The sequence below is a fragment of the Mobula hypostoma genome, chromosome 5 (assembly GCF_963921235.1).
Source record: "Mobula hypostoma chromosome 5, sMobHyp1.1, whole genome shotgun sequence".
Classification (NCBI taxonomy): Eukaryota; Metazoa; Chordata; class Chondrichthyes; order Myliobatiformes; family Myliobatidae; genus Mobula; species Mobula hypostoma.
This window is the reverse complement of record NC_086101.1, coordinates 10,631,212-10,775,390: the sequence shown is the minus strand read 5'-3', so window position 1 is coordinate 10,775,390 and position 144,179 is coordinate 10,631,212. Positions and strand designations below refer to the sequence as shown.

Here is a 144,179-nt window from a genome sequence, read left to right as displayed (position 1 = left end):
CAGAATGTCACTGGGGATGGGGATGTAAATTTGGAAACAGCCAGTGTTCAGACAATAACCCCACGGAAAAAAGGGTAGTGTTGTTCCTGGAGAATATAACACCTGCCTAGGGAGCTGGTAAAGCAGCACAGGAACTGATTAACATGACATCAGCACTGGAAAAAGTTAGTAAATTAAACTGCTTATGTATCGATCCAAGTCAATAAGCAATATCTAAATTGTCGTCAGAATTGGTGCCGGTCCAAACAGTGGCATTGCAAACCCAAACGGCTTTGGATTTTGCTTTATCCGAGAAAGGAACCATGTGTGCCGAGAATGGACAAGAATGTTGCAATGACATACGAGATGAATCAGGAGAACAGAACTCACTTCACAGATCACATCCTAGAGGCCACCAGGAAGATTAAAGAAATAGGAACCCAATTCCACAATTATAATCCCACAGGAAACTTGTGGGCCTTTTCTTTCCCACCCTCTCCACCTTCCCGACACCAACACTCCTCCCCAGCTCCCTCTCTTTATTCCAGTCTCCACTTCCCCCTCCGACCAGATTCCATCATCTTTGTCTTCACCACCTCTCCCCTCCCAGCTTCTGACACATTTCCACACTCCAGCCCTCCCTCATCCGGATCAGCTGTCAGCTTTTACTCCCCCTTCCTTCCACCTTTCTGTACCGATTCTTTGGCACTTTGTGTGTTACCACCGGTCCCTGTCCCGTCCCCGAAGATTCACCCTGACCTCCCTCTCCCAGTCAGCTTCACCACCACTTGTCCCGGTTACCCTGTCAGTCCCGGTGGACTTTAGCACCCGGGGGAGCCGGGGAGCTCAGGACCCGCCGCCCGCGGCTGCTGCTGAATCCGCAGTGTTTCTGTTCCGTTAACGGATGCGGTGAACGAGTTAAAATTAATGGATCGATAATTCTCACATCGTGTTTATTTCACACTCCGCACATTTATATTTACACTGACTTACTCCTGACGCCGGTCCCGGGACCCGACCCATTTACAGACCCAGAGCGGAACCGGAACAGATTCTCAGCCATTGGTTTTTATATCCAGTCCAGAAGAAAGGATAAAGTTTCTCCGTGAATTTATTCCCAGCGAAGGTGTGGAGATGGGACTTGGTCTCCGCGTTATAAAATGAAACTGTCCCGGACTCGTAACTGAGATAAACACCCACCCTATCGGGGATGGGATCGGCAGGGAGACGGGACGCAGGGGAAGTGAGAACCCACATCTCGTCATCATGCCGCCTGATGATCCAGAATCCGGTCTCCGGTCTCGGTGTGACCCCTCCCTTCCTCTCCACAGACTCTGCGGCGACTCCAAGCCTCCACCACTGATTCCCCGTCACCTCCACCTCCCAGTAATGTCTCCCCGATGTGAATCCCTCCGATCCCAGCACACAAAACCAGTATGTGAACCTCTTCCCGGTGTCAGGGAGATTCCTCCGGGTCCCGGTCCATCTCACACTCTTCCGATCCTCAGATACCTTGAGCCACGGATTCGCCGTTTCCACATCCAGGGTGACAGAGACTGGGGGGAGAAGCAGAGAATTAGAGAGTCCCCGGGGATCGGGGGGAGACTCGGGCAGTGTGGCCCCAGGACCGGACCGGGGGAGAGGCCGCTAGGCCTCAGGCTCAGTCGGGTGGCTGACAAAAACTTTCCCGGCGTTTTACCAAACCAAAACGTATAGACAACCAGCATCTTCCCTAGATTTTTAACCGGGATAGTGAGCGGAGTTTTCACGATCAACACAACAAAATTCTGCAGGATCTCAGTGGGTGAAGCAGCATGTAGCGAAGGAGGCAGACAATCGATGTTTGACGCTGAAAGCCAGCATCAAGAATGGGAAGAAAGGGGAGAGAGCCAGCGGAAACGGATGTGAAGAAGGATGCAGCAACAACTGGATGCAGATGAGGACAGGGTGAGTGAAAACTGGAGGCATTTAAAGAGGTGGTCAGGGAGTCTGTTCGGCCGAATTCAGTCATCCTGGCCAACTTGCTTCAATGAGTTTGTCCCACTTGCCTGTGTGTATCCATTATTCCCTTAAACTTCCTCTGGTAGCTTCCTAAGCTCCAGGGAAAGTCGCAGCTTCTCCTTGTAAACCAAACCCTCCAGTCCTGGTAATGTCCCTGTAAATCTGTTTTATTCCCTCTCAGTTTAATGACAGCATTCCCTTTGGAAATAACCAGAACTGTACACATTGCTCCAAATGTGGCCTTCCCAATGTCTTGTACACACATCACGTGACGTCCCAGTTTAAGCACTCAGTATTCTGACTGATGAAGGCAATCACCTCCTAGTCTCTCTGTTCCTCTACACTCTCCAGGGACCCACTGATTCCTGTGTATATCCTGTCCTGGTTTGACTAACCAAAAGCCACATCTCTCTGAATTAAAATTCATCTGCCATTCAGCGGCCCAGCTGATGAAGATCCCGTTGTAATATTGGATAAACCCACGGGCATGATGGTGATGTTCAGGGTTGTCATGGTAACGTTGCAGATAGCGCAACGATTACACCTTGGGGCCTTCCAGAACTTGGGGTTCAGTTCTGGCACTGTCTGTAAGGAGGGCCTCTGTTCACCCCACGACCGCAGGGGTTTTGTCCAGCTGCTGGTTAGTGGGTTAACTGGCCATTGTAAATTGTTCTGTGACTCGGCTAGTGTTAAATAGCTTGGTTGCTGGGCAGTGTGACTTGCTGAGCTGAAAGGGACCATTTCACACTATATCTGAAAATTAATAATTATATAACTTGCTTCACAGTCCACTGCACCACTGATTTTAAACTCCTCCTCAAACATACTAAACATGTCACCTACATTCTCTGCAAATCAGTCATATGAATTATGAAAAACAGTGGACCCAGCACCGATCCCTGCAGCACACCACCGGACACAGGACTCCACCCAGCCAATTCTGTATCCAATTGGCCAGACTGTAGTGTAGCCCATGTGATCCAACTCTCTGGAATAGTCCACCATGAAGTACCTTGTCAAATACCTTGTTAAAGTCCATCTAGACAATGCGTACTGCACTTCCATCATCTCCATCCATGCAGAAAGCCAAGCTGGGTATCCCCGATTAGTCCTCGCCTTTCCAAATGAATGTAGATCCTGTCTCTCAGAATCTCCTCCATTAGTGTATCCACAAGCAACATTAGGTTCAACGGTTTGTACTTCCCAGGCTTTTCCCTACAGCCTGTCTTCAATAGTCATCTCCAGATTTCTGACCTTTTACCTGTAGCTATCAATGATACACGTACCTCCAAATGGGCCCCCGCAATTTCTTACTGAGCTTCCCACAAGGTCCTGGGATACACTTGATCAGGACCTGGTGATTTATCGACCTTTCTGCATTTTAGGAACTGCAGCACATTGGCTTCTGTTATGTGGTAGAAAATGAGGTCGATCATCTCCTGTAACACGGGAGAACTGAGGGCTCCGTGGAACTGGCACAGAAGAGTTGAGGCCTGGGACAGAGAAATGATGACAGGGAAAGTTTGGAAAGATATAGGACAAATGCAGGTAAATGTTGATCAGACAGAAATATATAAGGTTATGAGGAGCATAGATTGAACAGATGGTTGAAGTCTTCATCCCATAGGAGTGGGATCAAATACAATACAAATGCCTGAAGTGAGAGGAAGGAGTTTAAAGGTGAGTTTATTTGAACAGTGAGTGATTGATGTTGGAATCCGCTGCAAGAGGAGGTGATAGAATCAGATGCAATCACTGTGTTTAAAAGACACTCAGACAGACACTACAACGGACAAGGCACAGAAGGAGACTGACCTAATGCCGGCCAATACAATGAATGTAGATGGATAAATAGGTCAGCACGGAGGTGATGGCTCGAAGGGCCTGTTTCCGTGCTGTATGATGAAGACTCTGACTTTAAATGAACTGAGTGACTGACCCCACAGCCCTCCAGTGCAGAAAATTCCAAAGACAAATGACCTTTGTATCATATAACAATTACAGCACGGAAACAAGCCATCTCGGCCCTTCTAGTCTGTGCCGAACTCTTACTCTCACCTAGTCCCACCGACCTGCACTCGGTCCATAACCCTCCATTTCTTTCCTGTCCATATATCTATCCAATTTAACTTTAAACGTCAACATCAAACCTGCCTCAACCACTTCTGCTAGAAGCTCGTTCCACACAGCCACCACTCTGAGTAAAAAAGTTCTCCCTCATGTTACCCCTAAACTTTTGCCCTTCAACTCTCAACTCCTGCCCTCTTGTTTGAATCTTCCCCACTCTCAATGGAAAAAAAAACTATCCACATCAACTCTATCAATCCCTCTCATAATTTTAAACACTTCTATCAAGTCCCCTCTCAACCTTCTACTCTCCAAAGAATAAAGACCCAACTTGTTCAACATTTCTCTGTAACTTAGGAGATGAAACCCAGGCAACATTGTAGTAAACCTACTCTGTACTCTCTCAATTTTATTGACATCTTTCTTATAATTCGGTGACCAGAAATGCACACAATACTCCAAATTTGGCCTTACCAATGCCTTATACAATTTCAACATTACATCCCAACTCCTATACTCAATGCTCTGATTAATAAAGGCCAGCATACCAAAAGCTTTCTTCACCGCCCTATCCACATGATATTCCTCCTTCAGGGAACTATGCACCATTATTCCTAGATCTCTCTGTTCTACTGCATTCTTCAATGCCCTACCATTTAACATGTATGTCCTATTTTGATTATTCCTACCAAAATGTAGCACCTCATGTTTTTCAGCATTAAACTCCATCTGCCATCTTTCAGCCCACACTTCTAACTGGCCTAAATCTCTCTGCAAGCTTTGAAAACCTACTTCATCATCCACAACTCCACCTATCTTAGTATCATCTGCATACTTACTAATCTAATTTACCGCCCCATCATCCAGATCATTAATATATACGACAAACAACATTGGACCCAGTACAGATCCCTGAGGCACACCACTACACACCGTCCTCCAATGTGACACACAGTTATCCAACACTACTCTCTAGCATCTCCCATCCAGCCACTATTGAATCCATTTTACTACTTCAATATTAATGCCTAATGATTGAACCTTCCTAACTAACCTGCCACTTGGAACCTTATCAAAGGCCTTACTGAAGTCCATACAGACAACATCCACCGCTTTACCTTCGTCAACTTTCTCAGTAACCTCATCAAAAAAATTCAATAAGATTTGTCAAACATGACCTTCCACGCACAAATCCATGTTGACTGTTCCTAATCAGACCCTGTCTATCCAGATAATTATATATACCATCTCTAAGAATATTTTCCATCAATTTATCCGCCACTGACGTCAAACTCACAGGCCGATAATTGCCAGGTTTACTCTTAGAACCCTTTTTAAACAATAGAACCACATGAGCAATATGCCAATCCTCCGGCACCATCCCCGTTTCTAATGACATTTGAAATATTTCTGTCAGAGCCCCTGCTATTTCCACACTAACTTCCCTCAAGGTCCTAGGGAATATTTTGTCCTGACCTGGAGACTTATCCATATTTATATTCCTTAAAAGCACCAGTACTTCCTCTTCTTTAATTGTCATACTTTCCATAACTACACTTCTTGTTTCCTTTACCTTACACAATTCAATATCCTTCTCCTTAGTGAATACCGAAGAAAAGAAATTATTCAAAATCTCCCCCATCTCTTTTGGCTCCGCACATAGCCGTCCACTCTGATTCTCCAAGGGGCCAATTTTATCCCTCACTATCCTTTTGCTATTTATATCACTGTAGAAACCCTTTGGATTTATTTTCACCTTACTTGCTAAAGCTGCCTCGTATCTTCTTTTAGCTTTTCTATTTTCTTTCTTAAGATTCATTTTACATTCTTTATATTCCTCGAGCACCTCATTAACTCCAAGCTGCCTATATTTATTATAGATCCCTCTCTTTTTCCGAACCAAGTTTCCTATAAACCTTGAAAACCATGGCTCTCTCAAGCTTTTAACCTTTCCTTTCAACCTAACAGGAACATAAAGATCCTGTGCCGTCAGAATTTCATCTTTAAATGACCTCCATTTCTCTATTACATCCTTCCCATAAAACAAATTGTCCCAATCCACTCCTTCTAAATCTGTTCGCATCTCCTCAAAGTTAGCCTTTCTCCAATCAAAAATCTGAAACTGAGTCCAGTCATATCCTTCTCCATAATTATATTGAAACTAATGGTATTGTGATCACTGGACCTGAAGTGCTCCCCAGCACATACCTCTGTCATCTGCCCTATCTCATTCCCTAACAGGAGATCCAACACTGCCCCTTCTCTAGTTAGTACCTCTGTGTATTGCTGCAGAAAACTATCTTGCACACATTTGACAAACTCCAAACCATCCAGCCCTTTTAAAGAATGGGCTTCCCAGTCTACGTGTGGAAAATTAAAATCTCCCACAATCACAACCTTGTGCTTACTACAAATATCTGCCATCTCCTTACAAATTTGCTCCTCCAATTCTCGGTCCCCATTAGGTGGTCTATAATACACCCCTATAAGTGTCAATACACCTTTCCTATTCCTCAGTTCCACCCAAATAGCCTCCCTGGACGAGTCCACTAATCTATTCTGCCAGAGCACCGCTGTTATATTTTTTCCTGACAAGCAATGTAACACCTCCCCCTCTTGCCCCCCCTATTCTATCATACCTGAAGCAACGAAATCCTGGAATATTTAGTTGCCAATCACACTCCTCCTGCAACCACGTTTCACTAATAGCTACAACGTCATATTTCCAGGTATCAATCCATACTGTAAGCACATCCCCCTTTCTTACAATGCTCCGAGCATTAAAATAGATGCATTTAAGAAACTCTCCACCTCTTACTCTCGTTTTATCCTTAATGGAGAAAACAACTTTGTTATCTTTTTCTTCCTTGTCCCCTACATCTTTGGTCTGAGTGCTCCTGATCTCTGTCCCCTGCCTATCCTCCCTCACACACAGTCTACTAGCTTTCTCTATTCGTGAACTAACCTCCTCTCTCCTAGTCTCTTTAATTTGATTCCCACCCCGCAACCATTCTAGTTTAAAGTCACCTCAGTAGCCCTCGCAAATCTCCCCGCCAGGATACTGGTCCCCCTAGGATTCAAGTGCAACCCGTCCTTTTTGTACAGGTCACGCCTGCGCCAAAAGAGCTCCCAATGATCCAAAAACTTGAATCACTTCCCCCTGCTCCAAACCCTCAGCCACGCATTTATCCTCCACCTCATTCCATTCCTACACTGTCGCATGGCACAGGCAGTAATCCTGAGATTCCTACCTTTGCGGTGCTTTTTCTCAACTCCCTTCCTAACTCCGTATATTCTCCTTTCAGGACCTCTCCCCTTTTCCTACCTATGTCATTGGTACCTATATGTACCACAACCTCTGGCTCCTCACCCTCCCACTTCAGGATATCTTGGACGCGATCAGAAACATCCCGGACCCTGGCACCTGGGAGGCAAACTACCATCCGGGTCTGCGGACTGCATTCACAGAATCGCCTATCTGACCCCCTTACTATCGAGTCCCCTGTTACTACTACCCTCCTCTTCCTTTCCCTACCCTTCTGAGATACAGGGCCGGACTCTGTGCCGGAGGCACGGCCACTGTCGCTTCCCACGGGTAAGCTGTCCCCCCCAACAGTACTCAAACAGGAGTACCTATTGTCGAGGGGCACAGTCACTGGGGTACTCTCTATTACCTGACTCTTCCTCTTCCCCCTCCTAGCCGTGACCCACTTGTCTGCCTCCCGTGGCCCCGGTGTGACCACCTGCCTGTAACACCTCTAACAACTCCTTACTCTCCCTGACCAGACGAAGGTCATCGAGCTGCATCTCCAGTTCCCTAATGCGGACCCTTAGGAGCCGCATCTCGGCGCAGATGTGGACGTTCGGGAGGCTTGGAGACTCCAGGATCTCCCACGTCTGGCACCGAGAACAACAAGCTGCCCTCACACTCATACAACTCTCTCCTCAAATAACAACAAAAAATGAACACCAAACCCTCTTCGCCTCAACCGTTTCCGCCTAAGCCCGTTGAGCCGAAGCCCTTAAGCCTTCACTGTGCCCCGGCTCACTCTGCAGCCCGCAAACTACGCTGCCCACTGTACACGGCTGTGTTCCTTTTAAATCTTCCACACTTCACGCCCCGACATCACACACCTGCGCAGTGCCGCCTCTCTGAACGCCGATGGAAAAAAAACCCGACAAATTTTAAAATGGCTTCCTCCGCACTCCCGCTCCGATTCTCAGACTTCCTTCTCTGAATCCCAGCCATTCCTGCTCCGCTGCCATCCCTGCCAGTGTCCTTTTCCAATGAATTATGGCCAACTCCTCTCTCATGCCTCTGCAATTCCCTTTATTCCACTGTAATACTGATATATCAGAATTTTGCTTTTCCTTCTCAAATTTCAGTGTGAATTCAAACTTATTATGGTCACTTCCCCTCAAAGGGTTCTTTTACCTTAAGCTTTCTAATTTATTCCATTTCATCTCAGCCAGTCTAGAATAGCTGATCTCAGCCATTAGCTGCTCTGAAAAGCCACCTCTTCGGCATCGTAGAAATTCCCTCTCTTGGAATCCCACACCAACCTGATTTTCCCAATCTACCGGCACATTGAAACCCCCCCTTGTATCGTTGCCCCTTTCGGCATGCACCTTCTATCCCCTGTTGTAGCTTGCAGACCACAAACTACTGTTTGGGGTTTGTATACAACTCCCATCAAGGTCTTTTTACCCTTGCCGTTCCAAAGCTCTATCCACAATTATTCAAAACCTTCCGATCTGATGTCCCCTCCTTCTAATGATGTGATGTGATTTCATATTTTTTACCAACAGGGCCACGCCGCCCCTCCTGCCTTCTTGCCTGTCCTTTCGATACAATGTGCATGCTTGAACATTTAAGGTCACAGCCAAATTCTTCTTTCAGCCATGATTCAGTGATGCCTCCAACATGATACTTGCCAATCTGTAACTGTACGACAAGTTCATTTACTTTATTCCGTAATCTGCGCACATTCAAATTTAACACCTTCAGTCCTGTATTCAACCTTTTAGATTTTGCCCACCTTTTAATTCACAACTCACCCTGTTAACTGCCATTTTCCCCTATCATCAGCCTCTCCTCGCCAGGAGTCTCACTGCACACTGCCTCTGTTTGTAAACCAACTACCTCATCCTCAGCACGATCACTCCGGTTCCCATTCCCCTGTCAAATTAGTTTAATATGCCACTCTCCAGGCATATGGCACCACTACTGTGACAAATGAGGAGACAAAGATAACCACCAAAGGCACAGAAATCTCTTCCCTCACTTCCCATAGTAACCTGTGGTATAGACTGTGGTCTTATCCATCCTAATACTTTACTAAACAACCAGCACATCCTCTTTCTGAATGTCAATGTTCTAGCATATCAGCCTGTTTTGTGCTGTTCTCAGAAAAATCATTGTCTCTCTCTCAGTAGTTAATACTGAAGCAAAGTCTTCATTAAAACATAGAAAACCTACAGTACAATGCAGGCCCTTCGGCCCACAAAGTTGTGCCGAACATATCCCTATCTTAGAAAAATAGAGGGTAATGGGTAAGCCTAGTAATTTCTGAGCTCCATGTACCTATCCAAAACTCTCTTAAAAGACCCTACCATATCCGCCCCCACCACCGTTGCCGACAGCCGATTCCACACACTCAACACTGAGTAAAAAACTTACCCCTGACATCTGGAGGATAAATGCGTGGCTGAGGGATTGGAGCAGGGGGCAGGGATTCAAGTTTTTGGATCATTGGGACCTCTATTGGTGCAGGCGTGACCTGTACAAAAAGGACGGGTTACACTTAAATCCTAGGGGGACCAATATCCTGGCAGGGAGATTAGCGCGGGCTACTGAGGTGACTTTAAACTAGAATGGTTGGGGGGTGGGAATCAAATTAAAGAGGCTAGGTGTGAGGAGGTTAGTTCACAACAGAGGGATGGGAACCAGTGCAGAGAGACAGAGGGGTGTAAAGTGAGCGTAGAAGCAAAAAGTACAAAGGGGAAAAGTAAAAGTGGCAGGCCGACAAATCCAGGGCAAGCATTAAAAAGGGCTAAGAGAGTTGTAAAAGAGCGCCTGAAGGCTTTATGTGTCAATGCAAGGAGCATTCGTAATAAGGTGGATGAATTGAAAGTGCAGATTGTTATTAATGATTATGATATAGTTGGGATCACAGAGACATGGCTCCAGGGTGACCAGGGATGGGAGCTCAACATTCAGGGATATTCAATATTCAGGAGAGATAGACATGAAGGAAGGGGAGGTGGGGTGGCGTTGCTGGTTAAAAAAGAGATTAACGCAATAGAAAGGAAGGACATAAGCCGGGAAGATGTGGAATCGATATGGGTAGAGCTGCGTAACACTAAGGGGCAGAAGACGCTGGTGGGAGTTGTTTACAGGCCACCTAACAGTAGTAGTGAGGTCGGAGATGGTATTAAACAGGAAATTAGAAATGTGTGCAATAAAGGAACAGCAGTTATAATGGGTGACTTCAATCTACATGTAGACTGGGTGAACCAAATTGGTAAAGGTGCTGACGAAGAGGATTTCTTGGAATGTATGCGGGATGGTTTTTTGAACCAACATGTCGAGGAACCGACTAGAGAGCGGGCTATTCTGGACTGGGTTTTGAGCAATGAGGAAGGGTTAATTAGCGATCTTGTCGTGAGAGGCCCCTTGGGTAAGAGTGACCATAATATGGTGGAATTCTTCATTAACATGGAGAGTGACATAGTTAATTCAGAAACAAAGGTTCTGAACTTAAAGAGGGGTAACTTTGAAGGTATGAGTCGTGAATTAGCTAAGATAGACTGGCAAATGACATTTAAAGGATTGACAGTGGAAATGCAATGGCAGGCATTTAAAGGTTGCATGGATGAACTACAACAATTGTTCATCCCAGTTTGGCAAAAGAATAAATCAAGGAAGGTAGTGCACCCGTGGCTGACAAGAGAAATTAGGGATAGTATCAATTCCAAAGAAGTAGCATACAAATTAGCCAGAGAAAGTGGCTCACCTGAGGACTGGGAGAAATTCAGAGTTCAGCAGAGGAGGACAAAGGGCTTAATTAGGAAGGGGAAAAAAGATTATGAGAGAAAACTGGCAGAGAACATAAAAACGGACTGTAAAAGTTTTTATAGATATGTAAAAGGGAAAAGACTGATAAAGACAAATGTAGGTCCCCTGCAGACAGAAACAGGTGAATTGATTATGGGGAGCAAGGACATGGCAGACCAATTGAATAATTACTTTGGTTCTGTCTTCACTAAGGGGGACATAAATAATCTTCCAGAAATAGTAAGGGACAGAGGGTCCAGTGAGATGGAGGAACTGAGTGAAATACATGTTAGTAGGGAAGTGGTGTTAGGTAAATTGAAGGGATTGAAGGCAGATAAATCCCCAGGGCCAGATGGTCTGCATCCCAGAGTGCTTAAGGAAGTAGCCCAAGAAATAGTGGATGCATTAGTGATAATTTTTCAAAACTCGTTAGATTCTGGACTAGTTCCTGAGGATTGGAGGGTGGCTAATGTAACCCCACTTTTTAAAAAAGGAGGGAGAGAGAAACCGGGGAATTATAGGCCGGTTAGCCTAACGTCGGTGGTGGGGAAACTGCTGGAGTCAGTTATCAAGGATGTGATAACAGCACATTTGGAAAGCGGTGAAATGATCGGACAAAGTCAGCATGGATTTGTGAAAGGAAAATCATGTCTGACGAATCTCATAGAATTTTTTGAGGATGTAACTAGTAGAGTGGATAGGGGAGAACCAGTGGATGTGGTATATTTGGATTTTCAAAAGGCTTTTGACAAGGTCCCACACAGGAGATTAGTGTGCAAACTTAAAGCACACGGTATTGGGGGTAAGGTATTGGTGTGGGTGGAGAATTGGTTAGCAGACAGGAAGCAAAGAGTGGGAATAAACGGGACCTTTTCAGAATGGCAGGCGGTGACTAGTGGGGTACCGCAAGGCTCAGTGCTGGGACCCCAGTTGTTTACAATATATATTAATGACTTGGATGAGGGAATTAAATGCAGCATCTCCAAGTTTGCGGATGACACGAAGCTGGGTGGCAGTGTTAGCAGTGAGGAGGATGCTAAGAGGATGCAGGGTGACTTGGATAGGTTGGATGAGTGGGCAAACTCATGGCAGATGCAATTTAATGTGGATAAATGTGAAGTTATCCACTTTGGTGGCAAAAATAGGAAAACAGATTATTATCTGAATGGTGGCCGATTAGGAAAAGGGGAGGTGCAACGAGACCTGGGTGTCATTATACACCAGTCATTGAAAGTGGGCATGCAGGTACAGCAGGCGGTGAAAAAGGCAAACGGTATGCTGGCATTTATAGCGAGAGGATTCGAGTACAGGAGCAGGGAGGTACTACTGCAGTTGTACAAGGCCTTGGTGAGACCACACCTGGAGTATTGTGTGCAGTTTTGGTCCCCTAATCTGAGGAAAGACATCTTTGCCATAGAGGGAGTACAAAGAAGGTTCACCAGATTGATTCCTGGGATGGCAGGTCTTTCATATGAAGAAAGACTGGATGAACTGGGCTTGTACTCGTTGGAATTTAGAAGATTGAGGGGGGATCTGATTGAAACGTATAAGATCCTAAAGGGATTGGACAGGCTAGATGCGGGAAGATTGTTCCCGATGTTGGGGAGGTCCAGAACGAGGGGTCACAGTTTGAGGATAGAGGGGAAGCCTTTTAGGACCGAGATTAGGAAAAACTTCTTCACACAGAGAGTGGTGAATCTGTGGAATTCTCTGCCACAGCAAACTGTTGAGGCCGGTTCATTGGCTGTGTTTAAGAGGAAGTTAGATATGGCCCTTGTGGCTACAGGGGTCAGGGGGTATGGAGGGAAGGCTGGGTTCTGAGTTGGATGATCAGCCATGATCATAATAAATGGCGGTGCAGGCTCGAAGGGCCGAATGGCCTACTCCTGCACCTATTTTCTATGTTTCTATGTTTCTATCTCCTTTATACCTACTCCTCAGCACCTTAAACCTGGGAAAAAGCCTCTGACTGTCCACACGATCAGTGCCTCTCATCACCTTATACACCTCTATCAGGTCACTTCTCATCCTCTATCACTCCAAGGAGAAAAGGCCGAGTTCACTCAACCTATTCTCATAAGGCATGCTCCCCAATCCAGGCAACAACCTTGTAAATCTCCTCTGCACCCTTTCTGTGGCTTCCACATCCTTCCTGTAGTGAGGCGACCAGAACTAAGCACAGTACTCCAAGTGGGGTCTAACCAGGGTCCTATACAGCTGCAAAATCACCTCTCGTCTCCTAAATTCAATTCATGATTGATGAAGGTCAATACACCGTCCGCCTTCTTAACTACAAGGTCAACCTGCGCAGCTGCTTTGAGTGTCCTATAGACTCGGACCCCAAGATCCTTCTGATCCTCCATACTGCCAAGAGTCTCAACATTAATACTATAATCTGCCATTTTATTTGACCTACCAAAATGAATCACTTCACAATTGTCTGTGTTGAACTCCATCTGCCACTCCTCAGCCCAGTTTGGCATCCTATCAATGTCCCGCTGTAACATCTGAGAGGTCCTTTCCAATGTCCTCTGACTCCAGGCGTAGACTTCTATCCTTGATCTGTCCTATCCTCTCTCTAGTTATCCTCCCGTTCTTCACGTACAGAAACATAGAAAATAGGTGCAGGAGTAGGCCATTCGGCCCTTCGAGCCTGCACCGCCATTCAGTATGATCATGGCTGATCATCCAACTCAGAACCCTGTACCTGCCTTCTCTCCATGCCCACTGATCCCTTTAGCCAGCGGTCCCCAACCACCAGGCCACAAAGCATGTGCTACCGGGCCACGAGGAAACAATATGATTTGGTGATAGAAGTCAGCTGCACCTTTCCTCATTCCCTGTCACGCCCACTGTTGAACTTGAACACACGCGAGGTCATTACCCACGCGTCGTCCATGTCAACGCAGGAAGGAGAGCAACTCCTCGAGCTTGCAACTGACGGCGGGCTGAAAAGTATGTTTGACATAACATCTCTGCTGGCATTCTGGATCAAAGTCAAGGCTAAATATCCTGAGATAGCCACAAAAGCACTGAAAACGTTGCTTCCATTTCCAACACATCTCTGCAATGAATGCAGCAACAAAAACTAAATTGCGGAATAGACTAGACATAAGGAACCCCGTTCGATTATTGCCGTCTCCCATCACCCCTCGATGTTGCAGGAAAACAAGCCCAGGGCTCCCACTGATTCAGCGATATTGGTGTGTTGCAATGATTTTATATGTTCATACGGGGAAAATATGTGCTGGGTGTTTAATATCCAAACATTACTTAAAATGTTATGATGCTATTGACTTACTTATATAACCATATAACAATTACAGCACGGAACAGGCCATCTCGGCCCTGCTAGTCTGTGCTGAACGCTACTCTCACCTAGTCCCACCAACCTGCACTCAGCCCACAACCCTCCATTCCTTTCCTGTCCATATACCGATAAAATTTTACTTTAAATGCCACTTCAACTGGAAATTCGTTCAACACTTACTTCAAGCTCCCTGATAATTAACTTATCACTATATTCATGTGAGGAAAATATACGCTGTGTGTTTAATATTAAATTCGTTAGATAAACCCTTTCAGAAATGAAATTGAGTGTACTAGCCACTTATCACATATATTCCGGTCGTGATTAACACCCCGCCACCGAAGAGAATCGCCAAAAAGGATTTGCAGGAGAGAAAAAAAAATAATCGGCGGGTCACGATGCGCATGTGCACTGGTGCCCGCGCAAGGCTTCATGGTTGTTGTAGTCTTTTTCTGGGTAAACACGACGTATTTGACTGCCGGTCCGCAAGAATATTGTCAATATTAAACCGGTCCGCAGTGCAAAAAAGGTTGGGAACCCCTGCCTTTAGCCACAAGGGCCATATCTAACTCCTTCTTAAATATAGCCAATGAACTGGCCTCAACTGTTTCCTGTGGCACAGAATTCCACACATTCACTACTCTCTGTGTGAAGAAGTTTTTCCTCATCTCAGTCCTAAAAGGCTTCCCCTTTATTCTTAAGCTGTGACTCCTCGTTCTGGACTTCCCCAACATCGGGAACAATCTTCCTGCATCTAGCCTGTCCAATCTCTTTAGAATTGTATACGTTACCAATAAGGTACCCCCTCAATCTTCTAAATTCCAGCGAGTATAAGCCTAGTTGATCCAGTGTTTCATCATATGAAAGCCCTGCCATCCCAGGAATCAATCTAGTGAACCTTCTTTGTACTCCCTCCATGGCAAGAATGTCTTTCCTCAGATTAGGGGACCAAAACTGCATACAATACTCCAGGTGTGGTCTCACCAAGGCCTTGTACAACTGCAGTAGTCCCTCCCTGCTCCTGTACTCGAATCCTCTTGCTATGAATGCCAGCATACCATTCGCCTTTTTCACCGCTTGCTGTACCTGCATGCCCACTTTCAATGACTGGTGTATAATGACACCCAGGTCTCGTTGCACCTCCCCTTTTCCTAATCGGCCACCATTCAGATAATAATCTGTTTTCCTGTTCTTGCCACCAAAGTGGATAACCTCACATTTATCCACATTAAATTGCATCTGCCATGAATTTGCCCACTCACCTAACCTATCCAAGTCACCCTGCATCCTCTTAGCATCCTCCTCACAGCTAACACTGCCGCCCAGCTTCGTGTGATCTGCAAACTTGAAGATGCTGCATTTAATTCCCTCGTCTAAGTCATTATTATATGTTGTAAACAACTGGGGTCCCAGCACTGAACCTTTCGGTACCCCACTAGTCACTGCCTGCCATTCTGAAAAGGTCCCGTCTGTTCCCACTCTTTGCTTCCTGTCTGTCAGTTCTCTTTCCACATCAATACCATACCCACAATACAATGTGCTTTAAGTTTGCACAGTAATCTCCTGTGTTGGACCTTGTCAAAAGCCTTTTGAAAATCCAAATACACCACAATGCAAGAAGCGTCAGGAACAAAGGTGATGAACTGAGAGCTTGGATACATACATGATGTAGTGGCCATTACAGAGATACTTGGCTGGCACTAGGGTAGGAATGGATTCTCAATATTCCTGGATTTCTGTGCTTTAAAAGGGATGGGGGGTAGAATGGGAGGAGGGGTGGCATTGCTGCTCAGGGATACTGTTACAGCTACAGAAAGGGTGGGTAATGTAGCAGGATCCTCTTTTCAGTGAGTATGGATGGAAGTCAGGAACAGGAAGGGAGCAGTTACTCTATTGGGGGTATTCTATAGGCCCCCTGATAGCAGCAGAGATACAGAGGAGCAGATTGGGAGGCAGATTTTGGAAAGGTGCAAAAATAACAGGGTTGTTTTCATGGGTGACTTTAACGTCCCTAATATTGATTGGCAACTAATTAGTTCCAAGGGTTCAGATGGGGCAGAGTTTGTGAAGTGTGTCCAGGACGGATTCCCGTCACAGTATGTGGACAGGCCAATGAGGGAGAATGCCATACTAGATCTAGTATTAGGAAACAAACTGGGTCAGATCACAGATCTCTCAGTGGGTGAGCATCTGGGGTACAGTGACCACCGCTCCCTGGCCTTTAGCATTAACATGGAAAAGGATAGGATCAGAGAGGACCTGAAAATTTTTAATTGGGTAAGGGCAAATTATGAGGCTATAAGGCTAGAACTTGAGGGTGTGAATTGGTTCGATGTTTTTGCCAGGAACTGTACTATATACATGTGGTTGATGCTTAGAGCTCTCTTACAGGAGGTTAAGAATAAATTTGTCCCGGTGAGGAAGATAAGGAATGGTAGGGTGAAGGAACAATGGGTGATAAATGAGGTGGAAGATCTAGTCAGGTGGAAGAAGGCAGCATACATGACATTTAGGAAGCAAGGATAAAGGAAGGGTAAAGGAAAACCCCAAGGCATTCTTCAATTATGTGAAGAAAAAAGGATGACAAGAGTGAAGGTGGGACCGAATAGTGATAAAGGTGGGAAGATGTGCCTGGAGGCTGTGGAAGTGAGCGAAGTCCTCAGTGAATACTTCTCTTCAGTATTCATCAATGAGAGGGAACTTGATGATGGTGAGGACAATATGAGTGAGGTTGATGTTCTGGAGCATGTTGATATTAAGGGAGAGGTGGTGTTGGAGTTGTTAAAATACATTAACGGATAAGTCCCCGGGGCCTGATGGAATATTCCCCAGGCTGCTCCACGAGGTGAGGGAAGAGATTGCTGAGCCTCTGGCTATGATCTTTATGTCCTCGTTGTCCACGGGAATGGTACCGGAGGATTGGAGGGAGGCGAATGTTGCCCCTTTGTTCAAAAAAGGTAGTAGGGATAGTCCGGGTTATTATAGACCAGTGAGCCTTACGTCTGTGGTGGGAAAGCTGTTGGAAAAGATTCTTAGAGATAGGATCTATGCGCATTTAGAGAATCATGGTCTGATCAGGGACAGTCAGCATGGCTTTGTGAAGGGCAGATCGTGTCTAACATGCCTGATAGAGTTCTTTGCGAAGGTGACCAGGCATATAGGTGAGGGTAGTGCAGTGGATGTGATCTATATGGATTTTAGTAAGGCATTTGACAAGGTTCCACATGGTAAGCTTATTCAGAAAGTCAGAAGGCATGGGATCCAAGGAAGTTTGGCCAGGTGGATTCAGAATTGGCTTGCCTGCAGAAGGTCGTGGTGGAGGGAGTACATTCAGATTGGAGGATTGTGACTGGTGGTGTCCCACAAGGATCTGTTCTGGGACGCAGTTGAGCAGAAAATCCTGAACAAATTTACACATCAGTCCATCTCACAGGTAAAGCTCATCTGCCAGAAGGCTGAAGCTGAGAATGTGGATCATAAAAAGAATTCAGCCCTGAGATCCACTGATGGTAATTGATTGTCACTGCAGAATTCAGCCAAATCCATGTTGAAGTTTGGACCTGCTGACGGAAACTTGCTGACGGGACTTGGGAGGAAATAGTCACTCACATTTACACAACTACCTGAAAAAATGGATGGTGAACGTCGGACATCCTGCTGTTGATCACTGGCAAAGGAGGCTTTGCTACCTGATGAGCCAGGATACCTGGGCTTAACCAAATCCACTATCACCTTACAACACACAAAATGCTGGTGGAACGCAGCAGGCCAGGCAACATCTATAGGAAGAGGTACAGTCGAGGTTTCGGGTGGAGACACTCAGTCAGAGTCGTGATGAAGGGTCTCAGCCCGAAAAGTCGACTACCCCTTCCTATAGATGCTGCCTGGCCTGCTGCGTTCCACCAGCATTTTGTGTGTGTTGCTTGAATTTCCAGCATCTGTAGATTTCCTCGTGTTTGCGTTTGCAAAACCACTATCATCTTCTCTGAGGGTGGACGGGTAGTGCAGTAATTCCTTCTCAGTGCAGGGAAAGATTACCAATCCCACCACCAATGGGAGAATTTCTCAAAGAGAATGAGCTGTAGAATAGTTACGAGCTATTGCTGCCACATGGAGCATGTATCCAGAATGCTGGTGGAGGGTGCACTGACCACAGTACACCGAACTCTTGAACTAACTCCTATCTCTCGCTTTCTTCATCAGGAAATGTCTTATGTCTGAGAGGGGAGGGAGAAGGAGGGGTGTAGATGCGGAGTTGTAGGGGGGTGTAGACGGGGGTGAAGAGAGGGAGGGGTTATTAGAGAGGGACGTGTTATTAGATAGAGGAAGAGATTATTAGAGAGAGGGATGGGTTATTGGAGAGAGGGACGGTTTATTGGAGAGAGGGACGGGTTATTGGAGAAGTAGAGAGGGAGTTGGTAGCGGGGGTAGAGGGGGATACAGGGGTAGAGAGGGGTGTGTAGGTGGTGGAGGGAGGTTTGAAGGGGGTTATAGGGGTGTGTAGAGGCGGAGGGGGATTGGATGGGGTGTAGAGGGTGGAGGGGGGTGCAGAGAGAGAGAGAATGGTACACAGCGATAGGGGTTCACAAAGCTGGGTACAGAGAGAGGGCAGCAGAGGAGGTGTGCAAGGGGGTTTAGAGAGAGGAGGTTAGAGGGGGTTAGTGAGAGAGGGGATTAGAGAGAGGTCAGAGAGAGAGGGTTAGGGACAGTGGGATTTAGATAGGAAGAAAGATGGTTAGAAAGGTGTTATGGGGGAGAAGGGGGAGAGTGGGAGGGGTGTAGATCTAAAGGGTAGACAGTGGATGGGGTAGTTAGGTGGGTAGAGAAAGAGTGGGTTGAGTATGGTGGGGATAGGGAGAGGTGGTTGAAAGGAGGTTAGAGTTATGGGTTAGAGAGAGGGGTTACAGAGAAGGGAAGTAGAGTAAGAGACGTTGATAGTGGTGGGTAGAGGGGTGGAGGGAGCGCGAGGGGGGAGGAAGTGCAGGGGTGGAGGGGTGGGGAGAGTGCAGGAAGTAGGTGGATGGGGGAGGGGTTGGAAAGAAGCGTAGGAAGTGGGGTTGGGAGGTGGAGGGGGAGGCAGGAGGAGGAGGAGAGAGGGCGGGGGAAAGGGGAAAGTAAGAGGCGGCAGTGTGGGAGGGGAAGGGTCGTGAGAGGGGGAGGTGCGGGTGAGAGGGGGAATAGGGGAGGGCACAGGAGTAGGGAGGGAGAGGGTGAGTGGGGGATGGAGAGAGCAAGAGGGTGGGAGGCCTTTATTCCCACTCTTGTTTTCTGCCGATCAGCCAATGCTCCACCCATGCTAGTAACTTCCCTGTAATTCCATGGCTTATTATATTCCTAAACAGCCTCATCTGCGGCACCTTGTCAAAGGCCTTCTGAAAATCCAACTACACCACATCTGCTGCATCTCCTTTGTCTACCCTGCTTGTAATTTCCTCAAAAAATTGCAGTAGGTTGGTCAGGCAGGACTTTCCTTTCAGGAAACTATGCTGCTTTTGGTCTATCTTGTCATGTGCCTCCAAGTACTCTGTAATCTCATCCCTAGCAATCGATTCCACCAACTTCCCAACCACTGATGTCAGGCTAACAGGTCTATAGTTTCCTTTCTGCTGCCTCCCACCCTTCTTAAATAGCGGAGTAACATTTGCAATTTTCCAGTCATCCAGTACAATGCCAGAATCTATCGATTCATGAAAGATCATTGTTAATGTCTCCGCAATCTCTCCAGCTGTCATACGGAGGTGGCTGGGAACAGACGCAAGTGTAAGACACAGACACTGAAGTACTAGGGGCAGGACTAGGATGCAGGGTGAGGGCAAAGACATGGACACGAAAACAGGGAATCCGGAACAGGACTGGACAAGAGAGCTAGGAGCCTGGGCTTGGACTGCGAGCCAGAGAATGGACAAGGACCCAGAACATGGGTCTTGCCTCTGGCTCGGATCCCAGAACTAGGCAAGGACGTGACTTGGCTGGCAGGCAGGGCGAGGTTGGGGACCACAGACTTGAGGCGAGGCTTCAGGCTTGGGGTCTTGAAGCTTGGTTTGGGGTGAGACTCGAGGCTTGGGGTCTTTTAGCTCCTCCTGGGCAGGGCACGGATCTCCACCCAACGGAGGCAAGGGACAGAACCAACTGCAGGGTAATGGCAATACAGCCTGACTTACCCGACGGAGGCAAGGGACAGGAAGGGACAGAACCAACCGTAGGGTAACGGCAAGACGGCCTGACTTACCCGTCGGAGGCAAGGAACAGGAAGGGAGCTAGGTGCAGGGTGGCTCCAAGACAAGACTTCATGCAAGACGAGGCGAGAGTTACCAGCAATACAAGGCAAGGCTTCAGGCAATGCAAGGCGAGACAAGAACTTCAGGCAAGGCGAGAGTACCGGCAAGACAAGGCAAGGCTTCAGGTGAGGAAACAGAATGCAGGGGAAGGGATACAAGGAGGAAGGACAAGAACAATCCAGCAGCCATGCCCTGGTCTCTGGAAGCCAGCTCCAACGAGAATCAGCTGCCTCAATTAGTGTTCAACAGGAACAGAAACACGGTAGACAGGAAAACCTATAGTAAGGGTTGATGGACCAGACTGTGAACTGGAATGCGGACTTCACGGACAGGACAATGACACCAGCTGCTTCCTCCAAATCTCAAGGGTTCATTCCATCAGGTCCAGGAGATTTATCCACCCTCAGACCATTAAGCTTCCTGAGCACCTACTCAGTCGTAATTTTCACTGCACAAACTTCACTTCCCTGACACTCTTGAATGTCCAATATACTGCAATTGTCCTCCACTGTGAAGACTCGGAGAAAGAAAGGAGGTGAGAGAGCGCAGTGCAGAGTGAGGTAAAGGATAAAGGGTGGGAGAGTTGGAGGAGGTGAGGGGGTGTTGGGGAGGTGGGGGTGAGTGGGCGTGTTGAAGGGGAGAGAGCGGTATTGATTGGACCTTCAGGGACTGTCGGGCTGCAGAACACGTGTGCCGAAACAGGGTGAGTGTGGGCTGGGATCAGCAACATCTGACCCTGTAATATTACCAGCCCATGTCAGAGTGATGATTGATGTTCGGTGCAGAAATACAAACCCAGTCCTAGGAAGATGCCACCATGTTCTCGAAGTTGGGGTGAAGCACCCAAAGCACAAGGGCTTGGAAAATTCCACCCAGAGCATTTCATTCACATGACAAGGATTGGTTCACACAGCAATGGCGGGGGGGGGGGCGCGGAGTGGGGGTGGTAGTGAGGAATTCAGCATCTCGGCGGGGGGGTGGAATGTTGTGGGAGTGAAATGAAATTTTGACGTTTTTGGTGAAAATCCTGCATCAGCCTTTATGCAGCTTTTCAACCCAAAACGTCCAGTCTCAATGCAGTTTTTGCCCAAAATGTCTAAAATACCTTCCCTCACAAACCATCCCTCCCCTGACCAATTATGTTTAGCCCACTGTTCCCAGAGAAGTTTGATTGCTCCTATTCTAAAGTCTGTTGTATTTCATCAAGATTATTTCAAGGATCCTTGGTTGTAAAATACAAGGAATTAGTTTATTATTCTTAATTTATGAATCTCTAAACAGAGCTACGTCATGAAGGATTTAAATAATTAATCCCAACAGATGTAAAGATTGATTTTATTAAATAAAATGGCTATTTCTTGTAGCTTCTGAATATTTCAGTGTTGAAATCTTACCAGATTCCATGATGGATTTCTGAAGTTCCAGCTCTGAAAAGACAGACCAGTGGTATATCAGAACAACAACACATTTTCAGGACGATGATTTCACTTCAGATGCTGGAGATCTGAAATAATGGGGACACTCAGAGGGTCAGGCAGCTGCGGAGAGGATAATCAAACTCATGGTTGACTGTCTCCCATCAGAGACAAAAAAATGTTGAAGTGGTGACAGATGTCAGTCAGAAGAGCCAAGTGAGGAAATACACCATGGGTCCATGTTAGTGTCAAGGATTAAATGACAACACATAAACCATTACCAACATTTGGTGTCGGAAAACATGAACACAGTGAACATGGTTTGAAGTGGTTACACTGAGTGTTGAATTTGAAATGTTGTGAGCTACCAGCTGTATTTAGTGCTCACAGTGACCTCTTCTACATTTGTGACAACTGATGTAGATTGGGGGACTGTCTTGTTGAGCACCATTGCTCCATCCACATCAAGCAGGATTTCCCTGTGCCAAGACTTTTAATGCCAATCACCTTTCTGACGTATTGATACTCTTCTCCTTGCACAAAGAGGCCACTCTCATGTTGGAGGAGCAATACCCGATATTCCGTCTGGGTAGCTTCATACCTGATGGCATGAATATCAATTTCTCCTCCCTCCCCCTCTCTTTTTCCATTCCCCATTCTGCTTCTCCTATCCTGCTTATCAGCTCACTACCTTCCCGGTTTCCCATGGTCCACTCTCCTCCCCGACATGATTCCCTCTGCTTCAGCTTTTTACATCTATCACCTCCCCCCTTCACACTTCAACTCTCTCCCTCATCTTCCCTCACCTACCAGCCTCTAAGTTGTACTCCTTACCCACCACATATTTTCTTGCTGGCTTCTTCACCCTTCCTTACGTGAGAATGCTGTTCTTGGATTCAACACCATAGTTCCCTCCAGGCTCAAGAAGAAGCTCGGAGACCTCGGCCTTCAGCCTGCCGTGTGTAGCTGGATCCTGGACTTCCTGTCAGATCACTGGCAGGTGGTAAGAGTGGGCTCCCTCACCTCTGCCCCTTTGACCCTCAACACAGGTGCCCCTCAGGGCTGTGTACTAAGCCCCTTGCTTTACTCTGTGTACCCATGACTGTGTAGCTACCCACAGCTTCAATCTGATGATTCAATTTGCTGACAATAGATTAGCCTAATCTCAAATAATAATGATGCAGCTGACAGAGAAGAAGTCATCACCTTGACACAGTGGTGTCAAAAAAAACAACCTCTCCCTCAAAGTCGCAAAAATAGAGGACCTGTTTGTGGACTGCAGGAGGAATGGAGACAGGCTAACCCATATAGACATCAATGGATCTGGGGTTGAGAGGGTGAACGGCTTTAAAATCCTCGGCATAAACATCACGGAAGATCTCACGTAGTCTGTACATACGGGCTGTGTGGTGACAAAGGCACAACAGCACCTCTGTCACCTCAGACGGTTGAGGAAGCTTGGTATGGCTCCACAAATTCTAAGAACTTTCTATAGGGGCATGATTGAGAGCATCCTGACTGGCTGCATCACTACCTGGTATGTGAACTGTACTTCCCTCAATCACAGTTCTCTGCAGAGTGGTGCAGACAGCCCAGCACATCGGTAGATGTGAAGTTTCCAACATTCAGGATATTTACAACGAAAGGTGGGTGAAAAGGGCCTGAAGGATCACTGGGGACCCGAGGCACCCCAACCACAAATTACTCCAACTGCAACCATCTGGGAAAAGATACCGCAGCATAATAACCAGGAACAACAGGCTCCGGGACAGCATTTTGCGCTAGGCCATCAGACTGCTTAATTCACCCTGATGCAACTGTATTTTTAGGTTATATTGACTATTCTGTTGTACATAATTTTAATTCTAAATTACTATAATTGCACATTTGGATGGAGACGTAACGTAAAAGTTTTTTGCTCCTTATATATATATGAAGGTTGTATTAATGAAGTCAATTCAATTCCTTTCCAATCAACGGTCTTGGTCTGAAACATTGACTGTTTATTTTTTTTTCCCACAGATGCTGAGTTCCTCCAGCATTTTTTGTGGTTTACTACTTACAAGATGAAGTTCTGTTCTTCATCCTCTGGGAAGCCTCCTTAGAACATTTTAGGACACTGAGTGCAGAGCTTACAGTGGGATAGGTTACACAATGAAAATGCAGAGTTTTAAAATTTGGTTTGAGCTATTAAACGGAGTTGTCATACAAACTGTGCCCAGCCTCATCACTGTAGAGGAGCCGAAATATGGGGAACCAAGATACAGGAAGTACAGGTGAATCAGTGACCAGTTGAACCTCCTGGCACTTCATCATACAGACACAGGAGATGCAACATCGGGCAGTTTCCATCCTTACTTTCCATCTCTATGGCCATAAATATTCTTTCCAGGCTCACTGCTGGAATGCCAGAGCCTGCTAGGAAATGTGGATTTTACATAATCTCTCCAGAAAATGCTCTGCCTCTCCATGGAAATTTCAGAGGGAAACTGTGATATTTTCCACTGGATTTCCAGGTGAATATTTCACAATATTGCAGAAACGTACCTTTTATGTGTCTGTTTTGTTTCACTTTCCAATAAATCAGGGTGAAGTTAGCAGCAATTACAACACAAATGGTGACGACCAGAGGCAGGACCCATTCAGGAAGAGCAGGGAAGAGATCATCTGTAGAATAAAGATCAGTGAATGAGACAATGAAAAATATTTGCAATGCACCCCAGTGGAATTATTTCAGTAAAATTCCACAACTGCCCAAGCAGCCTCCACCTGTAACGTCAATAGGTGTTTACTGGAAGAACCAGAAATGGCTGCAATGGACTGTTATAATGGAGGCTCTGAGACTTCATCACTGTCACTGATGTTTAATTGTAGAGATATACAGCACAGAAACAGGTCCATCAGCCCAACTGGTCCATGATGACCAACATGCCCCGTCCAAACTAGTCCCATTTGCCAGTGTTTAGCCCAGATCCTCCTCAACCTTCCTTGTCCATGTGCCTGACAAATTGTCTCTTCAAAGTTTCAATGTTGTTTACTGTCATATGCACAAGTCCATGAAACCATCAGCCAAAACAAGAAACTCACTTGCAGCAACATCACTGGCTATATAGCGTCACATACACAAGTAAAACATGGATTGTACATAATTTTTACAAGAAAGAACGCAATCAGAATGAAAAAAAAATGCTTTAGCGCAAAGTGATCAATGTGGTCATAGTGTTGTTAGACTGAGCTACTCGTGGTTAGAGTTTTGTGAGTTAGTTGATGAACTGAACAGGTGAAGGAAAGTAGCTATTCCTGAACCTGGTTGTGTGGGGACTTCAGGCTTCTGTAGCTTCTGCCTAATGGTCACTGCAAGGAGAGGGCATGGCTGAATGGTGAAAATCTTTGATGATGGATGTTGCCTTCTTCAGGCAGAGCCTCCTGTAGATAGAAACATAGAAACATAGAAAATAGGTGCAGGAGTAGGCCATTCGGCCCTTCGAGCCTGCACCGCCATTTATTATGATCATGGCTGATCATCCAATTCAGAAACCTGCACCAGCCTTCCCTCCATACCCCCTGATCCCCGTAGCCACAAGGGCCATATCTAACTCCCTTAGATACTGTCAATGGTGGGGAGGGATTTGCCCCTGATGTATTGGGCTGAGTCCACTTTTCCCTGCAGCATCTTACATTCACATGCATTCGGATTGCCATACCAGATCATGATACAACCAGCCAGGATACTGATTATTGTTATTATTATTGCCAATTTGCTTGCCTCAACCTCCTCCTCTGGCAGTCCATTCCACATGCCAACTTCAGTTGAAAAATGAAGTTGCTGCTCATTTTCCTGTTAAATCTTTTCCCCCTCACCTTAAAACAATGCCCTCTACAACAGAACAATTAGTGGTGACTTCGTGGAGGCATATGTTGGTAAGACCTCAGGCAAAGTTAGGAATCAAAAGGTTAAGCATGGTATGACTGGTGTCCTAAGCTGCATATGTTTCAGTGCAAGACGTATCATTGAAAGGTGGATAACAGTGCTGAAGATGAGGCAGCTGTTTGACAAACAGAGGCAATGTGCAGTGAGGAGAGGCTGTTGATAGGGCAAAGTTGCAGTCAACAAGGAAGTTGCAATGTAAATGTTGGGCAAAATCAAAAAGGGTGAACACAGGACTGACAGTGTTGTATTTGAATGCGTGTAGTATACAGAATAAGGTAGATGAAATTGTAGCACAGTTACAGATAGGCAGGTATGATGTCTTAGGCATCATTGAATCATGGTTGAAAGGAGATTATAGTTGGGATCATAATGTCCGAGAGTACACATTGTATCGAAAGGACAGGCAGGAAAGCAGAGGGAGCAACATTGCTCTGTTGGTAAAAAATGATATCAAGTCAGTCGAAAGAGGTGACATAGGGTCGGAAAGTGTTGAATCGTTGTTGATAGAGCTAAGGAACTGCAAGGGTAAAAAGATCCTGCTGGGAGTTGTATGCAGACCCTCAGTTGTAAGAATGTGACATACAAATTATAATGGGAGATAGAGAATGCATGCCACAAGGGCAATATTAAAATAGCCATGGAGGATTTCAACATGCAAGTAGATTGGGAAAATCAGGCTGGTGTTGGATTCCTGCAGGGGGGAATTTCTAGAATGCCTACAAGATGGCTTTTCAAAGCAGTTCATTCAGCGCAATAGAGAATCAGGTGACACACACAAAATGCTGGTGAAAGACAGCAGGCCAGGCAGCATCAATAGGAAGAAGTACAGTCAACACTTCGTGCCGAGACCCTTCGTCAGGACTAACTGAAGGAACAGAGAGTAAGAGATTTGAAAGTGGGAGGGGGAGATCTGAAATGATAGGAGAAGACAGGAGGGGGAGGGATGAAGCTAAGAGCTGGAAAGTTTATTGGTAAAAGGGATACAGAGATGGAGAAGGGGGAATGTCATGGGACGGGAGGCCTAGGGAGAAAGAAAGGGGGAGGGCCGAGAGAAAAATGGAGAACAGTCAAGGATGATAGTGAGAGAGACAGAGAGATAGTGAGAGAGAAAAAGGGGGAATAATAAATAAATAAGGGATGGGGTAAGGAGGGGAAGAGAGGCATTAACGGAAGTTAGAGAAATTGATGTTCATACTATCACATTGGAGGCTACCCAGACAGAATATAAGGTGGTGTTCCTCCAAACTGAGTGTGGCTTCATCTTGACAGTAGAATAGGCCATGGATTGACATGTCAGAATGGCAATGGGACGTAGAATTAAAAAGGGTGGCCGCTGGGAGATCCTGGTTTCTCTGGCGGACAGAGCATAGGTGTTCAGCGAAACGGTCTCCCAGTCTACGTCGGGTCTCACTGGTATATAGAAGGCCACACTGGTGGATTGGGTGTTGTGTAATGAACCAGAATTGATTAGAGAGCTTAAGGTAAAAGCACCATTAGAGGCAAGTGTTCATAATATGATCTAATACAGCCAACATTTGAGAAGGAGAAGCTAAAGTCAGATGTGTTGGTACTACCGTAGAGTAAAGGGAATTACGGAGGTATGAGAGAGTAGATGGCCAGAATTGATTGAAAGAGAACACTGGCAGAGATAACAGCAATCAGCATTGCCTGGAATTTCTGGAAGCAATTCAGAAGGCACATGATGTATACATTCCAAAGAGGAAGAAATTTATGCAAGTAGATTGGGAAAATCAGCCTGGTGCAGGATTCCTACAGGGGGGGTTTCTAGAATGCAAGACATTCTTGATCATGGAGGCATTAATAATCCCTATTAATTAATTAATAATCACTAGATTCTGCAATGACTGGAAAATTGCAAATGTTACTCCACTAATTTCGAGAAGGGAGAGAGGCAGAAAAAAGAAAACTGTAGGCCGGTTAGTCTGACCTCAGTGGTTGGGAAGATGTTTGAGTTGATTTGTAAGGATGAGGGACCAATGACGTGAGTAGGAAGGGTGAGGAGGTCCTGAAAGGAGAGTTTAGGGAGTTAGGAGCCAGGTTAAAGGACAGGACCTCCAGGATAGCAATCTCAGGATTGCTACCACTGCCACGTGCAGGCGGGTTTGGAAATAATAAGATAGCGCAGATCAACACATGGCTGAAGACAGGGTGCAGAGGGAAGGCTTCAGGTTTATAGATAATTGGGCAGTTTTCCAGGGAAGGTAGGACCTGTTCCGCCGGGACGGTCTACATCTCAACTTTCAGGTAGATTTGCTAGAGGGGCTCCGGTGGATTTAAACTATATATGGGAGGGAGGGGAACCAGCGTGTATGAACAGATACAGGGAGGAAGAAAGAAAAAGAAAATAGTAAAGATGTTTGTACTGTCAGGGATAAACAGAGAGTAAGAGGTGGAACATTTCTTAAATGCATTTATTTTAATGCTAGGAGCATTGTAAGAAAGGTGGAGGAGCTCAGAGCATGGATTGATACCTGGAAGTATGATGTAGTAGCTATTAGTGAAACATGGTTACAGGAGGGGTGTGATTGGCAACTAAAATTTCCTGGATTTAATTGTTTCAGCTGCGATAGAATCGGAGGGACCAGAGGGGGAGGTGTAACATTGCTTGTCAGAGAAAATATCACAGCAGTGCCTCTGGCAGGATAGATTAGAGGGCTTGTCTAGGGAAGCTATTTGGGTGGAATTGAGGAATGGGATAGGTGTAGTAACTCTTGTGGGGGTGTATTATAGATCACCAAATGGGGAGCGTGACTTGGAGGAGCAAAATTGTAAGGAGATAGCAGATATTTGTAGTAAGCACAAGGTTGTGATTGTGGGAGATTTTAATTTTCCACACATAGACTGGGACGTCCATACTGTAAAAGGGCTGGATGGTTTGGAGTGTGCAGAATGTGTGCAGGATAGTTTTTTCCAGCAATACATAGAGGTACCAACGAGAGAAGGGGCAGTGTTGGATCTCCTGTTAGGGAATGATACAGGTCAGGTGACTGAGGTTTGTGTTGGGGAGCACTTCGGGTCCAGTGATCATAATGCTATTAGTTTGAATACAATTCTGGAGGAGGATAGGTCTGGACCCAGGGTTGATGTTCTTGACTGGAGAAAGGCTAACATTGAGGGGATGAGAAAGGGTTTAGAAGGAGTGGATTGGGACAATTTGTTTTATGGGAAGAATGTAATAGAGAAATGAGTTCATTTAAAAGTGAAATTTTGAGAGTACAGAATATTTATGTTCCTGTTAGGATGAAAGGAAAGGTTAAAACTTTGAGAGAGCCATGGTTTTCAAGGGATATTGGAAACTTGGTTCGGAAAAAGAGATATCTACAATAAATATAGGCAGCATGGAGAATATGAGGTGCTCGACGAATATAAAGAATGTAAAAAGAATCATTAGAAAGAAATTAAAAAAGCTAAAAGAAGATATCAGGTTGTTTTGGCAAGTAACGTGAAAATAAATCCCAAGGGTTTCTACAGTTATATTAATAGCAAAAGGATAGTGAGGGATAGAATTGGTACCTTAGAGAATCAGAGTGGACGGCTATGTGTGGAGCCAAAAGAGATGGGGGAGATTCTTAACGATTTCTTTTCTTCGGTATTCACTAAGGAGAACCATATTGAATTGGGTAAGATAAGACAAACAGGTAGAGAAGTTATGGAAACGATGATGATTAAAGAAGAGGAAGTACTGAAGCTTTCAAGGAATATAAAAGTGGATAAGTCTCCGGGTCCTGACAGGATATTCCCGAGGATCTTGATGGAAGTTAGTGTGGAATTAGCAGGGGCGCTGACAGAAATATTTAATATGTCATTAAAAACGGGCATGGTGCTTGAGGATTGGCATCTTACTCATGTTGTTCCATTGCTTAAAAAGGGTTCTAAGAGTAAACCTAGCAATGATCGACCTGTGAGTTTGATGTCAGTGTTTGGTAAGTTGATGGAAAGTATTCTTAGAGATGGTATGTATAATTATCTGGATTGACAGGGTCTGATTAGGAACCTTCAACATGGATTTGTGCATGGAAGGTCATGTTTGACAAATCTTATTGAACTTTTTGAAGAGGTTACAAGGGAAGTTGACGAGGGTAAAGTGGTGGATGTTGTCTATATGGACTTCAGTAAGGCCTTTGACAAGGTCCCACACGGAAGGTTGGTCAGGAAGGTTCAATCATTAGGTATTAATATTGAAGTAGTAAAATGGATTCAGCAGTGGCTGGATGGGAGATGCCAGAGAGTGCTGGTGGATAACTGTTTGTGAGATTGGAGGTCGATGACTAGTGGTGTGCCTCGGGGATCTGTGTTGGGTCCAATGTTGTTTGTCATATATATTAATGACCCGGATGATGGGTGGTAAATTGGATGAGTAAGTATGCAGATGATACTAAGATAGGTGGCGTTGTGGATAATGAAGTAGGTTTTCAAAGCTTGCAGAGAGATTTAGGCCAGTTAGAAGAGTGAGTGGGCTGAAATATGGCAGATGGAGTTTAATGCTGATAAATGTGAGGTGTCACATTTTGGTAGGACTAATCAAAATAGGACATACATGGTAAATGGCAGGGCATTGAAGAATGCAGTAGAACTGAAGGATCTAGGAATAATGGTGCATAGCTCTCTGAAGGTGGAATCTCATGTGGATAGGTGGTAAAGAAAGCTTTTGGTATGCTGGCGTTTATAAATCAAGCATTGAGTATAGAAGTTGGGATGTCATGTTGAAATTGTACAAGGCATTGGTGAGGCCAAATTTGGAGTATTGTATACAGTTCTGGTCACCCAATTACAGGAAAGGTGTCAACATAAAGAGGGTACAGAGAATATTTATGAGAACGTTACCTGGGTTTCATCACCTAAGTTACAGAGAAAGGTTGAACAAGTTGGGTCTTTATTCTTTGGAACGTAGAAGGTTGAGGGGGGACTTGATAGAGGTGTTTAAAATTATGAGGGGGATAGACAGAGTTGACGTGGATAGGCTTTTTCCATTGAAGGTGGGGTAGGTTCAAACAAGAGGACATGAGTTGAGAGTTAAAGGGCAAAAGTTTAGGGGTAACATGAGGGGGAACTTCTTTGCTCAGAGAGTGGTAGCTGTGTGGAACGAGCTTCCAGCATTATTGGTTGAGGCAGGTTCGATGTTGTCATTTGACGTTAAATTGGATAGATATATGGACAGGAAAGGAATGGAGGGTTATAGGCTGAGTGCAGGTCATTGGGACTAGGTGAGAGTTCGGCATGGGCTAGAAGGGTCGAGATGGCCTGCTTCCGTGCTGTAATTGTTATATGGTTATAGGGTTATATGGTTGTATTGAAGTCTTAGGGTGCTTGAAGGCACATGATAAAATAGGCCATAGTCAGCATGGTTTTCTCAAGGGAAAATCTTGGCTGTCAAATCTGTTGGAATTCTTTCAAGAAATCAAGCTGCATAGATAAAGGAGAATCCATTAATGCTGTGTACTTGGATTTTCAAAGTAAATATGTAAAATTATAGGTCTCATCTGCAGGCTGAGATTCTACATTGCAGAAAGGCCAATTTTCATGCCAGCAGAAATGATCTGGCAAGTGTGGATTGGGATTGGCTGTTTTCTGGCAAAGGTGCACTTTGTAAGATGAGGCTTTCAAAACCAAATTTTGACAGTGCAAAGGGTGTACTTGTCTGTCAGAATAAAAGGTAAGGATAACAGGTGTCGGGAACCTTAGATTTCAAAAGATACTGAGGCCATGGTTAAGAAAGAAAAGGTGCGTAGCAGGTATAGGCAGGTAGAAATAAATGAGATGCTCTTTCAGAACATGAAATGCAAGAGACACTTAAGAAAGAAATCAGGAAGGCATAAAGTTGCTTTAGCAGACAAGGTGAAGTAGAATATGTTAAGCGCAACAGGGCTACTAGGGTCAAGATTAGTCCTCTGGAAATCAGAATGGTAGGTAAACCATGTGTCAAATCAAAACAGATGGGGGAGATCTTAAATTCTTTGTATCTGTATTTACTCAGGAGACAGATACAGAGCCTACATCAGTGAGGCAATGCAGCTTCAACTTCATGGTTCCTGTATAGATTACAGAGGAGGAGGTGTTTGCTACTCTGACGAAAATCAATGTGGATAAATCCCCAGGGCCTGACAAAGTGTTCTCTCAGACGCTACAGGAGGCATGCAAAAATTGCTGGGACCCCAGCAGAAATATTTAAAATATCCTTCACAACAGGCCAGGTACCAAGATTGGAGAATAGACAATGCTGTTCCGTTGTTTAAAACAGGCTCTGAACATAAACCATGAAATGATAGGCCTGCAAGTCTGACATTAGTTGTGGGAAAGTTATTGGAAGGCATTGATAGGAACCAGATATATAAGTACGGTGCCTATATAAAGTATTCACCCCCACCCCCCGCTTGGAAGTTTTCATATTTTGCTGTTTTAGAGTGTCGAATCACAGGTGATCTAATTCGACATTTTTTGACGCTGATTAACAGAAGACTGATTTGTGTCAAAGTGAAAACAAATCTCTACCAAATGATCTGTTTATTACAAATATACTTTCCTATACAAATATGTACTTTTCTATGACTCTGTGACTAAGGTTTGAGAAGAAACTGAAGAGTTGTGAACAAAGCCTGGTCCTTAGTGCAAAGCAGACTCTCTTCTCTGATTCTGTCTACACATCTCACTGGGCTGGGAAAGCGGCCGATATAATCACATACCCCACACCCAGGCCATTCTCTCTTTCCCCCTCTCCCACTGAGTGAAGATACAAAGCCCCAAGAGCACAAAACACCAGACTCGAGGATAGTTTCTATGCCATTGTTATCAAGCTCTTGAATGGACCTCTGACACTCCAAGATATGAATGCTTGCACCACCATAAGACCATAAGATATAGGGGCAGAAGTGGGCCATTCAGCCTATCGAGTCTTCTCCGCCGTTCAATCACGGCTGATTCAATTCTTCCAATCATCCCCACTCCACTGCCTTCTACCCATACCCTTTGATGCCCTGGCTAATCAAGAACTGATCTAACTCTGCCTTAAATGCACCCAGTGACTTGGCCTCCACGACCACTCGCTGCAACAAATTCCACAGATTTACCACCGTCTGACTAAAGTAATTTCTCCATTTCTGCTCTAAATGGACATCTTTCAATCCTAAAGTCGTGAGCACTTGTCCTAGGCTCCCCTACCATGGGAAATAACTTTGCCATTTCTAATATGTTCAGGCATTTTATCATTCAGAATGTCTGTATGAGATCGACCCTCATTCTCCTGAACTCCACGGAAACAGATCGAGAGCTGCCAAATGTTTCTCATACGGTAAACTTACATTTCTGGAAACATTCCCATGAATCTTCTCTAAACCCTCTCCAAATTCAGTATATCCTTTCTGAAATAAGGAGCCCAAAACTGCACGCAAAACTCCAAGTGTTATCTCACGAGTGCCTTCTGGAGCCTCAATCTCTCATCCTTGCTCTAATTTGCTATGCCTCTAGAAATGAATGCCAACATTGCATTTGCCTTCTTCACCACTGACTCAACCTGGAGGTTAACAGTTAGGGTATCCTGCACAAGGACTTCAAAGTCCCTTTGCATCTCTGCATTTTGACTTCTCTCCCCATCTAAATAATAGTCCGCCTGTTTATCTCTTCTGCCAAAGTGCATGACCATGCTCTTTCCAATATTATATTTAATTTGCCACTTCCCTAAAACTATCTAATTCTCTTTGCAGGCTCTCTGTTTCCTCAGCACTACCCGCTCCTCCACCTACCTTTGTATCATTGTCAAATGTAACTACAAATCCATTAATCACATGGTCCAAATCATTAGCATACATCTTAAAAAGCAGCGGTCCCAACACCGAGCCCTGTGGAACTCCACTGGTTTTCGGCAGCCAGCCAGAATTGGATCCCTTTATTTCCACTCTACGATTTCTGCCGATCAGCCAATGCTCCACCCATGTTAGTAACTCCCCTGTAATTCCATGGGCTCTTATCTTGCTAAGTAGCCTCATGTGCAGCACCTCCTCAAAGATCTTCTGAAAATCCAAGTACACAACACCTACTGCATCTCCTTTGTCTACCCTGCTTGTAAATCCCTCAAAAAATTGCAGTAGGTTAGTCAGGCAAGATTTTCTTTTCAGGAAACCATGCTGACTCTGGCCGACCTTGTCATGTGCCTCCAAGTATTCGGCAATCTCATCCCTAATAATCGATTCCAACAACTTCCCAACCACCAATGTCAGACTACCCCGTCTAACTCAAAGCAACCCTTACACCTTAATGTGTAATTGTGTAGTGACTTGCACTGTAATTTCTCTGCAACAACAGCACTATATTCCACATTCTTTTCATTTTACTACCTGAATATATGTGTATGAAATGGTCTATCTGGATGGCATGCAAAACAATACCTTGATACAAATGGCAATAATACTCACTTCGAACACGCAGTTCAACCGCAGATTGTTTGAAGTCAGTTCTGTCTTCAACTGAACATGTATATTGTCCTTCATCATCTGGCCTTACGTTCTTTATTCTGAGGGAAACATTTCCTTTGGTAATTTCATCTTTAAACAGTTCTGTCCTTCCTCTGTAATCCTGGTGTTGAGCGAGGGGGTCATCTTGTCCATGTCTGTACACGTGGATGGGTGAGCTGAGACCGGATTTTAGCCACTGCACTGTCATGTTGCTGGCAGAGGTTGGTGGGAGCATCACACAATCCAGTACAACATCTTTACCTGCAATTGCTACAACAGGCTCATTGGGTGCAAATAGGGTAAAATCACCTGGAGAGAAATAATTGATAATACAAGGAACCTATGATGAAAATTGATGAGGAACCTGTTACCCAATGTACAGTTCAACTATAACACAACCAGGACTGTGAACTCAAAAGAAAAGAATCTCAAGTATTACGATTTTGATCACATGCTAGCAAACTGAAATGGGTAAACTGGTAGCGGGTTTGGAATTGGAATTGGTTTATTATTATCACATGTGCTGAGATACAGTGAGCTTGTCCTGCATACTGTGCATACAAATCATGCTTTCTTTTCTTCTTCAATCTTTTCATTAATATCAAAATGTTAAACATAACAAAATATTAATACAGAGCTATTGGGATTATATTGTTAATAATTAGCATATGTAAATATAAACTCAGTTAACACAGATATTAAACCTCTCAAAATCTTACAGAATACAAATATAATATGAGTAAAAAAGATACAAAGGTATAATGAAAAAGAAAAAAAAATACAAAAAATATACACCAATGAGAAAAAAAACACTAAACAATACTAATCAACAAAACTATAAAAAAAGACATGGGCTGTTGTGTTATATCAAGTAGCACTATTAATGTCAATAACTCCACTTCTCTCTCCATATATTTAAATGTAATAGAATAGGTTTGGAGAGGGTCACCTTACATCATATGGAAGTGTTGAACAAATGGCCTCCAAATATTTTGAAATTTAATAGAAGGATCATAAATGACACTCCTATTTTTTTTCTAAATTTAAACACGACATAGTTTAAGAGAACCATTGAAATGTAGTGGGAGAATTAATCTCTTTCCAATTCAATAATATAGATCTTCTAGCCATTAATGTAACATGGAACCATCGGACGAGCTGAAGAGGTCAAATGACTTTGTTCTATCATTAGCAAACCAAAAATTGCAGTAATAGGGTCAGGTTTTAGATCAATATTCAGAACAGTTAAAATAATATAAAATATATCTTTCCAATATTTTTTCAAAAGAGGACATGATCAAAACATATGAGTTAAAGAAGCTATCTCAGAGTGACATCTGTCACACACAGGATTCAAATGAGAATAATAACGAGCTGGTTTATCTTCAGACATATGAACACTCCGTACTACTTTAAACTGTATCAGCGAATGTTTAGCACCTATAGAGGAAGAATTAACTAATTGAATTTTTTCCTCATTTCTCTATAGGTAAAGAAAGCCCAAGTTCCCTTTCCCAATCATTCTTAATGTAGCGGGTTTTAACACAAGTTTGTATATAATTTTACTATGGATTAGTTTGGGCATCCAACAGAGCACAGGGGTGGAACTAATTTCCCGCAACTACTCCACCACAACCCACCCAACAAGCGTGAAGAAAGGGATGATTTAGGTCTGAGGGAGGATAACTGTGTGGGTGGAACTCAGCACTGAAATCTGTTTGTAAAATCCAGCCAGGCAGAAGCTGGACAGAAAACCGCAAATTATGAACAGGAAATTGACATGTGGAAAGATTTTTGCATTCCAAGTGCTCAAAGACCAACATCTGAGGGTTCAGGTAGCAACTTTATATTGAGGTTGTCCATCCATCAATTATTCTTTAATATAAGCTGTAAAACGCTGAGGATCCATCACTACTCCCAATCACACATCACTACTGTTATCTCGCCAAACAGAAATAAAACTGATGCAAACTGTTTGCCAGGTGATCCAGATCCTTGCATTCTTCCTTCTCCTGTACACACAGGCTGACGTTCCACTGGATACCTCCCATCTCTTCTACAGTCGTATCTTCCTGTCCCTGATCTTTCACCAGTTCAGTGATGGTAATTTAAGGGTGTGACTGCTTCCTGAAATATCATGTCAAACTTCCCCGATGTATTGAAGTGTTTGGAGCTTGTCATGCTGAGCCAAGCACTTCAACCAGAGAACAACTTGCTGCAGGAATGCAGAAGGTTACAGTTTGATCAGTTTGGATCGAACTGTAGGCTTGAGGGGGTGGGCTGGGAACTGTGGCTCCTAACTCATTTCTCAATAATGATTTCTCATTCGGGGTTCTGCAGATCCTTAGGTTCCATGAGAGGTCGCTAGGGGTTCTGTGAGAGGTCATGATTAGAAAAAAAACATCGTTTTCTGAACTTCACGTAACGCCCGACGCTAGCGCTCACGGTGGTGGACAGTGACCGAGCAGCCCCGTTAGCAATCCAGTATGGCACTGTGCAGTACGACTGTGTTTATTTGGCTGAGTCCATTCTCAGTTTTTTGACGTGAGATGGGGAGACCATTGATAATTAGTGAGTGCACAGAGAAGTGGACGGTAGGCATGATGTGTGTTTTCTGAGCATTGAATGAACTTGCCTAAATTGGGCTGTGATGTCAGTCTCTCCCTTCCTAATTACCTCCCCCGACTTCCCATTACACACTGACAACTGACTTATGGGAGCAAACAAAGTACCAGTGTCATAGAAAATTGGAAGGAAATCTTCATTCTAAAGTCGGTCCGGTGTGGCAAATTTTGAAGAGGTGGTCTGAGATGGAAGAGGAGATTCTAGGCCTGTGCCTATGGTCATTTCTGATACGGTTAATAATGCAGAATTACAATTTTGAGTCATTTCACTGCACTAGTGCAACAATGGACACACCAAAGTCTGCATTCACAATGAAAGCTGCTTATCAATGGGTTTTACATGGATTGGTGATCCACGTTGTCCGAATCAATTGTGCCTAGTCTGTGGCAAATGTAGCAATGGATTCAGCAAAATTGAAAAGGCACTTATCTACAAATCACAGCCATTTGGCATACAATTGTGCTGATTATTTTAAATAACTATTAGAAACTCAGAAAAAAAAACAGGTTAAAGCTTTTGAAAATAAAGTTACAGTCATTTAAAAGGTTCAGGAAGCAAGTTATTAAGTAGCTTTCAGATCAGTTCACTAGAGAATGTTGAAGAGACTGTGAGAAAGCCTGAACTAAGAACACACCAATCTCCTGCTACATACAGAAATCTGGTGGGTTAGCCGAGGAAGAGTTCTCAACAGGGTGTTTGACCTGAAAGGTGAGTTGCAGGTGTACTTTCCTGAAAATAATAGGACAGATTTTGCTGAGTGCTTTGAAGCTAAAGAATGGTTGCAGAAACTAGCCTACTTAACAGACATTTTCCATATAACCATATATAACCATATAACAATTACAGCACGGAAACAGGCCACCTCGGCCCTTCTAGTCTGTGCCGAACTCTTACTCTCACCTAGTCCCACCAACCTGCACTCACCCCATAACCCTTCATTCCCTTCCTGTCCATATATATCCAAATGTGTTGGCGCGTGGTCAAGTGGTTGAGGTGTTTGTCTAGTAATCTGAAGGTCACTAGTTTGAGCTTTGGCTGAGGCACCGTGATTTGTCCTTGAGCAAGGCACTTAACCACACATTGCTCTGCGACGACACCGGTGCCAAGCTGTATGGGTCCTAATGCCCTTCCCTTGGGCAACATCGGTGGCGTGGAGAGGGGAGACTTGCAGCATGGGCAACTGCTGGTCTTCCATACAACCTTGCCCAGCCCTCGCCCTGGAAACCTTCCAAGGTGTAAATCCATGGTCTCATGAGACTAACAGATGTCTATAAAGAAAGATCTATCCAATTTAACTTTAAATGACAAAATCGAAACTGCCTCAACCACTAATGCTGGAAGCTCGTTCCACACAGCTACCACTCTCTGAGTAAAGAAGTTCCCCCTCATGTTACCCCTAAATTTTTGCCCTTTAACTCTCAACTCATGTCCTCTTGTTTGAACCTCTCCCACTCTCAATGGAAAAAAGCCTATCCACGTCAACTCTATCTATCCCCCTCATAATTTTAAATACCTCTATCAAGTACCCCCTCGACCTTTTACGCTCCAAAGAATAAAGATATAGCTTGTTCAACCATTGTCTGTAACTTAGGAGATGAAACCCAGGCAACATTCTGGTAAATCTCGTCTGTACTCTCTTAATTTTATTGACACCTTTCCTCTAAGTTCATGACCGGAACTGTACACAATATTCCAAATTTGGCCTTACCAATGCCTAATACAATTTCAACATTACATCCCAACTCCTATACTTAATGCTCTGATTTAAAGGCCAGCATAACAAAAGCTTTCTTCACCACCCTATCCACATGAGATTCCACCTTCAGGGAACTATGCACCATTATTCCTAGATCCCTCTGTTCTACTGCATTCTTCAATGCCCTACCATTTACCATGCTTGTCCTATTTTGATTAGTCCTACCAAGATGTAGCACTTCACATTTATCAGCATTAAACTCCATCTGCCACCTTTCAGCCCACTCTTCTAACTGGCCTAAATCTCTCTGCAAGATTTTGGAAACCTTCTTCATCATCCACAACTCCACCTATCTTTGTATTATCTGCATACTTACTAATCCAATTTACCACCCCATCATCCAGATCATAAATATATATGACAAACAACATTGGACCCAGTACAGATCCCTGAGTTACACCACTAGACACCGTCCTCCAAACTGATACACAGTTATCCACCACTACTCTCTGGCGTCTCCCATCCAGCCACTGCTCAATCCATTTTACTACTTCAATATTAATGCCTAAGGATTGAACCTTCCTAACTAACCTTCTGTGTGAAACCTTGTCAAAGGCCTTGCTGAAGTCCATACAGACAACATCCACCGCTTTACCCTCGTCAACTTTCCTAGTAACTTAATTAAAAAATTCAATAAGATTCGTCAAACATGACCTTCCATGCACAAATCCATGTTGACTGTCCCTAATCAGACCCTGTCTATTCAGATAATTATATATACCATCTCTAAGTACTTTCCATCAATTTACCCACCACTGACGTCAAACTCGCAGGCCGATAATTGCTAGGTTTACTCTTAGAAACCCTTTTAAACAATGGAACAATATGAGCAATACGCCAATCTTCCGGCACCATCCCCATTTCTAATGACATTTGAAATATTTCTGTCAGAGCCCCTGCTATTTCTACACTAACTTCCCTCAGGGTCCTAGGGAATATCCTGTCCAGACTCGGATACTTATCCACTTTTATAATCATTAAAAGCGCCAGTATTTCCTCTTCTTTTATCATCATACTTTCCATGACTACCCTTCTTGCTTCCTTTAGTGAATACCGAAGAAAAGAAGTTATTCAAAGTCTCCCCCCATCTTTTTTGGTTCTGCAAATAGCCGCCCACTCTGATACTCTCTGGGAGCAATTTTATTCCTCACTGTCCTTTTGCTAGTAATATAACTGTAGAAACCCTTTGGATTTATTTTCACTTTACTTGCCAAAGCAGCCTCATATCTTCATTTAGATTTTCTGATTTCTTTCTTAAGATTCTTTTTTACATTCCTTATGTTCCTCAAGCATCTCATTTACACAAAGCTGCCTATATTTATTATAGATCCCTCTTTTTCTGAACCAAGTTTCAAATATCCCCTGAAAACCATGGCTCTCTCAAACTTTCAACCTTTCCTTTCAACTTAACAGGAACATAAAGATCCCGTATCCTTAAAATTTCACCATTAAATGACCTCTTTTTCTCTGTTACATCCTTCCCATAAAACAAGTTGTCCCAATCCAGTCCTTCTAAATCCTTTCACTCATCCTCAAAGTTAGCTTTTCTCCAATCAAAAATCTCAACCCTGGGTCCAGTTCTATCCTTCTCCATAATTATATTGAAACTAATGGTATTGTGATCACTGGTTCCGAAGTGCTCCCCAGCACATACCTCCGTCACCTGCCCTATCTCATTCCCTAACAGGAGATCCAACACTGCCCCTTCTCTAGTTGGTAGCTCTATGTATTGCTGCAAAAAACTAACTTGCACACATTTTAGAAACTCCAACCCATCCAGCCCTTTTACAGAATGGGCTTCCCAGTCAATGTGTGGAAAATTAAAATCTCCCACAATCACAATCTTGTGCTTACTACAAATATCTACTATCTCCTTACAAATTTGCTCCTCCAATTCTCACTCTCCATTAGGTGGTCTGTAATACACCCCTATAAGTGTCACTACACCCTTCCCATTCCTGAATTCCACCCACATAGCCTCCCCAGCCATGTCCACTAATCTATCCTGCCAGAGCACCGCTGTTATATTTTCCCTGACAAGCAATGCAACACCTCCCCCTCTTCAGCCTCTGATTCCGTCACACCTGAAGCAACGAAATCCAGGAATATTTAGTTGCCAATCACACCCCTCCTGAAATCATGTTTCACTAACAGCTACAACATCATATTTCCAGGTATCAATCCATGCTCCAAGCTCATCCCCCTTTCTTACAATGCTCCTAGCATTAAAATAGTTGCATTTAAGAAACTCCCCAACTCTTACTCTCTGTTTACCCTTAATAGAGCAAACAACTTTGTTATCTTTTTCTGCCTTCTCCCCTACATCTTCGGTCTGAGTGCTCCTGACCTATGTCCCCTGCCTATCCTCCCTCGCACTCTGTCTACTAGCTTTCCCTATTTGTGAACTAAACTCCTCTCTCCTAGTCTCTTCAATTTGAATCCCCCACCCCCAACAATTCCAGTTTAAATTCTCCTCAGTAGCCTTCACAAATCTCCCCGACAGGATACTGGTCCCCCTAGGATTCAAGTGCAACCCGTCCTTTTTGTACAGGTCACACCTGTGCCAAAAGAGGTCCCAATGATCCAAACACTTGAATCCCCACCCCTTGCTCCAATCCCTCAGCCACACATTTATCCTCCACCTCATTGCACTCCTACTCTCACTGTCACGTGGCACAGGCAGTAATCCTGAGATTACTACTTTTGTGGTCCTTCTTCTCAATTCCCTTCCTAACTCCCTATGTTCTCCTTTCAGAACCTCTTCCCTTTTTCTACCTATGTCATTGGTACCTATATGTACTACGACATCTGGCTCCCCTCCCTCCCACTTCAGGATATCTTGGACGCGATCAGAAACATCCCGGACCCTGGCACCAGGGAGGCAAACTACCATCCGGGTCTCCTGACTGCGTCCACAGAATCGCCTATCTGACCCCCTAACTATCAAGTCCCCTATTACAACTGCCCTCCTCTTCCTTTCCTTACCCTTCTGAGCTAGAGGGCCGGACTCTTTGCCGGAGGCACGGCCACTGTTGCTTCCCTCAGGTAAGCTGTCCCCCCCACCAACAGTACTCAAACAAGGGGCACAGCCACAGGCGTAGTCTCTAGTAAGCTAAGCTTAGCTATCTGTTTTCTTATCAAGAAAGCTCAGCTGAAAATTCATTCTCTACGCAAAAGAGCATTGACAATTATTTTTGGATTATTATATCCACAACTTACTGATCACACTAAGGTACTGTGAGCTGTCGATATAATGGTTATGCTGGGGGTCACTGAGACCTAAAAATTATTTTGTTGGTTCCTCCAGGGAGAAAGTTTGAGAAAGGCTGCTCTAAATATCTGCATGACAATTTTCCTCTGTGATTAATTGTTTGGAGGTATACACCAGAATTAGGCAGATGCAAGTTCCTGATGACAAGTTACCAACACACTCTGGAATTTAGCAGGGATGGTTCCTCGCACCACAGCGCATCCCCACAGTCGAATGGCTTATGTGAGTGGTTTTACCACTCCTCAAAGGCTGTTCTGAGGGCTTCCCTGACCTAAGGGTGTTGGCATGATCATCACCCATGGGTGCTCCTGAGGCTCAGAACAGCTCTAAAAGAGGATGGGTAGTCATCCATGGCTGTTGGTATAAGGGCATCTGTTATGAGTGCCAGGTAATTTTATTCCTAACACCACGTCTGCCTTGTCGACCATTCAACAGCATTCCACCCTCCTCAGTAAATTCAATTCCTTTCCACATATTCCTACTTCCCATCATGGTGAACTGCACTCTTGGATTCCTGTTGAACTACATTCCGCCTCATTTGTGTTTGTCCGCCATGACACACAGCAACATCCCCTTAGGCCCCCTAACGATGGCCCGTTCCATTTTTTTGGGAAGAGGAGGAGCCAAGCCACCTGCTGTTACTCGTCTCATAGAGCATAGAACCTGAGCTTGTGTCTTGTCCAAACTCAGGAGAGTGTCGCAATGCCAGTTTTAATGAATTATTGGGGAGCTGTATGGTAATGTAATTAGCGGAAATATACATAATTCATAACCACCGACACTGAGTTGGAGCTTCACTTTAAAAGGCTGGTCTGATTTAATTACATTAAGTTTTTCAACTATGTTTTGAGTTCAATATTTGGAGTACAATAAATGAATTGTTATGGCTTTTCTTAAATACAAAATGCCTTCACCATTTTTATTTGCGAAAACCTACAGTGTTCTCTAAAGGGAGAGAGCACTGAGGAAAATCTTTTGGATGGGAGGTCGAGCTTTTGGATGGGAGGTCGACATTTGAGTGCACAGAACCCAAAATGTGCAGATTTTACAGTGAAGGGCGTTTGAACAAGATGTTACTGACTTGCTATTCACTGCCTGTTTGTCACTCCTTTACAGATATCATATCATTTATACACCATGAATTTGGCATGAATGATGACCCGATCTCATGAAAATTGCTGGATGCAAACCAAATTTTGCTTTCTCAATTTACAAGATTGGTACATCAATTATTCTTGAGGATGTGGTGATGCTTTACTTCCTTGAACTGCCCCGTTACTTCTGGTGAATGTCTCCCACAGTGTTGCTATTCCGGCATTCAGACACTGCTGGGGAAGGAATTCCTATACAGGGTGTGTCAGATCCACCAAATGCAATGCTTGTAAAAGGGGAAAGGCTCAGCAAGGAACATAGGAATCTGGGACCACTGGAGTCATGATGAAAGGTCTCAGCCCAAGAGAGTGACTTATTATTCCTCTCCAAAGATGCTGTCAGAATTCCTCCAGCATTTTCTATGTCACTCTGGATTTCTATGTCTACATGTTCATTGGTTTTCCCGTGTGTTACATGGGAGTCGTAGCAGAAATGATCGTGGGAGTTTGATTAGATACACAGCAAAAACTAAACTCAATGCTATCATGAATTTCATCCATCTCACAAACTAATACATATAAAAGTCAGCAGTTTATAGTTTCTAACCACACAAGAGCCACTTGAAAACATTTTTCCAATTACAGACATCTATATTCTCACTTTCAAGGATTGCCATGGGACATTCATTCATTGCAATTAAGTAGTGTGGACAATTTCATAAGTTACTAAATATAAAATGCTTTATCTTCTTATTCCACGTGTCTAAACTGAGATAAAGAAACATAATCAAACAAGATTTTTTGATAATTACCTTGGAGTGAGGTGACAATCCCGTTCAGTAACAGCAGGGTGCAGTGAATCACTCTCATCTCAGCAGAGGAGTCGAGTGGCTGAGAAACTGGGAGAGGCGGAGGGCTTGTGGGAAGACAGGGAGTGGTACTGGGTGGAGTGAAGGAGAGAGAGAGAGAGATATTTGTCTTATCACCAAGTGTTGCAAACTAATCCCTCTAACATGAAGTCTAACAGGAGGCGGATCAAATGGCCTGCAGCTAACATGACTTCACTGTGGAAGCAGTTTGATGAAGATGTTAACCAAATTCTGGAGGCAACGGCGAAGGGAGGGGTTGATAGGAAGCTGCAAGCCATGACAACAATTATTGTTAGTATCGCAGCTGAGGTTGGTTGTAGGGGATTCGTAGCCCGTTCTTTAGTTAGAGCCTTCAGCATTTTGGGCATCGAGGGAGAGAGGAAGAGGAGAGCCATCTGCAGTACCGCCGATGCGGCAGAGAGGGCCTCAAGATGGCTGTGGCTCAAAAGAGGGGAGCCATGGAGTCATAAGTAGCTAGCCATCTGGGCACAAGCTGGTGTCTGATCAGCCCCGGCTGGGTCACCTGGAGGAGGTTGTATGATGTTGAAAGACCCGAAACACCCGATGATTCCAGGAACATCACTGAAGATGTGTCCAGAAGCATCAATAGATGTATGTACACGACAGTGGGAAACTGTGAGCATCCCCTCCCCCACTCTCCTCCGCACCAATATTCACCAACCGCACTCAATAACTTGAGAAAAAATGCACTTGGCCTTTCCACACAAGGTGGGAACAAGTTACTGAGCAAAGGAGCACCAGGTTCAGCACTGAGCCCCCACCTCACTTTAGAAACGTAGGGAACATTTCTAACCAACAAACTTGTGTTAAGACAGTGAAATTATTGTTGAGACTTTAATAATAAGATCCGTAAAATGTATTTACATACTGCAGAACAGTATAATGTTCAGTAATATAAATATACAATCATCACAGTATCATATTAGTAAAAATATTTTTCCTGTATGGGTTTAACCCAGTTGTTCCGGAAGATTCCCCAGTGAAACTGCTGAGAAACTTCAACAACACTGACCGTCGCTGGACAATCCAATGGGAATTGTAGCTGGGAAATGTCGGTGAGGTGCTGTCAGGAAGTTTGTGTTTCCTCATGTATAGGAGTTTAATTATCGTATTAGTTGCAAGAGTACAGGATCATTTTATAACTAGTACATTTTATTTACTTTTTGATAGAATAACACAATGGAACATGATGGAAACAGGCCAATTGGTGCAAAAAATTTGTGTTAACACCAAACATCCACTGACACTAATCCTACCCTAATTAATTTTATTCTCCTCACATTCACATCAACTCTGTAAATGTTCCTCCAGTCATTACAGTACTTACAGCAAGCTACAAATCTGAGAGTTTATGGGATCTGTGAGGAAAGTAAGCATGCAGGACAATCCTGCACATTGACAGAGAAAATGTGTAACATCCACAAACAAGGCCAGAGGTCAGGATTAAAACTTGGTCATTTAAGCTGTGAACCAATAATACTATATAAGCCACTGTGTTGCTTTTGGTTTTGAGCTACACGAGTAATTTCCCCAGTTGTAACTAATTAAACTCCTGGATTTCCTTTGATCAACTGACAGATCCTATGAAAGCACCTCTGCTTTCTAAAACACCTCAAAATCCACCTCAAGAGGTGTAAGTGGAAGGTTTTGCCATGGCTCTCACAGTCCCCTGACCTAAACATCATCGAAGATCTGTGTATACACCTCAAAAGAGCAGTGCATGCAAGACGGCCCAGGATTCTCTCAGGAGTAGAAGCCTTTTGCAAGGAAGACTGGGCAATCATCCCCCAAACAAGAATGGAAAGACTCTTAGCTGGCTACAGAAAGCGTTTACAAGCTGTGATATTGCCAAAGGGGGTGTTACTGACCACGCAGGGTGCCCAAACTTTCGCTTGGCCCCTTTACCTTTTTTGTTATTTTGAAACTGTAAAAGATGGAAATAAAAAAAATTTTCTTGCTTAAAATATTAAAGGAATGTGCCATCTTTAACTTTATGCCTTTTGGAAATCAGGTCACCTTTTACTCGCTTAGCTATTCACAGTAACAGAAATTTTGACGTAGGGTGCCCAAACTTTTGCATGCCACTGTACACAAGGAGAAATTCTCCCAAAGTTTAAACAAATGGATGAAAAATTGGCTCACAGGAAGAAAGCAGAGGGTAGTAGTGGAAGGAAAGTATTCTGCCTGGAGGTCAGTGACTAATGGAGTGCCGCAAGGATCTGTCCTGGCACCCCTGCTCTTTGTGATTTTTATAAATGATCTGGATGAAGAGGCAGAAGGATGGGTGAGTAAATTTGCAGATGATACAAAGATTGGAAGAGTTGTGGATGGAGCTTTAGGTTGTCGAATGTTACAAGAGGATGCAGAGCTGGTCAGAAAAGTGGCAGACTGAGTTCAATCTGGATAAGTGTGAGGTGATGCATTTTGGAAGGACAAACCAGAAGGCTGAGAACAGGGTTAATGGTCGGTTACTTAAGAGTGTGGGTGAACAGAGGCACCTTGGGGCTCAAATCCATACATCCCTCAAGGTCAATGCACAGGTTGGTAGGATAATTAAAAAGGCCTATGGGATGCTAGGCTTCATTAATAGGGGTATCAAGAGTACAGAGTTCATGTTGCAACTTTACAAATCTCTGGTGACACCACACTTAGAGTATTGTGTTCAGTTCTGATCACCTTATTATAGGAAGGATGTGGAAGCTATGGAGAGGGTGCAGAGGGGATTTACCGGGGTGTTACCTGGATTGGAAAACAAGTCTTATGAAGCAAGGTTAGCGGAGCTGGGACTTTTCTCTTTGGAGCGTAGAAGGATGAAAGGGGACCTGATAGAGGTCTACAAGATTATGAGAGGCATACATAGGGTGGATAGCCAGTACCTGTTTCCCAGTGTCTGTGGTTACAGGGTTTGTTAGTGAGGCTGGAAAACAGAAGTTTATTTGAAATGGCTCCTCACCCAAGTTTGCTAATTACACCACTGGACGAATCACAGCGGGTGATGAGTCAGTGTATACAGGGAATCCGGTTGAGTGGATATATTATTAAAGTATATATATGTCACCAAATGCAAAATTAAGATTCATTTTCTTTCTGGGGGCATATTCAATAAATCCGTCAGAGGCACATTAGCACAACGCTTTACAGTACAGTTGACCCACATGCAATGAGTTTGCATGTTCTCCCCATGACCGTGTGAGTTTCCTCTGGCTGCTCCTGTTTCCACCTACCGTCCAAAGATTAACTAGTTGATAGACCAATTGGTCATTGTAAATTGTACCATGATTTGGCTGGGATTAAATTGGGAGATTGCTGGGCAGCGTGGCTCAAAGGGCCAGAAGGGCCAATATAACCATATAACCATTACAGCACAGAAACAGGCGATCTCGGCCCTTCTTGTCTGTGCTGAACGCATTACTCTCACCTAGTCCCACCGACCTGCACTCAGCCCATAACCTCCATTCCTCTCCTGCCCATATACCTATCCATTTTTTCTTTGAATGATAATATCGAACCTGCCTCCACCACTTCTACCGGAAGCTCATTCCACACAGCCATCACTCTCCGAATAAAGAAATTCCCCCTCGTGTTACCCCTAATCTTTTGCCCCCTAACCCTCAACTCATGTCCTCTTGTTTGAATTTCCTACACTCTCAATGGAAAAAAGCCTATCCACGTCAACTCTATCTATCCCCCTCATAATTTTAAATACCTCTATCAAATCCCCCCTCAACCTTCTACGTTCCAAAGAATGAAGACCTAACTTGTTCAATCTTTCTCTGCAACTGAGGTGCTGAAAGCCAGGTAACATTCTAGTATATCTTCTCTACACTCTCTCTATTTTGTTGACATCTTTCCTATAATTCGGTGACCAGAACTGTACACAATACTCCTAATTTGGCCTTACCAATGTCTTGTACAAATTCAACATGGCATCCCAACTCCTGTACTCAATGCTCTGATTTATAAAGGCCGGCATACCAAAAGCTTTCTTCATCACCCTATCCACATGAGATTCCACCTTCAGGGAACTATGCACCATTATTCCTAGGTCTCTCTGTTCTACTGCATTCTTCAATGCCCTACCATTTACCATGTATGTCCTATTTTGATTAGTCCTACCAAAATGAAGCACCTCACTCTTATCAGCACTAAATTCCATCTGCCATCTTTCACCCCACTCTTCTAACTGGCCTAAATCTCTCTGCAAGCTTTGAGAACCTTCTTCATTATCCACAACACCACCCATCTTAGTATTATCTGCATACTTACTAATCCAATTTACCACCCATCATCCAGATCATTAATGTATATGACAAACAACAATGGACCCAATATAGATCCCTAAGGCACACCACTAGTCACTGCCCTCCCACCTGACAAACAGTTATCCACCACTACTCTCTGGCATCTCCCATCCAGCCACTATTGAATCTATTTTACTAGTTCAATATGAATACCTAATGATTGAGCCTTCCTAACTAACCTTCCACGTGGAACCTTGTCAAAGTCCTTACTAAAGTACATATAGACAACATCCACTGCTCTACCCTCGTCAACTTTCCGAGTAACTGCTTCAAAAAATTCAGTAAGGTTTGTGAAACATGACCTTCCATGCACATATCCGTGTTGACTATTACTAATCAGACCCTGTCTATCCAGATAATTATATATACCATCTCTAACAATACTTTCCATTAATTTACCCACCCCTGATGTCAAACTTACAGGCCGATAATTGCTAGGTTTACTCTTTCTTTACTCAGAGAGTGGTAGCTGTGTGGAACGAGCTTCCAGCAGAAGTGTTTGAGGCAGGTTCGATGTTGTCATTTAAAGATAAATTGGATAAATATATGGACAGGAAGGGAATGGAGGGTTATGGACCGAGTGCAGGTCAGTGGGACTAGGTGAGAGTAAGAGATTGGCACGGACTAGAAGGGCCGATATGGCCTGTTTCCATACTGTAACTGTTATATGGTCATTTACTCTTTGAACCCTTTTAAACAACGGAACGACGTGAGCAAACCGCCAATTGACCGGTACCATCCCCGTTTCTGTTGACATTTGAAATATTTCTGTCAAAGCCCCCGCTATTTCTACACTAACTTCCAGCAAGGTCCAAGGGAATATCCTGTCAGGACCCGGAGACTTAACAAACTTTTATATTCCTTAAAAGTACCAGTACTTCCTCTTGTTTAATCATCATAGTTTCCATAAACTCCCTACTTGCTTTCCTTACCTTACACAATTCAATATACTTCTCCATAGTGAATACTGAAGAAAAGAAATTGTTCAAAATCTCCCCCATCTCCTTTGGCTCCACACATAGCTGTCCACTCTGATTCTCTAAGGGACAAATTTTATCCCCCACTATCCTTTTGCTATTAATATACTGTAGAAATCCTTTGGATTTATTTTCACGTTACTTGCCAGAGCAACCTCCTGTCTTCTTTTAGCTTTTATAATTTCTGCCTTAAGATTCTTTTTACATTCTTTATATTCCTCAAGCACCTCATTTACTCCATGCTGCCTTTATTTACTGTAGATATCTCTTTTTCAGAACCAATTTTACAATATTCCTTCAAAACAATGGCTCTCTCAATCTTTTAACCTTTCTTTTCAACCTAACAGGAACATAATGATTCTGTACCCTCAACATTTCACCTTTAAATGACCTCCATTGCTCTATTACATTTTTCCCCATAAAACAAATTGTCCCAATACACTTTCTAAATCCTGTCGCATCTCCTCAAAGTTAGCCTTTCTCCAATCAAAAATCTCAACCCCGGGTGCATTCTTTCTTTCCTATCTTTCTCCATAATTATACTGAAACTAATGGTATTGTGATCACTTGACCCGAAGTGCTCCCCAACACGTACCTCCGTCACCTAACCTATCTCATTCCCTAACAGGAGATCCAACACTGCCCCTTCTCTAGGTGGTACGTCTATGTATTGCTACAAAAAAACTATCCTGCTCACATTTTCAAACTCCAAACCATCCAGCCCTTTTACAGTATGGGCTTCCCAGTCTGTGTGTGGAATATTAAAATCTCCCACAATCACAATCTTGTGCTTACTACAAATATCTGCCATCTCCTTACAAATTTGCTCCTCCAATTCTCGCTCCCCATTAGGTGCTCTATAATACACCCCTATAAGTGTTCCTATACCTTTCACATTCCTCAGTTCCACCCAAATAGCCTCCCTAGACGAGCCCTCTAATCTATCCTGCCAGGGCACCATTGTAATATTTTCTCTGACAAGCAATGCTACACCTCCCCGTCTTGCTCCTCCGATTCTATCACACCTGAAGCATTGAAATCCAGGAATATTTAGTTGCCAATCACACCCCTCCTGCAATTTCACTAGTAGCTACAACATGATATTTCCAGGTATCAATCCATGCTCTAAGCTCAGTCACGTTTCTTACAAAGCTCGGAGCATTAAAATAAATGCTTTTAAGAAATTCTCCACCTCTCACTCTGTTTGTCACTAACGGTGCAGACAACTTTACTATGTTCTTCTTCCTTCTCCCCTACATCTGTTCCCACAATCTGGTGCCCCTCCTCATTGTATCTAGTTTAAATGCACTGCAGCCTGTCTAGCAAAACTACCTGCAAGAATATTTGTCCCCCTCCAGTTCAGGTGTAAACCGTCCTGTCGGAACAGGTCCCACCTTCCCTGGAAAACTGCCCAATTATCTAAAAATCTGAAGCCCTCCCTCCTGCACCATGTCTTCAGCCACGTGTTGATCTTCTCTATCTTACTATTTCTAAACCCGCCTGCACGTAGCAGTGGTAGCAATCCTGAGATTGCTATCCTGGTGGCCCTGTCCTTTAACTTAGCACCTAACTCCATAAATCAGCTTTCAGGACCTCCTCACTCTTCCTACCCACGTCCTTGGTCCCTATATGGACCACGACATCTGGCTGCTCTCCCTCCCTCTTGAGAATACTGAGAACTCGATCTGAGATATCGCGGACCCTGGCACCAGGGAGGCATAGACCATCCGGGATTCTCGATCCCTTCCACAGAACCTCTTATCTGTCCCGCTAACTATTGAATCCCCTATCACTACTGCTCTCCTATTTTCCCTCCTTGCCTTCTGAGCTGAGGGTCCAGTCTCGGTGCTAGAGACGCAAGAACTGCAACTTGTCCCTGGTAGGTCGTCCCCACCAACCGTATCCAGAACGATATACTTATTATTGGTCGGGACAGCCACAGGTGTGCTCTGCTCTTTCTATTTTCCTTGCCTCTCCTGACAGTCACCCAGCAACCTGTCTCCTGACTCTTAGGGGTGACTACCTCCTTGTAACTGCTGTCTCTTTCTGCCTCACGAATGATCCGAAGTTCATCCAGCTCCAGCTCCAGTTCCCTAACTCGGTTTGTCAGGTGCTACAGCTGGATGCACCTTTCAAAGGTATAGTCAGTCATCAGGGACAATTGTGGTCGCCCTGACTTCCCACAAACTGAAAACGGAGCACTCGACTGCCCTAACTGCCGCGTCCATTACTTACTCCTAAGGTAGTTGAATTAAAGGAACTTACCCGGCCTTACCTCACTTGGAGTGAAGCTTGTCTTCAGCCTCAGCCTGCCGAAGTCTCTCCAGCCAAAGCCGCCTCACTCTGACTCAGTCCACTCCGACGAAGTCCGCTTCGCTGGGCGTAACCGGCTGCCTTCTGCTCCTCCGCTCCCAATTGGTTGGCTGTTTAAATAAAAACGAAAAAGCCCGCGAATCCTCTCCTTCTCAGCTCTGACAACGGCCGCTTTTTTTTTTTTTTCTCTCTCTCTCTCTCTCTCTCTCTCTCTCTCTCTCTCTCTCTCTCTCTCTCTCTCTCTCTCTCTCTCTCTCTCTCTCTCTCTCTCTCTCTCTCTCTCTCTCTCTCTCTCTCTCTCTCTCTCTCTCTCTCTCTCTCTCTCTCTCTCTCTCTCTCTCTCTCTCTCTCTCTCTCTCTCTCTCTCTCTCTCTCTCTCTCTCTCTCTCTCTCTCTCTCTCTCTCTCTCTCTCTCTCTCTCTCTCTCTCTCTCTCTCTCTCTCTCTCTCTCTCTCTCTCTCTCTCTCTCTCTCTCTCTCTCTCTCTCTCTCTCTCTCTCTCTCTCTCTCTCTCTCTCTCTCTCTCTCTCTCTCTCTCCCCACCCCCACCCCCCCGTCTTGTGTTACGGTGGCTGGCACCCGGCTTAACGGTGCTTTACCGTCACCTTCAGCTCCAGAGTGTGCAATAAACTTACTTTTTAACTCCTTTCACCCAATATCTATCTATCTCACACACACACACCCTAAACTGAACTTTATCTTCCCATCTTTGGCCATCCTAGTACCCTATTCCTGCTTATCTATCATATCCTATAAAAACCCCTGTAGCCCTTAAGAAAGCTAAAAATACCCTAAACTGTGTTCTCTCACCCATGCGCAGCAACTCTTACTGTGAATTCCTGCATCCCCAATTCCCTGAGATGAATTCTCATCATCTCTCTCTGTATTCCATACTTCCTGCAACTCAGAACTACATGTTCTACTGACTCCTCTTCCTGACATTCCTCACACAATCCTATCTGGTGTTTCCCTATCATTTTCAATGTTTTGTTCAGTACACAGTGCCCCAGCCTTAAGCTAGTCCACACAGTCTCCTCTCTTCTGTTTCCATTACCTACCCTAGTAACTGCAACACTCTTTTGTATTTGATATAAATGCCTCCCTTTCCCCTCCCTGTCCCATCTTTCTTGCCACATTAGGTTGTTTTTTTCCCGGATTACACAATTAACCTCTGATTTACTGATACCAATGTGCATTTCTATATTTTCTTTCTTTAACGCCCTCTTTGCCAACTCGTCCACCCTCATTCCCCTTCACCCCTACATGTGCCAGAACACCTTACAATTTTTACCTGACCTCACTGATTTGCAACTCTTGTGACTGACTGAAGGACTTCATAAAGTACATCTTGTCGACTGTTTGAGTGAGAAGACCTTAAACTTGCTAGAACTCAGGATGAATCTGAGCATATCAACGTTTTGATTTGTCTAGCTTTTTCCCAACAGGCGCTTCGTTAGACGAAACCTCTATTATAGTGCACTTAGCTGACCGGCTGTCTTATGCTCCTCCGCTCCCAAAAAAAACTGAAAAAGCCCGCAAATCCTCTCCTTTTCAGCTCGGACAATTCCACTCCACTCAATAAAATTAAAATAATAATAATAATAATAACAACAATAAAGAATCAATGAAAGACTGCACCAACTTGGGCGTTCAACCCGTGTGCAAAAGACAACAACCTGTGCAAGTTAAATAAATAAATAAATAAATAAGTGACCAATACTGAGAACTTGAGATGAAGAGTCCTTGAAGGTGATCCCATTGGTTGTGGGGCAGGTGAAGTTATCCACATTGGTTCAAGAACCCGATGGTTGCGTGGTAATAATTTACCCTGGACCTGGTGGTGTGAGTCCGGAGGCTTCTGTACTTTCTTCACTGTGGAAGCAGCTAGAAGAGAGCAGGATCTGGGTGGTGGGGGTCCCTGATAATGGATGTTGCTTTCCTGCGACAATGCTTCCTGTATATGTGCTCAATAGTAGGGAGGACTTATTGGGCTGTACCCACTGCTTTTTGAAGGATTTTCTACTTAAAGGCATTGGTGATTTCATACCAGGCTCTGATGCAGTCAGTCAATACCTACAGAAGTTTGTCGAAGTTTTAGATGTCATACAAATCTTTGTAAATGCCTGAGGAAGTAGAGACACTGCTGTGCTTTCTTCATAATTGCACTTGCATGTTGTGCCCAGAACAGGTCCTTCAAAATAATAATACTGAGGAATTTAAAGTTGCTGACCCTCTCCATTTCCTAGCTTCTGATGAGGACTGGCTCATGGACATTTGGTTTACTCCTCCTAAAGTCAAGAATCAGCTCTTTGGTCTTGCTGATATTGTGTGAGAGGTTTTTGTTCTGGTGCCACTCAGTCAGGTTGTTAATGTCCCTCTTATAGGCTGATACGTCATCACTTTTCATTCAACCTATGACAGTGATGTCATCAGCAAACTTGAATGTGACATTGGAGCTGAACTTAGCCACATAATTTATAGTGAGCAGAGTAGAGAGCTGAGCACACAGCATTGTGGTGCACCTGTGCTGATGGGGATCACAAAGGAGATGTTGTTGCCAATCCAAACTGACTGGTCTGTAATTGAGAATCCAATTGCACAAGGAGGATTGAGACCAAGGTCTTAAAGATTGTTTAGTTTTTAGGGGATGTTTATGTTAAATGCTGAACTGTAGTCAATAAAGAACATCCAGGTGTATGCTTCTTTGCTGTCCAGATATTCCAGGATTAAGTGGAAAGCCAATGAGATGGAATCTACTGTGGACCTGTTGGTCTGGTAGGCAAAATGGAGCAGATACAATTCACTTCTGAGGCAGAAGTTGATACGTTTCATCACCAACTTCCCAATACATCTCTTCACTGTGGATGTAATTGCAACTGCATGATAGACCTTGAGGCAAATTACCACGTTCTTCTTAGACACTGGTCTAATTGAAGCCTGCTTGAAGCAGACTGCTAGAATGAGAGGGTAAAGATCTCAATGATTACTCCATCCAGTTTATCAGCACAGATCTTTAGCACTTGGCCAGGTAACCATCTGGGCTAAATGCTTTACATGGGTTCAGCTCCCTGAAGGCTGTTTGCACGTTGGCCGCAGAGACTGAAATCACAGGATCATCGGGGGCTGTGGGAGTCTGTACTGGTTCCTCCATGTTTTGATGGTCAAAGCAAGCACAGAAGGCATTGAGCTCATTTGGAAGTGAATCCCTGTTGTCACCTATGTCACTTAATTTAACTTTATAAGAGGTAATCAAACCCTGCCACAACTGTTGAGCATCCTTCACTGATTCAAGTTTTGTCTGGAATTGCAACTTCGCTGGTAAGATGGCTTTCCATACATTGTAATATACTTGGATCTCTTGCAGCTTTCTTGGTCACCAGACTTGAATGCCTCTGATCTAGTCCTTTAGCAGATTGTGGATCTTATGGTTCATCCAGGGCTTCCGGTTGGGGAATACTTGAATCATTTTGTGGGGAGACACTCGTCTACAGCTGTTTTAAAGTCCATGACAACCATTGTGTATTCATTCAGATCCATAGGTGTGTCCTCAAACATTGTCCAGTCCATCAATTCAAAGCAATCCTGTATCTGCTCCTCTACCTCTAATGACCGCCGCTTTGTTGTCCCAATGTCTGGAGTTTTGCTCTTTAGCCTCTCCCTGTATGTAAGTAGGAGAAGGACAGCCAAGTGATCAGCTTTACCAAAATACGGTCAGGGCAAGCACTCCTCATCTTAGTATCACTATGGTCTAGTTTGCTGGGGCCTCTGGGGCTGCAGGTTATATGCCAATGATAATTTTAGTGTTTTCTTTAAACAAGCCTGGATGAAGTCCCTGACTGTCATTTGAAATGCATCGGGATAGACAGTTTCTTGTTTGGAGATGGCATCATGCATTATCTCAAGTGATCACAAGATCATAGCGGGGAAGCAGTGAGAAGGTTTCACTGAGCTCCCGTCGAAGAGAAGATTTAAATTTCTGCAGGATATGCATCCCTGTAAGAGACTTCACAGAGTAGTAATACAATCACAAACTAGAGAAAATCTGGAGATGCTGGAAATACGAGAAACACATACAAACTGCTGGAGGAACTCAACGGGCAAGGTAGCATCTATGGAAAAGAGTACAGTCGACGTTTTGGGCCAAAACCCTTCGGCAGGACTTGGTGCATTTTTTTGCCACACAGCCGGTGTGTACAGTCCAGGTGAGATTTTCAGTGATGTGTATACTGAGGAACTTGAAACCACTCTCCCTCTCAACTGCAGTCCCATTGATGTTGATCGGGGCGAGCCTGTCTCTGTTCCTCCTGTAATCCACAATCAGATCTTTTGTTTCTTTGGACATTGAGGGAGAGTGGTGCTCTTCAGAATCAGTTTTATTATCACTATCTTATATGGTAGGAAATTTGTTGATTTGCAGTACAGACATAAAACACCACGTAATAATACAAAATGTGCAAAAAAGCAATAAATAGGCAGTGGTCATGGACCATTCAGAAATATGATGATGGGATGGGGGAGTGGGGTGGTGGTGATGTCTGAGATGGAACTGTTCCTGAATCCAGTTGGGGTTGGTTTATTCATAGCGACAGCTGGCTGCAAGGCTGAGGGTTAGAAGGAGATGACACATGGTGGCACTGAACTTTAGGATAAAGTTTCTTGGAGATATTTCGTTGCACCTCCTGCCTCTGCACTCTTTACTTATTTGTTTGACAGAATCAGATATTGTTGCACAGTTCGTGTTTCAGTCGCTTGTTGAGTCGCAGCTCTGGTATGAACAAAGAAGATGGCGATGGATCTTTTTAGAAGCTTTAAAATTAGACAGGGGATTGTTGGTTAGAGATGGGCAGGATAAAGTGGGAATTCCAAAACTAAACTGTGGAAGGAGAAGATCCATAAAAAAAAACTGTTTGTGAAATCGTTTTGAATTTTCTGAACTTCATTTTTCCATATGACATGTGAGAGGTAATCTGGCCCATGGAGTCTGTGTGGGATCCCACATCAAAGACGTTGGATCCATTTCCTTGGTTATTTTCACAGGAAACTTATTCCTCTTGTGTGCCAACGAAGTCTCACCTGATTTACCAACAACCTAGGGTAAATTGCAGCAGCCAGTAACCTACCAGTCAACCCATTTTTGAGATGTGGGAGGACTGATGGGTTTCACCAGGGGAAACACATCAGTCTGAGACTGTGCAATTCCCAGCAGCCCCAGACTGAGATCAGGATGAAACCAGCATTATTGATTGAAGTGGAGAAGTAGCACCATCACTCTTGATAATCTAGAAGTTGGAAACAATTGTCTCCCAGGACTCACAATCCTGTCAGTCAAAGTCACTCGGTGGGAAGCATTTCCAGACATTTTGTGCATACATAATTGTGACGAGCAGACATTGTTTGTCCACTTCAGCAGAGTCCACAGTCAGTTCCACACATGGAGCGACTTTGGAGAGGAGGAATTTCAGCGACTTGACAAAACGTTGACTCTCTGATACTTTGCTTGATCTAGTCACAGCCAAGAGACATAGCTCTGGGACAAGGCCTTGAATCAGCAACACTGGGGTGATACTCAGTAACAGTATGGTCAACCTTCGAACCCCACTGAATGCAGTCATGATCTGCACATTACTGATCCTTCTTCTCAAAAAGCTACACCCCTCAGAAGATCGGGCTTCCCTATTGCGGTCAAATCTGAGCCTTTTGAAAGGACATGATTCCATGTTGTTTCTTTGGAAAAGTTGTTTGTTGCATTTTGTTCCTGAATGTACGAGGGTGACTATCTGTGAGGGTAAGGGGAAGGTATATACACGAATAGGCGAGGAGGAGGAAAGGATTGGGTCTTGTTTTGCCATTGTTGAATTTTTACTGCTGTTCTGTTGTTGTTAAGCACAAGAGATTCTGCAGATGATAGAAATCCTGTACAACACACAGAATGCTTTTCACTGGATGATTTGATGGTGTAACAAAATCACAAACAAAGGACGAAGTGAACACATGCTAAAGGTTACAGGTATTTGTTGGGTATCAGGGTTATTTAAAGAATAAAACACAGAAAGGTGAAAACCATCGATGCAGTAGTAAATGAGGAAAAAAAAACAACCAATCACTAAGCCACGTGACATGATACACTGAACTGAGGTGCACTTTCAGTAATAGACTAAGATAACTGCACTGCTCCAAAGAGTGCTAAATCAGGGCATTCTTACCCTCGACCATTAGGCTCTATAATGAGAGAAGCTACAGCCCGGAGAGTGATGACCCCTCCTGTTAAACTGTTTGAAGTACTTATTTTTTATTACTTCTCTTCTAATATTTGTATATCTGTGCACATGTAATGCTACCGTGACACTGGAATTTCCATTGCAATCGATAATGTACAGATCTATTGAAGAAGGAAACCGCTATTCTTATACCATCCCTCTTGCCCCCATCCATCTCACCCTCCATTCCTCTCTCCCCACTCTCTCCCCACATTCTTCTCACTCTTCTTCCCCCTTCCTCCCCTCCCATTTCCCCACCTTCTACCCCATCCCCTTTCTCCCTCTACCCCCACCCCTCCTCCTCCTCCCTGTCTTCCCCCTCCCCCTCTCTCAACCCCTCTCTTCTCCCCTCCTCTCTTCCCACCCCTCTTCCCCCCTCCATACCCTTCCCCCTCCACTTCTCACCCCCAGAATACAAAGGAGATGGGAGGGGAAGGAGGCAAGTTGGAAGATGATAGGAAGGAATAGAACATAGAACATAGAATAGTACAGCACAGTACAGGCCCTTCAGCCCACAATGTTGTGCCGACCCTCAAACCCTGCTTCCCATATAACCCCGCACCTTAAATTCCTCCATATACCTGTCTAGTAGTCTCTTAAACTTCACGAGTGTATCTTCCTCCACCACTGACTCAGGCAGTGCATCCCACGCACCAACAAATCTCTGAGTAAAAAACCTTCCTCTAATATCACCCTTGAAATTCCCACCAGTTACCTTAAAGCCATGTCCTCTTGTATTGAGCACTGGTGCCCTGGGGAAGAGGCGCTGGCTACCCACTCTATCTATTCCTCTTATTATCTTGTACACCAATATCATGTCTCCTCTCGTCCTCCTTTTGTCCAAAGAGTAAAGCCCTAGCTCCCTTAATCTCTGATCATAATGCATACCCACTAAACCAGGCAGCATCCTGGTCAATCTCCTCTGTACCCTTTCCAATGCTTCCACATCCTTCCTATAGTGAGGTGACCAGAACTGGACACAGTGCTCCAAGTGTGGCCTGACCAGAGTTTTATCGAGCTGCATCATTACATCGCGACTCTTAAACTCTATCCCTCGACTTATGAAAATTAACACCCCATAAGCTTTCTTAACTACCCTATCCACCTGTGAGGCAACTTTCAGGGATCTGTGGACATGTACCCCGAGATCCTTCTGCTCCTCCACACTACCAAGTATCCTGCCATTTACTTTGTTCTCTGCCTTGGAGTTTGTCATTCCAAAGAGTACCACCTCACACTTCTCCGGGTTGAACTCCAGCTGCCACTTCTCAGCCCACTTCTGCATCCTATCAATGTCTCTGTGCAATCTTTGACAATCCTCTACACTATCCACAACACCACCAACCTTTGTGTCCTCTGCAAACTTGCCAACCCAACCTTCTACCCCCACATCCAGGTCGTTAATAAAAATCACGAAAAGTAGAGGTCCCAGAACAGATCCTTGTGGGACACCACTAGTCACAATCCTCCAATCTGAATGTACTCCCTCTACCACGACTCTCTGCCTTCTGCAGGCAAGCCAATTCTGAATCCACCTGGCCAAACTTCCCTGGATCCCATGCCTTCTGACTTTCTGAATAAACTTACTGTGTGGAACCTTGTCAAATGCCTTACTAGAATCCATTCAGATCACATCCACTGCACTACCCTCATCTATATGCCTGGTCACCTCCTCAAAGAAATCTATCAGGCTTGGTAGACATGATCTGCCCTTCACAAAGCCATGCTGACTGTCCCTGATCAGACAATGATTATCTAAATGCCCTGAGATCCTATCTCAAAAAATCTTTTCCAACAATTTCCCACCACAGACGTAAGGCTCACTGGTCTATAATTACCCGGACTATCCCTACCAACTTTTTTGAACAAGGGGACAAAATTCGCCTCCCTCCAATCCTCCAGTACCATTCCCGTGGACAACGAGAACATAAAGATCCTAGCCAGAGGCTCAGCAATCTTTTCCCTCACCTCGTTCAGCAGCCTGGGGAATATTCCGTCAGGCCCCGGGGACTTATCCTTCCTCATGCATTTTCACAACTCCAACATCTCCTCTCCCTTAATATCAACATGCTCCAGAACATCAACCTCACTCATATTATCCTCACCATCATCAAGTTCCCTCTCATTGGTTAATACCGAAGAGAAGTATTCATTGAGGGCTTCGCTCACTTCCACAGCCTTCAGGCACATCTTCCCACCTTTATCTCTAATCTGTCCTACTTTCACTCCATCATTCTTTTATTCTTAACACAATTGAAGAATTCCTTGGGGTTTTCCTTTACCCTACTCACCAAGGCCTTCTCATGCCCCCTTCTTGCTCTTGTCAGCCCCTTCGTAAGCTCCTTTCTTGCTTCCCTATATTCCTCAATAGACCCATCTGATCCTTGCTTCCTAAACCTCATGTATGCTGCCTTCTTCCACCTGACTAGATTTTCCACCTCACTTGTCACCCAGGGTTCCTTCACAATGCCATTCTTTATCTTCCTCACCGGGACAAATTTATCCCTAACATCCTGCAGGAGATCTCCAAACATCGACCACGTGTCTATAGTACATTTCCCTGCAAAAACATCATCCCAATTCACACCTGCAAGTTCTAGCCTTATAGCCTCATAATTTGCCCTTCCTCAATTAAAAATTTTCCTGTCCTTTCTGATTCTATCCTTTTCCATGACAATGCTAAAGGCCAGGGAGTGGTGGTCACTGTCCCCCAGATGCTCACCCACTGAGAGATCTGTGACCTGACCCGGTTCATTACCTAGTACTATATCTAGTATGGCATTCCCCCTAGTCGGCCTGTCCACACACTGTGACAGGAATCCATCCTGGACACACTTAACAAACTCTGCCCCATCTAAACCCTCGGAAGTAATCAGGGACCAATCAATATTAGGGAAGTTAAAGTCACCCATGATAACAACCCTGTTATTTTTGCACCTTTCCAAAAACTGCCTCCCAACCTGCTCCTCTGTATCTCTGCTGCTACCAGGGGGCCTATAGAATACCCCCAATAGAGTAACTGCTCCCTTCCCGTTCCTGACTTCCACCCATACCTACTCAAAAGAGGATTTTGCTACATTACCCATCCTTTCTGTAGCTGTAATTGTATCCCTGACCAGTAATGCCACCCTCCTCCCCTTTTTCCGCCCTCTCTACCTCTTTTAAAGCACTGAAATCCAGGAATATTGAGAATCCATTCCTGCCCTGGTGCCAGCCAAGTCTCTGTAATGGCCACTACATCATAATTCCATGTATATATCCAAGCTCTCAGTTCATCACCTTTGTTCCCGATGCTTCTTTCATTGAGGTACACACATTTCAGCCCTTCTACCTTACTGTCTTTACACCATTTATTCTGCTTCTCTTTCCTCAAAGCCTCTCTGTATGTTAGATCTGGCTTTACTCCATGCACTACTTTCACTGCTCTATCGCTCTGGGTCCCAGCCCCCTTGCAAATTAGTTTAAACCCTCCGGAACCATGCCAGTGAACCTACCTGCAAGGATATTGCTCCCCCTCGAGTTCACGTGCAACCCATCCAATCTGTACAGGTCCCACCTTCCCCAGAAGAGATCTCAATGGTCCAAAAATCTAAAACCCTGCTCCCTGCACCAACTCCTCAGCCACGCATCCAACTGCCATCTCCTTCAATTCTTACCATCACTGTCACGTAGCACTGGCAGCAATCCTGAGAACGCCACCCTTGAGGTCCTGTTCTTCAGCCTTCTGTCTAATTCCTGAAACTCACACTTCAGGACCTCATCCCTCTTCCTGCCTATGTCGTTGGTCCCAACATATATCACGACTTCTGGTTGCTTTCCCTCTCATACCAGGATGTTGTGCACCCGGTCAGAGACATCCCGGACCCTGGCACCCGGGAAGCAACAAACCATGCAGGTGTCCTTCTCACATCCACAAAATCTCCTGTCTGCTCCTCTGACTATGGAGTCTCCAATGATGACAGCTCTCCTCTCCTCCGTCCCACCCTTCTGCACCATCGGGTCAGACTCAGTGCTGGAGGCCCTGCCACCGTGGCTCACACCTGGTCAGTCATCCCCGCCAACAGTATCCAGGATGGTAAATTAATTATTCAGGGGAATGGCTACAGGGATGCTCTGCACTACCTGTCTGCTCACCTTCGCTTTTCCCCGCCTCTGACTATCACCCAACGACCTGCTTCCAACAGCCTAGGTGTGACTACCTCCTGTAGCTCTCATCTATGACTGCCTCATTCTCCTTTATGAGTCGAAGGTCATCCAGGTGCTGCTCCAGATTCCTTACACGGGTCTTCCAGATCGCCCAGCCGTATGCACTTCTGGCAGATGTGACTCTGCGGGAGAGGAGCGTTCCCCCAAGACTGCCACATCTCACATGAGAGGCACATCACCGTCTCAGGAGGCATTGGAAAGAGTAACTGCGAGCAAGATTGTCCTCCGCCTGAGTGGAAAGGTAAATGGACCATGAGAGAAAGGGGAGGAGGAGATGACACAGGGAGATGTAATAGGCAGAGGTAAAAGGCTGTGGGGAAATAGAGGAAGGCCTGGGGTGGGGGGGGGGGGGATTCGTTCATGGGAAGGAGAAATCCATATTCATGCCAAAACGTTGGAGGCTACCCAGATGGAATATAGGTGTTGCTCCTCCACCCTGAAGGTGACCTCATCATTGCACAAGAGGAGGCCATTGACTGACACGTCGGATTGGGAATGGGAATCAGAATTAAAATGCTTGGCCACCGGGAAGTTCCGTTTTCGGTGTATGGAGCGGAGGTGCTCAGTAAAGCGGTCCCAATTTGTAACAGGTCTGCTAAATTTTTAAAGCAGCAGTTGATAGGTTCTTGATTCATAAAGGACGTCAAAAGTTACAGGGAGAAAGCTGGAGAATGGTGTTGAGAAGGATAATAAATCAGCCATGACGGAATGATGGAGCAGACCCGATGGGCCAAATGCCTTTTTGTTTATCATCTCCGATTGTAATTTATATCCCACATCCTGGTTGCCCTCTCCTCCTTCCCTTCCTCCCATGGTCCACTCTCCTCTCCTGGCAGTATTTTTCTCAACAAAATAAATTTTATTCTTAATAAAAAAAATTTACAACAATAAGCCATTCAATGCCATTCCATTTTTTTTACATTCATGGTCAGTGCTTTCTATGCTGTTTTATTACATTCATGCACATTAATAACACTGTTGCCACTCATGTGGCTCTCTGGGATGTTATACTAAGTACTACAACAATTGAGGAGGCTCCTTCCCCACCCGGCCCCTCTCTCTCAATTTGGAGAAGAACCCTACACCCTGGTCCTCCCCACCGAGCTCTTGCAGTGGTTGCACAAATCTTCAGTGCATCTCTCAGCATGTTCTCCTGCAGCCTGCTATATATCTTTTGGCAGCATTCCAACATAACACCTAGTTGTGATGGTAGAGCAACAAGTTTCAGGCAGAACAAAGAGTGTCTTTCACCAAGTTAATGATTAACCAGCAGCATTTGATGTTTCTCTCTAGGTGCGTCTCTGGGATCTCTTCTCCAGCACTTTACCTTTCTCACCTACCAGCCTTCACCTTCTACTTAATCCTCCTTCCCCTCCCAACCCCCCTCCAGCTTTTATTCTGGTGTCTTTCCCCTTCCTTTCAAGTTGTGCTGAAGGGCCCAGACCTGAAACTTTAACATTTCTGCAGACGTTTTCTGATCTGCTGAGCTCCTCCAGAAATTTGTGTGTGTGTTTTGCCCTGGCTACTCTTCAGAGGTCGTCTATAACTCCCAACCAGGTCTTTTTACCCTTGCAGTTTCTCAATTCTGTCTAGGTGGATTCTACATCTTCTGATCCTTTGTTACTTCTTTCTAAGGATTTGAATGATATTTTTTTACCAACAGAGCCACCCCACCGTCTCTGCCTACCTGACTGTCATTGTGATCCAATGTGTAAGCTTCGATGTTACGCTCCCCGCTATGATCTTCTTTCACCCACGACTCAGTTATCTCCACAACAATATACCTTCCAATCTCTAAATAATTTATTTAGTTTTCTCTTTACTTATCTATTTAATTTATTTACACAATTTATATATATATTTGCACATTAGTTGTTTGTAAGTCTTTGATAAATTCAGAGGACCATCACCATACGGAGTCTCAGTATCTGACGAAATATCAAGTTTCGGGCTGCCAATCCTTAGCCATCAGCTCCCTTACTCAGACACCATCCAGATCCTGATCCCTCCATCTTACCAAATCCTCCAGATACGCTGGAATGGTTTGCTAGGTTCAGCTTTGTCAGCTGGTTCACAGGCTGGCTTGGTCAGTGCAGCCATGGCCACGTTCTGCTGTTCCAGAGTTACCACTTTCTCAGTTAGGGTGGCCACTCGTTCTGCTGCCCAATCCCATATGTCTTTTTCCATAGCATGGCCTTTAAGGTCGTACCCTTACTCTCCTCCGGATTGGGAAGCTTTAAGTTATTTAACAGAGTGGATCCATAGCCTGGACGCAACTACTCCTGCTCTACATCTCGATTCTCTGGCACGTGGTGGGCAACACACGGACAGTACTTTGCCACTGCTCCGAAACCATGGGTGTTGTACATACACCCGGTACCCCAGACTGCACCCCACCGGTGGTACGTCCTGTGGTTTGTGAAACATAGCCCCTGTTATGCAGACTCCTGCTGATGATGTCAATTGTGCAATTAAAATATTTTAATATTTGTTTGTTGCTCTTTTCTGATTCAGCAGCGAGAGGTATCCTAAAACAGAAGAGGTACTGTACACATGTTAAAGGTGGGAGAAAATTACTTTATTTGAGTTATAAAGACTAAAATATAGAAAGGAATAATGATTAATAAAGCAGTACAAGGGACAAAGTAATACTTATCAACCAATCACTAAACCATGCTGCACAACACACTGTCAGAGGGAACCAAAGATGCTCGACAGCTTCCTCTGCCTCTTTTTCTTTCTTTCTTTCTCTCTATCTCTGTCCTTGTTTCTATACCCAATTCTTACCACTAGTGATGTCCCAGGCTGGGAGAAAATTCCCCCTTTCCCCTTTTTATATCCTTTCAGATCCCTTCAAGCACCTATCACAACATTTTCCCTCGTACTTTCCCAAACGAACGTGTTTTTCACCATTTTCTGCTCTCAAGGCACTGGTACTCACACAAAGTTCTTGGAACATGGCTGTGAACTCACAACCCAGGCTAACACCATTTTGTCTTATTTGTGATGCAGATATTAACATATACTCAAGGAAGGAATCACATTTAAATCTCTCATTACAGATGTACAGGTGATAAATAGGTGAATCTGAATCCGAATCTTCCTGGTTGACTTTGCACAGCAGTTGAGCAATCTGCATTTATATGATAAATAGGCTTCCCTACTGAGGTTAAATCTAAGCTTTTTGAAAGTACATGATTCCAAATTGTTTCTCTGGAAAATTTGTTTGTTGATGCATTTTTCTCCCCAATGCACACTATTTGAATATGCTGCTCTGTTGTATTGGTCCTGGTTGACTTTGCACAGCAGTTGGGGAATCTGCATTTATATGGCCTTAACAACGCGTACATTGGACTTTGTAGTCAGAGAACAACATAGGCAAGGCTCAGGGCTGTGTTCTCACTACTGCAGGGCTGGTGCTGCTAAACTTGTGCCAAATAGATTGTGAGGTGTGTGACCTAGTACAAATAATTGTACTATTTCTTGTCTGCAATGAATGCTCTATTTTATTTCAGAGGAAGCAGGATTCCAGAGACAAATGGAATCAGGTATCCTACACAAACACGAGAAAATCTGCAGATGCTGGAAATTCAATCAAGATACACAAAATGCTGGTGGAACGCAGCAGGCCAGGCAGCATCTATAAGAAGAAACACAAGTGACGTTTCGTGCCGAGACCCTTCCTCAGGACTAACTGAAAGGGCAGAGAACAAGAAATTTGAAAGTGGGAAGGGGAGGGGGAGATCCTAAATGATAGGAGAAGACAGGAGGAGGCGGGATGAAGCTAAGAGCTTGAAAGTTGATTGGCAAAAGGTATGCAGAGATGGGGGGGGTGGTCATGGGACGGGAGGCCTCGGGAGAAAGAAAGGGGGAAGGCCCAGAGGAAAATGGAGAGTAGGCAAGAAGTGATAGTAAGAGGGACAGAGAGAGAGAGAAAAAAAGGGGGGAAATAATAGATGGGGTGAGAAGTGGAGGAGGGGCATTAATGGAATTTGGAGAAATCAATGTTCATGTCATCAGGTTGGAGGCCACCCAGACGGAATATGAGGTGTTGTTCCTCCAACCTGATCATGGCCTCATCTTGACAGTAGAGGAGGCCTTACACTTTCACCCTCACCACCATTCAGGGCCACAGACACTCTTTCCAGGTGAGGCGCACTTCACCTGTGAGTCAGCTGGGGTGATATACTGCGTCCGGTGCTCCCGGTGTGGCCTTCTATATATTGGTGAGACCCGACGCAGACTGGGAGACCGTTTTGCTGAACACCTACGCTCTGTCTGCCAGAGAAAGTAGGATCTCCCAGTGGCCACACATTTTAATTCCACATCCCATTTCCGTTCTGACGTGCTTAAGGTCTGAAGCTTATCAAGCCAGTTATCTCTGCTATATGTGTGTGTGTGTGTGTGTGTGTGTGTGTGTGTGGTCAAAGACCTTCCTTCCTTTCTGAGTTTAATTTGAACTTTTGAAGCCCATTTTGCCCTGTGATACAAGTCTGCCCCTCAACTGCAACCAGGTGCAGCATCCATGGCAGTAAGTGGACTTCATTTCACTGGAAATGCTTCCACAGCAGGAAATCTGGGTCCATAAGTGACAAGCAGTGAATGCGTCTTGGCTACAAGAGACAACTCTCCCCACCATCCAGCAGCTCAGGTGTTACATTGGAAAACTTGCTTCCAGCAGCATCACAGACAACGGCAGAAAACGTGAAGTATACAAAGCAGTGAAGAAAGTGTGCGAGAAAGGATGAGGGGAGAGTGAATGGTTTAACAGAGGAGAGTTTCCAGTAGAAGATCGGGCAGTAAATGGTTTAATGGTGGGAAGATGGGCGAGGGGAAAGAAATGGTTTCTGCATCTGCAGATCTCGGTCTGTCACACCTCTGGGCGCAGACCCAAAAGCAAGACACAGACTCTGAAATGCAAGGAACTGGACCAGGTTTGTCAAGAAGGCAAGGGAAGTGGGGACGAAAGGACACTGGGCATTGCCTAGGAGCTGGGATAGGAACACAGACTTGGGCTTGGACTCCAAGCCAGAGACTGGGCAAGGACCCAGAACCTTGTTCTTGACTCAGGCTTGGACTCCGAAGGTGAAGACATGACGTAGTTACCGGACTGGACAAGGCTTGGATTCTTCGAGGCTTTCCTGCGCAGGACGAGGTATTCCGGGGCTGGGCGAGGCACAAGGACAGGACGAGATCCCGAAGCCTTGACTTGGTCTTGGGAGAACAGGAACACAGAGCCTTGGTCTTGGGAGAACAGGAACACAGAGCCTTGGCCTTGACAGAGACAAGAACACAGGGACATCGAACACAGAGTCAGGACCCCTCTTTAGGAACAGGACTTAGGGCCGCTTCTCGTGCACGGAGCACAGAGCCAGGACCCCTCCTTGGGAACAGGACTTGGGGCCGGGACTCTACACAGAACACAGAGAGACAGTTCTTAACACAAGGTAGTGGCAAACGGCCGGACCTACCTAGCGAAGGTGTGGACACAGAGACGGTTCCAAACAAAAGGTAGCGGCACACGGCCTGACATACGAAGCGAAGGCGTTGATGCAGAGACAGTTCCAAACAATGATAGACAGTTCCTTATTGAAACACAGCAAGGATCCGGTCTTGCTCTGGCAGTAGAACTTGTCAATGATACAGGCGAAGACGCAGGCGATGTTGCAGGCGAGTATTCATACAAAGGCTTCAGGCAAATGCTTCCAAAGGAAGGGGAAGGGAAGCAAAGGGAACAGTCCAGCAGAAGAAGCTGAACCCAGGAGCTATTTATGTAGCCACCCAAAATGAGAGTCAGGTGCCTCAAATAGAGCACCCAACAGAACACGGGAAAACCAGAAAAACTGGCATAAGGAACAATGGCCCGGACCGTGAACCGGAATGCAAACTTCACAGACCAGACCGTGACACGGTCGAATGGAAATTCATTCAAATACAGAAACATAGAAAATAGGTGCAGGAGTAGGCCATTCGGCCCTTCGAGCCTGCACCGCCATTCAGTATGATCATGGCTGATCATCCAACTCAGAACCCTGTATCTGCCTTCTCTCCATACCCCCTGATCCCTTTAGCCACGAAGGCCATATCTAACACCCTCTTAAATATCACCAATGAACTGGCCTCAACTGTTTCCTGTGGCAGAGAATTCCACAGATTCACCACTCTCTGTGCGAAGAAGTTTTTCCTAATCTCGGTCCAAACAGGCTTCCCCTTTATCCTCAACCTGTGACCCCTCGTTCTGGACTTCCCCAACATCGGGAACAATCTTCCTGCATCTAGACTGTCCAATCCCTTCAGGATTTCATACGTTTCAATAAGATCCCCCTCAATCTTCTAAATTCCAATAAGTATAAGCCTAGTCGATCCAGTCTTTCATCATATGAAAGTCCTGCCATCCCAGGAACCTTCTTTGTACTCCCTCTATGGCAAGAATTTCTTTCCTCACCTTAGGGGACCAAAACTGCCCACAATACTGCAGGTGCGGTCTCACCAAAGCCTTGTACAACTGCAGTAGTTCCTCCCTGCTCCTGTACTCGAATCCTCTCGCTATAAATGCCAGCATACCATTCGCCTTTTTCACTGCCTACTGTACCTGCATGCCCACTTTCAATGACTGGTGTATAATGACACCCAGGTCTCGTTGCATCTCCCCTTTTCCTAATTGGCAACCATTCAGATAATAAGCTGTTTTCCTGTTTTTGCCATCAGAGTGGATAACCTCACATTTATCCACATTAAATTGCATCTGCCATGAATTTGCCCACTCACCTAACCTATCTAAGTCACCCTGCATCCTCTTAGCATCCTTCTCACAGCTAACACTGCCGCCCAGCTTCGTGTCATCTGCAACTTGGAGATGCTGCAATTAATTCCCTCATCTAAGTCATTAATATATATTGTAAACAACTGGGGTCCCAGCACTGGGCCTTGCGGTACCCCACTAGTCTCTGTCTGCCATCCTGAAAAGGTCCCGTTTATTCCCACTCTTTGCTTCCTGTCTGCCAACCAATTCTCTATCCAAATCAATACCATACCCCCAATACCATGTGCGTTAAGTTTGCACACCAATCTCCTGTGTGAGACCTTGTCAAAAGCCTTTTGAAAATCCAAATATACCACATCAACTGGTTCTCCCCTATCCACCCTACTAGTTACATTCTCGAAAAATTCTATGAGGTTCGTCAGACAAGATTTTCCTTTCACAAATCCGTGCTGACTTTGTCTGATGATTTCACCGCTTTCTAAATGTGCTGTTATCACATCTTTGATAACTGACTCGAGCACTTTCCCCACCACCGATGTTAGATTAACCGGTCTATAATTTCCCGGTTTCTCTTTCCCTCCTTTTTGACTCTCTCTCACTCTGGGATGCAGACCATCTGGCCCTGGGGATTTATCTGCCTCTAATCCCTTCAATTTACCTAACACCACTTCCCTCCTAACATGTATTTCCCTCAGTTCCTCCATCTCACTAGACCCTCTGTCCCATACAATTTCCGGAAGATTATTTATGTCCTCCTCAGCGAAGACAGAACCAAACTAGTTATTCAATTGGTCTGCCATGTCCTTGTTCCCCATAATTAATTCACCTGTTTCTGTCTGTAAGGGACCGACATTTGTCTTAACCAATCTTTTTCTTTTCACATATTTATAAAAGCTTTTACAGTCAGTTTTTTATGTTCCCTGCCAGTTTTCTCTAATAATCTCTTTTCCCTTTCCTAATTAAGCCCTTTGTCCTACTCTGCTGGGCTCTGAATTTCTCCCAGTCCTCAGGTGTGCTGCTTTTTCTGGCTAATTTGTATGTTCCTTCTTTGGAATTGATACTATCCCTAATTTCCCTTGTCAGCCAAGGGTGCACTACCTTCCCTGATTTATTCTTTTGCCAAACTGGGATGAACAATTGTTGTAGTTCATCCATGTGATCTTTAAATGCTTGCCATTGCATATCCACCGTCAACCCTTTAAGTATCAATTTCCAGTCTATCTTAGCTAATTCACGTTTCATACCTTCAAAGTTACCCTTCTTTAAGCTCAGAACCTTGTTTCTGAATTAACTATGTCACTCTCTATCTTAATGAAGAATTCCACCATATTATGGTCACTCTTACCCAAGGGGCCTCTCACGACAAGATTGCTAATTAACCCTTCCTCATTGCTCAATACCCAGTCTAGAATGGCCTGCTCTTTAGTTGGGTTCCTCGACACATTGGTTCAAAAAACCATCCCGCATTTATTCCAAGAAATCCTCTTCCTCAGCACCCTTACCAATTTGGTTCACCCAATCTATATATAGATTGAAGTCACCCATTATAACTGCTGTTCCTTCATTGCACGCATTTCTAGTTTCCTGTTTAATGCCATCCCCAACCTCACTACTACTGTTAGGTGGCCTGTACACTACTCCCACCAGTGTTTTCTGCCCCTTAGTGTTATGCAGCTCTACCCATATCGATTCTACATCCTCCCGGCTAATGTCCTTCCTTTCTATTGCGTTATTCTCCTCTCTAACCAGCGATGGTACCCCACCTCCTTTTCTTTCATGTCTATCCCTCCTGAATATTGAATATACCTGAATGTTGAGCTCCCATCCTTGGTCACCCTGGAGCCATGTCTCTGTGATCCCAACTATATCATATTCATTAATAACAATCTGCACTTTTAATTCATCCACCTTGTTACGAATGTTCCTTGCATGTAACTCAACCAAGGAGATATGATACGGTAATACTTGCGGGATTGTGAAAAAGGTGGTGGGAGAGAGGCTGGGTACCGTATGTGAGTAATCTGCAACTTCCCAGTTGCGTGGAAGGGACGGTTGGATGTCACCGCACTCCCGGAGTGTATTCCTGTCTCAGTTGGAAATGTTCGTTGTCACAGTAGAACTCGTGGGACCTTCTTCTGAAGCCCATCTCCCCTCCTGGGGCAGAGTCCACCAACAGCAGCTCACCAGCGTCCTTGGACCTCGGACAGTCTTTCAAGTTGTTCGCCGACGTAGCCCATCTTCGAAGAACGTTCCTCTCCCAGGGATGAGGTCTTTGGCGATTCTGTTGATGTTTCTGTAGCTCTGGGATTTTACGGGAAGGGGTCACTTGCCCACTGTCCAACCCTCCTCCTTTTGCTGCCGGGCTGGGGACTGTCTGTGGTGGCTAACTGGGATCTTTCTGTGGATAAGCTGGCCTCAGATGTGGGCTGCACTACGAGAGCACTTGGTCGACTGCTAAAGCTACCAGAGAAATGAAAGCCGGGCAGCATCACTAAATATCATCAACAGGTAAAAGCCCAGAAACCAGTCGTTTGGGCCTTAAATGCCACGACATTGAACCCGAAGACTATGTGGTGATGCGAACATTCAAAAGAAAGAACTGTTTGGAACCTCGATTTCGAGGACCATTTCAGGTTTTGCTGGTCACTAACACAGCCATCAAGGTAAGAGACAAACCGTCATGGATTCACACCTCTCACTCTAAGATGGTGCCTAACCATGGCTGTTGGATTAGATCGTGTCCTTTCCCTGCCACGAACACTCAAGCTGCTGGGTGTGTACGGCTGTCCTGGCACATGTAGAAATGGATGCGTCCTTCACTGAAACAGAGATGAACTGTGACTTTAATTGGCCCAAGCCCTCAGCCCAGGGTATTTCTGGTACAATGATGACGGGACTCAGAAACATAGACCCTTTATCCCCTTATCGGATGGCCAGAATGCCACTGGGGATGGGGATGTAAATTTGGAAGCAACTAGTGTTTCAGAGGATGGTGTATACCTCTGTAAGTCAATAACCCCAGGGTAAAAAGGACAATGTTGTCCCTGGAGAATGTAACACTTGCCTAGGGAGCCGGTAAAGCAGCATGGGAATTGATTAACATGACATCAGCACTGGAAAAGTTAGCAAATTATACTGCATGTGCTCTCGATCCAAGCCAAAAAGCAATATCTAAATTGTCGGCAGAACTGGTGCCAGTCCACTTTGGACTTTGTTTTATCTGAGAAAGGAACCATGTGTGCCCAGACTAGACAAGAATGTTGCACTTACATTCGAGATGAATCAGGACACTAGAACTCACTTCACAGATCACATTCTAGAGGTCACCAGGAAGATTAAAAAAATAGGAACCCAAATCCACAATGATAATCCCACAGGAAACTTGTGGGATTTTTCTTCCTATCCCCCAGACACTCCTCCCCACCTCCCTCCCTTTATTCAAGTCTCCACTTTCCTCTCCGACCAGATTCCATCATCTTTGTCTCCACCACCTCTCCCCTCCCAGCTTCTGACACATTTCCACACTCCACCCCTCCCTCATCCGGATCAGCTGTCAGCTTTTACTCCCCCTTCCTTCCACCTTTCTGTACCGATTCTTTGGCACTTTGCGTGTTGCCACCGGTCCCTGTCCCGTCCCCGAAGATTCACCCTGACCTCCCTTTTCCAGTCAGCACCCCCACCACTTGTCCCAGTTACCCGGTCAGTCCCGGTGGACTTTAGCACCCGGGGGAGCCGGGGAGCTCAGGACCCGCCGCCCGGGGCTGCTGCTGAATCCGCGGTGTTTCTGTTCCGTTAACGGATGCGGTGAACGAGTTAAAATTAATGGATCGATAATTCTCACATCGTGTTTATTTCACTGTCCGCACATTTATATTTACACTGACTTATCCTGACGCCGGTCCCGGACCCGACCCGTTTACAGACCCGGAGCGGATCCAGAGCAGATTCTCAGCCACTCGTTTTCATATCCAATCCCGAAGTAAGGATAAAGTTTCTCCGTGAATTTATTCCCAGTGAAGGTGTGGAGATGGGACTTGGTCTCTGCGTTGTAAAATGAAACTGTCCCGGAATCGTAACTGAGATAAACTCCCACCCTCCCGGGGATGGGACCGGCAGGGAGACGGGACTCAGGGGAGGTGTAAACCCACATCCCGTCATCATGCCGTCTGATGATCCAGAATCCGGTCTCCGGACTCCGTGTGACCCCTCTCTTCCTCTCCACAGACTCTGCGGCGATTCCCAGCCTCCACCACCGATTCCCCGTCACCTCCACCTCCCAGTAATGTCTCCCCGATGTGAACCCCTCCGATCCCAGCACACAAGCGAAGTATGTGAACCTCTTCCCGGTGTCGGGGAGATCCCTCCGGGTCCCGGTCCGTCTCACACTCTTCCGATCCTCAGACACCTCGAGCCACGGATGCGCCGTTTCCACATCCAGGGTGACAGAGACTGTGGGGAGAAGCAGAGAATTAGAGAGTCCCCGGGGATCGGGGGGAGACTCGGGCAGCGCGGCCCCGGGACCGGACCTGGGGAGAGGCCGCTGGGCCTCAGGCACAATCAGGTGGCCGAGAAAAAAAACATTCCCGGGATATTACCAATCCACAGCGGATGGACGACCAGCATCTTCCCGAGATGTTTTACCGGGATAGTGAGCGGAGTTTCCTGATCAACAGACCAAAGTTCTGGAGGATCTCAGCGGGTTAAGCAGCGTGTTGCATGTGTGGAGGAGATGCAGACAGTCGATGTTTGAGTCCAATAACCACTATCAAGAATGGAAAGAAAGAGGAAATAGCCAGTAGGAACGGATGTGAAGAGGCGGTGCAGCTACAACTGGAGTCAGATGAGGACGGGGTGAGTGAAAACTGGAGTAATTTAAGGAGGTCAGGGAGGCTGTTCAGCCGAATTCATTCATCCTGACCAACTTGCTTCAATGAGCTTGTCCCACTTGCCTGTGTGTATCCATTATTCCTTTAAACCTCCTCCGGCAGCCTCCTCAGCTCCAGGGAAAGTCCCAGCCTCTCCTTGTAAACCAAACCCTCCAGTCCTGGTAACGTCCTTGAAAATCTATTTTATTCCCTCTCAGTTCAATGACAGCATTCCCTTTGGAAATAACCAGAACTTTACACATTGCTGCAAATGTGGCCTTCCCAATGTCTTGTACACACATCACGTGACATCCCAGCTCCAGCTCTCAGTATTCTGACTGATGAAGACAATCACCTCCTGATCTCCCTGTTCTACAACACTCTCCAGGGACCCACCGATTCCTTTGTAAATCCTGTCCTGGTTTGCCTTCCCAAAACTCACTTCCCTCTGAATGAAAATCCATGTGCTATTCACTGGCCCAGTTGATAAAGATCTTGTTGTAATATTGGATAAACCACGGGCATGATGGTGACGTTCAGGGTTGTCATGGTAACGTGGCGGATAGCGCAATGCTATTACGCCTTGGGGCCATCCAGCATCGTGGTGCCATCAGTAAGGAGGGTCTCTGTCCTCCCCACGACTGCAGGGGTTTTGTCCGGGTGCTGGTTAGCGGGTTAACTGGTCATTGTAAATTGTTCTGTGATTAGGCTGGTGTTAAATAGCTCGGTTGCTGGGTGGTGCGACTCACTGAACTGAAAGGACCCGTTTCACACTATATCTGAAAATTAGTAATTAAATAACTCGCTTTACTGTCCACTACACCACTGATTTTAGAGTCCTCCACAAACCTACTAAACAGGTCACCTACATTCTCTCCAAATCATTCATATAAATGATGAGAAACAGTGGACCCAGCACCGATCCCTGCAGAACAACCGCTGGTCACCACAGGATTCCACCCAGCCAACTCTGTATCCAATGGGCCAGATCTCTGGAATAGTCTACCATGAAGTACCTTATCAAATACCTGTACCTCGTTAAAGTCCATGTAGACAATGTCTACTGCACTTCCATCATCTCCGTCCGCGCAAAAAGCCAAGCTTGTTATCCCTGATTAGTCCTCGCCTTTCCAAATGAATGTAGATCCTGTCTCTCAGAATCTCCTATGTTAATGTACCCACCAACAAAACTGGGTTCACCAGTTTGTACTTCCCAGGATTTTCCCTAGAGCCCATCTTCAGCAGTCACCCTCCGACTTCTGACCTTTTTTCCTGTAGCTCTCAACGATACACGTATCTCCAAATGGGACCCCACAATTTCTGACTGAGCTTTGCACAAAGTCCTGGGATCAGGACCTGGGGACTTATCTCCCATTCCACATTTTATGATCTGCAGCACACTTGCTTCTGTAATGAGGTAGAAAATGTGGTTCATCATCTTCTGTAGCACGGGAGAAATGAGGGCCCTGTGGAACTGGAACAGAAGAGGAATTGAGGCCTGGGACAGAGAAATGATGTTGGGGAAGATTTAGAAGGATACAGGCCAAATAGAGGTAAATGGACCTGGGCTGATCTGAGATAAGGTTATGAGGAACATAGAATGAACAGATAGTTGAAATCATCTCCCCACAGGAAAGGGATCAAATACAAGAAGTCACATGTCTGAGTTGAGAGGAAGGAGTTTAAGGTGAGTTTATTTGAACAGTGAGTGGTTGATGTTGGAACTTGCTGCCAGAGGAGGTGATGGAATCAGATACATTCACTGTGTTTAAGAGACACTTAGAAGACACTTCAATAGACAAGGCACGGAAGGATACTGACCTAATGCCAGCCAATGGGATGAGTGTAGATGTAAATAGGTCAGCACAGAGGTGATGGGTCGAAGGGCCTGTTTCTGTGCTGTACGACAAAGACTCTGTAACTTTAAATGAACTGAGTGACTGAGACCCCACAACCCTCCAGTTCAGAAAATTCCAAAGACAAACATCCTTTGTATCATATCCCAGCCATTGCTGCTCCGCTGTCATCCCTGCCAGTATTCTTTTCCAATGAATTCTAGCCAACTCCTCTCTCATGCCCCTGTAATTCCCTTTATTGCACTGCAATACTGATACATCTGATTTTTGCTTTTCCTTCTCAAATTTCAGTGTGAATTCAATCTTATTATTATCATTTCCCACAAAGGGTTCTTTTACCTTTAGCTTTCTAATCAATTCCACTTCATTTCACCCAGTCAAGAATAGCTGATCTCCGCCACAAGCTACTCTAAAAAGTCATCTCTTAGGCATTGTAGAAATACACTCTCTTGGAATCTCACACCAATGGGATTTTCCCAATCTACCTGCATATTGAAACCCCCTCTTGTTTCATTGCCTTTTCGGCATGCACCTTCTATCTCCTGTCGTAGCTTGCAGAACACAAACTACTGTCTAGGGTTTGTATGCAACTCCCATCAGGGTCTTTTTACCCTTGTTGTTCCAAAGCTCTGTCCACAATTATTCAACACCTTCCAATCTGATGTCCCCTCCTTCTAACGATCTGATTTCATATTTTCGATCCTTCTGTCTTCCTGCCTGTCCTTTCGATACAATGTACATCCTTGAATGTTAAGGTCCCAGCTATATTCTTCTTTCAGCCATGATTCAGTGATGCCTACAACATGATACTTGCCAATCTGCAACTGTACTGCAAGTTCATTGACCTTATTCCATAAACTGCGCACATTCAACTATAACACCTTCAGTCCTGTATTCAACCTTTTAGATTTTGTCCACCTTTTAATATACAACTCACCCTGTTGACTACAATTTTCCCCTATCATCAGCCTCTCCTTTCCAGGAGTCTCACTGCATTCTGCCTCTGTTTGTAAACCAACTACCTCATCCTATGCATGATCACTCCGATTCCCGCTCCCTTGTCAAATTAATTTAATATGCCACCCGCCAGGCATATGGCACCTCTACTGTGACAAATGAGGAGACAGAAATGACCGCCAATGGCAGAGAAATCTCTTCCCTCACTTCCCATAGTAACCTGTGGTATAGACTGTGGTCTTATCTATCCTAATAATTAATAACCAACTAGCACATCCTCTTTCTGAATGTCAACGTTCCAGCGTATCAGCCTGTTTTGTGCTGTCCTCTGAAAAATCATTGCCTCTCTCTCAGTAGTTAATACTGAAGCAAAGTCTTCATTAAAACATAGAAACCTAGAAAACCTACAGCACAATACAGGCCTTTCGGGCCACAAAGTTTGTGCCCAACATGTCCATACCTTATAAATTACTAGGCTAACGCATAGCCCTCTATTTTTCTAAGCTCCATGTACCTATCACTTTTAAAGTATTTTAAAAGACCCTATCGTATCCGCCTCCACCACCGTTGCCGGCAGCCCAGTCCACGCACTCACCACACTTTGAGTAAAAAACTTACCCCTGAATTCTCCTCTGTTCCTACTCCCCAGCACCTTAAACCTGTGTCCTCTTGTGTTAACTATTTCAGCTGTGGGAAAAAGCCTCTGACTATCCACACGATCAATGCCTCTCATCATCTTATACACCTCTATCAGGTCACCTCTCATCCTCCATCGCTCCAAGGAGAAAAGGCCAAGTTCACTCAACCTATTCTAATAAGGCATGCTCCCCAATCCAGGAAACATCCTTGTAAATCACACCTGCACTCTTTCTATGGCCTCCACATCCTTCCTGTAGTGAGGCAAACAGAACTGAGCAGAGTACTGCAAGTGGGGTCTGACCAGGGTGCTATATAGGGGCAACATTACCACCCGGCTCCTAAATTCAATTCCATAATTGATGAAGGCCAATACACTGTATGCCTTCTTAACCACAGAGCCAACCTGCGCAGCTGCTTTGAGCGTCCTATGGACTCAGATCCCAAGATCCCTCTGATCCTCCACACTGCCAAGAGTCTTATCATTAATACTACATTCTACCATTATATTTGACCTAGCAAAATGAACCACTTCACAGTTTCTGGGTTGACCTCCATCTTCCACTTCCCAGCCCGGTTTTGCATCCTATCAATGTCCTGCTGTAACCTCTGACAGGCCCTTTCCAATGTCCTCTGACGCCAGGTATAGACTTCTATCCTTGATCGGTCCGAACCTCACTCTAGTTATCCTCCTGTTCTTCACGTATGTGTACAATGCCTTGGTGGCTTCCTTAACCCTGCTCACCAAGGCCTTCTTATGCCTTCTAACTCTCCCCAGTCCAGTTTTAAGCTCCTTCCTAGCTAACTTTTAACTCTCTAGAGCCCCGTCTGATCTTGGCTTCCCAAAACTGGAAGTAAACTTCCTGCTTCCTCTTGACCTGATGTTCTACATGTCTTGTTAACCATGGTTTCTTCACCCTCCCACCATTTCACTGTCTCAATGGGGCAAACCTGTCCATGAACCCATGCACGTTCTCCCTAAACAAACACCATATCTACATTGTCCATTTCCCTATTTACCACCATTCCCAGTTGACAATCCCAAGTTCCCACCTAATAACATCGTAACTCACCATCCTCCAGTTACACTGGCTGCTCAAATCCCTGTCCGAGGCTATGGGAAAAGTGAGGGAGTTGTGGTCACTGTCTCCAAAAAGCTCACCCACTGAGTGATCTGTCACCTCCCCTGGTTCATTGTTCAGTACAATTGATTGTAAGTGATTTTGTATTTCCTGATATTGACTGGGATTTCCCAACTGTAAAAGGACTGGATGTGACTGAGTGTGTCAACTGTGTTCAGGAAACGTTCCTTAATCAATATATAGAGGTTGCATCTAGTGATTTTGTGATAGCGAAAGAGACAAGGCAGGCGACAGAAGTGTGTGTAGGGGAATACTTTTGGTCGAGTGATCATAATTCCTTTAGTTTCAAGATAATTATGGAGAATAGCTCTTGCACTATGCTCTCTGGTTCTAGTCTCACTGAACCTCAGTGAAAAATGTCTGTGTGCATTTACCCTATCTGTACCCCTCAACTGTGTACACTTCTGTCAAATATCTCCTCATTCTCCTACACTCAGTAGAGAGAATGGAAGTCCTAAGTTATTTAACCCTGCCCGATAACTCAGGTAGGTCCTCAAGTCCAGTCAACAGCCGTGCAAGTTTTCTCTGTACTCGTTTTCAATCATATTGATCTTTCCTGTAGGTGGGTGACCAGAACTGCAGATAATACTCCAGACTTGGCCTCACCAATATTTTCGACATTACGTTGCAACTCCTGTGCTCAGTTTATGATTTATGAAAGCCAATGTGCCAAAACTCTCTTTACAGCCTGTGACACAACTTTCAAGGAATTAAGGATCTGTATTCCTCGATCCTTCTGGTCCTTGGTGTCCGATCCCTCACTCTGCAAGTCCTACTCTGGTTTGTCCTTCCAAAGTGCAACATCTTGCACTTGTCTGCATGAAATTTTATCTGTCTTTTTTCAGCCCCTTTTTCTGGTTGGTCCATCCTGCTGAAAGCTTTGATAGACTTCTTTCCTGTCCATCAGACCCACAATCTTGGTGTCATCTGAAATTTGCTGTTACAGTTTACCACATTATCATCCAGACAAACAATATGGACCTTCCACTGATCCCGGCGGTACTCGACTAGTCACAGGGCACCAGTCAGAGAGGCAATCATTTACTACCTCTCACTGGCTTCTCCCGTGAAGCAAATATCAAATCCAATTTGATAACTCATCCTAAATGGCAAGTGGCTGAACCATCCCGAACAATCTCCCAAGTGACATCTTGTCAAAGGCCTTGCAGGCAACACCCATGTAGACAACATCCACTGTCTTGCCTTGAACAACCCTACCGGTAACTTCCTGGAAAGACTCTGTAAGATTGATTAGACATGAGCTATCACAGACAAAGTCACGCAGACTATCCTTAATCAGTTCTTGTCTGTCCAAATACTGAAATATCCTGTCCCTTAGAATAACATACCCACTACCCATGGCAGACTCAGCTGTCTATATAATTTCCTGGCATATTCTTAGAGCCTTTCTTAGATGATGGAACAACATTAACTCTCCTCCAATCCTCTGAACCTCCTTTGTGGCTGAGGATGCTTTAAATACCTCAGTTCGGATCCCTGCAATTTCTGCACTAACATCCCATATGGTCTGAAGGGGGACTTTGTCAAGCCCAGGCTGTATATTTACCCTAATTCAGCAACCATTTCCTCCTCTGTCAGCTCCATACGGTCCATGATCTCCCTGCTCTTTTGCCTCGCTTCTCAAGACTCTGTCCATCTCCTGAATATATACAGATGTAAAAAATCCATTTAAGATTTCCTCCATCTCTTAAGGCTCCATGCACAGATATCACACTGATCTTCAAGAGGGTCAGTTATGTCCCGTCCTATTCTTTTGTTCTTAACATGTCTGTAGAAGTCTTTTGGATTCTTTTTTTTTACCTTATCTGCTGGAGCAACTTCATGGCCTATGTTAGCCCTCCTGATTTCCTCTCAAGTGTTTGCTTGCATTTTTTCTACTGAAGTATCTCACTTGTTCTTCTCTGCCTACACTTACGATGCACCTGCTCCTTCTTGTTAACCAGAGCCTCATTCCTCCCCCCCACCCCCACCACCACAAAATGTTTCCAAAAACCTTTTAGCCTTGTCTTTTATTCTTACAGGAACATACAAATTCTGTACTCCCAAAATTTTGAAGGCTTCCCACTTATCCGATCCTTTCTGATATCATCCAATTGGACTTTTACCAAAATAGAATCTCAGTTTGAGCATTAGACTTATCCTTCTCCATAGTTACCTTGAAACTTATGGAATTGTTGACAGTTCATCCAAATCCTGTCACATATTCCTGTCACCTAATTCCCTGATAGGATATCCAGTCTTCCATTCTCTCTACTTGGGACATCTACTTGTTGAGGAAACTTTCCTGGCACATTTGTTGATCTCTATCCCTCCCAACTGTCTGCGATCTCTTTATGAATTTGCTCCTCTAAACCTTGCAGACTTTAGGCTGGTCTACAATATAATCCCAATAATGTTGTCATAACTTTCTGATTCCTCAGTTCCACCCATATAGCCTCAGTAGACGAGCCCTCCAGTCTGTCTTGTCTCAGCACTGCAGTAACATTTTCCCCTGGCTGGTAATACCAGCTTTCCCCCTTTAATTTCATGTGTTGTGTCATATTTGCCAGTTTCACTCCCATGTTTAAAAACATGTCTAAAACAATGGAACCGGGAACACTGAGCTGCCGGTCCTGCCCCTCCTCCAGCCAATGGCTACAATGTCATAATTCCACGTGCTGATTCACGCTTCAAGCTCACCTGCCTTACGCACAATACTTCTTGCATTGAAATGGATGCAACTCAGAACATTCTTCCCACCATACTCAACCTTTCAACTGCTGTCTTTGTATGTAGTGTTAACAGCATCTTTTCCCACAACCACTCCATATCTGCTCTGGCACTTTGGTTCCCATCGCCCTGCAAGACTAGTTTACACCACTCCACCCCACCCCAACCAACTCAGAGCAGTACCAGCAAACCTTCCCACTTGCAAACAAAACATACAAACTTTCATATTCTATGCTTTGACCTATGAATGCAATCATGCCACATGACTTTTTCCACCTTTGTGAGAACACATCACCCTGAAATCCATCAACCTCCTGAATACCTCCCATTACACCGGGACTGATTCATTTTCAAAAAGCTGTTTATATTGAACCTCTCAGTCTAGTAACACATACCTTCGTGGCCACGTATCCTCTTCCACTCTGAAAACAGAAAGCGCAGACATGACTGAAGAAATCTCTCATGGATTTTGTGTGTAATTAATTTCACAAGAAACAGCTTTAAATACATAATTCATTCATTCATTCAGGTGCCTTGCCGCTCGGCGCGGGTGATCATGTCTCTCCATCCATCACGGTCCCTGACCCCCCGAATTGTAGTTGTTGCCTCCCCTGTTTCTAACCATGAGGTTATTCCATCTATCATTTTCATTCTGTCTGCCTCTGCTTCTTTTTCCTTCCAGCTTTCCAGTTGTAACTAAATGCTCCAATGACTCTCTTCACATGATGCGTCCAAAGAATTTTGATTGCTGTTTTCTGATTTTTTTTTTTAAGTAATGTAAGTTTTGTTTTTGTTCTCTGTAGAATTTCTTCATTGGTTATCCTGTCGGTAGATGGTATGCATAACATTCTTCTACAAATACATAATAGCAGCTCCTAATTCTGCATCACCACTTGTAGGTCAGAAGTTAAATGTTTATCATCAAGGACCATGTCAGTAACTTTCCCAAACGGAGATCCCCAAAGTGTCAGTCTCCACCATCACCATTTCCCATGGCGTAGTGACATTGGTGCTGGACTGCGGGGCGGAGGTTCTGAAGTTCAAACCCAGTTGGCTCCCCCCAGCACGCTTTCCATCCGTGCGGGGTTAAGAGCTGGTGATCTCTTTGGAAAAAAAACTCACCCGGCAGAAGGCAATGGCAAACCACTGCTGTAACTTGCCTAGTATGCGAATTCCAACTACGTCAGAACGGTGTGAGAGGAAGTCGTCCGCTACCCGGAGAAATTCCGGATGCGACCAACATTATTATTATTATGGGGTGGAAGATCCAAAAGCTTGAAAACTGTCTAAAGGATAGCTTCTACCCTGCTCTTATAAGACCATTGAACGATTTCCTAGTACAACAAGATGCACTCTTGATCTCTCAATCCATCTCAATATGGTCTTGCTCCTTATCATTTACCTACACTGCACTGGCTCTGGAGCTGATACACTTTTCTCTGCATGTTATTGTTTTACCTTGTTCTAATGCACTGTGTCATGAATTAATCTGTACGAACAGCAGGCAAGACACATTTCTGGTGCTTGTTACAGTAATAAAACAATTTAAATTCAATTCAATTTCCATCCATGCAGTTGAACAGAAATTCCAGACCAAATTTACACGTCAGTCCATCTCACAGGTAAAGCTCATCTGCCGGACGGCTGAAGCTGAGAATGTGGATCATAAAAAGATTTCAGCCCTGAGATCCACTGATGGTAAATGATTGTCACTGCAGAATTCAGCTAAATCCATGTTAAAGTTTGGACCTGCTGATGGAAACTTGCTGACAGGATTTGTTCACTTATTTATACAACTACCTGAAAATATGGATGGTGAACGTTGGAGATCCTGCTGTAGATCACTGGCAAAGGAGGCTTTGCTGTCTGATGAGCCAGGACCCCTGGGCTTAACCAAGTCCACTATCATCTTGTCTGGGAGTGGACGGTGATGCAGTAATTCCCTCCCAGTGCAGGGAAAGTTTACCAATCCCACCAGCAATAGGAGAAATTCTCAAAGAGAATGAGCTGTAGAATTGGCTCGAGCTATTGCTGCCGCATGGAGAGTGGATCCTGCTGGTATCAAACAGAATGTTGGTGGAATGTGCACCGACCCAAGCACACCAAACTCCTGAACTAACTCCTATCCCTTGCTTTCATCAACAGGAAATGACTGATGTCTGAGAGGTGGGTGGAAGAGTGGTGGGGGGGGGGAGAGAGAAGGGGAAAGTGAGGCGGGGGGAGGGGGATGGACAGGGGAGAGGTAGGGGGAGAGAGAGGAGTGGGAGAGAGGGTGGAAGAGAGGGTTTAGAGTGGAGAAGGGGGGGTGGGGGAGAGCGAGAGGAAAGAGGGGAGAGAGGTAGAGTGGAGAGAGGGGTGCGTAGAGAGAGTGAGGGAGCGAATGAGAGTGAGAGAATGAGTGAAAGAGAGTTTGAGTGAGAGAGTGTGCGTGAGAGATAGTGAGGGAGAGAATGGGGAGAGGGGAGAGAGGAGGGTGGAGGGGGAAGAACGTGAGACAGGTAAGTGGGGATAGACGGGGAGACTGGGGTCAGAGAGAGGGTGGGGAAAGTAAAAAGTGGGAGAGTGAGCTAGAGGAGGGTGCAGAGAGAGTTGGAAGGGGTGAGAGGGGGAGGGGAGGAGGGGGAAGAGGTGGGAGGGAGGGAAAGAGGGGGAGACAGTGGGGGGACAGAGAGGGCGTAGAGGTGAGAGAGATGGGGAGAGGGGTGAGGGTTAGGTGGAAAGAGAGGGAAGAGAGAAAGAGTGTAGGAGGGAGAGACGGCGAGGGGGGATAGTGGGGGAGAGAGAAGGGGGAAGTTTCAGAGAGGGAGATGGAGAGATGTGGAAGGGCGAGAGAGCGGTCGTGGGAGAAAGAGGGTGAATAGGAGAGAGAGTGGGGACATAGAGGGGGCAGAGAGCGAGTGGTGAGGATGCAGGAAGGAGAGTGTGAAGGGCAGGAGACAGAAGAAGGTACAGAAAGGTGTGGGGGAGACATGGGGGTAGAGTGCTGGTGGTGAAAGAGTTGGGGGAGAAGTGTGTGGGGGAGAGGTGTGGGGGAAGATGTTGGGGAGAGGTGTAGAGACAGGTCAGGGGAGAGAGGTGGGGGGAGAGGGAAAGTGGAGAGGCAGTAAAATGTGGGAGAGAGAGAGAGAGAGTAGAGGAAGGAGGAGAGGGAGATGGTTGTGAGAAATGGGGGATACAGAGAGGTAGGGGGAGAGAAGGCTCGAGGGAGGGGTGCCAGACAGGGAGGGAGACTGCGGAGTGAGGGGTTGTGGAGAGATGGCAGAGAATAGGGAGGGGGAGTGGAGGGGAAGTAGGAGTGGAAGGGAAGGGGAGAGCTCAAGTGGGGGCAGAGAGGGGAATGTCGAGGGGGGAAAGGGAGAGACAGAAAGATGGGAGGGGAGAGGGAGAGTTAGTGGGGGTAGAGACAGAGGGCATGGGGAGAGAAACGTGGAGGAGAGATTGGGGAGAAAGAGGGGAGGACAGAGAGGGGGTGGGTGAGGGACAGAGAGAGAGGTGGGAGGGTCGGGGAAGAGCCGGGATAGTGGAGAGAGAGAAGGGAGAGAGGGAGTGGGTAGAGATGGGGAGAGGCTGTAAAGAATGGGGAAAAGCAGAGGGGGATGGAGAGGGGGGAGAGAATGGCTAGAGGTTTGGGAGAGAGGGGGAGAAGGAGAGAGAAAAGGGGAGAGAGAAGGGAGAGGAGATGGGGGGATAAGAGAGGAGGAAAGGAAGGAGTGGGAAGAGGGGTGTGAGGGAAGGAGGGGGGTATAGAGAGGGTAGTGATGTAGAGAGAGCGTAGGGGTTAGAGAGCGAGGGTGTAGAGACAGGGTTTTGAGAGAGAGGCTTAGAGTGGGGGATAGAGAGTGGGGGTATAGAGGGGGTTGAAGGAGGGGTGTAGAGGGGTAGAAAAGGCAGTAGAAAGGGGTGTAGAGAGAGGGAGGTGGTGGAGAGAGAGAGAGAGAGGAGGGTAGAAGGACAGTAGAGTGGGATGGGGTTAGAGAAGGAGGGTTAGAGAGAGGGGGTCGGGAGAGGGAGTGGGTAGGGAGAGAGGGGGTAGAGAGAATGGGTGTAGATTGCGGGAGTAGAGAGAGAGGGTAGATAGGGAGGGCAGAGAGAGGGGGTTTGAGAGAGAGGGTAGAGAGCGAGGGGCTTAGAGAGAGGGGGATAGAGAGTGGGGAGGAGAGAGGTGGGGAGATAGAGAGGGGGAAGAAGGAGGGGTGTGACTGCATAGAGAGGTGGTAGAAAGGGGTGTACAGAGGGGGTAGAGAGAAAGCGGGAGAGGGATAGAGAGAGAGGAGGAGAGAGATGGTCAAAAGAGCGGTTGAGAGTGGGTAAATAGATAGGTAGTGAGAGAGGGGTCAGAGAGAGGGGTAGAGTGAGATGATTAGGGAGATGATGTAGAGAGGGGGTAGAAAGAGGGGGTTAGGGAGAAGGGTAGAGAGAGGGTAGAAATACAGTAGACATGAAGGGGGTAGAGAGGGAGTTTTAGAGAGAGGGGTAGGGAGAGAGGGGAGTAGAGGGAGGGGGTTGACAGAGGGAGGGGGTAGAGCGTGTGTACAGAGAGGTGATAGAGAGGGAGGGTGTAGATGGCAGGGGTAGAGAGAGAGGGTAGAGAGCAAGGGGTTTGAGAGAGGGGCTGTAGAGAGGGTAGCGAGAGAAGGGGTTAGAGTGAGAAGGGGTTAGAGAGTGAGGGTTGGAGAGGGGGTTGGAGAGTTGGTAGATAGCGAGGGGATAGAAAGTCAAGGGGTGGAGCGAGGGAGTCGAGAGAGAGAGGGGGTAGAGAGAGTGGAGGTAGAGATAGGGGCTATAGAGAGGGCTTTACAGAGAAGGTTGTAGAGAGAGGGTTAGCGTCAGGGTGATAGAAAGAGTGGGTTGGAGGGAACGTGTTGGAGGGAAGGTGTTACAGGGAGAGGATTGGAGGGAAGGAATTGGATGGATGGGGGAAGAGAGAGAGAAGGGGGTAGAGAGAGGATGTAGAGAGTGAGAGGTAAAGAGAGGGTGTGTTGAGAAAGAGGAGTAAAGAGATAAAGATTAGAGAGGGGGTAGAGTGGGAGAGAGAGAAATGGGTAGAGAGAGGGGTGGTAGAGAGGATGTAGAGAGGGGGTAGAGAGAGCTTGTTAGAGATGGGGAGAGAGGGGAGGGGGTAAAGAGAAATGGGAATAGAGAGGGCATTTGGTAGAGACGGGGTGGTAGGGAGTTGGGTGCTGAGAAAGGGAGGGTGCAGAGAGAATAGGGTGTGAGAGAGAGGGGTGTGCGGAAAGGGAGAAGCATAGAGAGAGAGGGCTGTGTAGAAAGAAGGTAGAGAGAGGGGATAGAGAGAAGGTGGGCAGAGAATGGGAGGGTAGAGAGGATGCTTGGGAGAGTCTGGGAGTGGAGTGTAAAGGGAGAGCATTAGAGAGAGGGGTTAGAGTGAGGATGGTACAGAAAGGGAGGTAGAGGGGGTGTGGAGAGAGGGTGTAAGAGACAAGATGTTAGAGACAGTGGGTTGGAGGTAAGTGATGGGAGGGAAGGGGTTACAGGGAAAATTTGAGGGAAGGTATTGGATGGATGGAGGAACAGAGGGATAGAGAGAGAGGGTACAGAGAAGGTGGGGGGTAGAAATAAAGGGTTAAAGAGAGAAGGGGTTAGGGAGTGGGAGAGAGGGCTTTGGAGAGTGGGGGTAGAGAGAGTGGTTAGAGTGCGAGGGGGTAGAAAGGGGGAGAGAGAGGGGTAGAGACAGAGGGGATGGGGAGTAGGAGGGTAGAGAGCATGCTTGGTAGAGTGGGGGAGTGAAGTGTAAAGAGAGGGCATTAGAGAGAGGGTGTTAGAGACGTGGTGTTAGAGACTAGGTGTTAGAGAGACTGGGTTGGAGTTAAGTGATGGGAGGGAAGGGGCTGGAGGGAAAAATTGGAGGGAAGGGATTGGACGGACGGGGGAAGAAAGAGAAAGAGAGGGATAGGGACAGAAGTGTAGAGAGAGAGGGTACTACAGAGAGGGGGTAGCGAGAGAGGGTACAGAGAGAGTGTAGAGAGAGAGGGTACAGAGAGGGGGTAGAGAGAGAGGGTACAGAGAGAGTGTAGAGAGAGAGGGTACAGAGAGGGAGTAGCGAGAGAGAGGGGCTGGTGGGGAGTAGTGTGCAGAGACATGGTGTAGAGGGAGTGGGTGCAGAGAGAGAGTGAGGGGTGCATAGAGCGAGAAGGGGAAAGAAAGAGAGAGGGGTAGAGAGCGAGGGGATACTGGCAGGGTAGAGAGGGAGGGTATTGGGGAGGGGGGTTAAAGAGAGTGGGTTTTTGAGAGAGGGCTTTAGCGAGTGGGGTTTAGAGGGAGGGGTGGGGAGAGGGGGGTAGAGAGAAGGGGGTAGAGAGCGGTGTTGAGGGAGAATTTAGAGAGTAGGGGATACAGAGATGGTCAGAGGGAGAAGAGGTATAGAGAGTGTTAGAGATGGCGAGGGAGAGTGGGTAGAGGGGGGTAGAAGGAGGGGTAGAGATTGAGGGTAGAGAGGGGGTAGAAGGAGAGGGGTGGAGAGAGGGGTATAGAAAGTGGGTGGAGAGAGAGTGGATAGACAGAGGGAGGTAGAGAGAGTGGGTAGATAGTGAAGGGGTGAGAGAAATGGGGTAGAGGGATAGAGAGGGTTTGGTAGAGAGAGGGGCTGGTAGGGAGAGGTGTCAGACACAGCGAGCAGGGTGCAGGTGGAGTGGGGTGCAGAGAGAGGGAAGCAGGATAGAGAGGGAGCGGGGTATAGAGGTGGTAGAGAAGGGGCTTGAGGGAGAGGATACAGAGTGGTTAGAGAGAGAAGGGGTTGAGAGAGGGGGTTAGAGATGGCATTAGAAAGGGTGTTAGAGTCGGGGTGTTAGAGACAAGGGGTTAGATTGGGTGGGTTGGAGAGAGAGTGGGAGGGAAGGGGTTGGATGGATGGATGGGGGAGAAGAGAGGGGCAGTTAGAAAGAGGGATAGAGAGAGGTGAACAGAGAGGGGGTAGATAGAGAAGGATAGAGACAGAGGGTTAGAGCGAGAGGGTAGAGAGTGAAGAGCAAGGCGGTAGAGGGAAGGGGTGGAGAGTCGGGGTAGAGAGTGGGGTTAGAGAGGCGGGGTCGAGAGAGTGGGTAGAGTGGGTAGGGAGAGGGGTTGGAGAGATAAGGTTAAGAGAGGGTGTAGAGAGAAATGGGGTAGAGGGATAGAGAGTTGGTTTGGTAGAGACATGGAGAATGGTTCAGTGGGAGAGCTAGGGTGCAGAGAGAAGGAAGGATTAAGAGAGAGGGGTGCATAGAAAGAGAAGGGGTTAGACAGAAATGTTACATTCTACGCTGCGACCTATGAATGCAATCATGCCACATGACTTTTTCCACCTTTGTGAGAACACATCACCCTGAACTCCTTCAAACTCCTGAATACCTCCCATTACACCGGGACTGATTCATTTTCAAAAAGCTGTTTATAGTAAACCTCTCAGTCTAGTAACACAAGATCTTACCTTCATGGCCTTGTATCCTCTTCCACTCTGAAAACAGAAAGAACAGACAAGACTGAAGAAATCTCTCATGTATTTAGTGTGCAATTAATTTCACATGAAACAGCTTTAAATACATAATAAGAGCTCCTAATTCTGTATCATCACTTGTAGGTCAGAAAGTAAATGTTTATCATCAAGGACCATGTCAGTAACTTTCCCAGATGGAGATCCCAGAGTCTCAGTCTCCAGCATCACCATTTCCCATGGGGTGGAAGATCCAAAAGCCTGAAAGCAGTCTAAAGGACAGCTTCTACCCTGCTCTTATAAGACTATTGAATGATTTTCTAGTACAATAAGATGCACTCTTGATCTCACGATCTACCTCAATATGGTCTTGCTCCTTATCATTTACCTGCACTGCACTTGCTCTGGAGCTGGTACACTTCTCTCTGCATGTTATTGTTTTACCTCGTTCTATCAATGCACTGTGTCATGAATTAATCTGTAAGAACAGCAGGCAAGACAAATTTCTGGTGCTTGTTATGGTAATAAACCAATTCCAATTCAATTCAATTTCCATCCATGCAGTTGAACAGAAAATCCTGAACAAATTTACACGTCAGTCCATCTCAGGGGTAAAGCTCATCTGCTGGACGGCTGAAGCTGAGAATGTGGATCATAAAAAGAGTTCATCCGTGTGTGACAAGAATACACATAGATTAAGATGTAGCTGGCCTGGGCTGGCACCAGTGGGATCAGCAGTTGGTCTGCCACCTGTCTTCAGGAGAGAGAGAGATAAGGAAAACAATGGAGCAGCATTTGGAGATGTTAATGAAGGAAGGAGAGCTGTCAAGATCGGCTCCCCCTTTGAACCCTGAACTGTTTGAAGTGATGGATAGGCGATACCCCAGCAGGGGGATAAAAAGGGACAGGTTCGCTAAGGCAACACACATGACACCCCGAGGTAACGAGACTCTGGAAGCGGTGCGCCTCTCACAAGTTGGTGGGAAGTTTTGGACGGCTAGTCGCGGGACAAGCCATAGACGCTCAGGGTGGAAAGGCACGATTGGCGGGAACCTGGTGTGTGTCCACCCTTGCCTGGGTGCCGGGTTCACCGCAGGGAAACCATTGCATCTGGAAACGGAGGGGTCACGGTCGGTGACCTCAGATGACATCACAAAGGACTCGCCCGAAAGCTGACTGCGAAGGTCTGTGTGGAAGCCGTTTTGAATATTCATTCGTTTTTGCTCTCTCTCTCCTTCCCCCACACTGTCCATCTCCCACGGCAGCGATTACTGTGAACTGAACTGAACTAAATTGAACTGAACTTTGCGTCACTTTGAAACTGGTCATTTACCCCTAGACAACGATAGAGCTTGATTGATCCTGTTATCTTAATTCTGTGCACATGTGTGTTTATCATTGCTGAACTGTTGCATTTATTATCCTTTTGATTAGAGTACTGTATTGCTTGTTTCTTTAATAAAACTTCCTTAGTTCTAGTAATCCAGACTCCAACTGAGTGATCCATTTCTGCTGGTTTGGCAACCCAGTTACGGGGTACGTAACACCTGAGATCCACTGATGGTAAATGATTGTCACTGCAGAATTCAGCCAAATCCATGTTAAAGTTTGGACCTGCTGATGGAAACTTGCTGACAGGATGTGGGAGGAAATAGCGCGGGGTTAGATAGCGCTGGCATAGAGATGAGGTGTAGAGAGAGGGGCTTGGAGAGAGGGGGAAGAGAGTGGGGGATAGAGAGTGGGGAGAACGGGGAAGAGAGAGTGGGGAGATAGGAGTGAGAGAGTGGGGAGAAGGAGGGCTGTAGAGGGGTAGAGAGGGTGTTAGAAAGGAGTGTAGACAGAGTGTAGAGAGAAAGGGGGAGAGGAGTTGAGAGAGGGGTTACAGAGTTAATAGAAAGATAATGACAACAGGGACAGGTACAAGGACAAAATATCACGGCTGAAAAGTGAGTTTCAGAATCTTTTCCAAGTCTTCACTCAGCTTGAGAAGGAATTCTCATTATTTTGCTCGCCATTTGCCGTCAACGCAGCATCAGATGTACCGGAGGAACTCCAAACGGAACTAGTTGAAATTCAGTGTAACTCGGCTTTGAAATATAAATTTGAGACTCTGGGTCTGGACTCGTTTTATCAATACCTGGGACCTGTGTACTCCAAGATGACAGATTTTGCCTCAAAGATCCTTTGCATGTTCAGGACAACATATCTCTGTGAGCAGGCATTCTTCTTTGAAGCACGTGAATCAGTGACCAGTTGAACCTCCTGGCACTTCATCATACAGACACAGGAGATGCAACATCGGGCAGTTTTCCTCCTTACTTCCCATCTCTATGGCTACAAATATTCTTTCCAGAGACAACGTTCACTGCTGGAATGTCAGACCCTGCTTAGAAATGTGTATTTTACATGATTTCTCCAGAAAATGCTCTGGCTTTTCACGGATATTTCAGAGGGAAACTACGAGATCTTACATTGGATTTCCAGGCCAGCACTACACAATATTGCAGAAACGTACCTTTTATGCGTCTGTTTTGTTTCACATTCCAATAAATCACAGTGCAGTGAGCAGCAATTACAACACAAATGGTGATGACCAGTGGCGGGACCCATTCAGGAACAGCAGGAAAGAGATCGTCTGTAGAATAAAGATCAGTGAATGAGACAATGAAAAAAATCTGTAATGCACTCCAGCGGAATTAGTTCAGTAGAATTCCATGAGGTTGAAAGTCCACAACGACAGGAGCATGCTCCTCCTGTAATGTCAATAGGTCTTTATTGGAAGAAACAGAAATGGCTGCAATGGACTGTTAAAATGGAGGCTCTGAAACTTCATCACTGTCACTGATGTTTAATTGTAGAGATATACAGCACAGAAACAGGTCCATCAGCCCAACTGGTCCATGATGACCAACTTGTCCCATCGAAACTAGTCCCATTTGCCAGTGTTTAGCCCAGATCCTTCTCAACCTTCCTTGTCCATGTGCCCGACAAATTGTCTCTTCAAAGTTTCAATTTTGCTTATTGTCATGTGCAAAAGTCCATGTAAGCACCAGCTCAAAAACACACACACATGCAGCAACATTGCAGGCTATAGAGCATCACAGAGGCAGCACTCACAAGAAAAACTTAAATTAATACATATTTTTTTACAAGGAAGAACACAATCAGATGGAAAAGAAATGAACAAAGTCTACTATCAGCCCACTGACTCTCACAGCTATCTGGACTATTCCTCTTCTCACTCTGTCTCTTGCAAAAATGCCATCCCCTTCTCGCAATTCCTCCGTCTCCACCGCATCTGCGCTCAGGATGAGGCTTTTCATTCCAGGACGAGGGAGATGTCCTCCTTTTTTAAAGAAAGGGACTTCCCTTCCTCCACCATCAACTCTGCTCTCAAACGCATCTCCCCCATTTCACGTACATCTGCTCTCACTCCATCCTCCCGCCACCCCACTAGGAATAGGGTTCCCCTGGTCCTCACCTACCACCCCACCAGCCTCTGGGTCCAACATATTATTCTCTGTAACTTCCGCCACCTCCAACGGGATCCCACCACTAAGCACATCTTTCCCTCCCCCCCTCTCTCTGCTTTCCACAGGGATCGCTCCCTATGTGACTCCCTTGTCCATTCGTCCCCCGCATCCCTCCCCACTGATCTCCCTCCTGGCACTTATCCTTGTGAACAGAACAAGTGCTACACATGCCCTTACACTTCCTCCCCTACCACCAACTCTGCCCCATCTAAACCCTTGGAACTAATCAGGTGTCAATCAATATTAGGAAGGTTGAAGTCACCCATGATAACAACCCTGTTATTTTTGCACCTTTCCAAAATCTGCCACCCAATCTGCTCCTCTGCATCTCTGCTGCTACCAGGAGGCCTATAGAATACCGCCAATAGAGTAACTGCTCCCTTCCTGTTCCTGACTTCCACCCATACTGACTTAAAAGAGGATCCTGCTACATTACCCACCCTTTCTGTAGCTGTAAAGATATCCCTGACCTGTAATGCCACCCCTCCTCCCCTTTCCCCCCTCTGTATCCCTTTTAAAGCACTGAAATCCAGGAATATTGAGAATCCATTCCTGCCCTGGTGCCAGCCAAGTCTCTGTAATGGCCACTAAATCATAATTCCACTTATGTATCGAAGCCCTCAGTTCATCACCTTTATTTCTGGTGCTTCTTGCATTGCGGTACACACATTTCAGCCGTCCTACCTTACTTTCTTTACATCGTTTGTTCTGCTTCTCTTTCCTCAAAGCCTCTCTATATGTTGGATCTGGCTTTACTCCATGCACTGCTTTCACTGCTCTATCACTCCGTTTCCCATCCCCCTTGCAAATTAGTTTAAACCCTCCCAAACCATGCTAGCAAACCTACCTGCAAGGATATTGCTCTCCCTCGAGTTCCGGTACAACCCATCCAATCTGTACAGGTCCCACCTTCCCCAGAAGAGATCCCAATGGTCCAAAAATCTAAAACCCTGCTCCCTGTACCAACTCCTCAGCAACGCATTCAACTGCCATCTCCTCCAATTCTTACCATCACGGTCAGATAGCACTGGCAGCAATCCTGAGAACGTCACCCTTGAGGTCCTGTTCTTCAGCCTTCTGCCTAATTCCCGAAACTCACATTTCAGGAACTCATCCCTCTTCCTGCCTATGTCGTTGGTACCAACGTGTATCACGACATGTGTCATGTATCATGTATCACTGTCGTTTGGAAGGGCAGGGAAAGGAAGAGGGTGGCAGCAGTGATAGGGGGCTCTATAGTCAGGGGGTCAGACAGGCGATTCTGTGGATGCAGGAAAGAAACGCGATGGTAATTTGTCTCCCAGGTGCCAAGATACGGGATGTTTCTGATCGCGTTCACGATATTCTGAAGTAGGAAGGAGAACAGTCAGAGGTCGTGGTACATATTGGTACCAACAACTTAGGTAGGAAAAGAGAGGAGGTCCTGAAAACAGACTGCGGGGAGTTAGGAAGGAAGTTGAGAAGTAGGACCTCAAAGGAAGTAATCTCGGGATTACTGTCTGTGCCACGTGACAGTGAATATAGGAATGGAATGAGGTGGAGGATAAATGCGTGGCTGAGGGATTGGAGCAGGGGACAGGGATTCAGATTTCTGGATAATTGGGAGCTCCTTTGGGGCAGTTGTGATCGGCACAAAAGGGACAGGTTGCACGTGAAACCGGGGGGGGGGCAATATCCTGGGGAAGAGGTTTGCTAAGGCTATTGGGGAGAGTTTAAACTACAATTGCTGGGTGGTGGGAACCGAACTGAAGTGACAGAGGAAATGGAGGTTGGCTCACAAATAGAGAAAGCTTGGAGACATTGCGAAAGGGAGGATCGGCAGGTGATGAAGAAGGGATGCGCTCAGACCGTCTATTTTAATGCGAGGAGTAATATGAACAAACCGGACGAGTTTAGAGCGTGGATCAGCACTTGGAGCTATGATGTTGTGGCCATTGCAGAGACCTGGATGGTGCAGGGGCAAGAATGGCTTCTTCCAGTGCCAGGCTTTAGATGTTTCAGAAAGGACAGGGAGGGAGGCAAAAGATGTGGGGGCGGGGTACTGTTGATCAAAGATAGTGTCACGGCTGCTGAAAAGGAGGAAGACATGGAGGGATTTTCTATGGGGTCTCTGTGCGTGGGAGTTAGGAATAGGAAGGATTCAGAGGGTTCCGGTAGCGTCATCGTCCAGAACGGGAGCTTAAGTCAACAGCTCCTCCGGAAAAACGCATAATTTGCCCCGTTAATCCATCAAGTATAAGATATTCCGAAGATATCTGAACTGATAAGCGGGGCAAGAATGGGGAAAAGAATATAGCGTCACTGCGGAGCCTATGGAAGAGAGAGGTGCAACGCGCGGCTCTCCTACACGTGCGGGTGGTTGCGAAGCTGACGCGGGGCCTCGTTCAGGCGAAGCGGCAAATATGATAAGGATTCTGGAAGAGATAAGAGAAGTCCAAAATGATATAAAACAGCAACTCAATGATATGAAGTCAGAGCTCGCCAACGTCAATCAGAAAATAGCGGTGGCAGAGACTCGAATTAAGAAGGTGGAAGATCGCGAGCAAAACGTGGAACGGATGCTAAGTAAGACGATAAAAATATTAAATCAACAGGAAAGTAAATTGCTTGACCAGGAGGGAAGATCGCGACGGAAAAAATATCAGGATTTATAATGTTCCCGAAGGAGCGCAGGGATTGTGGATGACGGAGTTTTTAGAAAAGTTGCTGCGGGAAGCGTTGGAGATTCCCCCGACTATGGAGATAGTCAATAGAACTAAGATTCCTTCGATTCAAGAGCAAGGGGGAGATTCTACGAAGGGCCTGGTGTAAGAAGAAGGTGTTTTGCAACGGGAAGTTAATATACTTCGATCATGATTACCCCCCGGCCGTCCTACAGAAAGCGAACTGAAGATTAAAGCAAGAAAATATTAAATTCAAAACCCCCGTACCCTGCTAAACTGAGAGCATTTTATGAAGGAGAGGTACAGCTATATCAGACGGTGGAAGAGGTGACTACAGACATGAACAACCCGTTACCGTGGTCAAACCAAGGGAAAGTCTGGCTGAGCAGTTATCCCGATCTGCTTGGGAAATAGTAAGAGAACCGGGAAAGCAGGGGGCAGGAGGAGGACGAGAGAAGGATATTAGAAAGAGACTGTGAGTTCTCCGAATACAGCCCCCACCTCCTCCAGAAGAGCCATAAGGTTTGGCTAACTTTTAAAGTGCTGATAAACTAAACGGAAGCAAAAATAAACGGTGATATATCTATCTCAAGAAATACGTATTATAATGTGGATTTTATATCACTCATTTTTTAAATTCATACATTCACTCCTTTTCCCCACCTAAGTGAGACTATATATGGGAGGAATACACGGGGTAATCATTTCTGTGCAATGGACATAGATATTTTTTACGTACTCTTATAGGTACTGCAGCGGGGCCCTCAACTCATAGGACATAGAAGAGGAATTGCTGTTCTCATATCAAGCAAGCTGTATTCTAAATGGGAGATAAGGAGGGCAGATATATTCTGGTAAGGGGGAATATAGACAGAAATCCAGTTACTTTATTGAATATATATGCACCCCCAGGAAGTGATATTAGTTTCTTCCAGAAAATTACTAATATTATAGTAATGGAAACAGAAGGTCTCTTGATATGTGGGGGAGACTTAAATTTACAATTACAACCGAATTAGACTCTTCTAATTGAAAAAAAACGTATGAAACAAAGTCCTTACATAAGAAAGTTAACACTCTTTTTGAAGATGTTTGTCTAATTGATATATGGAGGGATCTTTTCCCCGATAGAAGGGATTACAATCATTATTCTGTCCCCCCCCCCATTCCGTATATACAAGAATAGATTATTTCATGACATTTGGAAAAGATAAAGACAAAATTAACACCTGTGGAATTGGGACAAATGAAGTAAGTGACCATGCACCTATATATTTATCTGTTGATTTTGACCTACAACCGAAGAAAACTATTTGGAAATTAAATTCAAGTCTACTCAATGATTCCTATTTTAACGAACAAATTAAAAAAGAAATTGGCCTTTACTTAGAATTCAAAGATAATGGAGAGGTTTCACCTTCCATTCTATGGGATACTATGAAGGGTGGCTTAAGAGGGAAAATTGTAGCGATATCTTCATATAAGAGAAGAATAAGGAATAAAACATTAGAGGAGTTACAAAATTAGCTGAAGGAACTAGCAAAAAAAAACGCTAATTGAGCTTGGCACAGGATACACTAGAGGAAATTTTTTTTTAAAGTAATGAAATTAATAGTTTGGCTACACAATAAATTAGAAAAAATGTTTCTGAAACAGAGACACGATGAAACTGGATCTAAATCTATGAAAATACTGGCGTGGAAACTGAAAAGAAATAATATAGCAGAAAATACAATTCATAGAATTCGGGATCCAAGAACAAAAGTGATAAAAAAAAATAAGCTTAGTGAAATGGAAGAAGCTTTTGAAATGTTTTATGGAACTCTATATTCCAAAGCTCCACAGGGAAGCATAGCCCAGATTGACACCTTCCTGAATTCTTTAGAGTTACCACTCTAAGCAAAGAACAAAATAGAGCAATGACTGCTGACATAACTGAGGCTGAACTAAAAACTGCTATTAGTAGGCTTAAATTAAGAAAGTCACCAGGATCAGATGGATAGAGTGGTATGAGGAATTTAGAAATGAGTTAATTCCTGTTTTGCTCCACACAACCGAACTGTGGTTTAAAAAAGACGCAAATGCCTCCTAGCTGGAAGGAGGCGATAATCTCAGCTATACCGAAAGAAAGAAAGAAAGGATAAAATGGAATGTAGGTCATTTAGACCAATATCTGTTCTTAATGTGGATTATAGATTATTTACCTCCATCATAGCCAAACGATTAGAAGAGTTTCTACCCACTGATACATAATGATCAGACAGGTTTTATACAACAAAGCTAAACACTAGACAATATATGAAGGACACTTCACATTATGGATCATATAAAAATGAACCAATAGTGATAAGTGTGGACACTGAAAAGGCATTTGACTCGGTTAGTTGGAATTTTCTTTACAGAGTTTTACATAGATTTGGTGTACATGACACAATTATTAAAACTATAAAGGCACTATATGACAATCCTACTGCTAGGATTAAAATAGCAGGATATTTATCTTACAGTTTACCCTAGAAAGGGGCACGAGACAGCGTTGTGCATGGCCACCACTACTCTTTGCATTATATCTGGAACCATTAGCTCAACACATCAGACAAAATGAGGATATCAGGGAAATTACTATTAAAGGGACAGAACATAAATTGGCCTATTACGCAGATGACATTTTGATCTATCTAACGCAACCAACATACTCTTTACCTATATTGATGCAATCCTTTGAAAAACATGGCCAATTATCAGGATACAACATCAATATAGATAAAACCCAAGTACTTTCATATAACTATGGCCCACCATGAGAAATTGAAAGTAGATATCCTTGGGCATGGCAAACACAGTCTGTCAAATATTTGGACGTCATTATGCCAAAAGAATTGGCAAAATTATCAGAATGCAATTATATATATATAATAAGGAAGATATAATGAGATGGAACCCAATTCCTTTTCTTGTTCTCGGTTCAAGGATTGAATCTATTAAAATGAATATACTTCCCAGACTGCTATATCTTTTTCAGAGCCTACCAATATAGATTAACCAAAATCAATTCAATGAATGGAACAAGATGCTATCAAGATATATATGGCAAGGTAAAAGGCATAGAATTTGTCTCCAAAGTTTGCAATTAGCCAAGGAAAAAGAGAGATGGGGCCTACCTTCTCTTAGAGATTACTATTTTTCAGCACCGTTGAGAGCTGTAATATGCTGGTGCAATCCATCATATGATGCTCAATGGAAAAAACATTGAGGAGGAGGTAATTTCCATCCCCATACAGGCAATTTTGGCTGATAACAACCTACAAAGTTACATAAATACTATTGATAACCCATGGGTGAAATGGACTCTTAGAATATGGAAAACTATTATAAAGGAATGTAAACTAGAGAGAGACATTTCAATTCTTAAATGGTGTGCATATGACTCGGATCTTATGCCGAATAAACTGGATGCTAGATTTAAGGACTGGACAGCTAAAGGAATAACAGCTATTTGCAATATAATGAAAGGAGGAACACTGCTCAGTTTTGAAATTTTCAAAGAGAAACACATCAGAAAAACAAGACTTTTATCGATATTTACAGATGCTACAGTATGTTAATAAGTCAGTTATAAATGTAACCAAGGCAAGTACATGTTTGATAGAGCTATTTAGAAAAGCCTATAATTCAGACAACGGTAGTAAAATAATTTCAAGCGTGTATAAGGGTTTGTCAAATCTTAAAACATTCGACTTCATATATTAAAACAAAATGGGAGAAGGAAGGAGGGATAATAATATCTGAGGAAGAGTGGACAATTATATAGAGGTATCAATGGAAGTGTACCTGTTCACAGAAATGGAGGGAGTACGGGTGGAAAAACTTGGTTAGATATTTTATTGCACCCTCTCAGAAATCCCATTATGATAGTAACCTCCCTGTTTGCTGGAGAAATTGTGGAAATCAAAATGCAAACCATTATCATATTTTCTGGGAATGTCCCATTATCAAAGACTATTGGAATGGGATACACAATGCCCTACAGGGGAATGGGATACACAATGCCCTACAAGACATCTTTAAATGTGAAATACCCTTAGAAAGCAAGACCATATATTTTGGGTATATACCTCAAGAATGGTTGAAAAGAGATAAATATTTAATGAATATACTGCTGGTGGCTGGTAAAAAGACCCTTATCAGGAAATGGTTATCACAGGAAAGCCAAACTTTAAATGTATGGATGGAAATTACAATGGAAATTTACAAAATGGAAAAGATAACAGCATCTGTTAATCATAAATTGGAACAATTTGATTCATACTGGGAAAATGGTTTAACTACATAATACCTCATAGGCCTGATCTTATACTCACAAGTCAATGAATATATTGTAAAAAAAAAAGTTCATTCCCTACTTTGTGCATAGTTTTCTTCTTTTGATGGTTCTTTCTTTCCTCTCCTTTTTATAAGTGTATACCTCAGATAAATATTATGTGGAGATTTGTGACAAATATGACTATATGATATATATGTACAGCATCTGAAATACATCTTATGGAAAGTTTTGTTTGATGATGAACTTCAATGAAAGGTAAATTACAAAAAAAGGGAAGGGTTCAATAACTCGACTGGGTGTTTCTATCGACCACCCAATAGTAATAAGAAGATTGAGGAGCAGATTGGGAGACAGATTCTGTAAAGGTGTGACAATAACGGGTTGTTGAGTTGGGAGATGTTAATTTCCCAAATATCGATTGGCATCTCCCTGGAGTGAGGGGTTTAGATGGGGTGGAGTTTGTTAGGTGTGTTCAGAAAGGTTTTTTGACAGATTATGTAGATATGCCTACAAGAGGAGAGATTGTACTTCATCTGGTATTGGGAAATGAACCTGATCAGGTACCAGGTCATTCAGTGGGAGAGAATTTTGGTTATAATGATCACAATTCTATCTCCTTTACCTCAACATTGGATAGGGATAGGAGCAGACAAGTTAGGGAAATGTTTAATTGGAGTAATGGGAAATATAAGGCTATCTGGCAGGAACTTGGAAGCATAACATAAATTGGAAACAGATGTTCTTAGGGAAACCTACAGACTAAATGTGGCAAATAGTCCGGGGATATTTGTGTGGGGTTCTGCATAGGTACGTTCCAATGAGACAGGAAAAGGATGGTAGGGTACAGGAACCGTGGTGTACAAAGGCTGTTGTAAATCCAGTCAAGCAGAAAAGAAGAGCTTACGAAGGGTTCAAAAAAACGAGGTAATGATGGAGATCTATAAGATTATAAGGCTTGCAGGAAGGAGCTTCAGAATCTAAATCTAAATCTAAAATCTAAGAATGGAATTAAATGAGCCAGAAGGGACCACCAGAAGGCCTTGGCGGGCAGGATTGAAGAATACCCCAATTTCTTCTACAATATGGGAAGAGCAAGAGGATAAGATGCGAGAGAATAAGAGCGATCAAGTGTGACAGTGAAAAAGTGTCTGTGGAACCGGAGGAGATAGCTTCAGTATTCACTATGGAAAACAATCTTGGCGATTGCAGGAGGATGTGCTGGAGTGTTTGGAAAGCATCAAATTAGATAAGCCACAGTGACTGGACGGTATGTACCCCGGGCGAGGGAGGAGATTGCTGAGTCTCAGGGGAAGATTATTAATGAGGACAGGAGAGGTTCCGGAGGATTGGAAGTTTGCGGATGATGTTCCCTTATTCAAGAAGGGAAGTAGAGATATCCCAGGAAATTATATGTCAGTGAGTCTTACTTCAGTGGTTGATAAGTTGATGGAGAAGATCTTGAGAAGCAGGATTTCTGAACATTTGGAGTGGCATAATATGATTAGGAATTGTCAGCATGGGTTTGTCAAAGGCAGGTCGTGCCTTATGAGCCTGATTGAATTTTTTGAGGATGTGACTAAGCACATTGATGAAAGTAGAGTTGTAGATGTAGTGTTTAAGGATTTTAGCAAGGCATTTTATAAGGTAACCCATGCAAGGCTTATTGAGAAAGTAAGGAGGCATGGGATCCAAGGGGACATTGTTTTGTGGATCCAGAACTGGCTTGCCCATGGAAGGTGAAGAGTGGTTGTAGATGGGTCATATTCTGCATGGAGGTCAGTGACCAGTGGTGTGATTTAGGGATCTAATTCGGGACCACTACTCTTTGTGATTTTTATAAATGTGTCACAATGGGGTGCTGGGAACAGACCCAAATGCAAGACACAGACACTGAAGTACAAGGAACAGGACTTGACTAGAGTAGGGACGTGAAAGCATTCAGACTAGGAGCAGGGACAAGAACGCATACTTGGACGAGGGTAAGGGGGACCAGGACTAGAAGACAAGGCTTCGACTCCGAGCCCGAGACCGGACAAGGACCCAGAACCTGGGTCTTGCCTTGGGCTCGGACCCCAGAACCAGGCAAGGATATGACATGGCTTCAGGACAGGACGTGGCTGGGGTCTAGGGGCCTGATCTTGGAGACAGGCTGGAGTCTTTGCTCTTGAGGCTTGAGGCTAGGGTCTTGGGTCTTGAGCTTGGCTGCAGGCTGGGGCCTTGGATCGTGAGCTTGGAGGCTGGGGACTTCAGCCTTGTCTTCTTGCAGTTTGGGTTGGGATCCTCGAGGCTTGTGTTCTTGGAGCTTGGATTGGGATCCTTGAGGCTAGTGTTCTTGGAACCTGGCTTGGGATCCTCGAGGCTTGTGTTCTTGGAGCTTGGATTGGGATCCTCGAGGCTAGTGTTCTTGGAGCTTGGCTGTGGGATCTTCGTCTTGAAATGCGGAGGCTGATAACTCGGAGGCTGTAGCTGAGAGACAGACTGGGAACTGAACATCAACATAGAGCCGGGACTTGTCCTTCGGAAAGCCGGGACTCATCATTAACACGACACCAACATGAGAGAGTACGGTACATAGACATAAAGCCAGAACTTATACATAGTCATAGTCATACTTTATTGATCCCGGGGGAAATTGGTTTTCATTACAGTTGCACCATAAATAATAAATAGTAATACTTAGACAAGCCAGGACTCAACCTCTCCACACCAAGGTGGGACAGGTCCACTTCTGTTAGGTAACGGCAGAACAGCCGGACTTACCCAACAGAGGCAAAGACAAAACATGTCCCCCGCAGGGCAATGGTAAAATGGTCTGACTTACCCCACGGAGGTGAGGACAAGACAAGACAGATCCCCCGCAGAGAAACGGCAGAACGGCCTGACTTACCCCCACGGAGGCGAGGACAAGAAGAGACAAACACCAAAGAACGACAGACAGATCCATCTCTGCTTCGGGGTTGCTCTAAATCGCAGTTACAGCCAGCAACCTCCGCTGGCTACGGAAACAGCCGGATCCCTACCTAGCTCGGAGTGGCTGACGGCCACTCAGCTGGGCAGGGAAACAGCCGAATCCATACTGCAAAGACTACTCCAATGAGTGGCAACAAGGCTCCATGAAGCAGTGGTCCTCCAACCAGTCTAGAGATCACGAATGGTTTCACTAGCCTTCCATCAGGAGGTTGCTCCGAGGGGGACTGACAAGATAAACCAGCAGACCACACTCAACCCCGAGGCTACTTATATTCCAAGCCCAAAGGTGGGAATCAGGTGCCTATGATTAACTCAACCAAACGAGGGACAGCTGGAAGATCCGGAGTCCCGAGTCCACGGACCAGACCGTGAACCGGAATTCAGGCTTCACGGACCGGACCATGACAAAATGACCTGGATGAGGAAGTGGGGGGATGGGTTAGTAAACTTCCTGATGACACAAAGGTCGGGGGTGTCGTGGCTAGTGTGGAGGTCTGTCAGAGGTTACAGCAGGACATCCATAGGATTTAAAACTGGGCTGAGAAGTGGCAGATGGAGTTCAACCAGGATAAGTGTGAGGTTGTTCATTCTGGCAGGTCAAATATGATGGCAGAATATAGCATTAATGGTAAGACTCTTGGCAACGTAGAGGATAAGAGTGATCTTGTAGTCCAAGTCCATAGGACACTCAAAGCTGCTGCGCAGGTTGACTCTGTGGTTAAGAAGACATAGGGTGCATTGGCCTTTATTAATCGTGGGATTGAGTTTAAGAGCCGAGAGGTAATGTTACAGCTAAATAGGACCCTGGTCATACCCCACTTGGAGTACTGTGGTCAGTTCTGGTCCCCACACTGCAGGAAGGACGTGGGTGCAGAGGAGTTTTACAAAGATGTTGTCTGGATTGGGGAGCATGCCTTATCACAATAGGTTGCGTGAACTCAGCCCTTTCTCCTTGGAGCGACGGAGGATGAGAGGTGTCTTGATGGAGGTGTACAAGATAATGAGAGGCATTGGTCGTGTCGATAGTCAGAGGCTTTTTCCCAGGGCTGAAATAGCTGGCACAAGAGAGCATAGTTTTACGTTGCTTGGAAGTAGGTACAGAAGAGATGTCAGGGGTAAGCTTTCTGTGCAGAATGGTGAGTGTGTGGAATGGGCTGCCAGCGGTGGTGGTGGAGCCGGAATTGGTAGGGTCTATTAAGAGACTCCCGGATAGGTACATGGAGCTTAGAAAAATAGAGGGCTATGGGTAAGCCTAGGTAGTTCTAAGGTAAGGACATGCTCGGCACAGCTTTGAGGCCGAAGGGCCTGTCGATTTTGTATGTTTGTTCCCAATACTTCTGATGTTAGAATAGACAAACATTAACCCATCAGCCGAACTGCAATTATGCCCAATCCACTGGGTATTCTTCCTCTGTCTCTCTACACATTGGATCTACCTTAACACCACTGCCTCATCATCTGCCCCATCTCTCCAGTTCCCATATCCCTGCCCATCTAGTTTAAAAACTCCCCATCAGCTCTTGTAAACCTGCCCATAGTGAAATTGGTTCCCCTCGATTTCCTGTGTAACCAGTCCTTTCCGTGTAGGTCATACCTTTCCCAAGAAGGAAACCCAATGATCCAGAAATCTGCTACACTCCCTCAGCCACATATTCATCTGTCAAATTCTTCGTCTCACCAGTGTTTCCCATAGGCATCAATGCAGAGAAAACTACCTTTGAGGTCCTGTTTTTTCATCTTTCTACCTAGCCCCCTCTGCTCTTGAAGATCTTATTCCCTTTCATATCTATGTTGTTGGAACCAATATGTGCCATGACATCTGGCTGCTCACTCTCCTCCTTTAATCTGATATCCCTGACACTGACACCTGGGAGACAACAAACCATGTCTTTTCTCGTCCATAGAATCTCTTGTCTGTTCTCCTAACTATTGAATCCTATAAGACATTGGAGTAGAATTAGGCCATTTGGCCCACCAGGTCTGTTTCGCCATTTATGTATGGCTTTTCCATTTCCCTCTCAACCCCATTCTCTTGCCTTCTCTTGTAGCCTTTCACACCCTAACAGATCACGAATCTATCAACCTCTGCTTTAAATATACTCAATGACCTGCTCTCTACAGCCAGCTGTGGCACCTAATTCCACAGATCTTCTCCTTCCGGGAGGGGGGAGAAGATGGCGGCGCGACGACAGCACGCGTGGCCACTTCGGTGATGAATATCTGTTATCTGTCAAGTAGGGGACCGTGCACAATCCTGATTTGATGGAATCAGACGTGAGGGCACAATGGAACATCTGGAAAACTTCTGAAATGACTGTTTTGCTACCGCTGCTACTGTGAGGTAACCGGAATCTCCAGAGCTGAAGGCCCCGAAATCCTCAGTTTTGCGTGTTTCAGCGGCCGGGGAGAGGTCGAAGGTGGTCGGCAGAGGATGGCGCTCGGGAGGCTGTATTGGAGAGGCTGCTCGGAAGCTCGGAGTTTTCGGATGGATGGTCTCAGGGTCGGCTGGGGTCGGCTGCTTCCAAGGTATCGCAAGTTGACGGTGCCTGGAGGTTTATGGAAGGGAGTTTCTCCCTTTTGCTGCCTGCTATTGGGGACTCGGGAGTCGATCGACTCGGGACTTTGAGAACTTTTTTTTACTGTACCAATGTCTGTTCTTTATCAAATTATCCTATTGCTTTGCACTGTTGTAACTATATGTGATAATTATGTTCTTTTGTCAGTGTTAGTCTTTGGTCTGGCTCATTTTCAGTGATATCACTCCGGAGAAACATTGTATCATTTCTTAATGCATGTATGCATTTCTAAATGACAATAAAAGAGGACTGAGTGTTCTCATAAACTAAGGATTTACCACACTCTGGCTAAAGAAATTCCTCATCCCCATTCTAAATTGATGTTCTTCTTTTCTGAGGTTGTGCCCTCTGGCTCTAGACTCCCCCTTTAGTAATTATCCTCTCCACATCCGCTCTATGAAGGCCTTTCAATAGTTGGTAGGGTTCAATGCGACCTCCACTCATGCTTCTAATTTACAGGAGCACTGGCCCAGAGTCATCAGATGCCCATTTTATGACAAGCATTTCACTGAAGGAATCATCTTTTGTGAACCTTCCTAAAGACCTCTCCAATGCCAGCACATCCTTTCTTAGATAAGGGGCCCAAAATTCAATGCCTCATAAAGCCTCAGAATTACATCTGTGCTTTTATATTCTAGTTCTCTTGAAATGAGTATTAACATCGCACTTGTCTTCCTCACCGCATATTCAACCTTCAAGTTAACCTATAAGGAAGGCTGCCCAAAGACCTCCAAGTCCCTTTGCACCTCGATTTATTAAATTTTCTGCACGTTGAGAAAATAGTCTACTCTTTTATTTCTTCGACTGAAGTGTATGACCGTAAACTTCCGAACACTGCAATACACCTGCTGCTATTTTGCCCATTCTCCCAATCTGTCCAAATCCTTCTGCAGCCTCCCTGCTTCCACAACATGACATACCCCTCCACCTATCTCCTTATCATCTGCAACCTTGAGAGCAAAGCCATCAAGACCACCATCCAAAGCATTGATATACAACACCAACCCCTGCAGAACACAACTAATCACAGGCAGCCAATCAGAAAAGGCCTTACGGACCTGATTGATTTTTTTTTGAGGATGTGACTAAACCCATTGATGAAGGTAGAGTAGTAGATGTAGTATGTATGGATTTCAGCAAGGCATTTGATAAGGTACCCCATGTAATGCTTATTGAGAAAGTGAGGAGGCATGGGATCCAAGGGGACATTGGTTTATGGATCCAGAATTGGCTTGCACACAGAAGGCAAAGAGTGGTTGTAGACGGGTCATATTCTGCATGGAGGACGATGACCAGTGGTGTGCATCTGGGATCTGTTCTGAGACCCCTTCTCTTCATGATGATTATTAATGACCTGGATGAGGAAGTGGAGGGATTAGTATGTAAATTTGCTGATGACACAAAGGTTGGGCCTGTTGTGGATAGTGTGGAGGGCTGTCAAAGTTTAGAGGGGGACATCAATAGGATACAAAACTGGGCTGAGAAGTGGAAGATGGAGTTTAACCCATATAAGTGTGTGGTGGTTCATTTTGAAGGTCAAATATGGTGGCAGAAGGATGAGTGGTGACCTGATAGAGATGTATAAGTTGATGAGAGGCACTGATCGTGTGGATGGTCAGAGGCTTTTTCCCATGGCTTAAATGGCGAACACGAGAGGGCACAATTCAAGGTGTTTGGAGGTAGGCATGGAGGAGATGTCAGGGTAAGTTTTTTTACGCAAAGAGTGGTGACTGCAAGGAATGAGCTGCCAGCAACGGTTGTGGAGGTGGATACGATAGGGTCTTTTAAGAGACTGGCAGATAGGTACATGGAGCTTTGAAAATTAGAGGGCAATGGATAACCATAGGTGATTTCTAAAGTAAGTACATGTTCGGTACAGCTTTGTGGGCTGAAGTGTCTGTACTGCGCTGCAAGTTTTCAATATTTCTACGTTTCTACTGTTACGTACCCCGTAACTGGGTTGCCAAACCAGCAGAAATGGATCACTCGGTTGGAGTCTGGAGTACTAGAACTAAGAAAGTTTTATTAAAGAAACAAGCAACACATTAATCGAAAGGATAATAAATGCAACAGTTCAGCGATGATAAACACACATGTGCACAGAATTAAGATAACAGCATCAATCAAGCTCTATCGTTGTCTAGGGGTAAATGACCAAATTTCAAAATGACTCAAAGTTCAGTTCGCAGTAATCGTTTCCATGGCGATGGACAACGTGGGGGAAGAGAGAGATAGAATAGGAACAACTCATCATTCAGAACGGCTTCACTCACAGACCAGCAGGATGGCTCACAGACCAGCGAGATGGCTCAGAAACAGCTTTTTGGGCGGGTCCTTGGTGATGTCACCTGAGGTCACCGACTGTGACCCCTCCTCCAGATGCGGTCGATCCTCTGCAGTGAACCCGGCACCCAGGCAAGGGCGGACACACACCGGGTTCCCGCTGATCGTACCTTTCCACCCTTGTCGTTGTCTGATACTTCTCACCCACTCGTGAGAGGCGCACCGCTTCCAGGGTCTCGTTACCTCGGGTGGCGTGTGTGTCTGTCTTAGCGAACCTGTCCCTTTTTATCCCCCTGCTGGGGTATCGCCTGTCCATCACTTCAAACAGTTCAGGGCTCAAAGGGGGGAGCCGCTCCAGACAGCTCTTCCTCCCACATCCCTTCATTACACATCTCCAGACGCTGCTCCATTGTTCCTTATCTCTCCTTCCCCTGAGGGCAGGTGGCAGACCAACTGCTGATGCCACTGATGCTAGCCCAGGCCAGCAAACATCTTAATTTTATGTGTATTCTCGTAACACTACCTATTTTAAAAACCTCAAGTGTAGTCCATCAGGTCCAAGGGATTGATTTATCTTCAGACTTTTCATGTTCCGAAAGCACCTTCTCCCTCGTTATGAGAATTTCACTCACTTCTGCCCCCAACAGTCTCAAACATCCAGCATGCTGCTGGGGTCTTCCACAGTGCAGACTGATGCAAAATCCTTATTCAGTTCATCCACTATTTCCCTTTCCCTAAATAATCCCCCTCCAGAGTAGTTTTCCAGCAGTCCAACATCTACTCTCACGTCTCTTTTACTCTTTATATATCTGAAACAAATTTTGGTATCGTCTGATATGATTGGCTTGCTTATCTTCATATTTCATCTCTTTGTTCCTTGTAACTTTTTCAGTTGCCTTCTGGTTTTTTTTCTTGAAAGCATTACAATAATTTTGGTTCTATTATATGTCCTCTCTTTTGCTTTGGTTATGCCATGGTTGTGTCATCCCATTTTTACAATATTTCTTTGGGATGTACTGTATCAATCCTGTGCCTTCTGAATTGCTCCCAAGAACTCCAGCCATTGCTGCTCTGTCATCATCTCTGCTCATGTCCCATTCCAATCAACTTTGGCTAGCTCCTCTATCAAGTCTGTGTAATTCTCTTTACTCTACTGTAGCTCATGTATTGTAGTTCAGAGTCCTGAATATACAGTAACTCCCGGCATGGTCTTTTTACAATTGCGTTCCTTAACTCTACACACATCGATCTTATGTCACTTTTTTCTAAGGATTTGATTACATTTTTTTTATCAGCAGAACCACACCACCCCTTCTGCCTACCTACCTTTCCTTTCAATAAAATGTGAATCCGTGGATGAGAAGTTCCCCACTATTGAAGAAGATGGGGGTGAGGGGTCACTCCTTCCAACAAACAATCATGTCCTTGTCAAACGCAGCAGAAGAAAGCAGCAACTGGATTTGGATTAAAAGGAAAGACAACAACTGGGCTGCAAGATGAAGACAGGAGGGTATGGAACTGAAGGGGGTGTATCTGGGACGCCAGGTAGCACCATTGAGCCCTCTGGAGACGTCGTGGGCTTATCAACGAAACGTCAAAGAAGGAGGATGCCCACCTGATGACCCCGATGACGTACCTACCCTCCCTCCTTGTCAGCACCCCAAGCCCACTGCCAATATCGAGAGTGCTGACTTACCATAGGGATTGAAACATCAAGTCCTAGTAGCTCTACTCTACTTCTTTCAGCTACGAATCAGTGATGCCCACAATGTCATACCTGCCAATCTCTAAATGAGCTACAAGATCATTTACTTTATTTCATATACTACATGCATTCAGATGTAACTCCATCAGTCCTGTATTCATAATCTTTTTCGATTTTGTCCCCCTGTTACACTGCACTGTCATTGCACTGACTGAATTTTTGCCCTGTCGTCTGTCTGTCCATCCTGGAATTTTATTACACACTGTCTTTGCTTGTGTAGCAACTGCACCATCCTCAGCCCTAATCCCCGATCACTACTGTACTCATCTTCTACCCCCTTCCCTTCTGAGTCCCAGAACCAGACTCAGTGCCAGAGCCCTGGTCACTGTGCCTTTCCCCAACACCATTCAGAGTGGTATACTAGTTATTGAGGGGAATGGCCACAGGGTTATTCTGCACTGTCTGTCTATTCCCTTTTCCCTCTCCTGACAGTCACCTCGCTACTTGCCCCTGGAACGTTGAGCAAACTCCATCACAGAGATCGAAGCCTGAGAAGGGGTAGTTCACTCAGGTTCTCCAATTAAGTACGTTTGTACAAAAGACAGTGACTCGTGGCAGATTGGAGCTTTGAGCAGTGCAGCACCATTTTAGCAGTACTGATTGACAAAAATAAACTCAAGTAAGTCAGAGGCAAGTGCAGCAGCCATTGTTGGAAGCCCATTCCAGGCACTCACCACTCTCTGAGTAAAATGTTTACCCCTGATATCTCCTCTGTACCTACTCCCCTGCACCATAAACATGTGTCCACATGTGACAACCATTACAGCCCTGGGGGAAAAAGCCTCTAACTATCCATTATCGTTTTATTATTATTACTTGTTTTCCTTCTTTATATTTGCTCAGATGGAACAGTAGTGAAGCCAGGCAGGATAGTTGAATGTTCCACTTACAGGATGTGGAAAGACGGGGGTCCTGCAGTGTCCCTGACGACTACAATTACGGGAAGAGCATCCAGCTGTTGCTTCGAACACTCCGTGTTGAGGAGTTGGAGCTGGAACTAGATGAACCCTGGATCAATTGGGAGACTGAGGGGGTGATAGATTGGATAATTAGAGAGGTAGTTACAACCTAGGTGCGGCACAGGAGACTGGGTGATAGTCAAGAAGGGGAAATGGGTTAAAAAGCCAGTACAAGAGTACCCCTGTACTTTGGTTACTGTGCTGAGTGGTGACCTAGCAGATGAGAAGGCGGGGGAGGGGCAGTAGAAGAGGCAAGTCGTGGTGATAGGGGATACTTTACTTCGGAGAATGGAAATGTGGTTCTGTGGATGAAAACAACATTCCTGAATGGTATGTTGTGTCCTGGGTGCCAAGCTCCGGGACATCTTGGTTTGAGTCCTCAGCATTCCAAAGTGGGATGGTCAACAGCCAGATGTTGTGGTCCACGTAGTCACCAATGACATATGTAGGAAGTGGGCCGCTGTTCTGCAAAGTGAGATCAGGAGTTAGGTGCCAAGCTAAAGGGCAGGACGTGCAGGGTTATGACCTCAGGATTGCTCCCCGTGCCATATGCCATTGAGAACAAAAATAGGAAGATTACACCCTTTAACACATGACGAAGGATTTGGTGCAGGAGGAAGGGCACAAGATGTTTGGGTTATTGGGCTCTCTTCTATGGAATGTGGGACCTGCACAAAAGAGACGAACTGTACTGGAGATGGAAGTAGTCTAACATTTGCTCGTGCTTCACATGGCACGGGGGGAGGGGGGGACTGTGGAGGAGGGGCGCAGAGTGGTATAAACTGGATTTGCAGTGAACGTTGTCTACAATGACTTCAGTAAGGCGGTTGACAAGCTCCTACATGGGAGGTTGGTCAAGACAGTTCAGTCACCTGGCATTCAAGATGAGGTAGTAAATTGAACTGGACATTGGCTTTGTAGGAGAAGCCAGAGCATGGGAGTAGAGTTTTGTCTCTTTGACTGGAGGCCCGTGACTAGTGGACTGCAAGGGGGATCGGTGCTGGGTACGTTGTTGTTTGTCATCTCTGTCAATGACCTAGATGATAATGTGGTTAACTCGATCAGCAAATTGGCAGATAACACCAGAACTGGGGGTGTAATGAAAATGAGGAAGACTATCATGGCTTGCAGCGGGATCTGGAGCAAATGAAAAATGAAATGAAATATGCCTTGTGGTATTTAATACAGGAAACTGCAAAGTGTAGCTCTTCATAGGACCAACCAGGATAGGCCTTAAACAGTGAATGATAGGACACTGAATACAGGTCTGTAATTTGTTGAAAGCAGTGACATGGGTTAATAGGGTCACTAGCAAAAAAAATTTGGCACATTGACCTTCATGAATCAAAGTTTTGATTATAGGAGATGGGTTGTTATGTTGAAGTTGTATAATTTGGAGCATTGTGTACAGACACCCACCTACAGGCAAGATGTAAATAAGTTTGAAAGAGTTCAAAGGAAATTTACAAGAATGTTGCCGGGTCTGGAGGATCTGAGTTACAAGGAAAGATTGAATAGGTTAGGACCTTATTTCTTAGAACGCAGAAGACTGAGAGGAGATTTGACAGAGGGATTCAATATTATGAGGCATATAGATAGGGTAAATGCAAGTAGTCTTTTTTTCCATTGAGGTTGGGTGGTCTGCAACCAGAGTTCATGAGTTAAGGGTGAAAGGTGAGAAGTTTAATGGGCTCATGAGGGCAAACTTCTTCACTCAGAGGTTTGTGAGAATGGAAACAAGCTGCCAACACAAGCAGCGCATGTAAGGTCTATTTCAATGTTTAAGAGAAGCTCTATTAGGTACTGTACATAGTTGGCAAGGATGTGGAGGGCTATGATACCGGTGCAATTCGATAGGGGTAGGCAATTTAAATGGCCGAGCATGGACTACATGGGCTAAAGAGCCTGTTTCCGTGTTGGACTTTCTATGACTCTGTGACTAAGGTTTGAGAAGAAACTGAAGAGTTGTGAACAAAGCCTGGTCCTTCATGCAAACCAGACTCTTCCACTGATTCTGTCTACACTTCCCACTGGGTTTGGAAAGCAGCCGATACAATCACAGACCCCACCCACACGTCATTCTCTCTTTTCTCCTCTCCCATTGAGCAGAAGATACAAAGCCCCGAGAGCATGAACCACCAGATCCGAAGACAGTTTCTATGCCATGGTTATCAAACTCCTGAACAGACCTCTCACTCACTACCGTTTGAACAGTTGTATCCCTAGTCTAACTCAATGTAGTCCTCACATCTTACTGTGTAATTGTGTAATTACTTGCACTGTAATTTCTCTGCAACAATAGCACTATATTTCACACAGTTTTCGTTTTACTACCTCAATATATCCATGTATGAAATGGTTTATCTGGAAGGCATGCAAAGCACAAGCTTCCCGCTATACTTTGGTACAAATGGCAACAATACTCACTTTGAACGTGCAGTTCAACTGCAGATTGTTTGAAGTCAGTTCCGTCTTCAACTGAACATGTATATCGCCCTTCATCGTCTGGCCTTATGTTCTTTATTCTGAGGGAAATGTTTCCTTTGAAAATTTCACCTTTAAACAGTTCTGTCCTTCCTCTGTAATCCTGGTGTTTAGCGAGGGGATCATCTTGTCCATGTCTGTACACGTGGATGGGTGAGCTGAGACCTGATTTCAGCCACTGCACTGTCATGTTGCTGGCAGAGGTTGGTGGGAACAGCTGACATTCCAGTACAACATCTTCACCTGCAATTGCTACAAAGGGTTCATCAGGTACAAGTAGGATAAAATCACCTGGAGAAAAATAATTATAGACAAGGAACCGATACTTAACGTTAATGAGGAACTTGTTACCCAATATACAGTTCAAACTACAACACAACCAGGACTGTGAACTCAAAAGAAAATAATCTCAACAAGTATTAAGATTTTGATCGCATACCATCAAATTGAAATGGGTAGGTGGTTTTAACACAAGTTTTTACATAAATTTACGACGGATTATTATTATAACATCAAAAAATTTGGTTCTTCCCCTGCTTCTACCCCACCCCCGACCCCCAGCTCCTCTAACAATCAAAATAGTTTGGGCATCCCACAGAGCACGGGGGTGGAAAGTAACTTCACGCAACTTCTCCACCAGAACCCACCCAACCAGCAAGAAGAAAGGGATGGTTTAGGTCTGAGGGACAGTAATGATATGGGTGGAACTGAGCACTGAAATCTGTGTATAAAATCCAGCCAGGCAGAAGCTGGACAGGAAAGCCCAAATTATGAAAAAAAAATGACGCGTGGAACGTTTTTTGCATTGCAGGTGCTCAAAGACCAACATTTGAGAGTTGAAGTAGCAACTCTGTATTGACATTGTCCAGTCATCATTTATTTTTAACATAAATTTTAAAAAGCTAAGGCTCCATCACTACTCCCTATCAAACATCACTCCTGGCATCATGCCAAACAGAAATAAAACACTGATGCCCTCTGTTTGCCAGCTGATCCAGATCCACGTTATCTCCGACACTTGCAGTCTTCCTTCTCCTGTGCACACAGGCTGATGTTCCGCTAGATACCTCTTCCCATCTCTTCCTGTCCCTGATCATTCACCAATTCAGTAACGGTAATTTAAGGGTGTGACTGCTTCCTGGAATGTCATGCCAACCCTCCCCGATGTATTGAAGTGTTTGGAGCTCGTCACCCTGAGCCAAGTACTTCAACCAGAGAACACTTGCTGAAGGAATGCAGAAGGTTACAGTTTGATCAGTTTGGATCAAATAGTAGGCTTCATGGGTGGACTGGGAAATGTGGCTCCCGACCCATTCCTACTAAATCAGGGTTTCTCAACTGTGCTTCCATGAAACCCTAGGATTCTGTGAGAGGTTGCTAGGGGTTACGTGAGAGATCGTGATTTAAAAGAAAAGCATCGTTTTTTGAAATTCACACCACTCGTGATGCTAGCGCTCAGAGTGGTGGACAGTGACCAAGCAGCCCCGCTAGCAATCTCAGCCCAGTATGGCAGTGTGAATTAGGATTGTGTTTATTTAGTTGAGTCCATCCTCAGTTTTTGATGTGAGATGGAGAGGCCGTTGATAATTGGTGAGCGCCACGGAGGAGTGGACGGTAGGCTGATGAGGAGCCTGAAGTGTTGGGTAGACTTGCCTAATTTTGGTTTCTCCCTCCTGAATTACCTCCCCAACTTCCCCTCATGTGCCTTTGACTGAATTATGGAAGCAAAATTACCAGTGTCGTAGAAAATTTGAGGGAAATTTTCATTCTAAAGTCAGTCCAGTTTGGCAATTTTTGAAGAGAAAGTGTGAGATGGAAAAGGAGAATTCTCACCCTAGGCTTACGGACAGCTCTGATAAGCGTACTGATCCAGATTTACAATTTTCTGTTCATTTCACTGCACTAATGCAACAGTGTACACACAAACGTCTGTTATTACAAAGAAAGCTATTGATCAATGGTTTTTTTTATATGGACTGGTGATCCAAGTTGTCCTATTACATTGTGCCTAGTCTGTGGCAAATAACTTACTAATGTAGCAATGGCTCCAGAAAAATTGAAAAGACACTTAACTGCAAACAACAGCCATATGATACATCATTGTGTTGATCATTTTAAACAACTATTGGAATCTCAAAAAAAACATTAAATCTTTTGAAAATAAAGTCACAGTCAGTAAAAAAGTTCTGGTCGCAAGTTATTAAGTAGCTTTAAGACCAGTTCCCTAGAGAATGTTTAAAAAACTGTGTGAAATCCTGGACAAAGAGCACACCAGTCTCCAGCTACATACAGAAATCGGGTGGCTCAGCAGTGGAAGAGTTTTCAACAGGGAGTTTGACTTGAAAGGTGAATTGCCGTTGTACTTTCTCGAAAATAGTAGGCCGGATTTTGCTGAGTGCTTTGAAGATGAAGAGTGGCTGCAGAAACTAGCCTACTTAACAGAGATTTTTCATCATGTGAACCAGTTGAACAAGTCTCTGCAATGTCCTGGAGAACATGTTTTGACTTCAAGTGACAAGATTAGATTCTTGGATTTAAAAGAAAACAGAATCTTTAGAAAAATCATGTCGCAAAAGGAAATCTTGAACTGTTTCCACTCCCGCTTGGGCTTGAGAGTGTGGAAGGATATCAGAACGTCTCGAGTATTATTGAAAACCACCTGGAAGAACTGCAGAACAAAATTGAAAAGCACTTTCCCTCCTTTCAAAACCAGTGTTATGACTGGTTGAGGGAACCTTTCTCTGAACCTTCTGCTCAGCCTGAGAACCTGACTTTGAGAGGAAGAACTTTGTGAGCTGTACTCTGATTGTGTGCTTAAGATTAGATTTACTGACCTGCCTCTGGACAAGTTCTGGATTTAAGACCATATGGCCATAAGATATAGGAGCAGAAGTAGGCCATTCAGCCTTTCAAGTCTGCTCCGCCATTCAATCATGGGCTGATCCAATTATTACAGTCATCCCAACTCTCCTGCCTTCTCCCCATACCCTTTGTTACCTAGTCTAGTGTAGTTTTGTGTTCTTTCATGTAGCACCATGTTCCTGGAAGAACATTTTGTTTTTACTGTGTACTGTACCAACAGTTTATGGTCGAAATGACAATAAAAATCGACTTGACTTGACTTGATCAAGAACCAATCTATCTCTGCTTTAAATACACCCAATGACTTGGCCTCCAGAGCTGCTTATGGCAACAAATTTCACAAATTCACCACCCTCTGACTGAAGAAATTTATCCACATCTCTGTTCTAAATGGGCATCCTTCAGTCCTGAAGTCGTGCCCTTTTGTGCTAGACTCCACTACCAAGGGAAATAATTTAAGCATATCTAAACTTTTCAGGCCTTTTAACATTTAGAATGTTTCCATGAGATCTCCCCTAATTCTCCTGAGCTCCTGGGAATGCAGCTGAAGAGCTGCCAGACGTTCTTCATGCGGTAACCCTTTCATTCCTGGAACCATTCTCGTGAATCTTTTCTGAACCCTCTCCAATGTCAGTCTACTCTTTCTAAAATAAGGAACCCAAAACTGCACACAATACTCCCAGAGTAGTCTCACGAGTGCCTTATAGAAACTCAACCTCACATCCCTGCTCATATATTCTATACCTCTAGAAATGAATGCCAACATTGCATTTGCCTTCTTCACCACAGACTCAACCCGGCGTTAACCTTTAGGATATTTTCCACAAGGACTCCCAAGTCTCTTTGCTTTTCTGCATTTTGAATTCTCTCCCCATCTAAATAATAGTCTGCTTGTTTATTTCTTCCATCAACGTGCATGACCATACACTTTCCAAAATTGTTTTTCATTTGCTTCTTCTTTGCCTATTCCCCTAATCTATCTATGTCTCTCTGCAGGTTCTCTGTTTCCTCAACACTACCTGCTCCTCCACCTATCTTTGTATCATCGGCAAATTTAGCCACAAACCCATTAATCCCATAGTCCAAATCATTAACATACATTGGAAAAAGCGGATGTCCCAATACAGACCCCTGTGGAACTCCACAGGTAAGCGGCAGCCAGCCAGAATAGGATCCCTTGATTCCAGCTCTCTGTTTTCTGCCGATCAGCCAATGCTCCACCTATGCTAGTAACTTCCCTGTAATTCCATTGGCTTGTATCTTGCTAAGCCGCCTTATGTACGGCAGCTTGTCAAAGGCCTTTTGAAAATCCAAGTACACCACATCTACTGCATCCCCTTTGTCTATCCTGCTTGTAATTTCCTCAAAAAATTGCAGTTGTTTAGTCAGGCAAGATTTTCCTTTCAGGAAACCATGCTGGCTTTGGCCTATCTTGTCATGTGCCTCCAGGTACTTCGTTATCTTATCCTTAACAATTGATTCTAATAACCTCCCAACCATTGATGTCAGGCGAACAGGTCTATAGTTTCCTTTCTGCTGCCTCCCATTCTTCTTAAATAGTGGAGTAAAATTTGCAATTTTCCAGTCCTCCGGTACAATGCCAGAATCTATCGACTCTTGAAATATCACTGTTAATGCCTCCGCAATCTCTCCAGCTACTTCCTTCAGAACCCGAGGGTGCATTCCATCAGGTCCAGGAGATTTATCCACCCTCAGACTATTCAGCTTCCTGAGCACCTTCTCAGTCGTAACTTTCACTGCACATACTTCACTTCCCTGACACTCTTGAATGGCCGGTATACTGCAGAAGTCTTCCACTCTGAAGACTAATGGAAAATACCTATTCAGCTCCTCTGCCATTTCTGCGTCTCTCATTACAATATCTCCAGCGTCATTTTCTGTTGGTCCCATATCGAGCCTCAACTCTCTTTAGCCCTTTATATACTTAAAAATGCTTTAAGTATCTTCTTTGATATTAGTCACCAGCTTCCTTTCATAATTCATCTTCTCCTTCCTAACGACCTTCCTCGTTTCCTTCTGCAAGTTTTTAAAAGCTTCCCAATTATCTATCTTCCCACTGGCTTTGGCTTCCTTGTATGCCCTCTTTTTTGCTTTTACTTTCGCTCTGACTTCACTTGTCAGACACGGTAGTGTCCTTCTTCCATTCAACAGTTTCTTCTTATTTGGAATATATCTGTGTTATATTACCCTCATTTTTCACAGAAACTCCAGCCATTGCTGCTCTGCTGTCCTTCCTACTAGTGTCCATTTCCAGTCAACTTTGGCCAGATCCCCTCTCCTGTCATTGTAATTTTCTTTATTCCACTGAAATATCGACACATTGGAATTACATTCTCCTTCTCAAATTTCAAAGTGAACTAGATTATATTGTGATCACTGTTCCATAATGGTTCCTTAACCTTAAGCTCTCTTATCACCTCTGGATCATTGCACAACACCCAATCCAGCAAGCCTAGTGGGCTCAACAATGAGCTGTTCTAAAAAGCCATCCCTTAGATATTCTACAAATTCTCTCTCTTGAGGTCCAGTACTGATCTGGTTTTCCCAATCCACTTTCCTGTTAAAATCCCCAACGATTATCATGACATTGCCCTTTTGACTCACTTTTTCTATCTCCTGCTGTAATTTGTAATCCTTATCCTGGCTGCTGTTTGGAGCCCTGTATACAACTGCCATTAGGGTCCTTTTTCCCTTGCCAGTTCTTAACTCAACTCATAGAGACTCCACACCTTCCGATCTATGTCATCTCTTTCCAATGTTTAATATTATTTCTTATACACAGAGCCACACCACCCACTCAGCCTACTAACCTATCTTTTGGATACACTGTATATTCCTGGAAGATCAGCTCCCAATGGCAGCCATCCATTAGCCAAGTTTCAGAGATGGCCACAACGTTATACTTGCCAATCTGCAGCTGAATTTCAAGATCGTCCATTTTATTTCTTATGCTGCTTGCATTCAAATACAACACTTTCAGTTCAGTATTTGTTGCTTTCTGTTTTAAGTGCACCACATCTCTATTGCCCTGTAAATCATCCCAGTGGCTGTGATTATGCCTCATCTCCTGGCTGTCCTTTCTATCATCTCTGTTGCACGCTGTCTTTGATTTATTTCTGTTTTCCCCTTCCACAGCCCTATCCCTCCAGCTTCCATCCCCCTGCCAAATTCGTTTAAACCCTCACTAACAGCTCTATTAAACCTGCCTGCTAGGATATTGGACCCCTTTGTGTTCATGTGTAACTCGTCCATTTTTTACAGGTCGTACATACCCCAGAAGAGGCCCCAGTAATCCAGGAACCGGAAGCTCTGCCCCCTACAGCAGTCTCTCAGCCACGCATTACTATGCCTGGTCATGTTATTCTTGTGCGCATTAGCATGTGGCATAGTCAGGAATCCTTAGATTATTACCCTGAAGGTCCTGCTTTTCAACTTTCTACCCAAATCCCCGAATTCCCTGTTCAGGACCTCCTCCCTTTTACTACCTATGTCACTGGTACCAACTTGTACCAAGACTTCTGGCTGTTCACCCTCTCCCTTCAGAATACTCTGCACCTGATCGGAGACATCCCGTACTCTGGCACCTGGGGCGAGGGGTGCATACACCATGCAGGTATCTTGATCAGTGAAAGAAGAGTATACAGCCATTCATTGGAAAGCAATGAACATTTTGAGGCAGTTTTCAACTTCGTACTTCAACTTCAAGCTTTTTCTTGTTTAACAAGCAACACGAGCAAGGATAGAAATTATCTTATTTCAGTGGAAGATGAAATCTGTGTGTGCTTATCTCAAGTTTGACTCAGTAATGACAAATTTATTATGTTTGTCTTACGATTTTTTTTAATTTAAAGGGAAAGAAAGAGATTAATTTCAAGAAAGGTAAGCTAAGCTTAAGCATTATTTTTTTCAAGAAAAGCCGGTTAAACTTTCATTTCCCACTCTAATTATTTTTGGATGATTATATCTACAACTTACTGATCACGCTAACGTACCGTGAGCTCTAGATGTAATAACTTTTATGCAGAGGTTCCGAGGGACCTAAAAATTATTTCAACTATTTCTCCAGTGCAAAAGGGTTGAGAAAAGCTGCTGTACATATCTATGTGATGCTTTTCCTGTGATTAATTGTTTGGAGATATATAGCAGAATTAGGTAGATGCAAGTTCCTGATGACAAGTCACCAACACACTCTGGAATTTAGCAGGGATGGTTCCTCCCACTCCAATGTCCTATGTGATTGGTTTCACTGCTCCTTAAAGACTGTCAGAGGGATTCCCTAACTTATGCATGTTGGCATGATCATCTCTCGTGTGCCCTCCTGGGGCTCAGAACAACTCCAGAAGAGGACCTGCAGTCACCTGTGGCTGTTGGTATAAGGGCAGCCATTACGAGAACCAGGTAATTTCATTCCTGACATGATGACTGCCTTGTCGACCATTCAACAGTGTTCCACCTCCTCAGTAAATTCAATTCTTTTCCACCTATTCCTATCTCCCGTCATGGTGTATAGCACGCTTGGATCTCTGTTGACCTCCATTCCACCTCGTTTGTTTTTGTCCTCTATGATGCACACCAACATCCCCTTAGGCCTCCTCACGATGGCCTATTCTGCATTTTGGAATGTGGAGAAAACACTTTTCATCACATATAAGAGGAGCAAACCTGCACCAGGATTTGAAAGATTACGCTACAATCCCCTGGCATCACGACGTGACCGTGAGTGTGTCAACACTCCTCTGGAGGAGCCGAGGCACCTGCTGTTCCTCCTCCCATGGAACACAGAACCTGAGCTGGGCAGCTCGTCCAAACTCCAGACAGGTTCCCAATGCCGGTTTTAGTCAATTTGCGGGCGGGTGGGGGGGGGGGGTGGTTGGTGTAGGGTAAAGTAATTAGTGGAAAGAAATAATTCATAGCCACCAACATTGACTTGGAGTTCCACCTTAAGAGGCTGGTCTGATGTAATTACATAAAGTTGTTTTTATTTTTTTATCGCTCTTTGTGTTCAGCATTTGGGGTATAATAAATGAGATGCTATGGCTTTTCTTAAGCATAAAATGCATTCACCATTTTTATTGTGAAAACCTACAGTGTTCTCTAAAGGCAGAGTGCACTGAGGAAAAGCTTTTGGATGGAAGGTCGACATTCAGGTGCACAGAACCCAAAATATGCAGATTCTACAGTAAAGGGCATTTGAACACGATGTTCCTGACTTGCTGTTCACGGCCTGTTTAACATTCATTCACAGGTATCATATCATTTATACGCCATGACCTTGGCACAGAGCCTAGTGATAGACTGGCCTCATAAATATTGCTGGATGCAAACCAAACTTTGCTTTCTCAGTTTACGAAGTTGGTGCATCAATTATTCTGGAGGATATGGTGATGTTTTGCTTCCTTGAACTGCCCCGTTACTTCTGGTGAATGTCTCGCAGTGTTGCTGGGGAGGGTGTTCCACCATTCAGACACTGCTGGGGAAGGAATTCCCATACAGTGTGTGTCTGAGCCACCAAATGCAATGCTGGAAAAAGGGAAAAGCTGAGCAAGGAATCGTAAGAATCCAGGACCACTGGAGGCCTGATGAATGGTCTCAGCCCGAAATAGTGATTTCTAATTCTTCTCCATAGATGCTGTCTGACCTGTCAGAATTTCTCTAGCATTTGCTGTTTTACTCTAGATTTCCAGCATTCACAGAATTGTGTGTGTGGGTTTAGATGTTTATTAGTTATCCTGTATTTTTCATGGGAGTTGTAGCAGAAGTGATTGTGGAAGTTTTATTAGATACAAACCAAAACTAAAATCAATGCTCTCATACATTTCATCCATCTTACAAATTAATACACATAAAAGTCAGCAATTTGTAGTTTCTAACCAAATAAGAGGCACTTAAAACTTTTTTGTAATCACGAATATCAATCATCTCACTTTCAAGGATAGGAATAGAACATTCATTGATTGCAATTTAGTACAATGGATAATTTCATAAGTTATAAATATAAGAGGCTTTATCTTCTGATTCCATGTGTACTACACAGAGAGATAAAGAAACATAATCAAACAAGATTTTGTGATAATTACCCTGGAGTGAGATGACAATCCCGTTCAGTAACAGCAGAGTGCAGTGAATCCCTCTCATCTTAGCAGAAGAGTCGAGGGGCTGACAAGCTGGGAGGGGGAGAGGGGTTGTGGGGAGAGTGAGAGGGGTTGTGGGGAGGGAGAGGGGGCTAGTGGTGGAGTGAGGGAGGGGAGAGAGAGAGATGTTAGTCCCATCATTGGTGGGAAGCTGTGAGCATTCCCTCCCCCACTGTCCTCAGCACCAATGTTCACCAACCCCACTCCCAGTAACCTGAGAAAAAATGTCCTTGGCCTCTCCACACAAGGTGGGAACAAGTTACTGGGCAAAGGATCACCAGGTTCAGCACTGAGCCCCCACTTCCCTTTAGAAATGTAGGGAACATCTTGAATGAACTAACTTGTATTAATATGGTGAAATCATTTAAAATATTTTAATAATAAGATTAGTAAAATTTATGTACATACTCCAGAAAAGTATAATGTTCAGTAAGATAAAGGTACAATTATCACAGTATCATATTAGTAAAATATTGTTCATGTACTGGTTTAACACAGTTGTTCCAGAAGATTCCCCAGTAAAACAGCTATGAAACATCAACAACACTCTGCCCATCGCTGGACAAGTCCAATGGGAATTGTAGCTGGGAAATGTCGGTGAGGTGCTGTCAGGAAGTTTGAGATTCCTGTATCCTCATGTGTGGATAGTTGTTTCATCATATTTTCCATGAAAAAACTAGATCCTTTTATAAATAGCATATTTTAATTACTGTGATAGATTTACAAAATGGAGTAGGATGGAAACAAGCCAGTTGGTCCACAAAATTTGTGTTAACACCAAACACCCACTGATATTACTCCTTGCCGCTTTCATTTTATGCTCCTCACGTTCACATGAACTCCCCAAATGTTCCTCTGGTCATTAGAGTATTTACAGCAACCAATTAGCCTACCAATCTGAGAGTTTATGGGATGCATGAGGAAACTAAGCAGACAGGGAAATCCTAGCCAGTCACAGAGAAAATGTGTAAATTCCACAAACAAGGCTTGTGGTCAGGATTACAACTTAGTCCTTTAATCTGCGAACCAATAATACTATATGAGCTGCTGTGTTGCTTTTGGTTTGAGGTACATGAGTAATTACCCCAGTAGTAACTAACTAACTTCCTGGATTCGCATCTGTGTTTCTTCATCAGGCCACGGCTTCCCTCACAATCCTTCTCATGTTAACTCTGTACCTCCTGTGACACAACGTTTGTCATGACCAACATGTTGGGGATCTCTTTGAAACCTTTAGAGAGTTAAAAGGCCTAGACAGAGTAGATGTGGAAAGGAAGTTTCCCAGGATGGGAGAATTTAGGACAAGAGGGCACAGCCTCAGGACAGAGGGGTGCCCCTTTAAAACAGAGATGCAAAGAAATTTCTTTAGCCAAATGGTGTTGAATTTGTGGAATTTGTTGCTCATGCAGCTGTGGAGGCCCGGTCATTGGATGTATTTGAGGCAGAGACTGATAGGTTGTTGATTGGACATGGCAGCACAGGTTACGGGTTGAAGGCTGGGAACTGGGGTTGAGGAAAGAAAAAAGAAAAGATCAGTCATAATTGAATGGCAGAGCAGACTTGATGGACCAGTTGGCCTTATTCAGCTCCTACGTCTTATGGTCATATAGTCATATATAGCAAGATTTCCAGCAAAGGTCCAGTAAATGATCGAGCAACTTCAAGTCGTTCATTGACAGAAAATTGCACTTCATGTATTTTGTGTTATTTCCTGTTTTCTATAAGATATACACAAGGAGAAATTCTCCCAAAGTTTAAGCAAATGACCAATTTTTGATTAACTTAAGGAGACTTAAGTACACTCACGGCTTTTAATACATGGCAAAGAATAAAGGGTAAAATTATGGAAGCAAAAGGGAACTTTGACAAAATTGTCCAGTTCAACAACTTGCTGTTCAGAAAGGAAAAAAAAAATCGATGTAATTAATATATAGTGTGTACACCAAATTTCTGAAGAGTTCAGCAGGCCAGGCAACATCTACAAAGAAAAAGATAATATTTTGGGCCAGGACTCTTTCATCCAAATGGGAAAATAAGAAGATGAGTTTGCCTTAAGTTGCTAAATCCTGTACAGTGGAGAGGAGATATAATGACTGTGATATGGTGCAGATCAGGGTTGTTATCAGAACTATTACTAAAAAAAAACAGCTAATACTGTCAAAAAGGAGAAAAAGACCAGTGTTAAATTTCCAATGGCTGATATGAATGAAGAGTATCTATATGATAACGAGGAAAATCTGTGCCTAGATTCACAGAGAAGCATCATTGAGATAATCTGGGAGCCTGAAAACACAGAAACCAGTGGGTCCAGGGTATTAAACTGAGAGGAGGCTGAAACTTCAGGCCTACACTTTCAAGGTAAATAGATATTTATTGGAATCCTGAAGAGAAATCAGTATAAATCTAAATAAATCTAAATCAGTATATAGAGGGACCAACTAGAGGGGATGCAATATTGGATCTCCTGTTAGGAAACGAATTAGGGCAAGTGACGGTAGTCTGTGTAGGGGAGCACTTTGGTTCCAGTGATCATAACACCATTAGTTTCAATTTGATCATGGACAAGGATAGATCTGATCCTAGGGTTGAGGTTCTGAACTGGAAGAAGGCCAAATTTGAAGAAATGAGAAAGGATCTAAAAAGCGTGGATTGGGACAGGTTGTTCTCTGGCAAAGATGTGATTGGTAGGTGGGAAGCCTTCAAAGGGGAAATTTTGAGAGTGCAGAGTTTGTATGTTCCTGTCAGGATTAAAGGCAAATTGAATAGGAATAAGGAACCTTGGTTCTCAAGGGATATTGCAACTCTGATAAAGAAGAAGAGGGAGTTGTATGAAATGTATAGGAAACAGGGGGTAAATCAGGTGCTTGAGGAGTATAAGAAGTGCAAGAATATACTTAAGAAAGAAATCAGGAGGGCAAAAAGAAGATATGAGGTTGCCTTGGCAGTCAAAGTGAAGGATAATCCAAAGAGCTTTCACAAGTATATTAAGAGCAAAAGGATTGTAAGGGATAAAATTGGTCCTCTTGAAGATCAGAGTGGTCGGCTTTGTGCGGAACCAAAGGAAATGGGGGAGATCTAAGATAGTTTTTTGCGTCTGTATTTACTAAGGAAGCTGGCATGAAATCTATGGAATTGAGGGAATCAAGTAGTGAGACCATGGCAACTGTACAGATTGAAAAGGAGGAGGTGCTTGCTGTCTTGAGGAAAATTAAAGTTGATAAATCCCCGGGACCTGACAGGGTGTTCCCTCGGACCTTGAAGGAGACTAGTGTTGAAATTGTAGGGGCCCTGGCAGAAATATTTAAAATATCGCTGTCTACGGGTGAAGTGCTGGAGGATTGGAGAGTGGCTCATGTTGTTCCGTTGTTTAAAAAAGGATCGAAAAGTAATCCGGGAAATTATAGGCCGGTGAGTTTAACGTCAGTAGCAGGTAAGTTATTGGAGGGAGTACTAAGAGACAGAATCTACAAGCATTTGGATAGACAGGGGCTTATTAGGGAGAGTCAACATGGCTTTGTGCGTGGTAGGTCATGTTTGACCAATCTGTTGGAGTTTTTCGAGGAGGTTACCAGGAAAGTGGATGAAGGGAAGGCAGTGGATATTGTCTACATGGACTTCAGTAAGGCCGTTGACAAGGTCCCTCATGGGAAGTTAGTTAGGAAAATTCAGTCGCTAGGTATACATGGAGAGGTGGTAAATTGGATTAGACATTGGCTCGATGGAAGGAGCCAGAGAGTGGTGGTAGAAAATTGCTTCTCTGAGTGGAGGCCTGTGACAAGTGGTGTGCCACAGGGATTAGTGCTGGGTCCATTGTTATTTATGTGGTAAATTGGATCAGCAAGATTGCTGATGATACAAAGATTGGAGGTGTAGTAGACAGTGAGGAAGGTTTTCAGAGCCTGCAGAGGGACTTGGACCAGCTGGAAAAATGGGCAGAAAAATGGCAGATGGAGTTTAATACTGACAAGTGTGAGGTATTGCACGTTGGAAGGACAAACCAACGTAGAACATACAGGGTTAATGGTAAGGCACTGAGGAGTGCAGTGGAACACAGAGGGATCTGGGAATACAGATACAAAATTCCCTAAAAGTGTCGTCACAGGTAGATAGGGTCATAAAGAGAGCTTTTGGTACATTGGCCTTTATTAATCGTAGTATTGAGTATAAGAGCTGGAATGTTATGATGAGGTTGTATAAGGCATTGGTGAGGCCGAATCTGGAGTATTCTGTTCAGTTTTGGTCACCAAATTACAGGAAGGATATAAATAAGGTTGAAAGAGTGCAGAGAAGGTTTACAAGGATGTTGCCGGGACTTGAGAAACTCAGTTACAGAGAAAGGTTGAATAGGTTAGGACTTTATTCCCTGAAGCGTAGAAGAATGAGGGGAGATTTGATAGAGGCATATAAAATTATGATGGATATAGATAGAGTGAATGCAAGCAGGCTTTTTCCACTGAGGCAAGGGGAGAAAAAAACCAGAGGACATGGGTTAAGGGTGAGGGGGGAAAGGTTTAAAGGGAACATTAGGGGGGGCTTCTTCACACAGAGAGTGGTGGGAGTATGGAATGAGCTGCCAGACGAGGTGGTAAATGCGGGTTCTTTTTTAACATTTAAGAATAAATTGGACAGATACATGGATGGGAGGTATATGGAGAGATATGGTCCGTGTGCAGGTCAGTGGGACTGGGCAGAAAATGGTTCAGCACAGCCAAGAAGGGCCAAAGGGCCTGTTTCTGTGCTGTAGTTTCTATGGTTCTAGAAGGCAATATATATTAGTTTGCTCAGAGTAGCGAGCACCACACTGTGAGCACAGAACACAATACAGGTCTCCTCTGCTGAATAACGCTGAGCATGAATAGCTGAAGCATGTGACTGGGTCTGAAACTCACCTACAAGGGTACCATGAACAAGTATGCCACTCTAAACCAGGGAGGTGCTGTTCAAAAAGTCCACACAGCACCCTGATGCAACGTGTGCTGAACATTGAAACGGATCTCCTGCACTTTACCAGCAACTCCGGGTTCTCAGAAACATGAAATGAAAATGAAGGCCTTGTGACACAAGCATAATCACGCTGTGCTGGAAACCACCAGCAAATGTTCTTCAGGTTTCATCAGTAAAGGCAATGGGGTTGCGGACAAATGTTCACACAAAGTGTGCAAAAGTGCACAAGGCTGTGCTTCTGCAAACTATGTGATTCACATCAAACCCAACAACACTGTTAACAATTAACAGTCTATACAACAGCGACAAAACTTACTTCTGCATTGACCTGACAAGAAAGTTAGTACGATGCTGAACACTAGGATATCTGTGCCACTCGGTCCAGAGCACATATACAAGGAGAATCCTACTACTTGTCTTTTGCAGCCAGCGTACATTCGCTACTTTCCATTTATGGACCCAGATTTCCTGGTGTAGATGCGTTTCATTTCCAGTGAAATGAGGTGCAGAGGCAGTAAATGGATGCTGTGTCTGATCGGAGTTCAGGGACAGAATTGTATCACAGGGCAAAACTGGCTTAAGAAGTTCACCTTAAACTCAGAAAGGAAGGAAGGTGTTTGACAACACACACACACAGAAACCACTAGTTTGATCAGCTTTTCACCTTAAGCAGGTCTATGGGAATTCAAAGGCTTTCACTTGAAAATCCATATGGAAGAACAAGCCACTCACACCTTCCACAATTTCCAAACTGCTCTCCATATCTCAAAAGAAGCAGTTGTGCATGATCTGTTAAGAGCAGCAAATTTCTTGGTGATCCCCTGGGAGAGAATCTCACCTGGTCCCTCAACACCAGCTCCATAGCCAAGAAAGCCCAGCAGTGTCTCTACTTTCTGCAAAGGCTGAGAAAAGTTCATCTCCCACCTCCCATCCTCACCACATTCTACAGAGGATGTATCGAGAGAATGCTGGGCAGCTGCATCACTGCCTCGTTCGGGAATTGCACCGTCTCGGATCGCAAGACCCTGCAGCGGATAGTGAGGTCAGCTGAGAAGATCATCAGGGTCTCTCTTCCCACCATTACAGACATTTACACCACACGCTGCACCCGTAAAGTCAACAGCATTGTGAAGGACCCGACGCACCCCTCATACAAACTCCTCTCCCTCCTGCCATCTGGCAAAAGGTATTGAAGCATTCGGACTCTCATGACTAGACTGTGCAACAGTTTCTTCCCCCAAGCCATTAGACTTCTCAATACTCAGAGTCTAAAATGACATCTACATCATTTAGTATAATATTGTAATTTGTCCTCTACTGTTTATTAGCTATCGTACTGCCCTGCACTGTTTTGTGCACTGTAAGTAGTCCTGCGTAGGTCAGCAGTCTAGTGTAGTTTTTTGTGCTGTTTTACGTAGTCTAGTGTAGCCTTGTGTTTTCTCACATAGTCTAGCAAAGCCTTGTGTTGTCTCACATAGTCTAGTGTAGTTTTGTGTTGTTTCATGTAGCACCATGGTCCTGGAGGAACATTGTTTAGTTTTTACTGTGTACTGTACCAGCAGTTTATGGTCGAAATGACAATAAAAAGTGACGACTTCACTTGACTTGAACTGGGCTGTCTGAAGAGACATGGTATTCTGTCCCAAGTTGAGCTGTGATTGGGTTGCTCCCATTTCCAGTCATTCCAAAGCAGAGTGAAACAGTGATTATGGGGGGCTAAACTGTTACATGAAAGTTCATACACATAACTCAATTTTAATGCAATCTTGACAGCAATTGGATTCATTAAGATGAATTTGTCCTTCACTAAACAGCAATTATGGCTGAATCTAGTGACTGGTATGTCTCACAATTAACACAAAGGGCGTGTGGAGGTTAAACAGCACCAGATTTTATGCACTATACTACAGCTCAATTATGTTCTTTGCTTCATCTGTGAAATCTTGGTTTCAGTATGGAGCTACCAGGAGTAGTAATGGTCTGAGAGTAGTCTTAATGGAATCAGTGTCAGCATGCAAAAAGCCACTTTCCACAAATATTAAAGCGTTACGTGGCCTGTCAAACTGATGCTCAAGTTCAAGGCCTCAGAGCAAAGTCGATGCAATTATCAAAGTACCACCTTCAGCTGGTGTAGCTGAAATCAGGTCATTCTTGAGATTGTTGAATTATTAGACTTTTCCTCATCAACATGTCAACTTTCATGCAACCATTTCAGGAATCAACCTGACCAGAGATCAGATAGACTTGGTCTCCTGCACTGCTGAAAAGCATCAACTTTTACAGGTGACTGGCGCACTACAGTTCAGAAAAATGCCTGAGATTTGCTTGTCTTACATAACTGTGTGACATACAGGTGAAGGGTATCCAATTGCATTTGTTTCCGGAGCCTCGCTTCATGGAAATAAAATAGAGCATTCATTGCGGACAAAAAATACCACAATTACTTGAAATAGGTCACACACCTAACAATGTATGTGGCACAAGTTTAACAGCACGGCTCTGCAGCAGTGAGAACACAACCCTGGGCCTTGACTATGTTGTTCTCCGACTGCAAAGTCCAATGTACATGTTGATAAGGCCATATAAATGTAGATTCCTAAACTGCTGTGCAAAGTCAACTAGGACCAAGATCATATGGCAGCATTTTCAAATAGTGTACACTGGGGAGAAAACTGCATCAGCAAAGTAATTTTCCAGAGAAACTATTTGGAATGATGTCCTTTCAAAAAGCTTAGATTTAACCTCAGTAGGGAAGTCTAATATCCTGAGCTATGTCTTTTTGATAAGAAGGATGAGCATGTCATGGTCCGGTCCATGAAATCTGCATTCCGGTTCACGGTCCGGTCCATGGACTCTGGACTCCGGGTCTTCCAGCTGTCCCTTGTTTGACTAAATCAAAGGCACCTGAATCCCATCTTTTGGCTTGCAATATAAGTAGCCTTGGGATTGCGTGTGGGTGGCTGGTTTGTCTCGTCAGTCCCCCTTGGAGTAACCTGCTGATGGAAGGCTAGTGAAACCATTTGTGATCTCGAGTCCTGGTTGGAGGACCACTGCTTCATGGAGCCTTGTTGCCATTCGTTGGAGTGGTATTTGCGGTATGGATTCAGCTGTTTCCCGGGCCAGCTGAGTGGCTGCCAGCCACTCCAATCTAGGTAGGGATCTGGCTATTTCCTTAGCCAGCTGAAGTTGCTGGCCAAACTGAGACTCGGAGCTTCCCCGGAGCAGAGATGGAACTGTCTGTCATTCTTTGGTGTTCCTCTCTTCTTGTCCTTGCCTCTGTGGGGTAAACCAGGCCGTTCTGCCGTTGCCCTGCAGGGGGATCTGTCTTGTCCTCCTTGCCTCTGTTGGATAAGTCTGACCGTTCTGCCGTTACCTGATGGAGAGACCTGTCCCACCTTGGTGTGGAGATGAAGTTGTGTCCCGGCTTGTTGTAGGATGAGTCCCGGCTCTATGTCTATGTTCTGTCCTGTCTCATGTTTGTGTTGTGTTAAAGATGAGTGCTGGCTTGCTGAAGAATAAGTTCTGGCTCTATGTCGATGTTCAGTTCCCAGTCTGTCTCTCAACTCCAGTCTCTGAGTTATCAGCCACCACATTTCAAGACAAAGATCCCGTAGCCAAGCTCCAAGAACCCTAGCCTCAACGATTCCACAGCCAAGCTCCAAGAACCCAAGCCTCGAGGGTCCCAAGCCAAGCTCCAAGAACCCAAGCCTCAAGGGTCCCAAGCCAAGCTCCAGGAACCCAAGCCTCGAGGATCCCTAGCCAAGCTCAAGACCCAAGAACCCAAGCCTCAAGAATCCCAAACCAAGCTCAAGACCCAAGACCCCGAGCCTCGAGGATCCCAAGCCAAGCTCAATACCCAAGACCCCAAGCCTCGAGGATCCTAAGCCAAGCTCAAGACCCAAGACCCCAGCCTCAAGCCAAGTCATGTCCTTGCTTGGTTCTGGGGTCCGAGCCCGAGGCAAGATCCAGGTTCTGGGTCCCCTGGCTCGGAGTCCGAGCCTTGTCTTGTCTCCAAGCTCAGGCCTCAAGTCCCCAGCCACATCCTGTCCTCAAGCCATGTCATGTCCTTGCCTGGTTCTGGGGTCCAAGCCTGAGGCAAGACCCAGGTTCTGGGTCCCTGTCCAGTCTCAGGCTCAGAGTCCAAGCCTTGTCTCCAAATCCATGGTTCCTAGTCCTGGTCCCGCTTTCCCTAGCCCAAGTCAGCGTTCTTGTCCCTGCTCCTTGCCTGAATCCTGTCACGTCCCTATTCTAGTCAAGTCCTGTTCCTTGTACTTCAGTGCCTGTGTCTTGCATTTGGGTCCGGTTCCAGCACACCCTTGTGACACAGCAATTTACAGGTCATGACTGTATCCAGTAGGTTCTCTATCAGGACACTCTGAAGTTGAGGAAACAGTTATTGAGTATCACCCCAGTATTTCAGACCAACTCTTGGCCATGACTACATCACGATGGAGAATTTGAGAGTTAGTGTTTCGTGAAGCTGCTAAAAATCGACCTCTCCAAATCAACTCCACATGTGGAACTGCCTGCAGATTCTGTTGAAGCGGAAAAAGAAGACCCCTCTCCCAATTTCCAGCCAATTCCCACCCGTCACAGACTGAACACTAAATCGCAGAAGAGGCTAAAGAGCCAGGCTTCAGACAAAGAGGTCCTAAGAGGTGGTCGCAGGAGACAGAGGAACGGCTGCAGGATTGCTTCGAGACAGCGGGCTGGGATATGAATGAATAGTTCAAGGATATGAGTGAATGTTTGTCACGGAGTTTATATAAAAAAAAATCGGTTGTATATTAATGTGTCCCACCAAATCATTCGAAGAACTCGTGTTCTCGATATGTACTCTTATTTATTTATAATTTTTTTTTCTTTTTGTATATGGTGAAATATGCACTTTGAAAATAAATTTACTTGAAACTTTGAAAGCCACCGCTGTAAATGACCAAACCCCAGGATTCGTCCAGTTTCCACCGGGAGACTCCTACTGCTGCTTCCCTGATCTGCGTAATTCTCGGTCTCCCCATTCCCCTGAGCGAATAGGCTCGCCGTGTCGGCTCTGGGAACGAGGTATAGCTAATCTCGGGGTCGTGGGAGGACCTGTTCATCTCAATGTTTCCCTCGGAAATAAGAAATTGACCACTTTGTCCAGGTGGCTTCCGTGCGGTGATATGTTCCTGAGCCATACTCACCCGATTAATCCCTGAAGCAACCGAGAGCTTCCTCACTCTGAACTCCTTCCCCACTCCTCGGGCGGAATTTAGTAACGTTCGCTCAAAAATAACGAGTGACCGCAGAGCAGAACTTCCTTGGAGAGGATCACCTCAAAGTGGGCGCTACGGCAGCTGCCAGAGGAAAAAGTAAAACTCGTTGCAAAGTGGACGCAATTAAATAGGCGGGACGGAAAGAGTGAAACTGTACAGGGCATTGAAGAGGACAAAGAGCGCCCGTGATGACTTGTCTGTTTTACTGTTGAAAGTAAAACTTTGATAAACCTCAAGTTCAGAGGCGGCGTCAGTGGTCACAGGGCTTGTTCGTGAGACGGGAAAACAGAAGTTTCTTTGAAATGGCTCTTCACACAAGTTTTCCAATTACACCACTGGACGAATTACAGCGGGTGATGAGTCAGTGTTCAGGAGTGACACGGGGAATCCGGTTGAGTGGTGCCGCAACAAGTAAATGTGTTATTAATGTGTGTGTGTATATATGTATATATATATATATATCAATCACCAAACGCAAAGCTGAGGTTCAGTTTCTTGCCGGGGGCATACTCAATAAATCCATCACAGACACTTTAGCATAATGGTTAGCATAATGCTTTACAGTACAGGCGACCCACATTCAAGGAGTTTGTACGTTCTCCCCATGACCGTGTGGGTTTTCTCTGGCTGCTCAAGTTTCCACCTACCGTCCAAAGATTAACTAGTTAATAGGTTAATTGGTCATTGTAAATTGTACCATGATTTGGCTGGGAATAAATTGAGAGATTGCTGGATAGCAAGGCTCAAAGGGCCAATTCCACGCTGTATCTGAATAAAATTAAAACATAAATTAATAACGATTAAGAATCAATGAAAGACCGCACCAACATGGGCTTTCAACCGGTGTGCAAAAGACAACAAACTGTGCAAGTGCAAAAAGGAATAATTAATAATAATAAATACATAAGCAACAAAGTCTGAGGCATGAGATTAAGAGTCCTTGAAGGTGATCCCATACGTTGTAGGGAGCATTTCAAAGATGGAGTAAATGAAGTTATCCACTTTGGTTTAAGAGTCTAATGGTTGAAAGGTAATAATTGATCCTCAGCCTGGTGGTATGGGTCCTGAGGCTTCTGTACCTTCTTCCTGATAGAAACAGCTGGAAGAGTGCAGGGCCTGGGTGGTGGGGGTCCGTAATGATGGATGCTGCTTTCCTGAGATGATCATTCATGTAAATGTGCTGAATAAAGGAGAGGACTTACTGGGATATATCCACTGCTTTTTGAAGGATTTTCTATTTAAGGATATTGGTGTTTCCAAACTGGGCTCTGATGCAGTCAGTCAATACCAATAGAAGTTTGTCAAAGTTTCAGATGTCATATGAATCTTTGCAAACTGCTGAGGAAGTAGAGACGCTGCTGTGCTTTCTTCGCAATTGCTCTTGCATGTTGTGCCCAGAACAGGTCCTTCAAAATAATAACTGAGGAATTTAAAGTTGCTGATCCTCTCCATCTCTGAGCTCCTGATGAGCACCGCCACATGGACCTCTGGTTCACTCCTCCTAAAGTCATGAATCAGCCCTTTAGTCTTGCTGACATTGTGTGAGAGGTTGTTGTTCTGGTGTCACTCAGCCAGTTTGTCAATCTCCCTTTTAGATGCTGATACTTCATCACTTTTCATTCAACCTATGACAGTGATGTCATCAGTAAACTTGAATGTGACATGAGATTGACTAGCTTTGAGGGGATGTTGATATTAAATGTTGAGCTGTAGTCAATATAGAACATACTGATGTATACTTCTTTGCTGTCCAGATGTTCCACAGTTAAGTGGAAAGCCAATTAGATGGAATCTACTCTGAACCTGTAGCTCCTGTAGGCAAACTGGAGAGGGTACAATTCACTTCTCAGGCAGGAGTTGACATGATTCATCACCAACCTCTCAAAACACCTCTTCACTGTAGATGTAAGTGCAACTGCATGATAGTCTTTGAGGCAAATTACCACGTTCTTCTTAGACACTGGTCTAATTGAAGCCTGCTTGAAGCAGACTGCTAGAATGAGAGGGTAAAGATCTCAATGATTACTCCATCCAGTTTATCAGCACAGATATTTAGCACTTGGCCAGGTCACCATCTGGGCGAAATGCTTTACATGGGTTCAGCTCCCTGAAGGCTGTTTGCACGTTGGCCGCAGAGACTGAAATCACAGGATCATCGGGGGCTGTGAGAGTCTGTAGTGGTTCCTCCATGTTTTGATGGTCAAAGCAAGCACAGAAGGCATTGAGCTCATTTGGAAGTGAATCCCTGTTGCCACCTATGTCACTTAATTTAACTTTATAAGAGGTAATCAAACCCTGCCACAACTGTCGAGCATCCTTCACTGATTCAAGTTTTGTCTGGAATTGCAACTTTGCTGGTGAGTTGACTTTCCAGACATTGGACTGTACTTGGACCTCTTGCAGCTTTCTTGGTCACCAGACTTGAATGCCTCTGATCTGGCCCCTAGCAGATTGTGGATCTAATGGTTCATCCTGGGCTTCCGATTGGAGACGACTTGAATCATTGTGTGGGGAGACACTCGTCTACAACTGTTTTAAATTCCATCACAACCATAGCGTATTCATTCAGATCCATAGATCTCTCCTTAAACACTGGCCAGTCCACCGATTAGAAGCAATGCTGTATCTGATCCTCCATCTCCAATGACCACCTCTTTGTTGTCCCAATCTCTGGAGTTTTGCTCTTTAGTCTATAACCTTAATTTGGTAGGAGAAGGTCAGCCACATGATCAGATTTACCAAAATACTGTCTGGGCATGGAGTGGCAGGCACTGCTCATCTTAGTATGACCGTGGTCTAGTCTATTGAGGCCTCTGATGCTACAGGTTATATGCTGATGATAATTTTGCAGGGTTTTCTTCACACAAGCCTGGATGAAGTCCCAGACTATGATTTGAAATGCATCGGGATAGACAGTTTCTTGTTTGGAGACGGCATCATGCAGTATCTGAAGTGATCACAGGATCACAGCGGTGGAGCAGTGCGAGAGAGTTTCACTAACTCCCGTCGAAGGGAAGATTTAAATTTCTTCAGGGTAGGCATCCCTGGAAGAGGCTACGCAGAGTAGTAACACAATCACAAATAGGAGAAAATCTAGAGATGCTGGAAATACAAGAACCACATACAAAATGCTGGAGGAAATCAGCAGGCCAGGCAGCATATATGGAAAATAATGCAGTCGACGTTTTGGTCCGAAACCCTTCGGCAGGATTTTGAGCATTTGTTTTTTTGCTACCCAGATGGTATGTAGTCCAGGTGATATTTTCAGTGATGTGTATACTGAGGAACTTGAAACCACTCACTCTCTCAACTGCAGTCCCATTGATGTTGATCGGGGCGAGCCTGTCTCTGTTCCTCCTGTAATCCACAATCAGATCTTTTGTGGGGTTTTTTTGGACATTGAGGGAGAGTGGTTCTCTTCAGAATCAGGTTTATTATCACTGTCTTATATGGTAGGAAATTTGTTGATTTGCAATACAGTGCAAAGACATAAAATACCGCGTAATAATACAAAATGTGCAAAAAAGGAATAAACAGCCAGTTGTCACGAACCGTTCAGAAATATGATGATAGGATGAGGGAGTGGGGTGGTGGTGATGACTGGGATGAAACTGTTCCTAAATGCAATTGGGGTTGATTTATTCATAGCGACAGCTATCAGCCTGTCATGGCTTCAGGGCCGAGGGTTAGAAGGAGACGACACACGTTGGCACTGAACTTTGGGATAAAGTTTATTGGAGAAATTTCATTGCACCTCCTGCTTCTTCACTCGTTATTTGTTTGTTTTAGAGAATCATGTATTGCACAGTTTGTGTTTCAGTCGCTCATTGAGTCGCAGCTCTGATATTAACAGAGAAGATGTTGATGGGTCTTTGTAGAAGCTTTAAAATTAGACAGGGGATTATTGGTTAGAGATGGGCAGGATAATGTGGGAATTCCAAAGTTAAACTGTGGAAGGATAAGGTCCATAAAAACAAAGTGTTTCTGAAATCTTTTTTGAATTTTCTGAACTTCATTTTTCCATACGACATGGGGGAGGTAATCTGGCCCATGGAGTCTGCATGGGATCCCACATCAAAGACGTTGGATCCATTTCCTTGGTTATTTTCACAGGAAACTTATTCCTCTTGTGTGCCAACGAAGTCTCACCTGATTTACCAACAACCTGGGGTAAATTGCAGCAGCCAGTAACCTACCAGTCAACCCATTTTTGAGATGTGGGAGGACTGATGGGTTTCACCAGGGGAAACACATCAGTCTGAGACTGTGCAATTCCCAGCAGCCCCAGACTGAGATCAGGATGAAACCAGCATTATTGATTGAAGTGGAGAAGTAGCACCATCACTCTTGACAATCTAGAAGTTGCAAACAGTTGTCTCCCAGGACTCACCATCCTGTTAGTCACAGTCACTCGGTGGGAAGCATTTCCAGACATTTTGAGTAGACACAATTGTGACCAGCAGACATTGTTTGTCCACCTCAGCAGAGTCCACAGTCAATTCCACACATGGAGTGGCTTTGGAGAGGGGATTTTCAGCAACTTTACAAAACACTGACTCTCAGATACTTTGCTTGATCTAGTCACAGCCAAGAGACATAGCTCTGGGACAAGGCCCTTGAATCAGCAACACTGGGGGTGATACTCAGTAATAGTATGGTCAACCTTCGAACCCCACTGAATGCAGTCATGATCTGCACATTGCTGATCCTTCTTATCAAAAAGCTACACCCCTCAGAACCCCTCAGTTACGGTTAAATCTGCGCCTTTTGAAAGGACATGATTCCATGTTGTTTCTTTGGAAAAGTTGCTTGATGCATTTTGTTCCTGAATGTAGGAGGGGCACTGTCTGCAAGGGTGAGGGGAAGGTACCTACATGGATAGGTAAGGGGGAGGAAAGCGTCTTGATTTGCCGTTGTTGATTTTTTTACTCCCGTTCTGTTGTTGTTAAACACAAGACATTCTGCAGATGATAGAAATCTGAGCAACACACAGAATGCTGGAGACAAAAAATGATTTGATGGTGTAACAAAATCACAAACAAAGGACGAAGTGAACACATGCTAAAGGTTACAGGTATTTGTTGTGTTGGGGTTATATAAAGAACAAAATACAGAAAGATGAAAATAATCAATAAAGTAAGAAATGAGAAAAAAATACTTCTCAACCAATCACTAAGCCATGTTACATAGTACACTGAACTGAGGTGCACTTTCAGTAATAGACTAAGGTAACTGCACTGCTCCAAAGAGTGCTAAATCAGGGCATTCTTACCCTCGACCATTAGGCTCTATAATGAGACAAGCTACAGCCCGGAGAGTGATGACCCCCCCCCCCCCCGGACTGTTTGAGGTAACTTATTTTTTATTCTTTCTTACTTCTCTTCTAATATCTGTTAACTTGTAATGCTACTGTGACACTGTAATTTCCATTGCAATCAATAATGTATAAATCTATCGATCAATCTACCGAACATGGGAACCGCAAATGTCTTGCAGGCTATTCTTGATCTATCCCTCTTGCCCCCATCCCTCTCTCTCTCCCCACATTCTCCCCACCCTCCTTCCCCCTTCCTCCCCTCCCTTCTCCTCCTTCTCCCCCTTCCTCCCCTGCCCTTCTCCTTCTTTCCTCCTCCCGTCTCCCATTCCTCCTCCCCTTCCCCCTCTACCCCCACCTCTCCCCTCCTCCCCTCCCCCTTTCTCAACACCCCTCTTCCCCTTCCCCCTCTGTTGTCTTCCTCTCTTTCCACCCCACTTCCCCCTCTCCACTCCCTTCCCCTTCCCCTTCTCTCCCGCAGAATACAAAGGAGATGGGTGGGGAAGGAGACTAGTTGGAAGATAATAGGTCTTTCAGCCCATGATATTTCCCACCCACCTGGTGCAAAAGAAGGAATCTGAGTGGAAAGGTGAATGGACCATGAGAGAAAGGGGAGGAGGAGGGGACCCAGGTGGAAGTAACAGGCAGAGGTAAAAGGTTGTGGGGAAATAGAGGAAGCGGGTTTGGTTTATGGGATGGAGAAATCCGTACTCATGCCATCAGGTTGGAGGCTACCCAGATGGAATATAGATGTTGCCTGAAGTTGACCTCAACATTGCACAAGAGGAGGCCATTGATTGACATGTCGAATTGGGAATGGGAATCAAAATTAAAATGCTTGGCCACCGGGAAGTTCTCTTTGCAGTGTATTGAGCGGAGGTCCTCAGTGAAGCAGTCCCAATTTGTAACAGGTCTCCTAAATTTTTAAAGCAGAGATTGATAGGCTCTTGATTCGTAAAGGAATTCAAAGGTTACAGGGAGAAGGCAGAGGAATGGTGTTGAGAAGGATAATAAATCAGCCATGACGGAATGATGGAGCAGACCCGATGGGCCAAATGCCTTTTTGTTTATCATCTCCGATTGTAATTTATATCCCACATCCTGGTTGCCCTCTCCTCCTTCCCTTCCTCCCACGGTCCACTCTCCTCTCCTGGCAGTATTTTTCTCAGCAAAATAAACTTTATTCATAAGAAAAATAATTTACAACAATAAGCCATTCAATGCCATTCCATTTCTTACATCCATGGTCAGTGCTTTCTGTGCGGTTTTATTACATTCATGCACAGTAGTAAGACTGTTGCCACTCCTGTGGCTCTCTGGTGTTGTATAAGAAGTACTGCAATAATTGAGGAGGCTCCTCCCCCACCCGGCCCCTCCCTCTCCATTCAGAGAAGAACCCTACAACATGCTCCTTCCCCACCGTCCATCAGCATGTTCTCCTGCAGCCTGCTACGTGTCGTTTGGCAGCATTCCTCCATAACATCTTGATGTGATGGGAGAGCAACAAGTTTCAGGCAGACCAAAGGACCAAAGGGTGTCTTTCACTGAGTTAATGATCAACCAGCAGCATTTGATGTTTGTCTCCATGTGCGTCTCTGGGATCTCTTCTCCAGCGATTTACCTTTCTCACCTACCAGCCTTCACCTTTTACTGTATTTAATCCTCCTTCCCCGCCCATCACCCCCCTCCAGCTTTTTATTCTGGTGTCTTTCCCCTTCCTTTCAAGTTCTGATGAAGGGTCTGAGCCTGAAACTTCAACATTTCTGTAGGCGTTTCCTGATCTGCTGAGCTCCTCCAGAATTTTGTGTGGGTGTTGCGCTGGCTATTCTTCGGAGGCCGTATATAACTCCCAACCAGGTCTTTTTACCCTTGCAGTTTCTGAATTCTATCCATGTGGATTCTATATCTCCTGATCCTTTGTCACCTCTTTCAAAAGGATTTCATTAAATTTTTTTAACAACATGCCACCCCACCGTCTCTGCCTAACTGACTGTTCTTGTGATACAATGTGTAAACTTCAATGTTCAGCTCAAGCTATGACCTTCTTTCACCCACCACTCAGTGATGTCCATAATGATATCCTTCCAATCTCTAACTAATTTATTTATTTTTCTCTTTACTTATCTATTTATTTTACTTATACAATTTATATTTTTACACAATAGTTGTTTGTAAGTCTTTCATAAATTTGAAGGACCATCACAACACGGAGTCTCAGTATCTGACCTTCACGTACCCTGTGACAGGTAGAGAACCAGGAGAAATAGGAAACATTTTGGAGTCTGGTATTGCTAATAATTAATATTATTTATAAGTAACTACGCAATACAGTAATATTAAATGAGATATATTGAACAGTTTAGCAATGATTTTATATATATAGAAATATATGAAAACCAAGCTTCTTCAAGCTTAGGGGTAAAGAGATACAGCCTTACCGTGATGAGTAAAGTTCAGTTGAGTTCGTGGTATGGAATTGAGTAACGATGGTGAGAGAGAGAGAGAGAGAGAGGTTTGAGTTTTCAGCTGAGCTGACGCTGTTGATCATCCCGTTGTCCTTCAAAATCCTTTAGAAGTCACTGACTGTGGACACAACAAAAAGGGACCGTTTTTCTGTGGTGGAATTATCAACCCAGGCGAGGATCGGACACACGAATAACGCCCCACCGGTCACACCCTTTTCACACTGCGAGAACGACTGATCGATCCGCCTGTCGATCCTCCAAAACCCACCTTTCTGTGGGCACAACAAAGCTCATTCCGTGTCCAAAACCATTTGTCTGTAGGTCTATCAGTTGACCTCCTATTTATCTCACCACAATGAACATCAGCTGTCCATCAAGCTGCTCCTCCCTTCTCTCTCTGTAAGAACATAGAAGCTGACAGCGTCCTTGCAAAAGTGTAAACATGCTGCAGAGAAACCATAACACCATTACAAAGCAATCCCCGCCTCTCTCTCTCTCTCTTAATAACAAGGTGCCCGTGTTAAATAACTCTGTCTTTCTCTTTTCAAAAGCACAGGTCATAGGGCTACTTCAGGATCCCGTCACACTGAGGAAACATTACCATCCCAAGTTTTGGGCTGCCAATCCTTAGCCATCAGCTCCCTTACTGAGACACCATCCAGATCCTGCTCCTTCCATCTTACCAAATCCTTCTGATACGCTGGAATGGTTTGCTGGGTTCAGCTTTGTCAGCTGGTTCACAGGCTGGCTTGGTCAGTGCAGCCATGGTCACGTTCTGCTGTTCCAGAGTTACCACTTTCTCAGTTAGAGTGGTCACTCGTTCTGCTGCCCAACACGTCATGTGTCTTTTTCCATAGCATGGTCGTACCCCTTCTCTCCTCCGGATTGGGAAGCTCTAAGGTTTTTAACAGAGTGGATCCATAGTCTGGACATAAGTACTCCTGCTCCCCATTTCACTTCTCTGGCACGTGGAGGGCAATACATGGGCAATACATTGCCACTGCTCCAAAACCATGAGTGTTGTCCATATACCCGGTTTCCCAGACAGCACCCCACCTCTGGTACGTCCTGTGGTATGTGAAGCATAGCCCCCATTATGCAGAGTCCTGCTGATGATGTAAATTGTGCAATGAAAATATTTTAATATTGGTTTGTTGCTCTTTTCTGATTCAGCAGCGAGAGATATCCGCAAACAGAGGAGGTACTGTACAGATGTTAAAGGTGAGAGAAAATTACTTAAATTGAGTTACATAAATAATAAAATACAGGAATAAAGAAATAATAATGGTTCAAGCAGTAGAAGGGACAAAGTAATACTTATCAACCAATCACTAAACCATGCCACATAACACACTGTCAGAGGGACCCGAAGATGCTCGACAGCATCTCCTGAGTCTCTGCCTCTCTTTATTTCTCTCTATCTCTATCCTTGTCTCTATCCACAACTCTTAGCACTAGTCATGTTCCAGGCTGAGAGAAAATTCCCCCTTGCCCCTTCTTATATCCTTTCGGATCCCTTCAAAAATCTATCACAACATTTTCCCTTGTACTTTCCCAGACAAACGCGTTTTTCAACATTTTCTGCTGTCAAGACAATGCACTGGTACTCACAAAAAGCTCTTGGAACATGGCTGTGAACTGGTTCCTTTGTACTTTCACAACATATTCTCACATCCCAGGCTAACTCCATTTTGTCTTATTTGTAATACACATATTAACATATACTCAAGGAAGGAAACACATTTAAATCTTTCATTACAGATGTATATGTGATAAATAGGTGAATCTGAATCCGATTCTTCCTGGTTGATTATGCAGAGCAGTTGAGCAATGTGCATTTATATGGGCTTAACAACATGTACACTGGACTTTGCAGTCAGAGAACAACATAGTCAAGGGCCAAGGCTGCGTTCACAGTGGTGCTGCTAAACTTGTGCCAAATATGTTGTGAGGGGTGTGACCTATTACAAATAATTCTGATATTGCTGGGGCCCAATGAATGCTCTGTTTTATTTCAGTGTAAGCATGGCTCCAGAAACAAATTCAATTGGGTATCCGACACCTGTGTGTAACACAGTATATGCTAGACAAGCAAATCTCGGGCATTTCTCTGAATTAAGTATCACCATCACCTGCAAAAGTTAATGCTTTTCCGCAATGCAGGAGACCAATTCTATCTGGCCTGAAATGGTTGCATGAAGGTTGACATGTTGATGAGGAAACACCTAATAACTCAACAAACTCAAGAATGACCTGAGTTCGGCTGCATCAGCTGAAGGTGGTAGTTTGATAATTGCATCGACTTTTCACTGAGGCCCTGAACTCGAGCACCAATTTGACAGGCCATGTAATGCTTAATATTTGTGGAAATTGGCATTTTGCATGCTGACACTGATTCCTTTCGGACTACAGCCTGACCATCACTACAGTGCATAAAATCTGGTGCTGTTTAACCTCCACAATAGCTTTCTGCATGTTAATTGTGAGATATGTCAGGCACTGGATTCAGGCCCATCTGCTATTTAGTCAGTGCAAATTTATCTCTCTGAATCCAATTGCCAGTCAAGATTGCAAAAAAATTGAGTTATGTGTATCAACTTCCATGTAGCAATTTTGTCCCATAGCATCACTGTTTCACTCTGCTTTGGAGTGACTGCAAAAAGAGCAGCCCAATCACAGCTTAACTTGATACAGAATACCATGTCCCTTCAGACAGCCCAGTTCATGCACAACTGCTTCTTTCGAGATATGGAGAACAGGTTGCGTCTTGTGGAAGGTGTGAGAGGCTTAAACTTCCACACGCATCTTCATGTGAAATCCTTTCAATTCCCACAGACCTGCTTAAGGTCAGAAGCTTATCAAGCCAGTGATCTATGGTGTGTGTGTATATATATATATATATATATATATACGCGCGTGCACATGCACTTGTGGTGAAACATCTTCCTTTCTTTCTGAGTTTAATTTGAACTTTTTAATCCAGTTTTGCCCTGTGATACAATTCAGCCCCTTAACTCCAACCAGGCGCAGTATCCATTTACTGCCTCTACAGTTCATTTGTCTGGAAATGAAATTCCTCCACAACAGGAAATCTGGGCCCATAGGTGACAAGCCTATTGGCTACAAGAGAAAAGTAGTCAGCCTCTCCTTATATATGTGCTCTGGCCTGAGTGACTCAGGTGGCCCAGTGTTCAGCATCATAGTAACTTTCATGCCAGGTGAATGTAGAAACAAGTTCCATCACTGTTGTGTAGACAGTTAATCGTTAATTGTTAACAGTTCATTGTTGGGTTTGATGTCAGTGACATAGTTTGCAGAAGCACATCCTTGTGCACTTCTGCACACTTTGTGTGGACATTTATTCACAACCCTATCGCCTTTACTGGTACAGAACATTTGCTGGTGGTTTCCAGCACAGCATGAAAATGCTCGTGTCACAAGGCCTTCATTTGCATTTCATGTTTCTGAGAACCCGGAGTTGCTGGTAAAGTGCAGGAGATCCGTTTCAATGTTCAGCACACGTTGCATCAGGGTGCTGTGTGGACTTTTTGAACAGCACCTCCCTGGTTTAGAATGGCATACTTGTTCATGGTACCCTTGCAGGCAAATTTCAAGGTTCAAATCCTCTTGAGATAAGCATCAACTATTTGTTCTAAGCTTCAGAAACCACTAAGCTTCAGAAACCACAGAAATCATAGAAAAACTACAGAACAGAAACAGGTCTTTTGGCCCTTCTTGGCCGTGCCGAACCATTTTCTGCCTAGTCCCATTGCCCTGCATACGGACCATATCTCTCTATACACCTCCCATCCATGTACCTGTCCAATTTATTCTTAAATGTTAAAAAAGAACCCGCATTTACCACCTCGTCTGGCAGCTCATTCCATACTCCCACCACTCTCTGTGTGAAGAAGCTGACCCTAATGTTCCCTTTAAACTTTTCCCCCCTCACCCTTAACCCATGTCCTCTGTTTTTTTCTCCCCCATGCCTCAGTGGAAAAAGCCTGCTTGCATTCACTCAATCTATACCCATCATAATTTTATATACCTCTATCAAATCTCCCCTCATTCTTCTACGCTCCGGGGAATACAGTCCTAACCTATTCAACCTTTCTCTGTAACTGAGTTTCTCAAGTCCCGGCAACATCCTCGTAAACCTTCTCTGCACTCTTTCAACCTTATTTATATCCTTCCTGTAATTTGGTGACCAAAACTGAACACAATACTCCAGATTCGGCCTCACCAATGTCTTATACAATCTCATCATAACATTCCAGCTCTTATACTCAATACTACGATTAATAAAGGCTAATGTACCAAAAGCTCTCTTTACGACCCTATCTACCTGTGACGCCACTTTTAGGGAATGTTATATCTGTATTCCCAGATCCCTCTGTTCTACTGCACTCCTCAGTGCCTTACCATTAACCCTGTATGTTCTACCTTGGTTTGTCCTTCCAACGTGCAATACCTCACACTTGTCAGTATTAAACACCATCTACCATTTTTCAGCCCATTTTTCCAGCTGGTCCAAGTCCCTCTGCAGGCTCTAAAAACCTTCCTCACTGTCTACTACACCTCCAATCTTTGTATCATCAGCAAATTTGCTGATCCAATTTACCACATTATCATCAAGATCATTGATATAGATGATAAATAACAATGGACCCAGCACTGATCCCTGTGGCACACCACTAGTCACAAGCCTCCACTCGGAGAAGCAATTCTCTACTACCACTCTTTGGCTTCTACCATTGAGCCAATGTCTAATCCAATTTACCACCTCTCCATGTATACCTAGCGACTGAATTTTCCTAACTAACCTCCCATGCGGGACCTTGTCAAAGGCCTTACTGAAGTCCATGTAGAAAATATCCACTGCCTTCCCTTCATCCACTTTCCTGGTAACCTCCTCGAAAAACTCCAACAGATTGGTCAAACATGACCTACCACACACAAAGCCATGTTGACTCTCCCTAATAAGTCCCTGTCGATCCAAATATTTGCAGATTCTGTCTCTTAGTACTCCCTCCAATAACTTACCCACCACCAACGTTAAACTT

General features: G+C 44.7%; 2 protein-coding genes across 7 annotated transcripts; both read right to left on the bottom strand.

The window, feature by feature from the left end:
- Positions 1-895: 895 nt before the first annotated feature.
- LOC134346576 (butyrophilin subfamily 1 member A1-like) lies at positions 896-51,801 on the bottom strand. 3 transcript variants are annotated; one of them, XM_063047998.1, is made up of 6 exons: positions 51,680-51,801; positions 44,059-44,186; positions 34,465-34,812; positions 24,655-24,774; positions 22,087-22,119; positions 897-1,535 (listed from the first exon to the last, which is right to left on the bottom strand). In XM_063047998.1, exons 2-6 carry the CDS (start codon positions 44,114-44,116, stop codon positions 1,003-1,005), a joined length of 1,092 nt encoding a protein of 363 aa, XP_062904068.1. In that variant the 5' UTR covers positions 44,117-44,186; positions 51,680-51,801; the 3' UTR covers positions 897-1,002. The 3 variants fall into 3 exon arrangements, with proteins under 3 accessions (XP_062904069.1, XP_062904068.1, XP_062904067.1); XM_063047997.1 differs by having other exon boundaries at positions 51,690-51,789; XM_063047999.1 differs by lacking the exon at positions 22,087-22,119 and having other exon boundaries at positions 896-1,535; positions 51,690-51,789.
- Positions 51,802-72,391: 20,590 nt separating this feature from the next.
- On the bottom strand, positions 72,392-140,907 carry LOC134346575 (butyrophilin subfamily 3 member A1-like). 4 transcript variants are annotated; one of them, XM_063047994.1, is made up of 8 exons: positions 140,728-140,907; positions 139,090-139,234; positions 121,085-121,230; positions 112,068-112,376; positions 91,083-91,202; positions 88,565-88,591; positions 81,534-81,560; positions 72,392-73,401 (listed from the first exon to the last, which is right to left on the bottom strand). In XM_063047994.1, exons 2-8 carry the CDS (start codon positions 139,197-139,199, stop codon positions 72,869-72,871), a joined length of 1,272 nt encoding a protein of 423 aa, XP_062904064.1. In that variant the 5' UTR covers positions 139,200-139,234; positions 140,728-140,907; the 3' UTR covers positions 72,392-72,868. The 4 variants fall into 4 exon arrangements, with proteins under 4 accessions (XP_062904064.1, XP_062904066.1, XP_062904063.1 ...); XM_063047993.1 differs by having other exon boundaries at positions 72,396-73,401; positions 112,068-112,415; XM_063047995.1 differs by lacking the exons at positions 139,090-139,234; positions 140,728-140,907 and adding an exon at positions 131,266-131,572 and having other exon boundaries at positions 72,397-73,401; positions 112,068-112,415.
- Between the last annotated feature and the right edge of the window lie 3,272 nt (positions 140,908-144,179).

What these genes read in the sequence shown, in the direction of transcription:
- LOC134346576 (XM_063047998.1), bottom strand. Translation starts at nt 44,116, where the DNA reads ATGAGAGTGATTCACTGCACCCTGCTGTTACTGAACGGGATTGTCACC. An exon ending in GATTGTCACCTCACTCCAAG is followed by an intron (nt 34,813 to 44,058) that starts GTAATTATCAAA and finishes ATTTCTCTCCAG; the next exon opens with GTGATTTTACCCTATTTGCA. An exon ending in ACAAAACAGACACATAAAAG is followed by an intron (nt 22,120 to 24,654) that starts GTACGTTTCTGC and finishes CTGTCTTTTCAG; the next exon opens with AGCTGGAACTTCAGAAATCC.
- LOC134346575 (XM_063047993.1), bottom strand. Translation starts at nt 139,199, where the DNA reads ATGATCAACAGCGTCAGCTCAGCTGAAAACTCAAACCTCTCTCTCTCT. An exon ending in AGTTGAACTGCACGTTCAAA is followed by an intron (nt 91,203 to 112,067) that starts GTGAGTATTGTT and finishes TTTATTCTACAG; the next exon opens with ACGATCTCTTTCCTGCTGTT. An exon ending in ACAAAACAGACGCATAAAAG is followed by an intron (nt 88,592 to 91,082) that starts GTACGTTTCTGC and finishes TTCTGTTTTCAG; the next exon opens with AGTGGAAGAGGATACAAGGC.